A 103,152-nucleotide genomic window follows, 5' to 3' on the forward strand; every position below is an offset into this window, starting at 1 on the left:
TGCGCGGGGGTGCCGCGCGCAGTCACGCGCCGCCGGCCGCTTCCGGCGCGCCGCGAGGGCCGCCGGGACGGGTCCTCCTGGCGTTCCGTGGTGTGCCGCCGCTGCCGCCCCTGCCGCCACCGGACCGCTGCCGCGCCGACGCCGGTGTCCCTGCTGGCTTCCTCGGGCTCCCCGGGGCCTGACCCCCGGGGCCCTCGGCAGGCGCCGGTCGAGAGGCTGAGGAGCGAGCCAGTGCTCCGGCAGTCTCCACGACCCTGCGTCGCGATTCCGCTGCGGGGACCGCGAGGGGTGGTCGCGACTCCGCGCCGAGTGTCGCCGGGCCGGGCCGGGGCTCCCCCAGCCCCCGGGATGCGTGCGCGAGCCCTCGCCTCCTCTTCCTCGTCGCCGCTGTCAGGACCGGAGCCGCCTCTCGCCGGCAGCGGGGAGCGCGAGCGCGCCGGCCAGCCCCCTCGACGCGCCCCGGGGCCGGGGGCCTCCGGGAATGTGAGCCGCGCGACCCGCGCCCTCCTCCGGGTAAGTCCCTCCCGCCCGCCCGGGCCGGCCGCGCCGCCGCGGCTCCCGGCTCCGCGACCCGCTCCCCCAGCCGTGGAGCCGGGCCAGCCCGCCTCCGGGGCCTCGCCTCGCAGTCCGTACCGTCGGCGCGTCCCAGCCCGGGCTTCCCCAAGGCCAGTGGCCCGCGGAGGAGCTGTCAACCCCCTCCTCCCCCCCTCGGGGGGTTCCGGGCGGGATCCGACGGGACGGTGGGGGTGTGCCTCGTATTTCACGTGCTGCTCCTCTTTGTTTTGCAGATGAGAAAATTAAGAGGGGTAAGTGGATGGCTGAAGGTTTTAGGATTTCGTGGTGGAGCTGCTTGTGTATGCAGCGGTAGAGCCTAAATCATTACACCGAGCATCGCTCTGCCCTTCAGAGCCCTGCTTTTTAACCTTCACAGTAGTCTGCCTTTCTTCATATTGCTGCACTGAGGCCTAGGGTCTCAAAAGATACTTGTGAAGCCAAATCTCAGGCTACTCCCTGCCTGCCTCCACCCCAACGTAGTTGTAATGACTTTGGTTTTAAACCTTACATGTCATTCTAAACTGGTGGTCTTCTTGAAGTTACTGCTTTCTCTATAGGCTTTCAAGGGCTAGGAAGTCAATTATTGACTTAACTCCAGCTTCCCTAACCCTTTGGCCTTTTGTTTACCCAGCCAAGTTGTGGACTGTTCTCTTCCTGGGTTGGCACAATGGCAGTTAGAATGCAGATTTTTTTTGTGTGTGTGTGAGGTTTTAGGGGAGGGGGAAATAAGAGAATTCAGAGATGACACAGAGCTATAAAGGACCTTAGGAATAATACGTTCTCAACCTGGATAAAATCTTTAGAATTAGAGTTGAAATACTGTGTCAACATTTTCAAAGGGAGGGTTTTTAGCGTTCACCACATCATTAAAAGGATTGTTGCATCTCAGAACTTGGCCACTGAGTTTATCCTCAGATTAGAAACAGCTGAAATTTAGGATGTGGAATACACACAGAAATCACATGGTGAGAATTTAGACTTGAATCCAGGTCTTCAGAGTTCACTTAAAATTCTGTTTCTCATTATCTTTGGCTACCTTATCATTTGTAGAGTGAGTTGTAAATGAAATACAGCTGAGCTTTGTACTGTACCCATTAGTCCCGTGTTTATGATAAGAACTTTCTAGAATCCTCAATATCCTGACAGATTTTAAGAAGCAATCATATTTCTCTCATAAAATTCAGATGGATTCTGAGAACTTTTTTTCCTTCAAGGATTGAAGTTGGTAAGACTCTACCTTAGTACTTCACTAGTAGTGATTCAGGTTTTTACCTAGGCATGAAAGTTGCTAGTGGATTTTCTGTATTTTAGGCCAGCCCCAGAGAGCTAGTGTTGGTATGACTGGTTACAGTTTGGACTGTTGTCCAATGAAACAGTTTAGTCCTGAAGTCACACTAGCCCTATTTCAAGTGTCTAGCAACGACATGTGTATAGTGGCTACTACCTTGAGCAGCCTAGAATCTTTCTCTCCTAGTTTCTTTTTTTTTTTCTCTCCTAGTTTCTTTCTTATTCAGTAAATATTATTGAATAGTTTTAATGGAAAGGATTGCAAGTTGAGATAAGTAGCAATGTTGGCATTATGAGAAAGAGCCAGGGAGTTGCATTTTTAAAATTAAAATCAAGTCTACATTTAAGCCTGGTAGTCTTGGGCAGGTTGTTAAATATCTCCCCCCAGATAGTTGTATTTAATTTGTGTAGCACAAGTAGAGTTTGTCTATTAAATCCTTTTGAGTCTTGTCTCAATGAGATGTGTGTGTGTGTGTGTGTGTGTGTGTGTGTGTGTGTGTGTGTGTGTGTGTGTGGAGGGGGGAGTGGGGAGGAGGAGAAGACTAACAGTTAAAAGATCTACCCTCAAGTCACACAAGCTAGCAAGAGTGTAAAGAAATGTTTTTTTCCCTGATCCTGGGGCTTGAACTCAGGGCCTGGGCACTGCCCTTGAGTCTCTACCACTTGAGCTACAGCTCCACTTTTGGCTTTTTCTGATTATGTGGTACAGAGGAATTGAACCCAGGGCTTCATGCATGCTAGGCAAGTTACTCTACCGCTAAGCCACATTCCTAGCCCCAAGAAATCTCTTGTATTGGTTCTTACTGAATGTTTGAATGGATGACTATGGTGGTAAAACATAAGGGAGGGGCCAGAACTTTTAACTACTAGCTGGTATTCTTATTGCCTGTTTAATATGGGTCCTTGTTATGTGAGACTGATACTCTCTGAGGTGATGGATTATTGTATCCCATGAGTGAATGTAAATGAAAAGGCTGTCTGAGCCAGTGCCTAATCAGAAGAATCACCTGAGGCATTTATTAAGCATTCAGATTTTCATTTTCAGTGGGTGTTTTTAACATCATTTGAGGGCCTTATAAAATGATCAGTCCAAGCAGGCAGCTGAAAGCAGCCATCAAGAAACATCCAAGGTGATTAACACAGTGTCTGTCTTATCATGTATCAAATGACTTTGTGGGCCTTCTGTGGGCCAGATCTTTCCTGCCTCTCCTAGAGATTGATTCAGAGGACTGAGTAGAGCCTTGGAATCTGGATGTTTATCAAGTCCCTGTGTGCTTCTTAGGATCTTGAATTTAGGAAATAGCTAACTAAGCCTTAAAGTCCAACAGAGGTAAGGGATTATTTGATCTGGAAGCTGTTGGCCCTTGTAGGATGGATTCTTAAAATACTATGTTTGATTTTCCTCTAGCCATGGATGCATCATATGATGGTACTGAGGTAACTGTCCTGATGGAGGAAATTGAGGAAGCCTACTGTTATACTTCCCCTGGACCACCCAAGAAGAAGAAAAAATACAAAATACATGGAGAAAAGGCTAAGAAACCCAGGTTAGCCAATTTTTTTGGTGGTTGCTGGTATTTATGAACAAGCTACTTAAAGAGCTATGTTGGAGAAGACTTCTGAGATTCATTGAGAAAGAGTTCAATTTTCTTAAGTCTGAATGGGCATTGGGGTGGAGGAGAGGGAGATGGGCAATGGAAAGTGGTGGGATTTATGCCAGCATGTGTCATTCTTGTTACAGTTTCATTCTATTTCCTGGCTGTCATAGGAAATTACACCATTCAGAGTAGAATCTATACGCAAAAATACATTATTTTTGGTATTGTTTAAATATTTAAGGTGACATTAATAAAATTACAAAGTTGTAAATACTGCCATTGCTATCTATAGAAAATACCTAGATTGCAATTTTAATCTCCCTCTTAACTATGAACACTGCAGGCGTCTGGGTAACTTTGATCATTCTACTGCTTTTCTCTCAGCCTGGAGGAGGTGCTTTTTACTTATTAAATGACCGAAGACTATGTAAAGGAGCAAAAAAATGTAACTGGTAGCCAGCTTGGGTAATCATTTCCCTTAGTAACCTTGTCCTGGGAGAGGAATAATAGCATGCTGTATCTTTCTTTGGCTCTATTGGCTTTTAAGGCAATATATTCCTAGATATATATCCAATATATATCCTAGTGGTCTAGATGAATCTTTGCTTCTAAGTGTTTAAAAGGAGCACAGCTGTCTTTACCAAACACCATCTAGGCTATCACAAATAATCTTTGCTTGACCTCTAGTCCCTATTTAGGTAAATGCATTGAATCAAGAAGTTGGATTTTATATAAACTTGTTGATTGCCCAGCCCCTAACATTATAGTATGTGCTGGTTGAGTAAGGGAAGAAATTTATTGCTTCCTCAGATCTGCTTATCTTCTCTACTACTATGACATCTACTTGAAAGTGCAGCAAGAGCTTCCCCACCTCCCACAGTCTGAGATCAATAAAAAGATTAGTGAGAGTTGGAGGCTTCTCAGCGTGGCCGAGAGGAGTTACTACTTGGAGAAAGCCAAATTAGAAAAAGAAGGTTTGGATCCTGTAAGTAATTATACCCCCTGTTCTTTTCTTGGGAAGATTTTTATCATTTTACTTTACTTGAGCCTGCCATTATCTGCTTCCATTTTGATGATTTTATGAACTCTGTTGTTCTCTTTGATTGCAACAGTATATAGAGCTGGCATTTTGTAAGTTCTGTGCAGTGAATCTTACTTTACTTTTTGGACTAAATTTTAGTATAATGGAGCTCCTAATTCTCATGGCTAGTTAGTAGCATTTCCTTTTAATATAATAACTTCTGTAAACATTTCCCTTATACTGTGTTTTCATATTATAAAACTCAGTGTAACTTTGTATTACACTGACTGGTATCTTTATAATGTAATCAGGAATTAGGCTTACAGTTAAGATATAGCAGTTTTGTGTAATGTCAGAGTCTTTCTTAATGCTGTTGGTTGTAAATCATGCTAGAAGCAAAAAAAAAAAGGCAAGATTAAAGTTAGAGATGATGGCAGAGTCTGAGACTGAGCTCTTAAATGTGCATTTTAAGAATTAATAAGGAAATAGTTAGATTTATGTCTGCCATTTTATTAGTTCTAGTTCCCATGACAAAATACAGTGATGGTAAACTGGTGATTATTGTTCATTCGTCTTTTGTTTTGTTTTTGTGGCAATACTAGGGCTAGAACTCAGGGCCTCAAGTTCTTGCATGGCTTTTTCTTTCAAACTGAAATTCTTGTTACTGCAAGCTGAATTCTTTTAACTTGAACTCCTCTTTTCAATTTAAATAATTGTCTCAAAATTGTTTTTGATAATGTAGAGAAAAGTTGTTACTTTTGGAAAGTAACAACCACATTATAGCAGAATGTGCTTTATTTTCCCTCCTTGGAGTCCAATTTGTAACTGCCATTTAGATTACATTATCCTTACTAGCTTGACATTCCACTGCCTTAAAAGAGCTTTGTGTAACCTTCACTCTTGAAGATGCACCTCTCTATTCCCTCCTCTAGATGATTTATTTAAAATGAGTTTGAGAATCTCTGTAGAAGAAGTAAAGTCTTAAGAAAATATACCTATTCTCTTTGGTGTCTGCATTATAAAATCAACACTATTAGGAATTGGGAGTATAACTCAATGGCAGAGAACACTTGAGGTTTTCAACCCCTAGAGCCCTACCCTTTCCTATCAGCAGCCATTTTGTCAGAGATAAAATGCTGTCTAATCCTAGAATTATTTGGATTTTAAAACTTTGGAATTAATCATGTGCAATGATTCTTCCTTTCTCCTGTCCTTATTTATATTTACCCATCTCTACTACTACAGCCAAGATGATGACTGAAGTAGCTCTGATAACTCTTCTAAATGAGTGACCTTAATAGAAGTATCATTTAACTTTTTTTTCCAAATATTTCTTTATTGAGATTACATAAATTTCACAATACTGTGGCATACTTAGCTATAAGTCACAGACACCTTATCTTCATCATTATCTTAGTCTTGGTTTCCTCATATGTAAAAACACTTAAAACTATTCATAATTTTTAAAATAGATGATAGAAATCTCTCAGCTGAGTTCTTAACACATTGGCTTGGTCCATAAATGTTGTTGTTAAGTAGATTAAATTAATAATAAGAAAAGTTAGCATTTATTGAACACCTGGAAAGTTCCAACGTCTGAGTGAAGCTTAATGTGCTATATTTGTCCTTCCCCAGATTTCCTGGAGAGTGAAGGTGTATGTCTTGGGAAAGGTGTATGTCTTGGGAGCCTGTTGGCACCCCTGGGGCAAGCTATTCCTTGGTGGCTCTTCAGATCTCCTGCCAAATATGGGGCCTATGGTTCTGTGTTACTCCTTCCAGTCTGCAAAACTAGTGTTATCCTGACTATCCAAGTTTTTCTGTTCTTGGGTTAAGTCCAGACCTTCCTTTGTATGTGCCACCATTTAGTCTTGTTCCTCTAATCTATCTGCTTCAAAGGGTGGTCTAAGAATGCAGTTCTCCATTACTTCAATAAAGGACTCAAGTCAGTTTCTTTTATCTCTAAGTGTTGCCTTTGTGCCCTAAGTAGTCTCATTGACTTCTTACTTTTGATTTCACTAACTTTTTATAATTGACTTGAGTGCTCTTTTTAAAAGATCCTTAATCTTTTGGGGGATGACTTCCCATTTAAGTTGAAATTTTTCAAACAAAAATGCTTTTTCTTGGTGCTAATTAGTTGTACAGGGCTGAATTTCTAGTAGTTGGTCTTGGTCTTTGGAATACCTGATGTGAAATCTAGATCTTTACAATTTACTAATTTTGTGGTTAGGAAATTTAACTCATACCTGTTAGCTTTAATTTTCTTATGTGTTAAATGGGAATAGTGTTAAATGGGAATAATAGTAATAGTGTTGTTTTTAAAGACAAACTTAGATCATGAGTTTAAAAGCATTTTCTAAACGTGTAAGGTACTGTATCAGTGCTAATACCCATTTATCCTTAATATATTCAGGACCTTATCTGATAGCCCTTTGGTAAATACTCTGGATCAGAGTCTTCTCAGTTTTATGATCTGTTTGTCCCCTTCTTTTTTTTTTTTTTTTTGTCGGTCGTGAGGCTTGAACTCTGGGCTTGGGCACTATTGCTCAGCTCTTCAGCTCAAGGTGAGCGCTTTACCAGTTTTCTGGTGGTTTATTGGAGATAAGAGTCTCACAGACTTTCCTGCCTGGACTGGCTTTGAACCGTGATCCTCAGATCTCAGCCTCCTGAGTAGCTAGGATTACAGGCGTGTGCCACCGGTGCCCGGCTTGTCCCCTTCTTTTTTATTTTGTTCTAGTTTTGTTTTTGTTTTGTGCTAGTCCTGGGGTTTGAACTCAGAGCCTGAGCTCTGTCCCTAAGCTTTTTTCTTCAAGGCTAGCACTCTGCTATTTGAGTCACAGTTGCTTTTTGGTGTTTAATGGGAGATGAGTCTCATGGACTTTCCTGCATGGTCTGGCTTTGAACCATGATCCTCAGATCTCAGCCTCCTAAGCAGGAGTTATCAGCACCCAGCTTGTTTCAGTTTCTGAAACAGAGTCTTGTTATGTAGCCCAGGCTAACATTGCCCTTTACTTCCTATCCATGTATTGGGATCACAGACATGTACTACCATTCTTGACTCATCATTCTATGTCAGTCTTCAAGAAACAGATGAATTCAGAATCCTGACTTACTGCCTTCAACTCCCAACTTGCTTTTGGGATTTTTAATGAACATTATCTGCTGCTTAAATTGTACTTTGGAATCCTACAATACCAAAGGTTGAAGGGAACTCATGCATTTCTAGAGTCTTCTTCCTTTTATAAATGTGACAGTTGAGGTCACAAGAAGGGAATGCATTTGCTCAAGACTATACCAGGCCTGGTGTTCCAGGACATAGTTTTAATGCCAAGATAAGTGTTCTGTTCATAGTTCAATCCATGTTATCTGTTTCCTGTGTGATTGAACAAGTAAGGTACATTCATTTAAATGAAAATAATGTTGATGGAGGCCGACCCTGTCTGTTAGCTCAAGAAAGTGTAGCCTGAAATTGGATGCTGTTGTCTCACACCTGTAATCCTAACTACTCAGGAGGTTGAGATCTGAGAGGATTGGAATCTGAAGCCAGTCCGAGCAGTAAACAGTTAACCACTAAAAAGTCTGAAGTAGAGTTGTGGTTTGAGTAATAGCTTTCTAGCCTTGACTAAAAAAGCTAAGGGACAGCACTCAGGCTCTGAGTTGAAGCCTCAGTACCAATACAAAAAAAAAAAAAAAAAAGTGCAGTCTTTTTGGTTATTTTGCAGGGGAAAAAAATGAGCTGATTAGTGTGTATCTGTCTGACCATAGCCCATTTGCTTCTCTCTCTCTTCTGGCTTCGTCATCCTCAGAACTCTAAGCTCTCTGCACTGACTGCTGTGGTTCCAGACATTCCTGGTTTCCGCAAGATCCTACCCCGCTCGGATTATATCATCATCCCCAAGAGCAGCCTACAGGAGGACCGGAGCTGCCCTCAGATAGAGCTATGTATGGCTCAGAACCAGATACCCCCTAAAGGACTTCCTCTTCCGTCCAACACTGTCCCAGAGACAGTTTCCAGTCATGCAAGCATGGCAGAGCAGTGCTTGGCTGTGGAGGCATTGGCTGAAGAGGTGGGAGCCCTTGCTCAGCCAGGTGGTGTACAGGAGATTGCCACCTCAGAGATCCTCAGCCAGGATATGCTTCTGGAGGAGGCTTCCTTGGAGGTAGGGGAGAGCCATCAGCCTTACCAGACAAGCTTGGTAATTGAAGAGACCCTATTGAATGGCTCACCAGACTTTACCCCTGGAAGCCTGGCTATGCCCCACCCCCAAATTGGGGAGAGCGTGTCAGTGGTAACAGTTGTGAGGGTAAGTGGCTTTGGTACTAACGTCTTTTGCTTTACTTGGAGTTACTAACAAGGCAGCCAGCATCACCATGTAGTAATTTTGGAGCCGTGGTCATTTAAAGTGCTGGTATAGCACTTATACTGGCAGTAATTTATCGAGTGCTTCTGACTCTGGGACTTGCTAAAGTTCTCGTCAGTTTCTTTGCTCTGCTCAGCCTACATTTCTATCACCTAAGATGGTACATGAAATAAATAAGTGGAAACAGTATTTAGGTTATCTATAAGGCAAACCCAGGACTTGTCAGGCTATTAACACCATTGTGTTCAAGTCAGTTTCAACAAACAGTTCTTGAATTGTGTATGAAAAACATTCAAAGGAATTCCTGGGCATAGAAAGACAATCAAACTCAGGTTGATAACAGTAACTGAGAAAGACAAGGGAAATCTGTCACACACATACACACTCTCTCTCTCTCTCTCTCTCTCTCTCTCTCTCTCTCTCTCTCTCTCTCTCTCTCTCTCTCTCTCTCTCTCTCTCAAAGGAATTCCTGGGCATAGAAAGACAATCAAACTCAGGTTGATAACAGTAACTGAGAAAGAAAAGGGAAATCTGTCACACACACACTCACGCACGCGCGCCGCGCAACTTTTATCCTGATGGAATAGTTGCCTCGGAAATGAGTATCAAGGCCAGAGCTCTAACACTTTGAGCCACAGTGCCTCTTCCAGTTTTCTGATGGTTAATTGTAGATAAGAGTCTCACAGATTTTCCTGTCCAGGCTGGTTTTGAACCATGATCCTCCGATCTCAGCCTCTTGAGTAGCTAGGATTACAAGTGTGAGCTACTAGCCTAGATGAGAGTCTTTTGGCTCAGCCTTAAGTGACACAACATGCTCTGGGTGGGTAAAGAAAGAAGGTACCCCTACAAAGAAGTCCTTCACAGGTCTAGTCCTTTTTATTATTGTTTTGATGCTGTTTATGAAAAAGGAGTATAATTACAATGAGTTAGGTACTTTAAGAACATCTGCCAAGGTCAGAAGAATTCAATTCTTTTTATGTGATCTTGGACATCTTAAGTCTCCCAGAATTCTAGGGGTTTTTTAAGCTATAAATTGAGGATAGCACATTTTCTCTTGTAGTTTTATCTTTCTTTAGTCTGTTTTGAGATAACCAGACTTCTTTCTTTTGATAAGCAGTTTGGATAAGCATATTGTCTGTGATACTGGACTAGACTGACTGTTCCAAGTGTGTGGGTGGCCTTGGTGTTCTGCACTGTTTCAGTGACACTATCTTTTTCATTTCCCACAGGATTCCAGTGAAGGTAGCTCCTCTGCACCAGCTGCTCAGTTCATCATGGTGCCTCTACCTGCCTACTCAGTAGTGGAGAATCCCAGCTCTATCAAACTGGTTAGTACATGGGGAATAGAAGGCTGAAGCTAGCAAAGACCTTAGTTATTTCATGTATGTTTACAAATTGTGCTTGTATAGTGGAGCTTCCACTAAGCCACGAATCTCCCTCAAGTCATATAAAACTTCTCTTGAAGTTGGTTTCCCTGAAATAGGTTCCATGAATTTTATTAAATTCTTGGAAGCATATATGAGTTTGAAAAAGTAAAGAGTCTCTGATCCAATTAGATACTGTGATTGTACAGATTAGAAAATAGATCCAAAGAAGAGAAAGTACTTCAAGGTCTCTTAAGCTGTAAACCAGAACCAGGATTTTGGTTTCTTTAATCTCGGTATGGATGTTTTTTCTATCATAGGCTACAGCATCTGAGCTGAGATTTACCTCTAAATGTCTTTTTGGTTAGTTATAAATGGTATGTAAAGTACTTCTCAGTATTTGCTCCTGACTAGTATTTTGTAATACAGTTGAGTGTGTGTGTGTGTGTGTGTGTGTGTGTGTGTGTGTGTGTGTGTGTGTGTGTGTGTGTGTGTGTGTGTGTGTGTGTGTGTGTGTGTGTGTGTGTGTGTGTGTGTGTGTGTGTGTGTGTGTGTGTGTGTGTGGTGGGGCTTGAACTCTGGGCCTGTATTCTAACACTTGAGTCCTGACCCTAGCCCTGTTTGTTTTCATTGAAACATTTTTGCTACCATCGTCCTATTTTACTTTCTCTTGTACCAGGGATGACAGGAACCCACCACCAGGCCCAGCTTAATGGTTTAGTTGAGAGTCTTGTTAATGTTGCTTAATACATTGACTAGCCAGGTATGTTACCACAGATCAACATTCATAACCCTGTTTTTAAGTTTGTGTGTGTGTGTGTATACGTGTGCACACTGGTCTTGGGGATTGAACTTAGGGCCTGGGCACTAGTACAATATGCCATTGCTCCCCGTCTTCCTTTGTACATAGGTTACTCTTTGTAATAACTATCAGGACACCTTTTCTGGCAAGCAATGGACTAGGAGATATTCCTAGAGTTTGGGCCTCTTTCTTTTTTTTTTTTTTTTTTTTTAAATTTAATTTAATTTTATTTTTTTGTGAACGTACTGTACAGAGGGGTTACAATTACATGGGCAGGATATGGGGCTCTTTCAACAACCTCTGCCCTGTCTGGCCTGGAGTTACCCCTTCCCATAACCCATTATAACAAGGCTTCAGAGAATGCCACTCATATGCTGAGTCACAGAGTACATGGAAGAGAATGAGAGCCTACTTTGCTGAGTGGTGGATGCCAGGTCTTTAGATAGCAATTATCTCAAACTCATTATTTGCATCAATCTATAGAAAAAAGGGAAGGAGGGCTCATTGCTCAACCGCTGCAAATTCTTAATGGTGATGCATATTGGGGAGCAGTGACACCATTTGCTCTGTGGTGGACTTTACCATTGGACCTACCCAAGCCTCTCCTTGGGGAGGTTCTGCATAGTCTTCAAGTTGCACCTCTTCAAACTCTTGCTTCAACTTTGTAGGTCCCACAGGTCTGAGTGGCCTCAGCAACAGGGGTCTAGGAGGCTGCCAGCATCTTCTCCTGGCATACTGTGTCCTCACTTGCAGGACATAACAGCAGCTCCTTCAGCTCCTCCTCCTTCCTCCACTTCTGGGAAAGCCAGCCTACACACTTATCTTTCTCCTGATACAGATCATCTAGGACTTCTATGTGTTCTTTATAGAAAACTATGGACTCTTCAATGGTGATGATGTGTTCTGACAGCTGGCTGCCTCAATGTTGAGGTCATCCACTTGATTCTGGTAGTCTGCCTTGTCTGACAGGTTGCAGATGAAGCAGAGATTTTCAGCTTCTGGGGCACCTGTGTGTCCTGTCCGTCTCCCCAGAGGGGAAGAGGCCTGGCACTCCAGCTTTCTCTAGCACTAGGCTGCCAGGTGGCCAGGCAACCACAACAGGCTTGCTGCTTCTGCAGCTGCCAGCTGAGCTTCACCTTTCTTTGATTCAGTAATGGATAGTGCTTCTAGGTAAAAATCCCACATTGATTTGTAGGTTGTTTAGATCCTCTGGGACAGTCACATCACGGGTAATTGCCCTTTTACTCCTTCCTACTGTTTTTGTTTTTGTCAGTTGTGAGGCTTGAACTCTGGGCCTGGGTGCTGTCCCTGAGCTCTTTGGCTCAAGGTGAGGCTAATTGGAGATATGAGTCTCTCAGACTTTCCTGCCAGGGCTGGCTTTGAACCATGATCCTCAAATCTCATCCTCCTGAGTAGCTAGGATTATAGACATGAGCCACCAGCATCTGGTCCTTTTCTACTTCTTTGCTAAGGGCTTCACCTTTCCCAGGGAAGGTCAGGAAGCTCAACTGGGCCCACAGCTGTTTGTTCTCATGCCTTGTTGCTTCCAGACACTTCAGTCAGAGTGTCTTGTAACTTTTGAGGTACTGTCAGGCTCTCCAGTTTGGTGTGCACCTGCTCTTTCTTCAACTGTTCCAGCAGCTAGGTCTGCCTCAGCAGGTGCTGCTGCAGGGCCTCCTTCTCTGAGGTCAGCTGCTGACTAGAGGCCATGTGCTAGTGGTTCTCAGCTCCTGCAGATTCTGAGCTGCTTGGCTCTTTAACTCATTCATCTCTTTCTGTTCTTCTGACTTCTCCTCCAGCTGATCTAGCTTCTGCTGATGTTTCTTCACCTGCTGTTCTGAGGGTAGGATGCTGGTAAGCTCCTCCTCCTCACTGCTCAGCCTGTGGAAAGCAACCTGCCTCTAGACCAGCTGATCTTTCAGCTCTCGATTTTGCATCAGTGTGCATCTCATGGTCTCATGTTCTGTTGTCTCGAGGATCTTGTGCTGATCCTCAGCATGCTGATCCCATTGCTCAGTCTTCTTCTCCAGCATCCACAGCCACTGCTGCTGCCCCAGGTTCTGGAGACTGAGGCTCTGGTTCTCCTCCCCCTGGATGTGAATTTGTGTCTCCAGGTACTTGAGCTCCTTCTGCACCTGGAAGACCTGGGCCTGCAGCTGTTGCTCAGCCTGAGATGACCCTTCAGGGAGCTGCAGGGGCAGCATCTCTTGACAGCTGCTTTCTCAGTCCTACCAAGTTGGTCTCTATGTCCAACACCTGCCTCATCCCTTGCTCTCTCTCCTCTTTCAGTTGGCTCATCTGCTCTAGGAGGTGTCTCTCTCCAGCTTTAGTTCTGTCCCTAACTCTTTCATGTTGTCTGGTTGTCTTTTCAACTCTGCCTGCTCTCCTAGTGCTTGTTGAGACTTGTGAATTTTGATCTTCACGTCAGCCTTCTGTGTCAGGAGCACTTCCAGCCTCTCCTGCAGCTCAATGTTGTCTTCCTCCAGGTCTTTATAGCTTTTGGCCTTTGCCTGGAGCTGCATGCAGCTCCATGTCATTCAGGGCTTCAATGCACTCTAGGTTGTTTTTGTTGGTCTTATTCTGCATGGTGGAGACTGCAGACAATGTCATCTCTAGCTCTGTGTTGCACTGCTGTGAAGCTAGCTAGCAAGCAGCTAGCAAGACCTTTGTGTTCCAGTTCTCTTTCATTGGCCACCTGTTACATGTGGGCCAGGGGAGATTGTAAATCTAATTTTTCTGACACCAGCATCTGTATTGCTAGCTTGTGGAGTTCCAGCTCTGTTTTCAGTGCTTCCTGCACACAGATCATCATCTCATTCTCTTTCCTCTGTTGATCCTGCAGGTCTTTCTTTTCATGTTTCAGTTGTTGGATCTCTCTCACTGCAGAGCTGCTGGTTTTTTTGTATTCTGTTGGAATCCAGGGCAAGCGCCAGGTGTTGGCTGCACCTTTCCAGATCCTCTGTGTTATTGAGACCTGTGACCCTCTTGACCCTGGCAGCTCTGACTGTGTCCAAAGGTGGGGGAGGCTCAGGGTCTGTGTGGTCTTTGGCCGCACCCTCAATTGAATTACAGTCCCCAGTGGTGTTATCTTAGAGTCACCTCCTTTATAGCTTTCCTCTTTTTCTGGGATTGTGCAGGTCCATCAGGTCAATTCCTCTGCTGGAATTCTTGCTAGTTTCTTTCCTGCAGCTAATGTTGTTTTTTTGTCTTGTTTTGTTTTTGTCTTGTTTGCTCAGACATACCAGCACTAGGACAGGGAAGAAGTGTGTGCATGGTGGGGTGGTTGTGTGTGTGTGTGTGTGTGTGTGTGTGTGTGTGTGTGTGTGTGTGTGTGGTGTGTGTGTGTGGTGTGTGTGTGTGTGTGGTGGTGTGTGTGTGTGTGTGTGTGTGTGTGTGTGTGTGTGTGTGTGTGTGTGTGGCATGGGAGGCACATTCCTAGGTTCTCTAAAATTACCTCTATTCTTGAAATCACTACCAGTTAACTACTTGTACTGTATCTCCAAAACCACCTCAATTCTCTATCACCACTCAGCACCTCTATCTCACTCAACTGCTGCTAGTGGTGTAACAAGCAGACGGTTATACCAGTGCTACTAGACAGCATGCAATGTGTGTGTGGCCTTTGAGTTCCATTGGTCAGAGAGGAACATGAAAAAGGGGGCTTCCTTCTCCTACAGCCCCATCCCCCATATAACCCTGTTCAGTTTACTCTTGCTAGTTAGATATGTAGTTTTAGAAGTCATATTTTTGTTTTCCCTAATTCAACTGTTATCAACAATTTCCAGCAGGTATTCTACTGCCCTTCAGGAAGTAGCAACAAGAAACATATCTGTTCATGTCATTGTCTTCATGCAGAATTAGGGCTATTGTTCTGACCATATTAACTACTGAGGTTCATAATGGCCTTGATATAACCTGCTTTTCTGGTCATTGTGGCACTGGGGCCTCAGGGACATTACGAGTCCAGAGCTCCTCTCCATTGACCATTCTGTACAGTTAGGCCATGCACAACACAGCAGGTATCCCACACACTGGCTGGTGATTTCAGAGGATTGAAAAACATTCATGGGAGGAATGACATTGAGCATTCCTTGCTGCTGATGTCCAGGAGTATGCCCACACAGCACAGAAAGAATAACAGGCAAATAATTGGAAACAAACATCCAAATGATGTTCAGTGTGTTCCGAATCCATGTTCTGGGGCAGCCCTCAAGCAGTTCAGAGCCCTTGGACAGCTACTTCAGCACTGGAATGATTGGTTGTCCTTCAATGAATAGTTGAAATGACTGGTGAGTTCGTTTTGTTGCCCAGCTTTTTCTTTCAGTTAAAAACTCATGCTGGTTGTGGTAGCACACACTTGAAGTTCTCTCCGCTCAAATCACTTCTTTAGATTTAAGTGTTGTCTCCAGAATTCCACTGTGAAATGTGTGTTACTAGGACCTGGGGTGTCAGAACCTCCTCAGTCCCTCAACTAATATCTTTTTCCAAAATTTTAACAAGTAGGTTGTCTCTATTCAAGCTGTGTTTGATTTCAGTTTTTTTCTTAGCACTTTGGATATAAAAGCAGTTTTTCATTTTACGTTATGAATAGTGACATGTGGATACCTTACAGTCTTTTCAAATACTAAGTGCTAGTCTTTTCTGGTAAATGTTTTCTCCAACAAAATAACACAATTTCAAGAAATGGTAAATGCCATTATATTCTTCCAAATTCCAATAATGTTAGTACTTACAACCATACTCATTATTTCACCATTTATTAAGATTTCTTTTTAAATGTTTACAAAATTTCCTGGTGTTTAAAAACAACATGATAGCATTGAACTACAAAATTAACTTTGGGAATATAGGGAAGTGCTTTTCTAATTTTAAGATCTTACTTTTAAATTGGTTAAAAAATATGGCAAAGTATTTTGAGAGATGGGGGAAAAAAAGAACTTCCAGTTGTGATAACCTTCTAGTTGGAGGGTTTAAGGCATTTGTAGCACTGGGATGAACTAAGCAAACTCGACCATCTAACCTCCACAAACAAAAGAGTTTATGTGTGTGTACATGAGCGAGTATGGGTACCTGTACTGGGGCTTGAACTCAGATGCTGTCCCTTAGCTTTTTCACTTGAGGCTGGCACTCTGCCACTGGATCTAGAGCTTTGCTTCTGGTTTTTTGGTAGTTAATGGGAGATCGTCATGGACTTTCCTTCCTGAGCTGACTTGGCTCCATGATTCTCAGAGCTCAGCCTTCTGAGTAGCTAGGGTTACAGGCATTCACCAATGGTACCCAACAATAATATATATTTTCGACTTAATCACAATCTGTCTGAGCTCCAAAAACTGTTACAGATAAATAATATATTCTTTAGTGTTTTTTGTTCATTCCAAATGGAGCTAACCCAGGCTCCTGGGCTCAAGCAGCCCTCCTGCTCCAGTCCCCTGATTAGCTAGGATTACAGACATACCACTGTCCCTAGCTAATCAGTATATTCTTGGGGTAGGAAAGCTGTAGTATTTTAAAACAGAACAGCCAGTAGAGCTTGATTCATGAGAAACTGCTTATTTTGTGAGCCCTTGTACTCTTGGAAATGACTCATGTTATAGTCCAAAAATTGTGTGAAGGCTAATATAATGCTTGGGACTGAAACATCAGCCTTGAGCTCTATGTAACATTTTATTTTCTAAAGTCAGTTCTATAGCCTATTGCTTAGCAGTATTTTCCAGTTCATGGTAGTTCATTTAGAGCACTAAGTTAAATTATTATTCTGCTTTCAGGAAATATTTCAGAAAATAGTGCATTTGGCCATGGTCTCAGAAATGATTAAAGATACTTTTTATCCTACTAATAAGTGAGTTATAAACCTTAGAATCTTTAGAATTTACTATATGTGTGTATCCTCACTTCTGCTTCATTTGTTTTCAAGACACTCCTGTAAAGTAGGAAGAACAAGTGCTTTTACAGAAGAAACCTAGGGCTCAAGAATTCAGATGACTTATTCTCAGGTCCTTCACTGTGTTGGTGACAGGCAGAGTTAACATTCAGTACCTTTACTCTCTTCTTGGTATCACACCACTTTGCACTCACTCATCCTTGACTTGGTACCACTGTGATTACCTGCTTTTCATAGGCTTCCTGGCAGAGGGAGCTAGGGACAGATTCAGAGTTAAATGAACATTTGTAAAGGACAGAGCAAATCTGACAGGGAAATGTTTTCTTTCTTACATTAGTCTAGGATGTGGATTGAAGCTAAAAAATGGAGTTTCTATTTGTAGCTAAGATGTATTGATTCATTGTAATACATTTTGTTCAAAGGGAGATCCCTTCAAACATCCAGGGACCTGATTTCTGCTCTTGGATTTCCCTCTTTTTTAAGTTTAATTTTTTTTGTTTATGGGTCTATTTGTATATCTCTGGGTCCTTAGTCTTGTCCTCTCTGATTTTTAACTAAAAAAGAAAAAGATTAAGCAGATTGTGTGTGTGTCTGTGTCTGTCTGTCTTGCACTCAAGATCTAGGTACTAGGCACTATACCTGAGTTTTTTGTTCAAAGTTAGTGCTCTACCACTGAATCATGGCTCTACTTGGCTTTTTTTCGGAGGTTAATTGGAGGTAACCATCTCCTTGGGCTGGCTTTTTGAACCACAATTCCCAGGTCTCAGCCCCTCCATAAACTAGAGTTACAGACTTGAGCACTAGCATAGCTTTTTCTTCTTTAAGCATTCAGATCTAGAGAGACTTAACTAGGTAGCAGAAGAAATCTTGGACCAAGATTTCTAGGTATAGATCTGTCCTTGATTCACTATATGGTTTGAGGCAGAACATTTATTCTCAGTCCAAGTGTTAATAAGAATTACTTAGTAGCATTTTTGAAAGTATTAAACAAAATACAAGGATATATTATGTGATACCTTGGCTCAATATCAACCATAACTGCCTTTCTTTTTTCTAATACCTAACTAACTTTGGGCAGCTGTCTTTTCCTCTTTTGAATTTAGTTTCTTTATTTCTAAAAGTGCACTTGTACCTTAGCATCATGTACCTTTACTTGTACCTTTATAATTCTAACCTTTCCTGTTAAACCTAGAATGGCTATTCTGCATTCTGGTAGCCTGATAATGTGTCTGTCATTGTCAACAGGGTCTCATGTTGGGTTGTGGTCTTGATTCTGATACACTTTTTTTTTCAAACAGACTACTACATATACCCGCCGGGGCCATGGGACATGTACCAGCCCAGGTTGCTCTTTTACATATGTCACCAGGCACAAACCACCTAAGTGCCCTACCTGTGGCAACTTCCTAGGAGGGAAGTGGATTCCAAAGGTAAGATACATTGGCCGTTGCCTGACAGAGTATGCTTCCTGTTTCCCTTGGAAACGGATGACTTTTTAAAGAGGGCTTGAATTCAGGGTCTCATGCTTTCACTTGGCTTTCTTGCTCACCACTGGCATGCTACCATTTAAGCCATGCCTACAGTCCTGCATTTTCTGGTTTGTTGGAGGTGTCTCAGCTTCCTGAATAACTTGGATTACAGTCATAAACCACTGGAGCAGAAGAAAATATTTTTTGTCTATGTGTGTGCCAATCCTGGGGCTTGAACTTAGGGCCTTAGCTTTTTTACTCAAGGTTAGCATTCTTCCACTTGAGCCTCAGCTCCATTTCCATTTCTTTTTGGTAGTTAATTGGAGATAAGAGCCTCATGGACTTGTGTGCCCAAACTGGCTTCAAGCCCAATCCTCAAATCTCAGTCTTCTGAGAAGCTAGGATTACAGGTATGAGCTATTGTGACTCTACAAATAATGATTTTCATTTTAAATAGTTTGTTTAAAAGGAAGAAAAATAGAATAAAATGTTTCCCATAATCTTACACTATCCAAATAAAAGCCATGACCAATTAGATTTTATTGTATTTTTGTAATTTTATTTTTTTATTTTTTATTTTTATTTATTTTTTATTGTGAAAATACTGTACAGAGAGGTTACAATTACATGGGCAAGATAATGAGTACATTTCTTATCAAGCATTGTACCTCCTCCTTTGCTTCCCCTTCCCATCTCTTCCCATCCTCCTCCTGCCCCCTGTAACTGGTCGTGGGGCCTGAACTCTGGGCCTGGGCGCTGTCCCTCAGCTCTTCAGCTCAAGGCTAGCACTCTACCACTTGAGCCACAGCGCCACTTCCAGCTTTTTTCTTTTTGCTTATGTGGTGCTGAGGAATCGAACCCAGGGCCTCATGCATGCAAGGCAAGCACTCTACCACTGAGCCACCTTCCCAGCCCCCCCCTGTAATTTTTTTCTATAAATAAATTCTGTATCTTCCTCCCCCTCCACATCTCCCTATTTATTTATATTTTTTTCTGGTCCTGGGGCTTGAACTCAAGGCCTGGGTACTGTCTCTGAGCTTCTGCTCAAGGCCAGCTCTCTACCACTTGAACTGCAGTGCCATTTCTGGACTTTTCTGAAGAGTTTATTGGAGATGTGAATCTCATAGACTTTATTGCCCTGGCTGGCTTCAAACCATGATTCTAGATCTCAGCCTTCTGAATAGGTGGTATTATTGGTGTGAGTCATTGGTGCCTGGCCCCCTTATTTCTTAATTCATTCATTCATTCATTATTTATTTATTTTTGTGGTCCTGGGGCTTGAACTCTGGGCTTGGGTACTGTTCCTGCGCTCTTCAGCTCAAGGCAAGTGCTCTACCACTTGAGCCACAGTGCCACTTCCGGTTTTCAAGTGGTTTATTGGAGATAAGAGTCTCAGGGACTTTCCGGCCCGGACTGGCTTTGCACCATGATCCTCAGATCTCAGCCTCCTGAGTAGCTAGGATTACAGGCGTGAGCCCCGGGCGCCCGGCCTCCCTCCCTTTTTTAAAGGAAAAATATTCATTTATTTGTAGTACTAAGGATTGTAAACAGGGCCTTGCAGATGCCAGGCAAACATTCTCACTGAGCTCCATCTTCATTTGTGTCTTTGTTTTCTCATGTAACTTACTGTGCTATAAAATATTTTTCGCACATATTATCTTCAATTGCTTCATAATTATCCATGAATCACTATTTATCAGAAACATCCTGTTATTATACTCACTTCCTGATAGGACTGAGTATTTAACAATCTACTTCCTACACTGTTTAGGTATTACTCGATCCATAGCATGACTATAAATCTTTTCATTCCTTTGCTTAAAATTCTTTTGTTCTTTACAGCTACTAAAAGTAGATACCTTTAACTCAGTGTAATAATAGTCTTATTGTAACTTTATGATGTATATTCCTTCCTTGTTCCTTTCCTTGTTCCTTTTCTTTGTACTGTAACCCAACTGGTTGATTACGTGTGAAATGCATAAATAATGATGAGTCTTGGCTTCTTGTAAATGTGCATTCTTCCATGGAACATCCCATTTCATGAGGGAAGAATGAGTGCCTTTCATGCTTTACTTGCCTTTAATATTTTTATGAAGCAGTTATCACTATTGAACAGTCTTTGTTCATGTCATTGTGAGAATCTTAATGACACTTGCATCTGCTATAGCTTTTTTTTTGGGGGGGGGGGTCCGGTCATGGGGCTTGAACTCAGGGCCTGAGTGCTGTCCCTCAGCTCTTGAGCTCAAGGCTAGCGCTCTACCACTTGAGCCACAGTGCCACTTCCAGCTTTTTTTCTTTTTGCTTATGTGGTGCTGGGGAATCGAACCCAGGGCCTCAGGCATGCAAGGCAAGCGCTCTACCACTGAGCCACTTTCCCAGCCCTCTGCTATAGCTTTTATCCATAGAAGATGCACAGTAAACAAATGAGAGCATTAGCGTTCAATTTAGCATGTGTTGGCTAACTTGTACATTTGGTACTAACTAGATAAATGTATATATATATACATATATATATATATATATATATATACACACACACACACACATATATATAGTTGCTATATGTCTTTTATGACTTCAAATTTTAGGACAAAATGAATGAAATAGACAATTCTCAAATAGTTCAGAGAGACGAGACAAAAGACTGGAATAGAGAGTTCGTTTGTTTTTTACAAGCAACAGTCTTTCAGGATCAATGGCAAAAAAGGTAAAAAAGGAAAAAGAAGGTATTGTAGTAGAAAGACCTCTACTCAGGCAGGCAAGCCCACCTAGTCATCTGGAGTGTCAGAGACCACCACAACAGTTGTTAGCAAAGAAGCAGCTTTATTGAGAAAGTTCCTACACTGACCACCAGGGCCACGGCACAGGTTCTGGAGTTGATACTGCAACCCTGAACGGCCCACAAATGTAGAGTTTTTAAAGGCAAAAATCCATGCAGTCAAGCCTAGTCTCATGCAGGTGACTAATCGGTTCGCAACACACACAAAGGATTGCAGTCACGTTAGGCCACACACAGGTAGCCAGTGGAGTTAGTCTGTCTTATAGTAGTTGTTTAAACTATCCCATTATTTTGGTTTGAATTGGCGAGCAAATTTGGTCGGCAAAAGGTGGGGTTCGCATTTTGGCAGGCAGAAGGCAGGGAGAAGGCAGGGTTGCTCCAGTAAAGCAGGTGCTGTTGCCAGTTGAGCAAGATTACAATTTATCTGCTTTACTGTTCAGTCTTTAACTGAACAATCAAGGGTGGGTTAGGTTGTTAAGGAAGGGGGACCAGACAGATGCATTTTTTTCATTCTGGGAACTAGGCCTATCCAGTCTAAAATCCCTAAAACAAAGGCAAAGCTCAAAATGCAATCATGCCAGCTTGGGCTCCATCTCAGGGTCCATTTCAGTATTGTTTTTGTGAAAGTTGGCTCAGGCAAGGATTGTGATTGTATTGTGTGTAAGTATGCATTGTTCATTGAAATAATCATCAAGAGAAAAGGAGCTGAATGCCAGTGACTCACACCTATAACCTTAGGATTATACTCAGGAGGCTGAGGATCATAGTTCAAAGCCAGCCTGAACAGAGAAAATTTTGAGATTCCATCTCAAACAGCAAAATATAAAACTGGAGGTATAGTTCAAGTGGTAAAGTGCTAATCATAATTGGAAAAGGCCAAATGAGAGCCCAAGGCCCTGAATTCAAGTCATAGTATTAGCACAAAAAATACACATAAAAAGAGGAGAAAGGCTATGGAGGCTGAGTCTGTGATTGTTTTGGGGTCTGTGGTGAGGCAGCACATCATAATAGGATAGCTGTGTAAAACTGCTCATCTCATGACTAAAAAGTGAAAGGGAGAGGAAGGGACTGGGCTCTCACCTCCCTATGAGAGCATGCCAGTGATCTAAAACCTCCCATTAGATTCCATCTTCTACAGGCCCCACCACCTTGCAGAGGTATCATTTTAAGGAATAAGCCTTAAACCACATGGACTTTGGGAAGATGCCTAATATAGCCAAACAGCAATAATTAATATGATTCTGGAGTTTGCTTCTGCAGTATAAACTCTTTATTTTCCTAGATTTTAGCTTTGTAACCTTGAACAGATCATTTCATGTCTCTGTTCCTTGACTTAGGTTTTTTCTCATCTGTAAGTGGAAGTTAGTTCCTACTCATTAGGATTTGGAGAGTTCAAGAAACTACTCCACCCATGGAGAGTGAGTATAGTAGTTTCTCATGCTTGTCAAATTCTCAGTAAATGTTTCCTGGTTACTATTATAATTGACATTAATGCAGTAGCTCTGTTATTGCTATACATGGGTCAGGACAGATCTAGTGCTAATGTCTCAGGTTTTGTTTCAATTTTGTTTTTTTTTGGGGGGGGGAGGGTCTGGTCGTGGGGACTGAACTCTGGGCCTGGGTGCTGTCCCTCAGTTCTTCAGCTCAAGGCTAGCACTCTACCACTTGAGCCACAGTGCCACTTCCAGCTTTTTTCTTTTTTCTTATGTGGTGCTGAGGAATCGAACCCAGGGCCTCATGCATGCAAGGCAAGCGTTCTACCACTGAGCTATCTTCCCAGCCCTTGTCTCAATTTTTCCTCCAAGCATTAGAAGGAGTGGGTGTGTATTTAACAAGATAGTCAATGAAAATTTTCCCCACCTCAAAAATGACCATCTTAACTACATCACAAAAGCTTATCGAACACCCAACAAGCAAGATCCCAGGAGAAACACTTCTAGGCACATAATAGTAAAAATGATGGATCTGAATAATAAGGAAACAATCCTGCATGCAGCCAAAATGAAGAAGGAGCTATACTACAACGGGAAAAAAATTAGAATCACTGCAGATCTCTCCACACAAACAATGAATGCAAGAAAAGCCTGGGAAAGCACCATACGAGCCCTGAGAGCCAATAACTGCCAACCCAGACTGATATACCCGGCAAAGCTAGCATTCACATTCGATGGAGAACTGAAAACTTTTAATAGCAAAGAAAAACTAAATGAATACATAAACATTAAGCCAGCATTACAAAGAATTCTAAGAGGGGGGACACAACCTGAAGAAAGCAACCAGGAACTGGGACCTGCCCCAAACAGGCATTACTCAAAGTCTAACTGAGCAAGCACAGGAGGAAAGGAAAGAAGAAAAACTTAGGAAAACGGAATGGCAGGGACAACAATGCATCTCTCTATACTTTCTCTTAATATAAATGGGCTGAATTCGCCAATTAAAAGAAAACGAACTGAGGACTGGATCAGAAAACAAGACCCATCCATCTGTTGCCTTCAGGAGACCCACCTCTCAGCCAAACATACAAACAAACTCAGAGTGAAGGGGTGGAAAAGGATCTACCAATCAAATTCCCCCAATAAGAAAGCAGGTGTAGCTATCCTGATATCTGACAAAATAAACTTTTCATTAAAATCAGTACAGAAAGACAAGGACGGACACTACATATTAATAAAGGGAACAATCCAAGAGGAGGATATAACCATCATCAACTTATATGCCCCAAATATCGGTGCACCCAGATATGTTAAACAAATGCTCTCAAACTTACAGAATAAAATAGATCCCAATACGATAATACTAGGAGACTTTAACACACCACTCTCACCAAAGGACAGGTCTACCAACCAGAGGATTGGCAAAGAAGCTACCGAATTAAGTGAGGCCATACTTCAAGCGGAATTAACTGACATCTACCGAGTATTTCACCCTAAAACAACACAGTACACATTCTTCTCAGCAGCTCATGGAACTTTCTCCAAAATAGACCATATCATAGTTCATTCAAGGAACTTAAGCAAATACAAAGGGATCGACATAATCCCCTGTATCCTATCTGACCACAGTGGAATCAAGCTAGCTCTCAATAACAAAGCATACCGCAGAAATTTCTCTAATACATGGAAATTGAACAGCACACTCCTTAACAAGGCCTGGGTAACAGAAGAGATCAGAGAAGAAATAAAGCATTTCCTACAACTCAATGAAAATGAAAACACCACACAAAGAAACTTGTGGGACACAGCAAAAGCAGTCCTGAGGGGCAAATTTATTGCCCTCAGTGCCCACATCAAGAGAATGGAGACAGACCAAGTAAATAATCTCATGTTGCAACTAAAACAGCTAGAAAAACAAGAAAAAATGGGACCTAAAGCTACTAGACGAAGCCAGATAACCAAATTGAGAGCAGAGATTAACCAATTAGAAAATCAGAAAACCATAACCAAAATAAACCAAAAAAAAGCTGGTTCTTTGAAAAAATAAACAAAATTGATGGCAAGATTAATTAAAAAAAGAAGAGAGGAAACCCATATTAATAGGATTAGGGATGCCACGGGAAACATCACAACACGTACCCAAGATATCCAAACAATTCTAACAGACTACTTTCAAAAGCTATACTCTCTAAAGGAAGAAAATCTGGCAGAAATGGATGCATTTTTAGAGAAATACAAGTTACCCAAACTGAGCAAAGAAGAAGTTAACCAATTAAATAAGCCAATATCCTATAATGAGATACAGGAAGCTATCAAAAGTCTTCCAACAAAAAAAAGCCCAGGACCAGATGGATTCACAGCAGAATTCTATAAGACCTTTAAAGAAGAACTAATACCCATACTCCTCAAGCTCTTCAGAGAAACAGAGAAGGAGGGAGCTATCCCAAACTCATTCTACGAAGCCAATATCACACTCATCCCCAAACCAGGCAAAGACCCAACCAAAAAGGAGAATTACAGGCCAATCTCCTTGATGAACACAGATGCAAAGATCCTTAACAAGATTCTAGCTAACAGAATCCAGAAACACATAAAAAAAATAATACACTATGATCAGGTAGGCTTCATCCCAGAGACACAGGGATGGTTTAACATACGTAAGTCAATAAATGTAATCCAGCATATCAATAGAGCCAAGGTCAAGAATCACATGATTATCGCCACAGATGCAGAAAAGGCCTTTGATAAAATTCAACATTCATTCATGCTAAAAGCTCTGGAGAAGGAACATTTCTAAAAACAATAAAAGCCATTTATGACAGACCAATAGCCAATATTATACTTAATGGGGAAAAGCTACAACCAATCCTCCTAAAAACAGGAACAAGGCAAGGATGTCCACTGTCTCCACTCCTCTTCAACATAGTCCTAGAACCCTTAGCCAGGGCAATAAGGCAAGAAAAAGACATTAAAGGGATCCGCATAGGGAAAGAAGAAGTGAAACTATCCCTTTTTGCAGACGACATGATACTATACCTCCACGATCCCAAAAACTCCATCCCCAAACTTTTAGAAATCATAAGTCACTTCGGCAAAATAGCAGGATACAAAATAAACCCACAAAAATCAGTTGCCTTCCTATACACTGATAACGCACAGGAAGAGAGGGAAATAAAGGGAGCAACCCCATTCACAATAACCTCCCAAAAAATAAAATATTTAGGAATTAACCTAACCAAAGATGTAAAAGAACTATTTAATGAGAACTATAAAAGTTAAAGAAAGAAATTGCAGAAGACACTAGGAAATGGAAAGACCTCCCATGCTCCTGGATAGGCCGACTTAATATAGTAAAGATGGTGATACTTCCAAAACTAATATACAAATTCAATGCAATTCCTATTAAAATCCCAATGACGTACATCACTGAAATACAGAAAACAGTCCAAAAATTTATATGGAACAACAAAAGACCTAGAATAGCCAAAACAATTCTAGGGGATAAAGACAATATGGGAGGGCTATCCATGCCGAACTTCAAACTCTACTACAGAGCTATAATCACAAAGACAGCATGGTACTGGCACAAAAACAGACCCGAAGACCAATGGAACAGAATAGAAGATCCAGATATAAATCCACAGGCCTACAGCCAGCTGATATTCGATAAAGGAGCCAAAGACATACAATGGAAGAAACACAGCCTCTTCAACCGCTGGTGCTGGGAAAACTGGGCAGCCACATGCAGAAAACTAAAAGTGGACCCCAGCCTATCACCATGCACCAACATCAACTCAAAATGGATTAAAGACCTTAACATTAAACCTGAATCTCTGAAACTACTGCAGGACAGAGTAGGAGAGACACTTGAACTAATAGGCACAGGAAGGAACTTCCTGAACAGAGTCCCAGGGTCACAACAAGTTGGAGAGAGACTCGACAAATGGGACTACCTTAAAATAAAAAGCTTCTGCACAGCTAAATCTATCGCAACTAAGCTAGAAAGACAACCAACTAATTGGGAAAAAATATTTACCAGCAATATATCAGACAAGGGGTTAACATCCTGTATATACAGGGAACTCAAGAAACTAATCCCTCCCAAACCTAACAAACCAATTACTAAATGGGCAAGGGAACTAAAGAGGGACTTCTCAAATGAAGAAATAAAAATGGCAAACACATGAGGAAATGTTCATCATCCCTGGTGGTGAAGGAAATGCAAATAAAGACAACCCTGAGATACCACCTTACCCCAGTCAGAATGTCCCACATCCACAAATCAGCCAACGACAAATGCTGGAGGGGATGTGGAGAAAGAGGAACCCTATTACACTGCTGGTGGGAATGTACACTTATACAACCACTTTGGAAAGCAGTCTGGAGGGTCCTTAGAAAGCTAAAGATTGACCTCCCTTACGACCCAGTCATACCACTTCTAGGCATCTACCCTGAACAACAGGAACCAATATACAAGGACACGTGTACCTCCATGTTTATTGCAGCACTGTTCGCAATAGCTAGGATATGGAAACAACCTAGGTGCCCCACCACAGATGAATGGATCCAAAAATTGTGGTATCTATACACAATGGAATATTATGCAGCCATTAGAAATGACAAAATAATGGCATTTGCAGCGAAATGGATGGAGCTAGAAGGAATCATGTTGAGCGAGGTAAGCCAAGAACGAAGAGACAAACGGTACATGGTCTCCCTGATAAGTGGATGCTAAATCCAAAATGTTAGGTGATACGACAAAACTAACAGGACTTAAGAAACAAAGAACTCCCGCTCATCTGGTTGAACCACTACTAAATATCCTCATGCTGCTGATCACAAATATGGTATATAACATGTGAACAGTTATATATTACAGACTGTGGTAGACAATTTGCTCCAGGGAAGTTAGAATGAACTTGTGACTTTGAAATTATGTAATCATTTAATCACAATCAAAAAAAAAAAAAAAAAGAACCTCGGGGAAGGGAGGGAGGGAGGGGATGGTAGGGGGAAAACAATGGAGGGGGTAACAATGTTCAATAGGAAGTGTACTCATAACCTCACTCATGTAACTGTAACCCTCTGTATAGTAGCTTTACAATAAAAAAAAAAAAAAAAGAAGGAGTGGGTGTGAAAAGAAAGGTATTTCAGCCGGAAGGATCCATCACTTCCATCCCAGGGGACCACTCAGAGGCAGGCAGGCACAGGAGAAAGATTATTACAAGGTTTATTGGAGGAGCTATATTTCCCCTGGAGAGAGACCACATGGTGACTCCACTATCTAGGTAGCAGCAGCGTCTGAGGGTCAGAAGTGAGGTAGATGGGGTCTCAGGTGGGTTTGAGCAGAGAGGGGGAGGGACCAGCTGTATGGCAGGAACTCCAGGGCAGAGAGGAGCTCAGGTCTGAATGGAACTGAGGACCAAAGGTGGGCATAATGCTTACATCAGCTCTGTAGAATTTTAGAAGTAAAAATAGCTTTGGTTCTCAGCTAGTAGAATTCCTTTATGTTTCTAGGTTAGGAAAAATAAAGAGAAATACAAATAACAGGCTAAATTTATATTCCATTACTTTTCCCACTAAACCATACTTACCAAGCATTGTTACACTATTTAGCTACAGAATCTAAAAGAGCTTTTTTAGTTCCATTTTTTTGAGGCAAGAAATATAAAGAAAAAAAGCCAGAAGTGGCGCTGTGGCTCAAGTGGTAGAGCACTAGCCTTGAGCTGAAGAGCTGAAGGACAGCGTTCAGGCCCAGAATTCAGGCCCCACGTGACCTGACCCCCCCCCCCCCCCAAAAAAAAAAAAAAAAGAAATGTAAGTAATTTTTTTTAAGCTCTTATTTGTCTCTGCCAGTCAGGAAATGACTCACCTTTTCTTAAGTTTTCCTTGAGTTGAGACTGGCCGAAAGTAGACCAAGAGGTGTGTGGTATGGTTCCCATTGATTGGATGGGACAAAAGGTAGTGTATGAGACTGTTTAGTGCAAGGCTTCATGCTTATGGGCTCTACTATCAATTGAAGTCTGAGCAGCTGTTTGCATTTACTTTTCATTTTGAAAGAAAGCAAAACATCTATAAAGGGTAGGATTAAGGCAATGTGAGGTTACTAGGTTGAGTTTTCACTTTGTTTATATTATTTTTCCTGAAAACGATTAAGTCTGAAGTAGCCAGTGTAGGAGCTACTCTACAGATGAATTGAGTCTGTTTTTTCCTGCTGACTTGCCCTGTCTTACACAAAATAAATAAGATTTCTACAGTTGACTTGGAATTTTTCTCCATGTTTATTTATCCTCTTGGGCTGTTACTGTTAGATCTGAGAATGCTATACTGAAGAGTTCTTCCAGGTCATCTGTTATTGGTTCTTAACCAGGAGAAATACACCATTATCCAGATAGCTTTGAAAACTTGAATGGGATTTGGTAGCTAGTATGTAGAAAATTTTAATGACATTTGCCAAAAATGTCAGATTTCCTGAAGCATGTTGGAAGGTCCTTAATCCTTTTGATAAACATTGAGAGATCAGCCCTCTGTTACTTTACAGTGGGAATGAGGCTTGCCCTTTAGGAATAGAGTTGCGTATAGATAGAACTGAAAGTTTTAGTTTTTAGTAGTACTGGAATTTGAGCTCTCAGCTTTGCTCTACTACTTGAGCCACTCTGCTAGCCATCCGGTTTTTCACTTTATTGTCTCATAGTTTATAGTACTTTTCATGATATACATGGAAGGGGGAAACAAAACCTCTCTAAAACCTATTGGAAAGACAGCCACTGCTTTTTTTTAAAGTTTAGATTTTTATTTGTGTAAAAGTACATGTATTCTCTCTCTATATTATGTATTTGCATAGATGTCACATACATACCCTATTATATTCAATCAGCAAACATTGCTAAGGTTCCAAGGACTTTAAAAGTAGATCTATCTGAAACAGCAGGTGCAATTTTGAATTATAATATTTGAACAATATGTGACACTTATCATTTGAATAATTCATAAGTGAAAAATTGGCATGCTTGACCTTCTCATTATAGGTGCTTTATAATTGTGTATTATCATTCTGCGTTACATTTCTGAACTTCCTTGTATGTTTTTCCACTACAGGACACCTCCATTTGTCTGTTAATATTATTTCTTTTTTCCCAACTGTCAGGTTTAATAACCTTTTCTTCTTTTTCACAGTTTGTACTTTTTTTTCACTTCAGTGTACTACCATCGTAGTATATTGAAATACAAATGAGAAAATTTAGTGTTACTGGTATAGGGTACGATTTAAAAAAAATGTGTATGAGGGGCTGGGAAGGTGGCTCAGTGGTAGAGCGCTTGCCTTGCATGCCTGAGGCTTGCCTTGCATGCCTGAGGCCCTGGGTTCAATTCCTCAGCACCACATAAGAAAAAAGAAAAAAGCCGGAAGTGGCGCTGGCCACGAGTTCAGGTCCCACGACTGGACCTCCCCCCCCCCCAAAAAAAAAAAAGTGTATGAATGTACCAACATATAATGTTAAATAATGAAAGAACTGATTTGAGGAACTAATACAAAAATTTTACTTGAAAAAAATCTAAATAATTATGAAAACTACACCATAAATCAGCATGAAAATAATGAGTATGCTAAAATGGAAGTAATTTATAAAGTAACATCAATAATACGGTATGCTAAGCAAAAATTATGCCATTATTCCCTTTGTAAAGGATTTACTCTTTGTAATAAACATCAGGTGGATCCCTCTTCTGGCAACCAGTGGACTATGAGATGTCCTTAGATTATGGGCTACTTCCAACAGCCTCTACCCTGTCTGGGCTGGAGTTACTCCTTTCCACCACCATTATAAAATGATCTGAGAAAATGCCAGCCAGCTGCCATGTGCAAAGTAATGCAAGAGAACAAGAGCCCATTTCTCAGGGTGATGGCTGCCAGGGCTTTATATATTAATTATCCCAAACTCATCATTTGCACCCATCTTATAGAAGAAAGGGAGGCAGGGTTCTTTGCCGAATCCTGCAAGCTCTTGGTGGAGCTGGATGTCAAGAGGCAGTGGCACCTTCAGCTCGGTAGTGGGGTTCTTGAGGTTCTCAGGCACCTCAGCCTCTCCATGGACAGGTTTCCCATTGTATTCAAGTTGCACATGTCTTCAAAACCTTGCTGCTCCATAACCTCTATCTTGGGGATAGAAAGGTCTGAGGTAGCCTCAACAGCAGGGGTCTGGGTGGTTGCCAGCATCTTGTCCTAGCGCTCTGTGTCTTCACCTGCAAGATGTTACAGTAGTTCCTTCAGCTCCTCATCTTTCCCCCTCTTCTCTGTGGACAGCCAGCCTACACACTCAACTTTTCTCCTGATACAGATCATCTAGGACTTCTATGTGTTCTTTATAGAAAACTATGGACTCTTCAATGGTGATGATGTGTTCTGACAGCTGGCTGCCTCAATGTTGAGGTCATCCACTTGATTCTGGTAGTCTGCCTTGTCTGACAGGTTGCAGATGAAGCAGAGCTTTTCAGCTTCTGGGGCACCTGTGTGTCCTGGTCTGTCTCCCCAGAGGGGAAGAGGCCTGGCACTCCAGCTTTCTCTAGCACTGGGCTGCCAGGTTGGCAAGGCAACCACAACAGGCTTGCTGCTTCTACAGCTGCCAGCTGAGCTTCACCTTTCTTTGATTCTCCCACATTGATTTGTAGGTTGTTTAGATCCTCTGGGACAGTCACACCACGGGTAATTGCCCTTTTACTCCTTCCTACTGTTTTTGTTTTTGTCAGTTGTGAGGCTTGAACTCTGGGCCTGGGTGCTGTCCCTGAGCTCTTTGGCTCAAGATGAGGCTAATTGGAGATATGAGTCTCTCAGACTTTCCTGCCAGGGCTGGCTTTGAACCATGATCCTCAAATCTCATCCTCCTGAGTAGCTAGGATTATAGACATGAGCCACCAGCATCTGGTCCTTTTCTACTTCTTTGCTAAGGGCTTCACCTTTCCCAGGGAAGGTCAGGAAGCTCAACTGGGCCCACAGCTGTTTGTTCTCATGCCTTGTTGCTTCCAGACACTTCAGTCAGAGTGTCTTGTAACTTTTGAGGTACTGTCAGGCTCTCCAGTTTGGTGTGCACCTGCTCTTTCTTCAACTGTTCCAGCAGCTAGGTCTGCCTCAGCAGGTGCTGCTGCAGGGCCTCCTTCTCTGAGGTCAGCTGCTGACTAGAGGCCATGTGCTAGTGGTTCTCAGCTCCTGCAGATTCTGAGCTGCTTGGCTCTTTAACTCATTCATCTCTTTCTGTTCTTCTGACTTCTCCTCCAGCTGATCTAGCTTCTGCTGATGTTTCTTCACCTGCTGTTCTGAGGGTAGGATGCTGGCAAGCTCCTCCTCCTCACTGCTCAGCCTGTGGAAAGCAACCTGCCTCTAGACCAGCTGATCTTTCAGCTCTCGATTTTGCATCAGTGTGCATCTCATGGTCTCATGTTCTGTTGTCTCGAGGATCTTGTGCTGATCCTCAGCATGCTGATCCCATTGCTCAGTCTTCTTCTCCAGCATCCACAGCCACTGCTGCTGCCCCAGGTTCTGGAGACTGAGGCTCTGGTTCTCCTCCCCCTGGATGTGAATTTGTGTCTCCAGGTACTTGAGCTCCTTCTGCACCTGGAAGACCTGGGCCTGCAGCTGTTGCTCAGCCTGAGATGACCCTTCAGGGAGCTGCAGGGGCAGCATCTCTTGACAGCTGCTTTCTCAGTCCTACCAAGTTGGTCTCTATGTCCAACACCTGCCTCATCCCTTGCTCTCTCTCCTCTTTCAGTTGGCTCATCTGCTCTAGGAGGTGTCTCTCTCCAGCTTTAGTTCTGTCCCTAACTCTTTCATGTTGTCTGGTTGTCTTTTCAACTCTGCCTGCTCTCCTAGTGCTTGTTGAGGCTTGTGAATTTTGATCTTCACGTCAGCCTTCTGTGTCAGGAGCACTTCCAGCCTCTCCTGCAGCTCAATGTTGTCTTCCTCCAGGTCTTTATAGCTTTTGGCCTTTGCCTGGAGCTGCATGCAGCTCCATGTCATTCAGGGCTTCAATGCACTCTAGGTTGTTTTTGTTGGTCTTATTCTGCATGGTGGAGACTGCAGACAATGTCATCTCTAGCTCTGTGTTGCACTGCTGTGAAACTAGCTAGCAAGCAGCTAGCAAGACTTTTTTGTGTTCCAGTTCTCTTTCATTGGCCACCTGTTACATGTGGGCCAGGGGAGATTGTAAATCTAATTTTTCTGACACCAGCATCTGTATTGCTAGCTTGTGGAGTTCCAGCTCTGTTTTCAGTGCTTCCTGCACACAGATCATCATCTCATTCTCTTTCCTCTGTTGATCCTGCAGGTCTTTCTTTTCATGTTTCAGTTGTTGGATCTCTCTCACTGCAGAGCTGCTGGTTTTTTTGTATTCTGTTGGAATCCAGGGCAAGCGCCAGGTGTTGGCTGCACCTTTCCAGATCCTCTGTGTTATTGAGACCTGTGACCCTCTTGACCCTGGCAGCTCTGACTGTGTCCAAAGGTGGGGGAGGCTCAGGGTCTGTGTGGTCTTTGGCCGCACCCTCAATTGAATTACAGTCCCCAGTGGTGTTATCTTAGAGTCACCTCCTTTATAGCTTTCCTCTTTTTCTGGGATTGTGCAGGTCCATCAGGTCAGTTCCTCTGCTGGAATTCTTGCTAGTTTCTTTCCTGCAGCTAATGTTGTTTTTTTGTCTTGTTTTGTTTTTGTCTTGTTTGCTCAGACATACCAGCACTAGGACAGGGAAGAAGTGTGTGCATGGTGGGGTGGTTGTGTGTGTGTGTGTGTGTGTGTGTGTGTGTGTGTGTGTGTGTGTGTGTGTGTGTGTGTGTGGTGTGTGTGTGTGGTGGTGTGTGTGTGTGGTGTGTGTGTGTGTGGTGTGTGGTGTGTGTGTGTGTGTGTGTGTGTGTGTGTGTGTGTGTGTGTGGCATGGGAGGCACATTCCTAGGTTCTCTAAAATTACCTCTATTCTTGAAATCACTACCAGTTAACTACTTGTACTGTATCTCCAAAACCACCTCAATTTTCTTATCACCTCTCAGTACCTCTATCCTCTCAACTGCTGCTAGTGGTGTAACAAGCAGCTACTAGGCAGCATTGAATGTGTGTGTGGCCTTTGAGTTTCATTGGTCAGAGAGGAATATGAAAAAGGGGGCTTGGTCAGAATCCTGTGATTCAGGCAGAATGGGTGGAGTCATGATGAGAGCTTCTCATACAGCTCCATCCCCCATGCAACCCTATTTGGTTGGGCACCGGTTCTTACTGTGTAGGTAAATAGTTTTACAAGCCACCTTTTTGGCCTCTGTGATATAACTGTCTTCACTTGGAGAATGTATGTGAGTTCCAACAGGCTGTCACCGTAGACCTTCCTGAGTTGTACATCAACATAACCAGTCAACCCTTATCCCAGGATTCAGAAAGTAGATGAGCTATCATAATTTCCTCTTCATTTCCAGTTGCTCTTCAGGAAGTGACACTGAAAAATACAGCTGTCTACCACATCTAGTTTCTTCAGATCTTCACTGCATGCAGAATTATCTGTTTAGTTCTGACCATATTTGTGGACACTTGTATTCTGCAGGGAACCATACAGAACTTATTTTTTTCTACTGATTAGGTTCATAATGGTCTTGATACAACTTGCTGTCCTTGTTGCCCTGGGACATCATGGGTCCAGGGCTCCTCTCCATGAATAATGGCTTTGCTGTATGCAACACATCTAGGCCATACATAGCAAATACTTTCTATACTAAAGGGAATTTGAATCAGCAGAAATCTGTCTTCTTTATACATTTCACTGAAATCTAACCATAGCACATACACGTTCCACACACTTTGCCTGGTGATCCTAGAGGATTCAGAAACGCAACCATGGATGGAATGCTGCTCTAGAATAAAGTCATTGGAGTTTTCAGTAAGAGTAGAGATGCATGGATCTGAAACAAATGATTTTGCAGGAAACCAGGGTTACTTTATGTAATAAATCCCCTTCAGGACAAACTGTCACTGCTGTCAGTGGAGACAGATGATATATCTGGGCTGGCAATGCATACTGAAGATAGGCTGTCACAAGTATAGATGCTTATCAGAAATGTAATGAACCAAATCTCTGAATCTGCAGAATTATTTTTCAGCATTCATCTGTCTTTTAAGATGGCTGGCATTGCACCTTGAGACATAGCTGTAGGTTCATTGAGGATGGTTTTTTTTTTTCCACTTCATATTTTTTGGCATTCTTGTTCATAGACCTTGGCCAGCGTTTTTAAAGGTCAAATCCTTGCCACATTTCTAATCTCACTGACATCACCTTTTCAGGACACTCCTCTGTACTTTCTTGTCTATCACATATTTCAGGCTTGATTCTTCACAGCTGCAATTTTTAGTGAGTTTTAATGTATGAGTTAATTTGACCCAGAGTATAAAGTATGTGGCATTTTGTAAGTCATTCTAAAGACTCATTTGAAAAAATAATGAAGGTAAAGATAAGATTTTAATTTGCGTATGGATTGGATGTTTATGGTTTTAGGGAATTGGAACTTTTGTCAAGGATTAATTTCATAATTCATAATTAATTTCATAATTTAGAATTATTAAGAAGTTAGAAAAAAAGATTTTTTTTCCCCAAGGAAGTGGAAATACTGTGGGAAACTTTTATCATATTGGGATTAACTGAATCTCATAAAACCTGCTCCAGAGGTAAATACTTTTAGACCCAATGTAGCAGTGTGTCTACTTCTTTCTCTATATGGAGAAATGGGCCTAGAGCAATCAGAATTCATACTAAAAATGCCAACATTAGCTAGGCACTGGTGGCTCATGCCTATAATCTAGGCTGCCCAGGAGGCTGAAATCTGAGGATTGTGGCTCAAAGCCAGGACCAAGAAGGAAAGTCCATGCGTGTCATTATCTACCAAAAAAGCTGAACATAAAGCTATGACTCAAGTGATAGAGCACTAGTCTTAAGAAAAAAAAAAAAGCCTCCAGACTTCAAGACCTCCCCCAAATACTGGAAACAACAACAAAAAGCCAACAGTTATTTGATGAAAAGTACATGCTAGTAAATAATTTAGTAGAAGGAGAGTAGCTTTATCCAGAGGCATTTGATTCTGTAGAGAAAGGGTCTTGGACTTAATCCAGTTTTATACTTGGAGCCTTAAGGTAGCCTCTTCTTTTGATGACTCTTAACTTCTCTTTCTCATATATTATTACTAAGAGGATCAAATTAGCATATTTGTGTCAACTGTAAAATATCTTATGTTTACAAGGTATTCTGATTTTTCTAGGAAAAGCCAGCCAAAGTCAAAGTGGAATCGGCTTCGGATGTCTCTTCCAATAGCTCTGTTACCTCTGAGCAAAATTTCTGTAATGAAAATGACTCCAAAGTGACTCTGGAGAACTCAGAAGCTGTAAGCCAGCTCCTAAATGTTGTTCCTCCAAGAGAAGTGGGTGAAGAGAATGAGTGGGAGGAAGTGATTGTCTCCGATGCTCATGTTTTGGTCAAGGGAGGTCCTGGAAATCGAGGTACAGCAGTCACTAAGGCACCAGTTGTCAAGAATTTTGTGAAGACTGAGGTTACTCTGGAAACACCTGAGAATGACAGTCCCCGACCATACATACCACCAGCAGCTGAGGGTTCCAGCACCTCCAGTCCAGTACCTGCTTTTAAAAAGCCTACAGGGTAAGCCAGTACAGTTACATATTCTCATGGCAATGTTATGCAAATGCCCATATTTGCCTTGCACATTATCTTTACAGCATTGCTGATCTCAGGTCGTGGTCCCTATTTTGGAGGTACAGAAACCAATGCCTAGAGACATATATCAATTTGCCTTAACAATCTCCCATCCATGTATTGCTGTCAGATTCCTAGTACATCTTTTATTGTCAGTCTCCCTAAAGCACTTAACTAGAATCTGGCTGGTACAAGTATACAGTGTTAGCAGCTATGAGTCCAATCCTAGATAGAGAATTTCAAAGAAGAACTCTTATAAAGACATTCTTCCCAGTGCTGATGGCTCACACCTGTAATCCTAGCTACTCAAGATGCTGAGATCTGAGGAGGATCAGAGTTCAAAGCCAGCCCAGGGAGTAAAATTGGTAACATTGTTATCTCCAATTAATCAAAAAGCAAGAAGTGGAGCTGTGGCTCAAGTGGTAGAGTACTAGCTTTGAGTGAGAAATCTTAGGGACAGCACTCAGACCCTGAGTTTAAACTCTAGGACTGGCATCAAAAAAAAAAAAAAGCTCTAAAAAGAACCTTTTTCTAGTGGTCAGAGAACTCAGGTCTAGTTTTAACTGGCTTCCATTTAACTTTGGGCATAGTCATTTCATGCATCTTCCATGTTCCTGAAAATCTTTGAGAAGGATATTGAAAAATCATAACCTAGCCCAGCACCAGTGGCTTATAATCCTGGCTACCCAGGTGGTTGCAGAAATGTCTGTAAGACTCATTTCCACTTAACCAGCAAAATTGCTGCAGGTGTGGATCAAGTCATAGAGTGCTTAAGTTTGGGGCTTTTCCCCCTTATTCCTTTTTTATTAATGGCTTAACTGGAGTCTGTGTGTACCTCTTTCTGAAGATTATTGTGTTCTTGTAAGTGAAGGCTCCTTGTTTAACATCAGTAGTTCTCAACTAGGAATAACTGTGCCCTCAGAGGACATTGGCAATTCTTAGGAGGCTTTTTTTTTTTTTTTGGTTGGTTGTGGGGCCTGAACTCTGGGCCTGGGCGCTATCCCTCAGCTCTTCAGCTCAAGGCTAGCCCTCTACCACTTCCAGTTTTTTTGCTTATGTGGTGCTAAGGAATCAAACACAGGGCCTCAGGCATGCAAGGCAAGCACTCTACCACTGAGCCACCTTCCCAGCCCTTAGGAGGCTTTTTTTTGAGTGTTAGAACTGCAGAGGGGTTTGCTGCTAGCATTTAGAGTGATGAAAGCAACCTAAGCGTCCTCTAATACACAAGAAAGGCTCCCCAGACAAAGAATTGTCTGATAGTACCAAGTTTGGTTATATTATGAATTTTACATTTTACAGTCCTGTTGTTGAATAAAAAATAATATTCACATGGTTCGACCTCAAACAAGTACAAGGAACTCAGCTAGCTGGGCACCAGTGGCTCACACCTGTAAATCCTAGTCACTTAGGAGGCTTAAGATCTGAAGTTCACGGTTCAGAGCCAGCCATGGACAGGAAAGTATGTGAGACTCTTATTTCCAATTAAGTGCCAGAAAAGGAAGGAAGGAAAGAAGGAACAAAGAAAAAACAGCTGGAAGCCATGGATCAGTTGGTAAGAACACAAGCTCAGAGATATGGCCAAGGCCCTGAGTTCAAGCCCCTAGGACCAGCAAAAAACAAACAAGCAAACAAAAATGTTTTATTGAGCTACTCAGGAGGCACATAGGAGAAGAGGCTCTGTTAGGGATGTGGGAATCAGTAGAAGAGGTTTGGGCTAATAAATAGAATACATAAAGATGAATATGGTTGAAATAGTTCACATGTATGAAAATAGAACAGTGAGGCCAGTTAAAGTTATATTGGGAAGGGAGATAAGGAATGATAGAGGATTGAGATTGATTGGTATACATTGGAATACATTTGTGGAAATGTCACAGTGGAACACTCCCCCCCCCCCCCTTTTTTTTTTACAACTAATGTATGTTAATAATTTTCTTTTAATTTCCCTTCCACCCGTCCATTTCCCAGAATCAGTTTGTATTTCTAAGTTTCTTATTTTTAGAGATAATTTTAAGCGTATATAAACATGTGTTTATATACTGTCTAAATCTTGCCCCCCTTTTTTTAAGCAATATACTTTGGAAGTGATGTAGTATCCTTGGATGGAGTTGTGAACTTCAGACCTTTTGTTCATGACATGTGAATCACTTTAACATATGTTTTATAGAGCCCTTCCATGGTACTTGTGCTCAACATTAGCACTGCAGAGGGGAAGAAAACATAAACATTGTTCTCCAGGGTCTCTAGACTGCCTTGTGTGGGAATTTTGATAGACTTTCAGCAAAATTAGATGCTATAGTTATAATACTTGTTGGTACTACACACTGTGGTCCCTATTTATACCTTTGTATGTTTGTAATGACCTCAAAATATAGGTAGTTACTTCCCCACTTATATATTAAAATCTTGAGATGAACAGAGGAGGAGTGAAATTACTTGCTCAGAGTCATAAAGATACATAATGGTTCTATTTGGACTGTCCAAAGCCAATAATGGAAATTGCACTTTGGTTTTCATCTACTTGGTCCAAAAATTTCAGACGCTTTCTGTCTTTTTTTCAGAGTTGACCTACTCAGCACTGGGCCCAGAGCTACAGAGCTTAAAGGCAGAGCACGGGGCAAGCCCTCATTACTGGCTGCAGCAAGACCCATGAGAGCAATTCTGCCAGCCCCAGCCAGTGTGGGGCGAGGTAGCAGCATGGGACTGCCCAGGGCCAGGCAGACTTTTCCCCTGAGTGGTAAGAGCTGATTCAGACCTGGGAAGAGAGGCTATCCCGTGGGAATGGGAACAGGAATCGGGATGGAGAGGAGAGATACGGAAACTGAGTACACTTTGGTTATCAGTTTGGCTACTGATTCTTACAGATAAGACTTCCTCCATGAGGACTTGTGGCCTGAAGCCAAGCACACTGAAGCAGCTAGGCCAGCCCATCCAACAGCCATCTAGTACTGGCGAAGTGAAGGTAAGCCCCACTCCTGAGAGGGAGCTTCTTGAAGTTCTGCCTATGGCAGAAGACAGACCTCAGTTCTTAGACTAGTAGACCTCTAGAGGAAGTTAACGTGAATGATTTTAAGTTGCTGATTTTCATAAAGTGAATATATTTTATTTTTACATTTATTTATTCATACATTCATTTATTTATTTTTATTGGTCCTGGGGCTAGAACTCTGGGCTTGGGCATTATCCCTCAGCTCTTAAGCTGAAGGCAAGCACTCTACCACTTGAGCCACAGCATCACTTCTGGTTTTCTGATTAGTTTATTGGTGATAAGAGTCTCACAGAGTTTCCTGCCCTGGCTGGCTTTGAACCCCGATCCTCAGGTCTCAGCCTCCTGAGTAGTTAGGATTACAAGCATGAGCCACCGACATCCGGCTTTAAATTTATTTTAAAAAGGTTTTAAGCCTATTATTTTAAAAAATTATAATTCAGAAAACAATAAAAAACAATACAAAAGTATCCAAACTCTTCTGAAACATTTGTTTCATATTAGCCCATTTTGCTTTATCATTTGTGTTCACTCATATGTCCCTTGCATATGTGTACACATGTGTACGTGTGTGTGTAAAACATCTAAGTAAAAGGTAAGCCACATAGGCTTTGCTCCTCAGTGCTTCTGTGTATATTTCTTAGAAATAAGGATAGTCTTCTATATGTGAAGTTGGAATAAGGACACTCATTGATAGCTATTAAACAGTAGGGTAGAGGGGATGGGAAAAAAATAAATGAGGTGGATCTGACCAAACTATAGTGTATGTACGTGTGAATAAATGAAAGTCCTCTGTATAATCAATATCTGCTAGACAAATGAAACACGGGAAAGTGAAACAGGATATGTTGGGGGAACGTATAACCTATGAGAGTGGGGAGGACCATCCAAGAGGATGAATGAGGGTGATTATGGTCACACTTATAAGCATCTCTGAAAATAGAACAGCGAAATCTCTTGAAAATATCTTTTAAGAAGTGGGGAAGGGATAATGATAAAAAGAGATGGAAGGAATGAACTTGATCTCTTCTTTGTACATCATGGAAATGTTCCAGTGAAACCCCTCCTATGTACATTTTTTTTAAAAAGAACAGATTTTTTTTTTTTTTTTTGGTGGCGGGGTCTGAACTCTAGGCCTGGGCGCTGTCCCTCAGCTCTTCAGCTCAAGGCTAGCGCTCTACCACTTGAGCCATAGCGCCACTCCCAGCTTTTTCTGCTTATGTGGTGCTGAGGAATCGAACCCAGGGCCTCATGCATGCAAGGCAAGGACTCTACCACTGAGCCACCTCCCCAGCCCAGAACAGGGATATTCTTTCGCTGATGTGTTCATTCACAATTCATATTCAGATTTTTTTTTAGTTTTTTGTACTCTCAAAGTTAAACTTCTGAATAGTGTTTAAAGCTAGAACCGTCACCTATATGATTGGTTGTTATGTTGTTGTTTCTAGGTCTAAACATTGTTGCAACCTCCATTCCTCAAATGTTGGTGCCTGTCCAATAGACAGTGAACAATACTATTGCTACTTGCAACTGTAGGACTCAGGCCAATCTTAGAGATTGTCAAATATGAGTAAAAAAATGTGCCTTGGGATAGTGAAATAAAGGTATAGGTAGCACTGAAAGGTACAAAAAAACTTTGATGAATTGTTTGTGCTTTTCTTTATAAACCAAAAACACATGGCTTTTATCCATGTACTAGTTTGTTGCTTGTATTCTTTTATTCAGTTTATTAATACTAGATATTAAGAATTCGATTTTTCAAAGCATGCTTTAAGTTTTATTGTTGAGAAAGTGTCATATTTTTTAATCTCACGTTGGCTTGAAACTCAGAATAGTTTTTTTCTTTTTTGCTAGTCCTCTGGGTGTAGGCACTGTTCCTGAGCTGCTTTTGCTAGCACTCTACCTTTGAGTCACAGCACCACTTCAGACTTTTTCTGTGTATGTGGTACTGAGGAATCGAACCCAGGGCTTCATGAATGCTAGGCAAGCACTCTACCACTAAGCCATATTCCCAGCCTTCAGAATTCTTCTAACAAACTCTCCTTGGTGCTGGTATTAAAGGTGTGTGCTACCATGCCCAGCTTTTTTAAAATTTCTATATGGCCAGAATAATTATCAAAATTCCTTAAGCCAGATATTATAGCCTAGTAGTACATATTAAAAATGTGATGAGCCAGGTTTTGAAGGTTCAGACCTATCATTCTAGCTATTTGTGAGGCTTAGAACCAGAGGTTCAAAGCCTGGCCAGTCAGTAAAGGCCATAAGACTCCCATCTCCAGATAACCAGCAGAATTCCAGATTAGGGGCCCAAGTGATAGAGTGCCAGCCTAGCAGATGTGTAGTCCTAAGTTTAAACCATGTACTAGGAAAGAAAAGAATGGGGGTCAGAATGAAGTTTTGTTCTTACATGGAGTTATCTTTTAAGTTTCCTGTTTGCAAATGTTCAACCCTTAAACTAATTTTATAGTTGCCTCTCAGTGGATTTTGGCCTGTTTAGAAACCGTAGTGAACAGGGCTGGGAAGGTGTCTCAGTGGTAGAGCGCTTGCCTTGCATGCCTGAGGCCCTGGGTTTGATTCCTCAGCACCACATAAGCAAAAAGAAAAAAGCCGGAAGTGGTGCTGTGGCTCAAGTGGTCGAGTGCTAGCCTTGAGCTGAATTGCTAAGGGACAGTGCCCAGGCCCAGAGTTCAGGCCCCATGACCGGATCCAAAAAATAAAACAAAACAGTAGTGAACAGTTTCTAAATTAGAGAGAACTGGTCTGCCATCTCCCTGGCTAGGTGCTCTTCATCAGGTAACTTGTGTTTTAGCAGTTCTAAATTTTTTTGTGACAGGAATATCACCTGGCTTTACTTTTAAACAGCTGCTTTGTTTGCTACTCACAGGTGGCAGCAGCTCTGAGTGTACTGAATTTGAGACTCTTGACAGTCTCTTCATGTGTATATACTCTGTTACTTGGATAACCCAAAGTCTTATAAGTAGTTTCCTTTTATCAGCAGCATTTGGGGATTGAGTCATACACTCTTTTGCTAATCTTAAGTCAGTTAACAGGTACATGAAATCTGAGAATCAACTTGTATTTACTGTTACAGAATAATTTTAATTTAGAATGTTTTCTTTCCTTTCTAGTTTTATAAGCAAAATTAAACATAAATTTTATCAACAGTGGTAAAAGGGGAAAGAACTATAATCTTCAACTCATCTATGACATTTTAGTAGTCTTTCAAACTTCCTATTGTGCTAGCACTATCCAGCTGTACATATTTGTACATAGCTATTATCTGTCTTTATCACCTACAGTGATTGTAAATTTGATTCATGATGTTTCTGATTGTGGTATATGGAAACTACACTGAAGTTTGGCAACCTCTGGACTTGAATCTCAGTCTTTGGTGTGGTGGTAACTGCCAGCTTGCAGTCTGTTAGGGGTGTAGCTTGACCAGTTCCCTCAATAAACTATTTCCTCCAGTGCTTTTCAAGTCATGGGACCTTTGGAATTTGTCTGAAGTTCAAAAGTAGCACTAAATAACTTGTTCTGATCCACAGCTACCAAGTGGCTCAAACAACAGGACGCCTCAGGTGAAAGTTGTAGAGGTCAAGCCTGATATATTCCCTCCATATAAGTACAGCTGCACGGTCACACTGGTAAGTGTGTAGCTGTGGTGGTGAGCTGACAAAGAAAATTTGCACCTGTGGTGGGGGAGAGGGCAGTGGTAGTGAGTCACACTGGTAAGTTTGTAGCTGTGGTGGTAAGCTGACAAAGAAAATTTGAACCTGTGGTGGGGGAGAGGGCAGTGGTAGTGAGGCAAGGGTCAGATAGAAGTGTTGAAGATACATCATCCATAAATGATAGCTGCTAAGCGAATCTGTTATGTGAAAAGCAGATTTTGAGGAGGAGTTTCCAGATGGCTGTAAAGCAGAGACTAACTAAAATGGATATTCTTATTGCAGTAGTCAGAGATAAGAATCTTGTCTGACACTGGCATTTGGAACTTTTAAAAATTATTAAGTACAGGGTACAGATAAGTTTAAGTGATAACTGCACTTATTTTCCTCCCTAAAACATAAGCATATTCGAAAGAATTCTCTTGAAGTGGTTAAAAAGTATTCTTTTTTTTGGGGAGGGTCCAGTCGTGGGGCCTCCTGAACTCTGGGCCTGGGCGCTGTCCCTCAGCTCTTCAGCTCAAGGCTAGCGCTCTACCACTTGAGCCACAGCGCCACTTCCGGCTTTTGGTTAAAAAGTATTCTAAGGAAGTAACTCATTTTATTTAGCTCGGCATTTCCCACAAGAATTTTTCCTCTCCCTTTCCTTTCTTTTTGTTTTTTGTTTTTCTCCTGATTCTGGAGCTTGAACTCCAGATTTGAGCACTGTCCCTGAGCTTTTCTGCTCTACCATTCAAGCCACAGCTTTTGGCTTTTGGATTGTTTGTTGAGGATAAGACCCTCATGGACTTTCCTGCCCAGCTTCCCCTTTCATTTTTAACATGACCCATACCAGCATTACATAAATTAACTGTGACTCCTGGGTCATCCTTTTGCAAGGTAAGCAGCATGGAGCAGCAGAATAAATATTAGTCCAAAAATAGTTTCAGCTCTGTTGCTAGCATGCCTTATGACCCTGGATAAGACCTATCTTTCTCTGATCTGGTTTCACCATCTACAAAATTCTGTATTGGTTTAGGTACTTTTGAGGTTTCTGTCACTTAACATTCTTTAGTTCTGTTGAACCTTAGGTAATGGCCAGATGGCAGATTCTCTGGCTGATTCAAGTTGGATGGACAGATTTGGAAAGAATAGCTAGATTTTTAAACCTTACTTGATAATGGCAGACAGGTTTAGAAAGAATCTTTCATTCAAAAAATGTTTATTAGCTAAGTGTGATGATACATAGCTGTACTCAGCTATACAAAAGACTGTTAGTCATCTTGAACCCAGGAGTTCAAGGCCAGCATGAGGCTTGGACTTTTTTTCTTCAGAAAAAAGGAGGGTGGTTCTTCAGCACCTGTTTGTGTGCCTTGTTATGGGAGTCTAGAAATTCAGGAATTAGTAGTCAGGAATTGTTGAGCAATGATGTTACTTTTTTAGGATTTGGGCCTGGCTACATCAAGAGGCCGAGGAAAGTGCAAGAATCCCTCTTGTAGCTATGTCTACACCAACCGGCACAAACCTCGGATTTGTCCCAGCTGTGGTTTTAACCTTGCCAAAGACAGGACTGAGAAAAGCACCAAGGCTCTTGTGAGTTCCTTCCCCTAAAATATCCCCCAACCTTGTTTGTGAACCTGTTTTAGAAAAAATTTTTAAAAAGGATGTTTTAAATATATGACTGGTAGTTAGAACATCAAGACTAGAACTGAATTCTAGATTCTAAACCTCTCTAGATCTTGTCCTTACTGCCAGGGTGAGAGATTGATGGGTGTCTTAGCCCATTTTCTGTTGCTATAACAGGATATCTGAGGCTGGGTACTTTATACAGTATGGAGGTTTATTATGTAGTTCACAGTTCTGCAGATTTAAATATCATGTGCTGCTTTCTGCTCTGTATACGGTGACTCCTTCTTACTGTGTTATAACTTGGAGTAAGATATCACATGACAAGACAGAGCATGGAGCCAGAGAGCTTCTAAAACAAAGGAACTCCTGTTACAATTCTTTAATAATCAATTCATGAAGACAGAACTTTTGAGACCCATCAACTCCCCAAAGTCTACCCTCTCTAATTCCTTTAACATGTGACTTTGGGGATTTACTTTCAACACATGAAATTTGTGGGGCACTTTCAAAGCCTAGTAGACATGTACTTTTATCCGTGAGAACCAAAAGTACATTTATTGAAGAGATTGGCAGCCCAAGCCATAAAAAGAATGGATAAAAGAATTATATCCTCTTATCTCAGAGGCCTGACACAAGACCTATAAGTTGGTTTATTCCTTCCATAAAAAGAATGCCACCTCCAAGATTTTATAGATCAGATCTTTCCTTCTCACCAGCTTCCTTGCCAAGCTCTTTGCTAATGACAAAACTTCTAGCACTCTTTTTTTCTTCTTTCTTTTTTTGTTTGGTCATGGGGCTTGAACTCTGGGCCTGGGCACTGCCCCTCAGCTCTTCAGCTCAAGGTGAGTGCTCTACCACTTGAGCCACAGTGCTACTTCTGGTTTTCTGGTGGTTTATTGGAGAAAAGAGTCTCATAGACTTTCTTGCTTGGGCTGGCTTTGAACTATGATCCTCATATTTCAGCCTCCTTCATAACTGGGATTATAGGAGTGAGCTACCTGCGCCCAGCTAAACTTCTAGCACTCTTGGCAAATCTACTCTCTGAAGATGGACTGAGCTACTTGGATAGTAATACATACTTTACTTGACCCCTTGAGACTCTTTTTTTTTTTTTTTTTTTTACCAAGAAAAGCAGACATTTTCAGATTCCTTAGTTTCATTTCCCATATGTGATTGAGGAAGGGTTTGTTTGTGGCCTTGGAGATCAAAACCAATATTTGATACATGCTAGCCTAACACTATCACTGAGCTACATACCTAGTCCCATTTATAAGTTTGTCAGAGTAAAGTGACAGCATTTGAAGCGAATGGAATGACTACAGTGAGGGTAAAAAGACAGCTGCCACTAATTTGCCTCTGGGGAGGTGTCTCATAAAGCAGGACTGGCCACTCTGGACCTTTAAAGAGAATAGAAGGGAGTGGCATAGAAAGTGAAGAGTGTTCTCTTTGGCTAGGAAGATATGTAAAGGAATTGGGCTGAGTAGGTAAGGAATAGATGTCCTGAAAAGCATGTTTAGAACCACATTGTAGGAAGTCTGGATTGGGTATTTGTTCTTTAGGATCCCACTAAATGTCCAGGACCTAGGAAATACCTAAAGGAAGGTTATTTCAGGAAGGAGACTTACAAGTATTAAGGAGTAGATAAAACTAGAGATCTGGAGATATGCTTCAAACCTCAGATTTTCATACGGAGAGGGGGCTTTCTGGTGATGACTTCCTGGTCCCCAATTTGTTGATGTGCTTAAGTGGGCATTTTCTAGTCATCACTCTTGTGAGAAAGGGAAATGGAACTAAAATGTAGGGGTAAACTTGGCTAAGAGAGTTAGAATTGTCCCTCCTATTCATAAAACAAAGCAGACAAGCTGAATTAGATCTGGGCATTTTACTCTGGGAACCAGAAGCCCTAGAATTGAGCTTCAGGGAGTCTGCAAACCCCTGACCTTCATTATATTCTCTTGCTCACTGCTGCCTTATGCCCAAAGTGAGCTTTCTTACTGGATGCTCCATGCATTCATTGTGCTTTTCTTCCCAAAGCAGTGATCATGTTATACTGACTGCGTCTCTTAACTCCCTAGGAAACCATAATCTCTTCTAGGCAGGAATATCTCTTTCCCTCATACCTTCTAACTCTGGAGTTCACTTATACTGAGTGGATCTGTAATGAAAGGATGGAATTGAGTTCTGTGTAGGTAGGTGTTCTGAGCATTCCATTCCCTTTCTGGTTCACCCTGACTTGGTGTGGTTTGCAGTATAGAATGGATACTGCTTTCGAGATGTAGGATGAATGAAGTGATTTTACTTTTTAGGTCAAGAAAGAATTGTTTAAGGACCTCTTGCCAGTTGATTTTAAGTCCTACTATATATCTCTCTTTCATTAACCAGTAGCTAGCTACCCATTGTCAGTATCACACCTTCTCATTTGCCTTTATCATCAGACCTTCCACCACCCCCCCCCCCCCCCACCTCATAAAGTTTGGAGAAATAATTGTTGTTCTACAAACAATAAAACTGGTCAGAAAACGAGGACCTTTGTGTGTAATACCTTTTGAGTCCCCCCAGTAGCAATACATTCCTTGTGCAATTTTTCTTTAGTTGTTACAATTAAGTTGACAAATGTCTCTCTACCCTTCATCCCTGATAAAGGAGCCAAATTATAGTATTGCCACGTGATCTTCCAGCTTAGGGCTCAGAGAGGTCATACCTAGGAGCACATAACCTCCAAGAAGTATATTCTGTGTTTAGTTGCCTCTTGTGAAGCCAATAATTCTTTAATTCTTTCAGCTAGCATATATTGAATGTCTGCTATGGGCCAGGCCTTCAGAGATGAATAGGACATGACCTCTTCCCATAGGGAGCTTACAGTCTAGTGGAAGAGACAAGTAACCAGTTACTACACACAGATAAGAATTATAATAAAGAAATCATTATAGAGAGGCAGTTAGCCTCTACCAAGCAATGTGTGACATATTGGTGAATATGAGTCAACGTCTTTGTGAGTCCCAGCCTTATGCTAGTTCAGGAAATAAAAAAGTAATCAAGAACCCTACTTAACAAGTAGGACAATGATTTAGCAACCATGAGATGACATATTCTGCAGTAAAGGACATGCACGTGTTTAGGGAACACAGGAGAGGCAGTGATTCATGCTGCGTTGGCACAAAGGATCACAGAGGAGCCTCTGAAGATGTCTACCTGAGAATAACTAGTTCTGAGTAACTCAGAACTTATTCCTGGAAATCTCTTGAGTAGTCACTAACCTAGAAGCTAGAAAATATGAAAAACAAATACTTTAAGCAATAACGGCAATTTTTTACATGCAACATTACCATTCATAGCCTTCACTGAATCACAGATACTGTGCTAATTAATCTTATTTAATAGCTCTAGAAGGTTACTAGTATTTTTTTCTCATATTTCAGAGATGAGGAAATTACGGAAGGCTCAGAAAGATCAAATAGATTGCTTAGCCTGTAGCCTAGTAGCATCTCCAGAAATACAAAGCAAGCCTGTTACCCTTCTAATGCATAGAAGGGAAGGACTGAATTGCTTAATAAAAGGTATGTCTTTTTACCATTAGAAAGCTTCAGAGAGAAACATCAGCCTTTAGTCACACAGCTATTAGCTGAACTGATAGTAATTTCTTCTCCCAACCCTCAGTCAGGGACCTATATCTACTGCATGCAGATGATTTTAGCCTGATGCTGGTTCATTCGGCTGCCCTCCGCCTCCCCCCCCCCCCCCCCCCCTCCGTTTCCCCTCCCTTTCCCCAGTGCTTGGTGATTGATCTACTTTCTTCCCAGGAGGCAAGCTCACCACTCTCAGATGTGCCAAGTGCCACAGAGCCCCTGAGCATGGCCCAGAGGGAGATCCAGCGACAGTCCACACTGCAGCTACTACGCAAGGTCCTGCAGATTCCTGAGAATGAATCAGAGCTGACTGAGGTCTTTGCCTTGATTCATGAACTCAACAGCTCTCGACTTATCCTGTCCAACGTGAGTGAGGAGACAGTCACCATCGAGCAAACCTCTTGGTCAAATTATTATGAGTTTCCATCTACGCAGTGCCTTCTCTGTAACAGCCCATTATTGAAAGGGGGAAAAAAGTAAGCACCTCTTTATTTTATCCTACCTGCCTTATCCCAATTGGCTCTATTAAGCTTTCTTCAGACAGCTTTAAAGCTATAACCTATAGGAAGGCATTATTTTCTGCTTTTCTTAAGCTGCCTTTGTCTTTCTATTTGGGTAAAATAATCAGTGATTGTGTGTGTGTGTGTGTGTGTGTGTGTGTGTGTGTGTGTGTGTGTGTGTGTGTGTGTGTGTGTGTGTGTGTGTGTGTGTGTGTGTGTGTGTGTGTGTGTGTGTGTGTGTGTGTGTGTGTGTGTGTGTGTGTGTGTGTGTGTGTGTGTGTCCCTGAACTTTTTTGCTCAAGGCTAAGCACTCTGCACTTGAGCTCTACATCTGGTTTTTTGGTGGTTAATTGGAGATAAGAGTTGCATGGACTTTCCTGCCCAGACTGGGTTTTGAACCATGATCATCCAGCTTGTTATGATTATTTCTATTGAAAGTACCTGAAAGTTAACACCAGCTTAGAATCTAGATTACATCTGAACTTCCTAACATCTTGTTTGGGTTTGGGACCTCAGTGGAACTGGTGAAATTCAACTTTGAGAGTTGGATTAATTATAGAGGAGACTTCATAGAAGATTCCACCAACCTAGAAACATCCACCTTCAAAAACTTAGAATGCAAGCTCCAGTACTTTTTGCCTGTTGTAAAGTCTTGAGAATCATGATCCTGATCACCATACTTAAGACCACTGATCACTGAGCTTAAGCCCTATATAAAGAGACTGACTGGTTTTTATTGTGATGTTTTCTGTTCTAGCTCCCTGGCAGGGCCTCAAGAGTGCTGGCTACTGACAGCTAGCCGACTGCAGGTGGTGACTGCCCAGGTGAAGATGTGTCTGAATCCCCATTGTTTGGCTTTGCACAATTTCATGGACATCTATACAGGTGGGTTCCAGTCTTTTCTGCCCTAGAGTACATAAATGCAGGTTGAGAACCACTTTCATAGACCTAAGCCATGGTTCTTTGTATACTGGATTGCTTTTGGTGGGGCTTGTGAGGAAGAAGGGCCTTCTCCTGAGCATCTCAGTCCCAGGAGATAACACTTGCCCCCAAATGGTAGGATACTTTTCCAGAGTCTTGTTTGCTTGATGTTTTTTAAATTTTTTTTTTTTGCCAGACTTGGGGCTGAACTCGGGATCTGGGCACTGTCCCTGAGCTGCTTTTGCTCAAGGCTGGCACTCTCCACTTGAGCCACAGTGCCACAGACTTTTTCTGTTTATGTGGTACTGAGGAATTGAACCCAGGGTTTCATGCATGCTAGGCAAGCACTCTACCACTAAGCCACATTCCCAGTCCCTCTCCAGAGTCTTTAAAAAAAGAATTTTAAGATAACACCAGGTGTAATGGTGTTCATTTACAATTCCAGCTGCTTGGGAAGCAAAATTAGTAGTATCTTAGTCCAAAACCAGCATTGGCAAAAAAAAAAAAAAAAAAAAAAAAAGCACAAGATCCTTCTGAGAAACAAACTAAAAGTAAGAAGTCTTAGATTATGGTCCAAGTGATAGAGTTCTTGCCTAGCAAGTACTGAGGTCCTGACTTCAATCCTAGTACTGGAAGAAAAAAATAATCATTGTGGAAACGTTTGAAAATGCAAACAAGAAAGAAACTGAAAATTTGTTTTCATGACCACAAACTTAACATTTTGCTCTCTAATCTTGCAGATGTGTTTATTCAGAGCATAGGGAATTATGGAAAGATTTATAGGTTTCTAGTTTTTCTTTGAACAAAGGTATGTTGTGCTGTGGTGGTTTTGGAATGTGCTTTTTAAATTTATCACAGGCATCTTCCTATGCTAACAAGTAGAGAAATGCATAATCGTTTATAAAGAGATTGCTATACTCTGTTTTACAGTCCTATTTATAATTAAACCCTTACGTCCTAAATTAGTTTGGACTTTTTTTTTTTTTTTCTGGCTGGGATGGACTTTTACATAGGCCTCCTGTATAGCTGGAATAACAGGTGTACCTTTTTTTTTTTGTCGAGTTAGAGGCTTGCTAACCTTTTTTGTCTAGGCCACCCTTGAACTGTAATCCTCTCAATCACTACCCCTCAACAAGGCCACAGATGTTAACTGCCTGGCGTTTGTTTTGTTTTTCGTTTTTTGTTTTTTGGGGGAGGGGGCATGGGGGACAATTTTTCTCCTACTTTCTTAGTTGTCTTTTAAATTTATGTATGAAAGTTTTGATTTTGGAAACACATAAGTAAAACATGTGTCTCTTTAGTTCTTTTTAAAGATGCATATGTAATTTTGTATGCATTTACCATATGCATTTATGCATTTACCATAATTTAACTATTACTTTGTTAGTTGATATTATCTACAGTGAATTCTTTGTTGGCTCTTTTTAACTTGCAACAACCTGTTGTTTAAATTTTGTGTACCAGACGTTTGATGTTCATTTCAGCCTTTGCCATCATGTTTAACAAGACTTTCCCTACCCCTCTATACCTTTCTTTACTGGAACACATTTCAGAATTTGCTGTCATGCACATTTGTGTGTTATATTTCATGTAAAAAAAATCACCCTCTTACTTGTCTTAAGTTGATTGCATTTAAATGTTTCTATTTTATTCTTAAGAGTTAGTGCAAGGTGCTTTTATGGTTTTTGTTACGTTTCCACACTTTTCTGGGCTAAAGGATCTCCTGACCCTTCCCTATGTTACCACTGTGTGAAGAGTGGAAAAGGAACAGTGCCTTTAGTCCTGAGGGCTCAGTCTGGGGAATAGGGATCTTTTTTTTTTTTTTTACTGGGAAGAAAAACAATGATGTACTATGTTATTTCAGTGATTTTCTGTTTAATGAATGTATCATATGTTAACTATTATGTTGGTATGCATTTACTTTGCCTTGTGTTTGTTGTTGTTGTTCTCATTGTGAATGATGGTACAGTAAAATTCTGTTTTCTGTTTTTAACCGTCAGGTCTGTTTAATGTGGGGAACAAGTTGCTAGTAAGCCTGGACTTACTTTTTGCAATCAGAAACCAGATCAAGCTGGGAGAGGACCCCAGAGTGTGTGCAGACATTGTGTTAAAGTCTGTACAGGAGCAGACAGGTAAAGGTCATCTTCCTCTCATTCCCAAGTTTACTCCCTAGTGTCCAAGGAAATTTCAGTGATTGGTTTTAGCTCAAAGAGTTATGTCTGTCATTGGGTCTGACATTGGGTCTGTCCAAGGAAATTTCAGTGATTGGTTTTAGCTCAAAGAGTTATGTCGGTCATTGGGCCTGAACTCTGGGCCTGGGTGCTGTCCCTCAGCTCTTCAGTTCAAGGCTAGCGCTCTACCACTTGAGCCACAGCGCCACTTCCAGCATTTTTTCTTTTTGCTTATGTGGTGCTGAGGAATCGAACCCAGGGCCTCAGGCATGCAAGGCAAGCGCTCTACCACTGAGCCACCTTCCCAGCCCCATGTCTGAGATTTTTTAAGGGCAAGTATTTTTCCTAATGCATTCTTCTGTTGGAATTTTATAAAAGTCAAACTAGCTTTAGAAAGCATGAGTCTATCCATGTATCCAGGGACCTTCAGCAAAGTATCATGACTGACTTGTAGAAGTACATCCTTTGGTCATTGGTAGAATTGGCATTGAGCATATTAGGCTCATTCTGAATACACAGCTCCTAGATGTCTGCTACCAGTTCAAAGGTATCAGTCTCAAATGCTTAGGCCAAAGGGTGGAGTTGTACTCTTTACTATCTGGGAATTCTTTGCCCCTTTGTATCAAATTTAAAAGATATACTTCCTTTGTGCTCTGCCTACAGGCTCATTTCTGCAGGTTCCAGTTGACTGCTTTGCCTGCTGTGTGAACAGATGGAATAGCCACATAGTCTGTGTTTGGCTCTGTCATTTGGTGACAGTGTGATTTTGAGGAAGTTATTTTGTGCCTCTATTTCCTCAGTTATAGAATGAGGACACTAATAGCTCCTGGTTCATAAAGAATTAGCTTCCTATGAGAAATAAGTCAGATAGCATCTTCAGAGCTCCTTAGTACATAGAGGTACTGAGTTCAATACAGCTATTTTATTATTATTAGTACTCTTAGAGTTCCCTTTAGGGTTGCTCCCAAACACCTGAAGGGCAAATGTCTAACCTCCTAGTAGTTGGTGGTCTTAGAGGTTTTTAGGGGAAAATTAATCCTGTAGGATGAATGTTCTGGCTGGCCACTAGTTCTCATGAGTGCCTTCAGGGACCTTTTCTGTGACCTCCTCAGTGCTCTTGCTGTCCTTCCAGAGAAGACTTTGCCCTCAGAGGAGCTGGGCCAGCTGCAGGAACTTTTGTGCAATGGCTATTGGGCTTTTGAATGCCTCACTGTTCGAGACTACAATGATATGATTTGTGGCATCTGTGGTGTGGCCCCCAAAATAGAAATGGCTCAGCGGAATGAAGAGAATGTACTGGCACTCAAGAGTGTGGAGGTGAGTGCCTCTTGGCCATGGACAGCTAAGAGCTGCTCCCTACCTTCCTTCATACTGTTGTCAGAGATAGATGGCTCCAGTCCTGTGTAGGTTAGACCAGTGGCTTTTTCCTTCTGCAGCTCAAGATTTTTTCTTTTTTCTTTTTCTTTTTCTTTTTATTTGGGGTCCGGTTGTGGGGCCTGAACTCTGGGCCTGGGCACTGTCCCTCAGCTCTTCAGCTCAAGGCTAGCGCTCTACCACTTGAGTCACAGCACCACTTCCGGCTTTTTTCATTTTTCTTATGTGGTGCTGAGGAATTGAACCCAGGGCCTCAGGCATGCAAGGCAAGCGCTCTACCACTGAGCCATCTTCCCAGCCCTGCAGCTCAAGATTTTATATGGGGAAAGCAGAAGAAAAGAGGATTTGTGTATTTATTTACTCATTCATCAGATATATTGAGATGTACTTTTAAAATACTTATGCATAGGAATTTAACCCAGGGCCTTGGATGTACTAATGATGTGCTCTACAACAGAAATTCAACTCTTACCCTTAGCACTTTTTAGACTCTTGGGAAATAGTAGTAAAATTAAAAAACATTTTTTTAAATGAAAGAACCATAGTTTCTGTACTCATAGAAGTCAGATTCTGGTTTGGGTGAGACAGATAGGAAACAAATATGTCAGGTAGGGAATGAATGCTGTACAGCAGCATGAGGAGAGAGCAGTATGAGTGAAAGGGCATTCCTGTTAGCGAGGTTAGTTGTGGAAGGTCTCTGAGATGGCAGCATTTGAATAGAGATATGAAACCCATGGAACTTTGGTAAGGAACTGTACAGGCAGAAGGAGTAGCGAGAGTGGGCTCTAGGGCATTCTGGCTGGGCAAGATTAGGGACATCAAAGAAATTAATATGGCCAGAGAGAGTGCTACAGGGAGTTAGGATTTATAAGGTTTAGAAGCACAGGAGGCTGGGCCCTATTATAGAATCACATGGGTCATTTTAAAGACTTAAACAGTGAATAGAGAGTCACTAAAAGTGCCAGGTTATCTCAACACTAGAAAATATATCAGTGCTTGAATTAAGTTGTATAGATGTGTGAAAATGTTACAGTGAAATCCTACCTTGTGTAGCTCATACATAGTAATAAAAAGATATATCAATGCAGATCACCAACATACATATTGAAGGAGAAATAAAATGTTTATTATATTAAGTGTAAAAAATGGCCTGCTAAAGCTGGGCACTGGTGGCACACGCCTATAATCCTAGATCCTTATGAGGCATCTTGAAATCTGAGGATGGCAGTTCAAAGCCAGCCTGGGCAGCAAAGACCGTGCAACTCTTATCTTCAATTAACCACCAGAAAACTGGAGGTGGTGCTATGGCTCAAGTGGTAGAGTGCTCGCCTTAGCTGAAGAGCTGAGAGACAGCACCCAGGCCCAGAGTTCAAGCCCCATAACTGACCAAAAAAAGGCTGCTGAGCGCTGGTGGCTTATGCCTGTAATCCTTAGCTACTCAGGAGGCTGAGATCTGAGGCTCGCGGTTCAAAGCCAGCCTGAGTAGAAATGTCCATGAGACTCTTATCTCCAATTAACCACCAGAAAACAGAAGTGGTGTTGTGGCTCAAGTGGTAGATAGAATGTTAGCCTTGAGCAAAAGAGCTCAGGAATAGTGCCCAGACCCTATGACTGGCACAAAAGGAAAGAAAAATTGGTATGAGTGGTAGATGCTTGTAATAGATAAATGCTGTTTGGAGTAGAGGGCCTTCTAAAGGGAAGAACAAATCTGCAGGGCTTTGGAAGGTGGACAGAATTCACCAAATAGAATTCTGGTGATTCTTGCCAACCAGTCACAGGAATTGGAGCTTGAACTGTGAAACCAGACCTACATTCACATGCTTGTTCTGTATTTGGCTCTAGTAGTTTCACTTTGGGCTTTACCCAGACTACTTTATTAGTAGTTAAGTCAAAAGCTAACTGCTGGTACATAACAGGTACTCAAATGGTAGCTCTCCTTTCCTTGCAAATAGAAGTGATAGGAATAAAGAGAGAGAAGAAAGGGGGCTGATTGCTGTGATGGGGAACAAAGAAACAGTTGAGTACTGAGTTATTCAAATTCAGGGGTGCCCTGCAGTACACAGCTGTCAGAAGCCTGCCCTTTGCCAACCCTCCGCTTCCTGTGTGTAAAGAAGGGGAGAAGACTATTTGTTGCTAATGTTCTGTGGCTGCTACAGTTCATCTTTTCTTATCTTGATATTTTAGTTCACCTGGCCTGAATTCTTGGGCTCCAGTGAAGTAAATGTGGAAGACTTTTGGGCCACAATGGAAACAGAGGTGATTGAGCAGGTGGCGTTCCCTGCCAGCATCCCTATCACCAAGTTTGATGCCTCTGTTATTGCCCCCTTCTTTCCACCACTCATGAGAGGAGCTGTGGTTGTCAACACTGAGAAAGACAAAAACCTGGATGTGCAGCCAGCACCTGGTAAGGCCACCTGGTGGCTGATGCGTATCAGAGAAAGTCTCAGCCAAGAATCTGGGATCTTAAGCCGGGCGCTGGTGGCTCACGCCTGTAATCCTAGCTACTCAGGAGGCTGAGATCTGAGAATCGTGGTTCAAAGCCAACCCGGGCAGGAGAGACCGTGAGACTCCTATCTCCAATAAACCACCAGAAAACTGGAAGTGGCGCTGTAGCTCAAGTGGTAGAGCGCTCGCCTTGAGCTGAAGAGCTGAGGGACAGCGCCCAGGCCCAGAGTTCAAGCCCCATGACCAACAACAAAAAAAAAAGAATCTGGGATCTTGTCCATGACGAGACAAGATGGGGAGAAAGCGAGACAGAGAGATTATGTTGGCCTACTTAAAAGATTCTTACCTTACAAGACAGTGACATCTGTGACAAAATCCCTGAGAGAAGAAAGTCACAATGCACAGTTTTGAGAGGCTACCGGCCATAGTATATGGAATAGGCACACACCTCACTGCTTCTTAGAAATGCCTTGAAAAATCAAAATGTTGGTGATAAGACTCCAACCCCAGAAACTTTCATTGAGAAAATATAGGGGGAGGCCAAGGAATCTGCCTTCAAAACTGATCTTTCAGGTATTTTTCAGCTGGTGTGTTGATACACTGAGTAAGCAGCACTGGATTAGCTATGAAGAGCATAGGTTTCTAACAAGTAGGGTTTGATTCTTAGCCATGCCACTTGGCAGTGGTGTCACCTCCTACAAATTCCCTTTATCGCCTCAAGCCTCTTGGTGCATCTACAAAAAGTATGCAGTAAAGTTGTCCAGTCCTAGGTTATTGACCTGATAAGGGCTGGTAGCTTTCCACTTTTACTTTTAAGTGCAGCTCACAGTAAGAAATGTTTTGCATCGTGACCCAGAATGATATCCTTACAGATGTACATATATGTACATCTGTAACTGAAAGCTTTATTTTTACAAAGTGCAGTATGCTATATTTTCTGCTTTATTTAAAAAATCTAGACATGACCTGTTATGTTGATTTCCTAAGTACTTCATATTCTGTGATCACTGGTTCTCAAACATTGTTTCATAACATTAGATACTAAGGTATCCTATACACTGAACAATCACTGTTAACACTGAACTCCATCTTCAGCCCAGGAATTGTTCTTTTTTTTTTAGGTCCCCTATACAGTAACTTCTCTGGTTAGTCAGGTTCAGGAGCATAGTTTAAAGAGGGCATTTTAAAATGATACCTACTGCCTCTCTTGTTGCAGGTATATTGAGCATCTGAGCTCTTAGTTCTCAAAAACAGAAGACTAAACATTAACCCATTTTAGTGGGGGGAGAGTTGGTGTGTGTGTGTGTGTGTGTAACATTAACCCATTTTAGTGGGGGGAGAGTTGGTGTGTGTGTGTGTGTGTGTGTGTGTAACATTAACCCATTTTAGTGGGGGGAGAGTTGGTGTGTGTGTGTGTGTGTGCGCGCGCGCGCACGCGCGCGGGCTGATCTGGGGCTTAAACTCAGGGCCTGGGCACTGTCCCTGAACTTTTGTGCTCAAGGCTAGCATTCTACCACTTCAGCCACAGTTCCACTTCCACATTTTTGATAGTTAATTGGAGATGAGAATCTCATAGACTTTGCTTTCCAGGCTGGTTTTAAACTACAATCCTCAGATCTCAGCCTCCTGAGTAGCGAGGAGGTATGAGCTATTGGCACCCAGCTACTTTTAGAGTTTTTGTGTGTTGTTTTTTTTTTTTTAAATGTCTGTATGGTGGGTATCTACTTGAGTATCCCAGGGCATGTTCCAATTCCCAGAACTCAGCTATCTTTAGATGTCATAGGCCTACTATGCACTTTTCTCAGTGTAGAGCTACATTCCATTGCTTAGTGTCCTGTAGACCCAGCCCTTTTATTCTTATTTTCAGGTGTGGAAAACTACCTCTGGTGGCTGATGACAGCCCCTCCCACCAGCATTGTTATCTCTTGTAGGCAATGGCAGTGCCTTGGTGAGGCTGCTCCAGGAAGGCACCTGTAAGCTTGAAGAGCTTGGCTCCTACAGTGAGCATGAACTGCAGCACCTGCTGAAGCAATGTGGCATTCCCTATAGAGCAGAGGACTCCAGGGTGAGTATATAAGGTGCCAGTGGATAGGCTTTGTGGGCTGGCTACTTGGTCTTTCCAAGCAGGGTATGAACACACTTGTAATGGGGCACCTGCATTGGAGAGAGTGAGGATGGCATCCGGGAGGACTGGGAAAATAGCAACAATCAGATTGTGACATGCATGTGAGGCCCTGGCCTCTAGTCAGTCTGTCCTGTTGGAAGTTGTGGGCCTAGAGTCCTTTCTGCCCTTACTGTACCTGACCTTGGAAGAGCTATCTTTATGTTTTGAGTTTTCCTAGGTTTTTTTTTTTTTTAATTAAAATAAATACTAATTTCATGAAGCTTTAAAAAGAATGTACAGTGTCTGTTTTTCAGGTTTTTTTGAAGTAGCTGTTGTTATACATCTAGACAAGTTGAGGGACTTCACATACTAGTTTCGTTCACTTTTCTGTGCCATTGAAAATATACTTCCTTCAAATTCAGATTCATATATTAACTTCTTTAAGATTTCTCTGACTTCTAAAGAGTTGAAGGCTCCAGGCTGTCTGGCAGCTTGGTCTGTCTCTTGGGCTTTGCCTGTGATCCTATGCTTGTGAAGCCTGCCAACCCTAGATAAACCTATAGTAGTTTGGGCTGGTGGGCCTCTAAGGCCCAGTCTGGCCTAGTTGATCCTTTGTCTGAGTCTGGAGTGAGTGTGTGCTGAGCTACACTAGACCTGGCCCTTGGCATCCACTCCTGTGCTCACAATCTTGTCCTTCCTTTCTAGGATCAGCTCTGCCTCTCCTTTTTGGCCCTCTATGAATCTGTACAAAATGGAGCCAGAGCTAGACAACCCCCACCTCATCTCACCGGGGGTAAAATCTACAAGATGTGCCCTCATCAGGTAAGGAGGTACTTGGGGTAATTTGCTCATATTAAACTGCCTACAGAGGATCTGAATGAGCCAGCTATGCTTTGGGTGTTGGGACTTTGTTTGCTATGCAGCCTAGGAAGGAACTGTCCAGGTGAGCCAGGTGCCATCCTTGGGCCTGGAGAAGGAGTCAGAGTCATGGAGCAATGTGCATTTATGGGTTCTGGGTCACTGGTAAGGGTATAGGGGTGAGCAACAAGTGTTTCATTCCTTTCTGCTTTAGTGGGGGCCATTATAGACTTGTGATACTAGACTCTAAAGGAACCAAGGGTTTGAGAATAGAAAGTAATAAAGAAGACCTACTGTCCACAAAACATCCAAAGAAGATTGAGGCTTAAAGATAGGAAGGAGTAAAGAGACAGGAAGGAGTGGTCCCCAACAGAGGGACAACAAGATTCCCTACAGGGGTTTGATTCGGAGGGTAGTGAGGGACTTTTTGAGTGGGGCTTGGGGTACTATTGTCATGGTCCTATTTTAATCTGGACAAATCACATCAGGTGTCTGTAGAAGGATATGGACAGGGGAGATCTTAGGGTAGTTCTGAGACAGGTTGGTACCTCATAACAGAGTAGGTCTGCGAAGTCTGGATGGATGGAAAATCCAGTACTGTTAACAAGTACTGAGTAAGTGGGGTATCTCAGCCAAGGCTTAGCTCACTGGGGTATGTGAGGACGACCTGACCGAAAAGGGAATGAGGTCATGTCATGAGACAGGAGCTATGTCTGAGAGGCTCACGGCCCCCTGGGCAGAGCAGAGCTTCTCAGGAATGTCTTTGGGCTATGTCATACTGGATGGTCCTCCCATCTACCCCCAGGTGGTCTGCGGCTCCAAATATCTTGTTCGAGGTGAAAGTGCTCGTGATCATGTGGATCTTCTTGCCTCTTCTCGCCACTGGCCGCCTGTCTATGTGGTAGATACCGCCACTCCAGTGGCCCTGTGTGCTGACCTCTGTTACCCAGAGCTGACCAGCCAAATGTGGGGAAGGAACCAGGGCTGTTTCTCTAGCCCTACAGAGCCACCAGTGGTAAGTGACTACCTAAATTAATGGAATGAATCTCTCAGTCTGACCATGTACCATCTTCCGAGACATGACTTGAAACCATCTCTAGCATCCTTTTTCTCCACCCGAATTTTGTCCTGATGCAGTGGAATCAACATTTACTCTAAAACTTTATATGGACTAGTCACTGTTTGAGGCCAAATCAAGTCATTAAGTATGCCTGAGGTGCCTTGTAGTAAAAAGTTGCCTTCCACATAAGCTAGAAGAATGCCACTTGACCAGCCTTGGAACACACACTTTTTTTTTTTAAAGGAGAAAGGTGATGTATGAACCCAGGACCTTGCATTAGTTAGGCTGGTGCTCTACCATTTGAGCCACACCTCCAGACTTATTTTTTCCTGGGTTTTGTGTTGATCCTGGTGCTTGAACTCAAAGCCTGAGCGCTGTCCCTGAGTTTCATTACTCAAGGATAGCACTCTGCCACTTGAGCCATAGTTTCACTTCCAGCTTTTTGATGGTTAATTGGAGGGTCTCATGGACTTTGCTGCCCAGGCTGGCTATGTACTGTGATCCTCAGATCAGCTAGGATTATAGACATGTACCACCAGTGCCCAGCTTTCACTGAAGTAACCAGTCTTGCTTCCCTTGGTGGAGATGGGTGTCTCAAGAACATCTCTGCTCAAGCTAGTGTGAAAGCATGAACCTTCCGATCTCAGCCTCCCATGTATGATGAGGTAACAGGCACATGCCACCCTACCCAGCTATGGCTTGAAAAGGGTCTTGAGAACTTCTTTGCTTGGGCTGTCCTTGGACTGTAATTGCTCTTTTTTTTTTTTTTTTTTTGGTCCAAGATAGGAACTCAAACTGCTGGCTATCTGACACACAATCCTTTTATGATTCTCACCATAGCTGGGATGACAGGTATAGTCCATCAGCTTCTTCATTGAGAATGACTCTTGTGAACTCTTTTGACTAGACTGGCCTGGAACTACAATCCTCCTGATCTCAGCTCCCACATAGCTAGGATGGCAGGCATGTGCCCACTGTGCCCAGGTCTAGATTATCAGGGAAAGTCTTAACAAACCTTTATCCAGACTAGCCTTGAACTGTGGTCTTCCAGATCTCAGCCTCCCTAGAATACAGAAGTGAGTCACCAAGCCCTGCTTTAACCTTCAGAGAGAGAGAGAGAATATATGTGTACCTTCAGTATATATGTGTGTGTTGGCACTGGGCCTTGAACTTGGGACCTGACTTGATAAAGGCTAGCTCTCTACCATTTGAACCACAGCTCCACTTTGGGCTCACAGACTTTTTTGCCTGATCTGGCCTCAAACCACGATCCTCTGATCTCAGCCTATTGAGTAGTTAGAATGACAGGTGTGAGCAGCTGGTGTCTGACAGCCACTAATCTTTAATCCTTTTTGTTAAAAGGTGAGAGTAAGGCCTAGAAAGGGTTGCACAGCAGAACAGTGATAGAACCCTTATTTTTATGTCTTGGTACATTGGACCAGGCAATAGTTCTTACCAGAGGCATGCATACTACAAGGCCGTTGCTGGCAGGCATTGGAATTGATATAGTAGGTAGAAGAGAAGATTAACACTCTTGTTAGGGTACATGGTGGGAGGTAGGAGGTGGGAGGTGAAAGCCTCTGGCTTGACTTTGGAGGGAACATCATTATCATCATTCCTGGCTCTCTATACCTCCCTCACAGCCAGTTCCTCCCACTCGTCTCCTGCCTATATTGCTTAGGTACAACTTCGGCTTTAAGCATAACTGATTTTCTGTCCCTCTTCTTTTTGAGGAAATGGAAATGGGGATGGGGGGATGCAAGGGGGAGGGGTGTATCGGGGGCTGGAGTCATAGGGACGCTGGGATATGAGCAGGACTGGCTGACGCCATGGCGTTTTCTCTCACCCACCACACAGGTCCTACCTGTGTTGTTCCCTCTTGTAAAAAAGACTTTGCATCTCTCTTCTAGAGTGTGTCCTGCCCTGAGCTCTTGGACCAGCATTATTCTGTGGATGTGGTAGAGGCTGAGCACTCAATCCAGCACCCAGTCACCAAGACTCCCACACGACGTATTGTTCATGCAGGCACACAGCCCAGTCCCAGTGACCCCAGTGCTGGACATCACTCCTTGTCTCTGTGTCCTGAGCTGGCACCCTATACAAGCATCCTGGCCTCTACTGTGGACAGCAAGCCAAACAGTGTCCGCCAGCGGCCCATTGCCTTTGACAATGCCACCCACTATTACCTCTACAATCGCCTCATAGACTTCCTCACCAGCCGTGAGATTGTCAACCGACAGATCCATGACATAGTCCAGAGCTGCCAGCCAGGCGAGGTGGTCATTCGTGATACCCTTTACCGCCTTGGGGTTGCTCAGATCAAGACAGAGACAGAGGAGGAGGGTGGAGAAGAGGAGGTGGCCACCGCAACTAAGTAAGCCAGGCTGTCACTTAGACTGCACCATCTCAAGCCATAATATGGCCCTTGCCCAAGGCATCCCTATCCAGGAACCTGCAGAAGCAGTCACTGGTGGGAAAGGGCCTCTGACTGCTGGGACTGACCAAAGAGCTTCCATTTCCTGAGCGTAGCAGGGCTCAGGGTCTTTGCTTCTCAACTCTCCAGGGCTCAGGGCAGATGCCAGGAACCCCCTGTCTAGCCCCAAGAGAGCATATAAGGGATACAATGTGTTTAGGGGAGGGAGGGAGACAGATAGCTGGTTCCTTGGGTGTACTGTGGGTCAGAGAGGAAGGCCTGGGGCAGGCTAGGCAGGAGATGGCACCAAGTGGGCAGGTCAGGGAGGACTCTGAGCTTGCCCTTCCCATCAGGTAGGTACTCCCTGCTCCCAGTCTCCAGCCACATTAGCTCCTTAGCCTATTGCCTTTGACTAGGGCCTCTATGGCCTCATTCACTCCAGAGGTCCCTTTGGGTTCTTGACTGCTCCCCAAAGAGGAGTACGTTTTTGTCTACATCTCTTTGCACCCACTTCTGGGAGAAGCTGAGGAGAGGTGGAACAGTCAGCCACAGCTGTCTTCTTGGACTAACTATCCTCTGCCCTGAGCTTTAGGGAAGATTACCCCCTTCCTCCTTTCCCTGGCCACTGCTGCTGCGCCCTGCATTCTCTGGACCCTGGGACCCTCACCACATTGGGGATGTGGCCCATGGTTGTGACATAACCTGGCAACAGTAGAAAAACTCCCTTCTGTGAAGGGGAAGCAGACAGGGCTGAAAGGAAACAGCAGGACTGGCTCAAGTGCCCATGGTTTGCTAGGGCCCAGGAACTGGCCGAATGTTATTTAATTTATTGAGCGGAGTGGAGTAGGTGGCTTTTTTCCCCCTTTCCTCCTGCCCCCATGAGAATAAAGTTTATTAAATTATCTGGTTTTGATGACACAAGAGCCAGTTCTATGTGCATTGTATGGGGTGCAGTGTGGTTGAGCTCTGGAGGACTGAGCTGCTCTGTCAAAGGGAACAGCAAATGATAAGGAAATCTCAATCACTGGTGTCATGGTATATAAAGAACCAGAGGCTTGCTATATTAATGCTGTTAGTTTAATGTTTACAAAAAAAAAAAAAAAAATCCCGGAGCATGACTGTTAGTTGTATGAGTCAACTTAAGGGAACACATGCTTCTTGAGTGGCATGGCTGGTCACATACCACGGCCCTCTGCCTTCTAACCCAGATTGACAGGGATCTTGGCAGAATGCATTCCACACACACTTCTAGCTGCCACTAGGTTCATTATAGCACTACCAGGTCCAGGGTGGGTTAGGGTTGAGGAAGGAAGGCCATAGGCAGAGACCAGAGAACTAGTTAGAGTCTTAGAATGGAGATATCTTGCTCCAAGGGGCCTGTGGGCTGCAGGTATCTGGGCTGTGCTCTACTTGGTCAGGGTAGGCAATTGCACCACTTCCAGACTGCTCAGCCCCAGGCAGCCTGGTCATCTCAATATTAGGGCAGTTCTTGGGGACTTGTAGGTAGTCAGTTCATTTCCAGGGAGGCATGAGGGAACTAGGGGTGGGGTTCTTAGAAGTGGGAACAAGGCCGCCAGTGACCTGGGGTCTACTAGTTGACACAGCAAATACGAGGCCAAAGTCAAGAGAACAGGTATGAGGGGCTCAGCCCCTTATTGGCAGTGATGGCCTAGGCTCTGGGAATTGGGCGTCTCATCTTCTGGACTCCTCAAATTCCAAAGTTTCAGAGTGGACCAAGCTGAGTGAAATGAGCCAGGGCAGAGTTCCGTGTGTTTGCCCATGTTGCCCTACCCATGGGGGAGTTGAAGCTTGGAGGAGAAGAGCAGTGCGCTTGCCCTCACTGCCTCAGCAGAACTGGTAGTTGTTGGGCTGCAGCAGTGGCTGGGCAGCATCTGGCTCACAGCAGGCCAGGTGCTCACTAGCACTCTCCTCAGGCTCCATGCTGCTGCTGTTGCTGCTGCTGCTGCTGCTGCTGCTGCCGCTGCCACAACCATCTCCATTACTGCTGCTACTATTTGGCAGGTTGGCGTAATCCTGAGATGAGAAGGGACCAAGAACAGTGAGTCTCAGTCAAGGTGTAGTGGAGTCTGCTAGCCAGCCTGCCCAGCCACTCACCTGCTCTCTCCTGTGTGCTTGGTCCTGTTTCTGAAGGAGGGTGCAGATCTGCTGGAAGGTGGGTCTCTGGGTGGGTTCCAGATCCCAGCAGGCCTGCATGATGCTGTATCTGAAGACAGACAAGTAGCATATGTGAAACTTCTTAGGTCTGGGGACTGTACATCCCAGGAGATGCCTACTAAACAGAGGTCCCCAAAGCTAGTCAAAGAGGAGCTTAGAGGCTGGGTAGAGCACTTACCTAGCATATACAAAGTCTTGGTTTCTATACCTAGTGCTCCAAAAAAGGTTAGTGTAAACCTAAATCCTTAGCATGCTTCCTCCTGATCCTTACAGTAACCCTCACAAAAGGATATTTCATCGCTCTTGACAGATGGAGCCATTTAGTATCCTCAGGGTAAAAGAAAAGGCTGGAAGTGGTGGTGTGGCTCAAGTGAGAGTGCTATCCTTGAGCAGCTCAGGGACAGCGCCCAGGCCCTGAGTTCAAGCCCCAGGACTGGCAAAAAGAAAAAGAAGAAGGGCTGGGAAGGTGGCTCAGTGGTAGAGTGCTCGCCATGCATGCTCAAAGCCCAGGGTTCGATTCCTCAGCACCACATAAGCAAAAAGAAAAAAGCTGGAAGTGGCGCTGTGGCTCAAGTGGTAGAGCGCTAGCCTTGAGCTGAAGAGCTGAGGGACAGCACCCAGGCCCAGAGTTCAGGCCCCATGACCGGACCCGAAAAAGAAGAAAAGATCCATCATCTAGACTAAGACGAGACCCAGTTCAGACCCTTTTCTGAGAATGGTCCCCTATACTACCTGGGATTGAGTGGAGACAGAAGCTTATTTTACAGTCTACTGTGGGGGAGATGAAGCCTGCCTTGGAGCATTCTGGACAAACACAAGGGTTGCACACCCCTCCATCCTCTTCCAAACCATGCCTGGGTGTCCTCTCCCCTCTCTGGGGACCCTTAACATACATGTTCTTTGGGGCAAACGCAGGCTGGGCCATTTGATATCCATCCTTGACCAGTTTGTAGAACTTGCTGTTCACTAGGATGCCAGGGTATGGGTTGAGTCCTGCAAAGGCAAGGATCGTGTAAGAAATCACATTTATCTTCCCATCCCCACCCACACTCATCTCAGGTGTGGTGTGAATGACCTACCAAAACATGGCCATAGAACACAGCTGTTCCCACCCAGTGCTTCCTAGGTATCATCTCTTGGAACTGGCACAGGCTTTGGGAGGTGGCAGCCTTCCACACCACACAGGAATTCAGTACAGGCTTTGGACTGTGGCAGAGCCAAGTCTGTTGTGTGTCCAGAGTGGGCACAATGCCAGATGAAGAGGCTGGTAGAGCAGTGTGTTTAAGGACAATCCAGGACCTTGAGTCTCATACTCAGTTGCATCTTCAAGGGCATGGAAGTTTTAAGGGACAAAGGTGTAATAGTAGTGGCAACTGCATAAGCAGAGATGGATGGGAGAAGAGCCCAGAGGGGATGTTTGTTAGCACTGGAAAGCCTGTCAGACCTATTCAGGAGCAGCAATGCTGGCTTAACCCTCACACTTGGCCTTCATTCCTGCACATCTTTGCTCTAATACTGCCACTGGGCATCCTTAACTTTCCCTACATGAGGCACAAGGTATCAGTGTAACGGAAGAAGAGCTTCAGACTAGGCCTAACTGGCCCAGCCACTCACCCAGTGAGAAGATCTCCCAGAGGAGGATGCCATAGGACCAGACGTCACTCTGCACAGTGTAGATGCAGTCAAAGATGCTCTCTGGGGCCATCCACTTCACAGGCAAGCGGGCCTGCCACAACAATCTCCATCACTTATGGCTCGGGCCTCTGCCCCAACCCAGCCCACTACCACCATGCAGCACTCACGTTGCCCTTGACAATGTAGTTGGAGTCATTCATGATGTCCCTAGCCAGCCCAAAGTCTCCGATCTTGGCCACGTGCCCATTGGTGAGCAGCACATTGCGCGCTGCCACGTCACGATGGATGCACTGAGGGAGAATGCAGTCTTTTAGTCCTCTAGCCTGAACTACCCAAGCTTACCTGAGAAAATTTACAATGGTCCATTAATGTTGAGAAGCCATCACCTGCCTCCACTGCCCTTCTAGCCCTTCATTTGTTGCTGAGCAGGAAGAGCTGCCTTTGAGCTGGGCAGTCTGCCAGCCCTCTGTGCTTTGAGCAGTCTCACCCCATCCCATTGCTAATAGCAGCTGCCACCTGTAGGGCCCTGCTGTAGGGAGCCCTTCCCTGAGCAGGCAAGTTGTACACGTTAGAAACCACTTTTACCTTCACACAATTCTGGGATTGTGCATATTGGTACCGGAAGAGACACCAAGGTTCAGGGAGTTTATTTGCTTAAGGTTACACACCAAGCAGCACAGCCAGCCATCATTGCCTCCTGAGTCTATTGTAAGGCTGTGGTCCCACCTCCCAATCCCTGAGCATGCATTTGTTCCTGGACTGACTACATTTTATACCTTCAGCTCATAAAGAAGGTCTGCTTCCACTTATGGTACCATGTGCTTCATTAGGGGAGACAGTGTTGCTCACATTGTTGAGTAAAAATGAGTGGATAAAGCCTATTCAAGGAACTGGTACCCTGCTGGGCCACACCAGGAAAACAGGTATGCCCAGACTAGGGGCACACCTATTTCTTGCCTTCTCTCACCTAGATGCTGTGTATTGATGCCTGGCTCTCCTCTGTACTTTTGCTCCTCTCTTCCCCTTCCATGTCTTCCCTTTCTCCCCTTATCCTCACTCATCCAGTCCCTCTACCCCAAGGGGCTTGAACCCTGGATGGTTTTGACTCACATTCTTGGAAGCCAGGAAGGCCATTCCCTGAGCCACTTGGGTGGAGAAGTGGAGCAGATCCCAGAGCTCCAGCGGCCGACTTTCCTCCTTGTCCAGATCTGGGGTGGGAAGAGATATCAGAGTAGTCCCACCACACTCCTACCTTCCCTGACCTCAGTTCCAACTCCCAGCAGCCCCTTTCTGCCCTGGTCCTGCTCCCTCCTCACCTTGCTCAGGGAAGGAGTCATTTGAAGAAGTGGAGACTGGTCTCATTTCCACATAAGTATCCATGCCCTGGCTGGAGAAGCCACTGTCCCTACATAGAAGAGAGGGTTGGGAGGTGGTCAGTCCTGATTACTGTGCTGGCCAGTTCAGAGATTGGCCTCCAGCCACCCCATGAACTTTCTTAACCATTCAGTAGAAAAGGAGAGGGACCTAAACATCAACATGAGTGTCCCTTTCCGTAGGGAAGCCCGCTGCCATAGCCTGAGTGGCCACTGCCACGTGGCCATTGCCAATGCTGGAGCTACAGCTGTTCCATCTTCGTCTATTCTTTGCTGTTCCTAAGGTCAGTGGGCCCCTAGAATTTTGCTCCTCTTGGTCCTTGCTCAGTTCGCAAGGACCAAAAGAAGTTGTCACTCTTCCCAGCCACAGCCCTGCTAGAATGGGACCATATTTTAGGCCCATTTTTCATGTTTTCTAGATGGCAGCTCTTACCCTTTGCTTCACATTCGAATCCAAGGAACTTTAACCCTCTCTGTGCCCAGACCACCCTCAGTGCTTCTCAGAAACGGGGAGCTTTAAAGCTCTGATTCTAAAGGAGAGCTTTTTTGTATTATAATAGTGATGTACAGAACTGTTACAGTTACCTAAGTCAAGCAAACAGTGCATTTCCTTTTGGACAATGTCACTTCTTCCCTCACTCTCAGAGGAGAGCTTCTTAAACTAACTCATCACCTGGAAATTTCCATAAAATACAGATTCTGACTCAGCAAGTTTGAGCAAGTGGAGCCTGAACTGTGTTTTTTCTGGCAGCACCCAGGAATGCTAGGTACTTCCCTAGGTACCTAGGTGGAAGGTAACTGGAGGAGTACTGTGTGATCCTGAACAGCTTCTGCTGCTTCTAACCAGCCAGCCAGCTCTAATTTCTGTATGGCTCGCTTTCTGCCCCTCTGCACTGGAGATGTGACCTTGACAATGCCCCTAGCCTAGAATTCTCAGAAAGAGAAGCTGAAGTTTCGTTCATGATCTAGCTATGGCACAACCCCCTTTCTTGTTCTAGGAACTATATTTCTCCATTAGCACAGCCTAGGACTCATTCTGAGTGCTTTACCAGTCTGCAGATTTGAAGATGGAAGCCAGTACTTTTTTTTTTTATTTTATTTTCCTTTTCAGCTACACTAGGGCCTCACACTTGATAGGCAGGCACTCAACAATTTGAGCTATGGGATGGGAAGGTGGCTCAGTGGTAGAGTGCTTGCCTAGCATGCATGAAACCCTGGGTTTGATTCCTCAGTACCACATAAACAGAAAAGACCAGAAGTGGCACTGTGGCTCAAGTGGTAGAGTGCTAGCCTTGAGCAAAAGAAGCTCAGGGACAGTGCTTAGACCCTGAGTTCAAGCCCCAGGACTGGCAAAAACAAAAAATAATGTAAACCATGCTCCAAACCCCTTTTTCTTGCTTTTCTATGTTCAGGCTGTCCTGAGCTTTGATCCTCCTCCTCGTGCCTCCCATGTTGTTGAGGAAGATAGGTACACCTGACATGAACTTCTTTTTTTCTTGAGTTGGTTTCAAGCTATGATCCTCCGATCTCTGTCTCTCAAGTAACTAGGATTACAGGTTTGAACTATTATTTCTGGCCAGGTATTTTTTATATGATCTGCCTAAGATTCCAGCTGGCAAAGGATGATCCAGTGTGTGCTGCTCTCTCAGAGAGGTTTCTGAGAATCAGAAGAGGAAGCAGACCTCGCCAGGTCCCCATTTTTGAGCACAGGATGAAAAATGGCCTCCTTCTTTTGTTCCTCTAGACTTGGCAGCTGCCTAAGATAAGAGCATTATATACCCTCTCCCATTCAGGTCCTGTCCCTACTGCACCAGGCTCCAGTATGGAGTCCTCCAAACAGCAATGTGGCAAGTGAGTACTAGACCTGAAGCCAAGAGAGCCAAATTCTGGCTCAGGCTGCACTCTGTAACATGAAACTTGCCAGTTCCTCTCTCTTGTTCCCCATCTACCTCTGGATGGCTTCCAGAAACCATGTCACAGACATGACAGAGCCTACCAGAAATATCCTGAAGAGTTCCACCCTGATGGCTTGTCTGTGGAACTGGAGACTCCAGCAGACTGGAGCTGTTTTGCCTCTTGTACAGCTAGGTCTCGGCTAGGGTGCTAAGGTTGGCTACTCCTGAGTGAAATGGGGGGTTGGGTGCTCTGAAGCACCCATGTGGCCCCCTCAGGTGCTGCAAACAGAGTCTGGGCTGGCTTTTTGTGATTGCCAGTTCTGGGGCTTGAATTCAGGGCCTGGGCCCTGTCTCTTGAGTTTTTTTACTCATGGCTAACACCCTACTACTTGAGCCACAGCTCCACATTCAACTTTTTAGTAGTTAATTGGAGATAAGAGTCTCATGGGCTTTTCTGCCTGGCTGGCTTTGAACCCTGATCCTCAGATCTCAGCCTCCTGAATAGCTAGGACTACCGGTGTCAGTTAACAGTGCCTGGCTTGAGTTGATCCTTTATAAACATTAAAGAAATGACTTTGTGAACACACATCTCTACCAGGCTTTGAACTGCCCACCTTGGCCTTCCACAATCCTAGAACGTGGTAAGTGCTCACATGCTTGTCCAATGATGAGAATATGTAAGGTTGCTGTAAAGCCTGGAATGGCTACTCCTTATGGCACAGATAGGAGCTGGCTGGGCAGACAGACCTGGGCCACACCTCCCCATCCTGGTCTCCTTCCTGTCCCTTGCCCCAGTACTACCTGCGGATGTATTTCTTCTCCAGGTGCACGTTCTTATAGCTGGTGTCCCCCTCAGGGTCCTGACTTGGGTTCAGGCTGGGTCCCAACATGGCTTCAGCCTTCCTTCTCAGAAAGTTGAGCAGGTCGCCATAGCAACAGTACTCAGTGATGACCAGGACAGGGCCTAAAGTGCCAGAAGTGTGGTGTGAGGAGAGTGTGGCCCTTGACCCTGTTCCCCATGGGAACAGCAGCACAGGGCTGGAGGCCATGAGGCCCCAGCCTGGAACTCAGCACACACGAGTTCTAATCCTGACTCTGAGCAAATTTCTTCATGCCTCAGTGACCCATCTCTCTAAGTAAATCATCATCATCATCATCATCTAAAAAGAAAAATCTTTGACCTCATAATCCCTTCCCTCCCCTTCTCTCCCCTCCCCTCCCCTCTTCTCTCCACCTCTTTTTTGTGTGTGTGTCAGTACTGGGGCATGAATGTAGAGCCTCATGTTCTTGCTTAACTTTTTCAATCCAAGCAGGCTCTCTACCACTTGAGCCACAGCTCCACTTCTGACTTTTTGATAATTAGAGATAAGACTTTTCCTGCCTGAGCTGGCTCTGAACCTCAATCTTCAGATCTCAGCCTCCTGAGTATCTAGTATCACAGGCATGAAACTCTAGCCTCAGAGTTCTTTTTTCCCTATGTTTGACATAGGGAAAGCTGATGTAATGAAGAGCAGGAGGTAGCTTGGAGTCCAGGACAGCTTGGTGGTCCCTGTGGAGAGTCCAAGTATCTTTGTATGGGGTGTCCTAAAAGGGAGGTCTCCAGTCCACAAAGTCATACCCTCTACAAGCATACTCAGAATTTTGTTCCTTTATCTCCTTGTTCAGTGTGCTCAGTGATGTCTAAGAAGCATGGCCTGGAGCTCCAAAGAGCTGTCTGCAGGACAAATGAGCAGCTCCTGCCAAGCCCAGGAGTCTGGCCTAGGAAAGTAGGGGGTGCTAAGGAAGGATTCTCCTGGAACCCACAGATGAGAAGGACAATATAGGTCTCAGTCCCCTAGAGCCCTCAGTTACCCAGAGACCTTGTACCCACTGAGTGCTCACCTCCATGGGTGCAGGCTCCCAGGAGGTTGACTATGTTTTCATGCTGGCCCAGGTGACTCATGATCTTCAGCTCGGACATAAGGGCCTCCTTCTCATCCGCATGAGCCGTGGCTGGTTGAGGAGCCAGATTGCAGAGCAGTGGGAGATGACATCCAGGAGGATCCAAATACAAATGGGAGAAAGAGGGAGACAAGGGGTGCACCTGTTACTGAGCTGGTCTCAGGATGGCAGAGAGTCAAGCTACAACCACACTACGGCCCTCCATGGCTTCTGTGCATGCATGCCTGCCTGGGGCTCAAGCAGAAGTCTCTCCTCAGCCAGAAGTTGAGAGCGACCTCCTCATCCTAAGCCACAAGGCACCCCTAAACGTGCGCCCTGTCCCCCGGGTTCAACGGGCTGACCATGTGCATGGTACCCCTTGAGATGCCAGGGCCAGCCCACCCCCATCATGCACACTGTCCAGCCCTGCTCCCACTTCCCCATGCCCCCCCCCCCCCCCACACTCACATTTCAGCATCTTCACAGCCACCTTCAGGACAGCGTCTTCCTTGCCTAGACCGAAGGCTGTGGCCTCCACAACTTTCCCAAAGGCGCCAGCTCCCAAGGTCTTACCTGTCACACACATAGATCCCTCAGGTCCCTGGGCACCAGAGCCTTCTCTCTCGAAGTCTACAGGCTCGCCACAGTCCCCAGGAGACCCACTATTATGCATGTGGGAGCTGACACCCTATCTCACCAAACTGCAGGTTGTTGCGAGGGAACTCCCACTTTTCATTGTAGGGCAGCTGGGTAGGGTCAATGAAGGTGTAGTTATTGCCCTCGTAGCTCTCAATGATCTTCCAGCGTATCTGGTACTTGGGTTTCTGCAAAAGGAGGGAGGAAGCAGATGGAAGCTGGTCTGGTGGGGGCTTCTGAGTCTGACCTTGGGAAGCTGAGGTTGTATGGGTGCAGGGCTCTGAGTGCGGCTCTCTTTGTGCAGAGGGGGTCATGACCTCACAAGGGCACAGTCCTTGCCCCGTTACCCCACTCTGCCTTACTGTGTAATATTCCCTTGCCAGGCTTTAGTTTCTCTATCTGTTCATTGAAGACCTTGGACCAGATAACTTCTGAGGGTCTTGCTGATAAGTTGGTAACTCCCCAGGCAGGAAGGACAGTAGAACTTCAGATCTACCTACTCATCCTTCACCCATTCATCCATTCTTTTATCCAAATAGTTTTTTTTGGGGGGGGGGAGGGTGTTGCATGTTGCAGATTGAACCTTGGTCTTCACCTATCCTAAACACACTCTTCCAGCCAAGCTACCCTCCCGGCCATGTTTTTATTTTTAGTTGCAGTAAAATATATATAACATAAAATGTATCTTCACCATCTTTAAGCAGACATTTGGTAGTATTAAGTTGCATTTCCATTGCTCTGCAACCAATTTCCAAACATCCTTTCCTCTCGCAAAACTGAAGCTCTGTACCTACAACGCCCTCCCCCTCCCCCCATTCCCTCCTGCCAGTCATCCACAGCTATCATTCTACTTTCTGTGCCTATGAATGTTTCTCTTCTGGTTACTTTTTACAAATAGCACCATGTCATATCTGTCTTCTGTGACTGGCTTACTTCCCTTAGCATAATGTCTTCAGAGTTCCTCCATGTTATAGCGTATATTGGAATACCCTTCCTTTTGAGGGCTGAACAATGGTTTCATCCAGATATTTTCCTAAGCATCTGTTCCCAACAGAGTAACACAAATTCTTAGCCTATGTAGTTTGTAGGGAAGTGGCTGAGAAAGGACTTCAGTTCTTAACAAGGTAAGACATTTTCAAGTAAGTCCATGAAGACAATTAGCAGGGCTGCACATGCTGTAGCCTTGAGGTGGAGATGATCCTGGTAAGTTCAGGGGACCAGTAGGACATGAGGGTAGCTTAGAGAAGATGAGGGAAGGTTCCAGAGGCTGGAAGATTATGATGGTGGTGATCAGGTGAGTTCCCGTCTAACTCCAAGGGGAGGCACAGGGATGTGTGCAGGAGCGGAGTCATCTGACTTGATATTGCCAAGACTTGAGGTCAGTAGACAAGGGGCTTCCAGCTGATGCCAGTTCCTCCTTGGATTCTCTATGCTGCTTGCAGGTGGCAGAGCCAGGAGGTGGGGCTTAGGCAGGAGGAACAGCTGCCTCTCCTTTTCCTGCTCCAGGGGTAACTGCACAGGGGCATCATGCCGATGGCTACCCATAAGAAGTACAGAGGGAAAACCAAGTGTTCAGAAAAGTACAAGTCGGGCTGGTGTGCTGGAGGACAGTGAGGCCTTGGCTGTCAGCAGACCCACTTTCTGTCCAGCCAGGCCTTAGGGACAGGGACTGGCTGGGCTGGGCTTAGCTGCTGGCACTGCAGCTGGGGAAGCTAACAGTGTGTGAACAGGTGGGAAGCAGGTCGCCCAGGGATTCAAGTCTTTTCCAGGTTAAGAGAAAAAGATTCTAGATAACCATGGGAAGGTGCTTCCAGTTGGTAATTTGAGAGAAAAGACTGCAGTTAGACACTAAGAAGGACTTCTGGGCCCTGATTCAGAAGGGCTAGCCACAGATAAACTTAAGAACACCCATGATGGCTTGCGAGGAGAATCTGAAATGCGACAGAGAGGAACTTCTTGAGTCTCCAAGGATGGTTGGGGATGTTCTAACCCCAACGCCAGACAGGGCTTAAGGAAGGGATTTTCTGACCGCTCCTGCTACTTCCAGCTCCAGGAGCCTCTGTGGCTTTGAACCACTTCTGCTTCCCCCCCCCCCCCCCCGCCCTCCACAGCTGGGCTGAGTCAGCTCCCTCCACACCTCTCTCTCCCACTGGGCAGGGGTCGAGTGGTGTGGGACAGGTTGGGGGAGGAAGAAGAATTTGGCTAGATTCTCACATCTGCATCTTGACTCTCCTGCCTGTGTCAGGAATCCCATCTTCCTCCTCTCTCTGCACAAACACCTCCCCCCCCCCACCCCCATCCCTGTGTCACCCATGGGCTGGGTTGCCTGGGGCTCTGGGCTTGATTTTCTGATTCCAGGAATAGCAATAGCCAGCAGCAGTGCCTCATGAGCACTGCCTGTAAGCCAGGCCAGACAATCCGCATGCGTCATTCTATTTAGTGGGTACACAGGGGCCTAAGCCCCACGCCCACCCCTAACTTCCTTCTGGGGATGGAAGTGGCCAAAGTCCCAGCTACTCTCCCTGTCAGGCAGCTGGTTCCATAGGCTGGGTGTTCTGCCTCCAGACCATCCTTCTGGAAGCTCTGCTATCCCCTGTCCTCCTCAGAGCTCAGGGCTGGCAAGAATCCTAGATTCTCCAGTGGCTTTCCGGTCGGGCCTCCTCTTTACCATCCTTCCCTCTTTGAGTCTTCCTCCCTGTGGCCAGCTGACTCCTGCCCTTTTCTCCTTCTCCTATAGCCTCTCTGAAGCACAGGAGGTGATGACTCAGCTCTGAGAGAGAAACAAGCCTTCCACCACAGGACCAGGGTAGTGGTGACAGATCAGGCCCAATCCCCACAGGCCCCAAGGCAGGGAGATAATTGATTTGATAGGAGCACATCAGCCTGGACAAGCTGAGGAGCCTGTCGAGGAGGAGGGCAGCCTTGGGGGCAAGTGTGTGCCTGGCCGTGGTGGGGAACTCAGGGGCCAGTTGAGCCTCCTGGCTGGGAAATCAGAGGGTGGCTGGAAGTACATATTCTGAACATGACCTTGTAGGGTCAGGTACTGGTGACTCACATCTGGAATCCCAGCTACTCAGGAGACAGCTCTGAGGATCACGATTCAAAACCAGCCCTGGCAGACAAACCTGAGAGACTCGAATCTCCAATGAATCACCAAAAAGCCAGAAGTGGAACAGTGGCTCACGCAGTAGAGTGCTAGCCTTGAGCAAAAGAAGCTGCTCAGGGACTGTGCGTAGAGCCTGAGTTCAAGCCTCAGGAGGAGCACACAAAAAATGATGGGACTGTGGAGAGAGACCACAGCCAAGGAAGGTGGTCAGCCCAGGCTGGAAGGACTACAGGGCTCTGGGACCTCTACAGGGTTTACTGGGCAGCCCAGGGCTGCTCTGAGGGGCACTGGGACGTAGTTTTCTGAGTTTTGGAGAAGCACCCAGCTTCTGGGGAAGGAACAGGTGGTCGCCAGAGTGAGGAAGTCCTGGACCTGGAGGTAGCGAGCAGCACCCAACAACCACTTTGGGTGGTTGTCAAGGAGATTATGCCAACCTCAGACCCATCCAACCCTACCAGGCGTGAGCTAATCGGGTCCCCAGCTCACTGCCCCCTGTGTCCATGGCATGGGCCCTACCACTGAGCTCTGCCAGTCCTTTCTGCAGGCCAAGACTCCCATGTAACAGCCTGCTGTGATGAACCCACTTTACAATGGAGAAACAGAGGCTTGGAGAGACCAGTTGGGCACTGGTAGCTCATGCCTGTAATCCTAGCTACGCTGAGGCTGAGATCTGAGAAATCAAGGTTTAAAGCCAGCTTGGGCCAAAAAAAGTCTAGGAGTGGGCTGGGAAGGTGGCTCAGTGGTAGAGCGCTTGCCTTGCATGCCTGAGGCCCTGGGTTCGATTCCTCAGCACCACATAAGCAAAAAGAAAAAAAGCTGGAAGTGGCGTTGTGGGTCAAGTGGTACAGCACTAGCCTTGAGCTGAAGAACTGAGGGTCAGCACCCAGGCCCAGAGTTCAGGCCCCACGACCGGACCCAAAAAAAAAAAAAAAAAAGTCTAGGAGACTCTTATCTTCATTAACCAGCAAAAAAACAGAAGTGGAGGTATAGCTCAAGTGGTAGAGTGGAAGCCTTGAGTAAAAAAGTGAAATGATAGTATAAGACCCTGAATTCACATGCATGCAAGCGTGCACCCCCCACACACAAAGTCACCTTGGGCCCACCATACAGAAAGGGAAACTGAGGAGGGTGGATCATGCCTGGTGATAGCCACCTCGTCTGGCTGTCCAGCTCCCTCTGTCTGTCCAGCTCCCTCTGTCCCAGCTCACCTGCTTGTACTTGTACAAGAGCAGCAGCAGCAGGAAGGTCATGACAACCAGGCAGGAGACCACCACCGGCATGAAGAGGGACCCCTCGGGGGGCTTCGCAACAGATTCTGGAGGGACAGACCAGAAGATGGAGAAGGCAGAGGGACCACCAAGTCCCCTCCCCTCACCGACACCAGGCCAGCTAGCTGTCCGGAACACAGTAGGTGCTCAATAAACACTTGTGTGAATTAAGCTTCACACAGACCTCAGGGAGATGACCTTGCCAGCTGGCTGTCCACACCAAGCTCCATCCAGAGCCCCAGCCTGCTGGGTCTAGGAGAGACCACAGGAATAATGAGTGCCAGCGGCTGCCAGTGAAAAAATATGGCCTAGTGCTCAGCCAAGGTGTGCCCACTCCCCTAGTGATGGGGCCACCACCTCTGCCTGTGGCACTCAGATGGACTTCTGGAAGTTACATCTCATGTAACTTCCTGGAGTGTCCCCATATGGCCTTTGGTAATAAACAGGTCTTGAAAGGTCTCTGAGCCAGGGTATGGGTTTGGGGGTCTCTGCTTTTGCTTGTACTGGTAGCCTGAGTTCTCTTGATGTATTTTGAAAGATACAATTTCATTCTGTTGCTAAACCAGATTGGACTCCCAGGTCAAATCTCATTCTGGGGAACACTGAATGCATGATTTCTTTCAGAAGTTCAGGTTAAGCATGTCCCAAATAGGAAGAGAGATAGGACTGACCACCTTGGGAGGTGAGAGGTCATTAAGACAGTGTCTGCCCTAGCTGGGTGCCGGTGGCTCACACTTGTAATCCTAGCTTCTCGGGAGGCTGAGATCTAAGAATCTTGGTTCAAAGCCGGTGTGGCAGGGAAGTCCATGAGACTCTTATCTCCAATTAACCACCAGAAAACTGGAAGTGGCTCTGTGGCTCACGTGGTAGAGCACTCACCTTGAGATGAAGAGCTCAGAGACAGCGCCCAGGCCCAGAGTTCAAACCCCATGACGATTAAAAAAACAATGACAATGCCTGCCCAGCTCAAGGCACGGCACAGTATAAGTGATGAGCACCCTACTGGCTTTTTTTTTTTTTTTTTGTCGATTGTGGGACTTGAACTCTGGACCTGGGCACTGTCCCTCAGCTCTTCAGCTCAAGGCTAGCGCACTACCACTTGAGTCACAGTGCCACTTCCGGCTTTTTCCGTTTATGTGGTGCTGAGGAATCGAACCTAGAGCTTCATGCATTCGAGGCAAGCACTCTACCACTGAGCCACCTTCCCAGCCCCACCCTACTGGCTTTTACACAGCAAGCAGCTGCAAGAGAGTTAAGTACCACAGGTATCAGAGTGCAAAGGGCCTGGTTGTAGTTGCTCCAAGGCCAATGGCTGGGACACATGAGTGACATGATCTCTGAGCCATGACTCTCCCTGTCCCCTCTGTGACCAGAGAGCCTCCCTAAGGACATAGAATGAGTGCTGAAACCAGGTTATTAAAGGTCTGTGAATGCTGTGGCCTGGAAGAAACAGAGACCAAGTGTGCCTGAGACCTGATGCACAGCAAAGGCAGTACGTGTTAATTAGGGGGTGAGTTAAGGGGCCAGCTTGTTCCAGACTGTGCTCTCTGGACTTCCCTGAGTTTCCCTCCCAATCACTCTCCTCTGATTGAGTCAGACTCCCCCATGTTGCTGCCTCAGGATTCCTGGGACAAGAGGACCCTGGGATGGACCAGAGAGGTAGAACTCAGGATCACTTGCGTCTGCTGCAAACAGGAGCTCTGGCCTTGGCTCCCTTGTGGTTGGGGAGGGAGTTGGATCCCAAGACCCTCCCCCTATGTCTGCCTTGGCTGGAAAGGAGAAGGATGGAGACCTACCTGCAGTGACAGCCCTGAAGGTCTCAGAGCTGTTGCCCACGCTGCTGTGGGCCCTGCACTCGTAGGTCGTATTGTGCTGGAAGGCCCCAACAATCAGCTGGCTCTGCACGATCACTTTGCGGAAGGGCTCCTGGTACAGCACCTTGAGTTCTGAGTCCTCCCAGGTCTGCAGCATCTGCGCTCGCTCACATCTAGGGCCAACAGGAGGTCGCTCAGGGCTACCTCTCCTATTCCTGGTGGTCCCATCCCTACCCTGGCCCACCTCCTGAGCCCCCCATGCGAGTAGAGTGAGCAGTCCATTTACCTATCTGTGTGGCCCCGGCACATCAGCCATGTCACATTGGGCTGAGGGTACCCAGAGACATTACAGAAGAGGATATTGGAGCCATTGATGCGGGCCCACATCACACTGACCTCGGGAGGATCTGAGGATGACAGGAGGAGGGGAAGAGCAAGGGAGGAAGAGGTCAGTCCCAGAGGCCAGGGTCCCTCTCCTGACTGGGCCTGCTTTCCCCCTCCCTCCCAATTCATCTGGAGCCTTGAGATGGAGGGGTGCCCACACCCCGGTCCCGGCCCATCACTCACATTGCAGGGTGAGGTTGAAGGTCAACGCACTCCAGCCTCTTGCGTTCCGGGCCCTGAAGGAGTAGCGGCCTGCCTCCCAGGGCTTCAGGCGGGGCAGGGAGAGGAGGGTAGAGTACCTGCTGGTGAGGGGCGGGGGGAGGGAGTCACACACACACACACACACACACACACACACACACACACGTGTAAAAAGGGGCTGGAGGAGTGGTTCAAGTGGTAGAGCATTCATTTGGCAAATAGAAGGCCCTTAGTTCAACCCATAGTACTGCCAAAAACTGCTAGTAAAGGACCAGTTCTTGCTCAGAAGATACCCGCAGTCATGTTAGACTTTGGGATAAAAAGGCAGCATGCAGCTGGGGAGTGAGGCTCAGTGACATAGCAGCCTCCATCCCAAGCACCACTGAAAAAAACAAACAAAAATGCAGCTGGGCACTGGTGGCTCACCCTGTAATCCTAGCTACTCAGGAGGCTGATATCTGAGGATGAGAATTCAAAGCCAGCCAAGGCAGGAAAGTCCATGAGGCTCCTATTTCCATTAAACTAACAAAAAAGCCAGAAGTAGAGCTATGGCTGAAGTAGTAGAGCACTAGCCTTAAGCAAAAAAGTTCAGGGACAGTGTTCAGGCCCTGAGTTCAAGCCCCAGGGCCGATACACTCACAAAAAAAGAACTGACATTTGTAGAAGGTTCTATACGCCAAAGGCTTTTTATTGGTGGTGGTGGTGATGGTCGTGGGGCTTGAACTCAGGGCCTGAGTGCTGTCGCTGAGCTCTTTTTGCTCAAGACTAGTGCTCTACCACTTGGGCAACAGCTCCACTTTCAGCTTTTTGGGAGTTAATTGGTGATGAGTCTCTACAGACTTTTCTGCCTGGGCTAGTTTCAAATTGCAATTCTCAGGTCTCAGCCTCCTGAGTAGCTAGGATTGCAGGCGTGAGCCACCAGCATGCGGTGCTGGTAACACCATGAATTTTCATGTTGTCCTTGAGCAGGAGGCTGGTTAATCTCTACCCTATCCCAATTCTCATATATGTGCTACTTGAGTGAGCATAGACAGTTCTCCAGATGACTTAATATCCCCTCCTTCAACTGAAAAGAACTTCACTTTTTTTGGATGACTCAAACATGCGTCATGAGCCTAAAATTACACGAGCAAAATTTTGGTGGCTGATTGGTGCCCCACCCACCCACATGGCCCAGAGCATCGCTTCTCAAAGGAGCTTCCTGTGCCCTTCCACATGCCTATGGGGTACAGACCACTGAACTATCCATGGACCACTCCTCCCCAGGGGCCCATGGGCTTTGAGTCCAGAGCTTCAGCTCTAGCTAGGTAAGGAGATGCTAGAAAACCAGGTCAGGGAGGACCAAGGAGAACTGCAGGCAGGAAGAGAGGGACAAAGGGCTATCTCGGTGAAATCTCAGGAGACAAAGAGTTGGGGGGTTCTGGAATTAAAGTCGATGTCTAGAAAATGTTGATGTTGGAGGATGGCTAGGATACTATAGAGCCTAGGGAAGCAGACATCCTATCATGCTCCAGTTAAGCTGGAATTCATATCTGAGGGATTGGTTGAGAAAAGACTATAGGCTTCATTCAACTAGACTCTGGAAAGAGTTGCTCAAGAGGGGACAGTGGTACATACACTACATTGTAGCTGTCCCCATTCTGTCCCTGTTCTGGCTTCACTATCTTATCCTGGCCAAACAGGACAAGACACTAGTTTTATTCATTTTTTTAGCAGTACTGTGGTTTGAATGCAAGGCCTCATGTTCACTTGACTTGTTTGGCCAGCTCCTGGACTTTTTTTGGTCCAGGCTAGTTTTGAACTGTGACCTTCCATATCTCAATAGCTAGAATTAAAGGCATGAGGTACATATATGTGTGTGTGTGTGTGTGTGTGTGTGTGTGTGTGTGTGTGTGTGTGTATGTGTGTGTGTTAAAATGCTGGTACTAGGGCTTGAACTCAGGGTCAAGGTACTCTTCCTTAGCTTTGTCTTTCAAGGCCGGTGCTCTACCACTTGAGTTGCACCTCCACTCTGGTTTTTTGGTGGTTACTTGGAGATAAGAATCTCACAGAGGGCTGGGAAGGTGGCTCAGTGGTAGAGTGCTTGCCTTGCATGCATGAGGCCCTGGGTTCAATTCCTCAGCACCACATTAGCAAAAAAAGCAGGAAGTGGTGCTGTGGCTGAAGTGGTAGAACACTAGTCTTGAGCTAAAGAGCTGAGGGACAATGCCCAGCCCCAGAGTTCAGGCCCCATGACCAACAAAAAAAAAAAAAAAGAAAGAAAAAAAGAAAAAGAAGAAAAAAAGTGTACCTCAAAAACAATGGTAGAATTACTGAGAAAAGCATTGGATATCCAAGGATATGGGCATAAGATAAGAAATTGATTTGGTGGCTCACGTCTATAATTCTAGCTATTCAGGAGGCTGAGATCTGAGGATCAAGGTTCAAAGCTAACTCAGGCAGGAAAGTCTATGAGACTCTTATCTCCAATTAACCATGAAAAAGCCAGCAGTGGATCTGTAGCTCAGGTGGTAGAGTGCCAGCCTTGAGTCTAAACGCTAAGGAACAATACCCAGGCCCTGAGTTCAAGCCCTCTCACACACACACACACACACACACACACACACACACACACACACACACACACACACACACACACAAAACTTGATCCAAATCATAAACAGAAAACATGCTCAGGTCCACATAGCGAGATCTTTCTAGGAAATAAGGCCCAGAAAGGTGACTGGATTCTTGAAAGTTCACACGGAAGGGCAGGACAATACCCAAAGATCCTGAATCCTGACTTAGGCACTTTCCATGTGGCTGTGGAGCAGTGCAGACATAAAGTGTAGCAGATACCTGTATGCGTCCTTCTTGATGCTAAAATCAAGACTGGGCTGGTGGTCAAAGAAGGGCCCCAGATAGGTCCAGCTGTATGTTTGTAGGCCAGGGTAGGCATCTACCTTGACTTTGAGGTTGAGGCTTTCTCCCACAGTCACCTCCTGGAGGAGATTCTGCTCAGAGGTCAAGTTCAAGTAGGCACTTTCTGGAATGTAATATTGGTGGGAAGACACCTGAGTTCGTTTGTTCATTTAGTGATCTCCCATTGATCCAGCCTTTGAGTACTACTATGTGCCCAAAGACTTCTGCTACCTCTGCTCCCACCAGCCAAACATCTCAAGTTGCTAACACCATCCACTTCCCACTCACTCCATCTCCTCTCTCGAGCTCCACCACCTCTGCCTGACTGTTGCAAGTACTAGGGCTTGAACTCAGAGAGTGAGTGCTGTCTTTTAGGTTTGAGATAAGAGTCTTTCAGATTTGTCTGCCCAGGCTGGCTTTGAACCAAGATCTTCAGATCTCAGCCTTCTGAGTAGCTAGGATTATAGATGTGAGTCACCAGTGCCAGGCTGCACTTAATTTATCTCCCTTCTTCCCCCTTTACCTCCCTGCAAACACACTTAATGAGGCACCAGAAAGCCCTGATAAATCTTGTCACATTCAAGTCTCATCATGTCGCTCCTGTTCAACCCTCCTCATCTTTTTCAAGAGGAAAAGCCTCAAATCCTTACATGGGGTCCTATAGGTCTGCTGGCTTCCTGGTTTATACGTCTTCCTGACATCATCATGTACTTCTCTTCCTCTCACTTCATTCTAGCCCCACTGGCCACGTCATCCCATGAAAGTGATACCCACAGTCCTGCCTTAAGACCTCTGGGACTGCTTAGAGGTGTCTTTTTTTTTTTTTTTTTTAACTGGTACTGGGGCTTGAACTCTAGGCTTGGGCACTATCCCTTAGTTCCTTTCTGCTCAAGGCTAGCCCTCTACCACTTAAGCCACCGTGCTACTTCCAGGTTTTTCTGTGATTAACTGGAGATAAGAGTCTCATGGACTTTCCTGCCCTGGCTGGCTTCGAACTGAGATCCTCAGATCTCAGGCACCTGAGTAGCTAGAATTACAGGCGTGAGCCACTGGCACTCAGCCTCCTGGAGCTGTCTTATCTGACATGTGTGCATGAAGCTGGGTGCCAGTGGCTCTCATCTGTAATCCTAGCTACTCAGGAGGCTGAGATCTGAGGATCAAAGTTCAAAGCTAGCCGTGGTAGAAAAATTTGTGAGATTCTTATATCCAATTAGCCACCCAAAAGCCAGAAGTGGCACTGTGGCTCAAGTGGTAGAGTGCTAGCCTTAAGCAAAAAAGCCAAGGGACCACACCCAGGCCCTGAGTTTAAGCCTTAGTACTAGAATTAAAAAAAAAAAAAAAAGCAACATCCTCCCATCCTTCGATCAAACCCTGCTGCCTCTCTTTCCTCAGTTCCCCTCTGGCCCCTCCCACCACCTGATGCTCACCTACCACCTGGAGAATCATAGAGTTGGAACGGACACCCATGCTATTGGTGGCCAGGCAGGTATAATTGCCAGAGTCTTGGAAGTCTACAGCACTCAGGTTCAGGGCCAGCACTTTATGATATTTGTTATCCTGGAAGTCAACTTCTTGAGAGATGTTGAGCTGCAGAGGATGGAGATGACATACCAAGATTGTTTAGTGATTAGGATGATCTGAGGCTGGGGATATAATATAGCTTGATGGTGGAGCATTGGCCTAGCATGCGCAGGTTCCAAGGTTCAATCTCCAGCAATGCAAAAGTAAATACATAGCTATTTACATATGTAAATAAAAATAAAGTCAGTATGGCAATGCATGTCTGTAATCTCAACACTCGAGAGGATGAGGTACAAGAATCACCAATGCAAGGATAGCCTGGACTGTATAATGAGCCCCTGCCTTGAAAGAACAAAAAGAAGGAAAAAAAGAGAGCGATCTGAGATCAAATCATCAGCCTTTAATATTGTTATCTGGTGGTCCTTGGCAAGCGCACTGGATGCTACGCCTCCATTTCCCGTGTGTAACACTGGATCAGTACAGGCACCCTGTCCCTAGATTGTAGTAAGATTAAGTGAGATAGACGTACAAAGGCCTTGGGGCTGTGCTGGCACTCTGTGTGCACCGAGTTGGGGGTAGAAGGAGAGGGAACCATTCTCTGAATCCGCTTCCTGCTGTTGCCTCCTGGGACCATCCCTTCTCTGCCTCTCCTAGTCTTTCTGAAACGGCCCTTATATCTCTGGATTTGAAGTTACCCCAGGCTTCACTTGGTAAGTCACAGAGAATTCACATCTGGCTTTTTTGTACAGGCTGGATGGAGCAAAGGCCACAAGGGTCCAGGGGATCGGGTCCTGCCTTCCTCTGCTTGCCACAAGCCTGAGTCCTGGTTCTGACTCAGCTACTACCTGGCAGGGACACCCTGGACAAGGCTTCTCCCTTCTCTGGGCCTGAGATTAGAGAGTCAGTTTGACATGCAGCCTTGGGACTCTGCCCTTGGGGCTTTGTGTACCAGGAAGATAGGCCAACTTCCCTCTTCTGTCCCCCTGCATACCAACCTTGGTGTCTCCGTGTTTGAGTAAGACGTAGAAGTGGACGCCAGGCTCAGTGGCTTTGCATGTAATCTGGGCATTCTCCCCTCGAATCCGTACCAGCTCTGTAGGCTCCAGTGTCAAGGTGGGAGGCCCTTTGAGGACTGAAGTAGGAGAAGAGGTTCTTGCTGTGACTCTGCTTCGTGCCATGAGCCAGGGTCCCACATACCATCCTCTCATCCCAAATCCTGGGAGGCAGCCCTAGTGCCTCACTTTCCCCCACAGCAAGTCCTGAGACAGTCCATGTTCTTCATCACCAGCCCTTAGTCTCTACTCTAGACATTGTGCTGCAGCCATCCTGAACCAAGGCTTCCTGTCTTTCCTCTGATGCCTCCACCACAACCTCAACCTCTTGCAAGAGCCAGTGACTTTGGAAAAAATAAGGTAGAGCCTGGTGCTGGTGCCTCATGCCTGTAATCCTAGCTCCTCAGGAGGCTGAGATTTGAGAATCACTGATGGAGACCAGTCAGGGCAGAAAAGTCTGTGAGCCTTTATCTCGACTTAAACTCCAAAAACTGAAAGTGGAGTTGCAGCTCAGGTGATAGAGCAGCAGCCTTTGTGCGAAAAAGCTAAGGGACAGCACCCAGGCCTTAAAGTCTTAGTACTGGCATAATACAAAAATAAATAAAAGTAAACTGGATCATATCTGGATCAACTTTCTCTCTAGTCTGACTCCAGAGGCTGTTAGGTAGTCCTGCCACACAGCAGATTTGGAATTAACCTCTGTGTCTGTTGCTATGGTTGAAAGAGACTCAAGTCCAGTTTCTCTGGAAGTGGAGTCAGCCAAGCTCCCATGATCCCTTTCTTTGGTCCATCGTGCAGCCTATTGGTTACTTCCATGTGTCTTGCCATGCGTCTTGTCTTGTGAGTGACCAAACTGGATGAAGGGACACATCTGTGGCTGTCCAGCGGCCTCAGCCCAGCCACAGCCTGCATAGCTGCTGGCTCCAATCTAACCTTCTTACCTGGTCGGGGCCTTTGTGCCCTACTCACCTCTGTTCACTTTGAGCTTGATGCCAAGACTCGGGACCATCCTGCCATTCACCAAAACTCTGCACTGGTAGTAGTGGCTGTCAAGGTACTTGGCTTTGTGGATGGTAAAGCCACGCAAAGGTGAGAAGGAGCAGATGATGTGGCGCCCCACAGGTCGGCCACGCTCACGCATCAGCGAGACGTGTGCGCTCAGAGCTGGGTCCGTGAGCAGGCAGGGCAGCACAGCATCCTCACCCTCGAACACTGTCACCTCTTCTGCCAGCAGCTTCCAGGGTCGGACAGGGTCTGGGTAAAGGGGGACATGAGGTCAAAAGTACTGCAGCAACTGTTAGTGGTGACAGGGTCAGATGACTGATCATTGCCCTGGCTATCCCAGGACCATTCAGGCAGCCTCAGCGTGGGTTTTGTTTTGTTTCTTTGTGTTAGTACTGGGGTTTGAACTCAGTTGCCTGGACACTGTCCCTTAGCTTTTTCATTCAAGGAAGGCGCTCTACCATTTGAGCCACACTTCCACTCCTGGCTTTTTGTTGCTTAGTTGGAAGACTTTCCTGCCCCAGTGGGCTTTTCTTCAGATCTCAGCCTCCTGGGTAGCTCAGGATGAGAGGCATGAGCCCCGGGCACTCAGCTTCAGGATGGGCTTCTGGAGCCAGGTGTATCCTGGGCTATTCAAAGCTGTGTGACCTCAGGTTAGCGACTCTATCCTGACAATGAGTGTGATCATAGAACCCATCTTACAGAGTTATTGTGGCAGACCGCATGAAATTAGAGTCACAGCCTCAGGGCTTTGTTCACGGTCAGCACCCAACAAATACACAGCTGGCTGACGATGGATATTAATATTAGCCAGCCCTCCTGCCTGTCAGAGGCATCTGCTGGGCCAGGCCTCTTGGGAAGAGGCTGGATCCTCACCTTTGACGTAGAGGTGAATGGAGGCAGTGCCCCCCGAGAGCCCCCCGGTCTCTGAGCAGCGGTAAGTCCCCGTGTGTTGAAAGGTGGCATTCTTTGTGATCAAGATGCTGCTGGGATTGTCAGGATCCAGGTTCCAGAGGGGGGACGTGGGGCCATCCCACTGCACGCTGCCGTTGCCCACACACCGCAGAGTCACCACTGTCCCTGGCTCCACAACAAGCTCCGGTCCACTGGGTTCAATGACCGGGGTGCCTTGGCCTGGAGGGGGTGGAAGGTAGAAGTGAAGCATGAGGTTAGACCCCAGGCCTTCCCCTGACTCTGGGATGGGAGGTCACATGGCAGAGATGGTACCAGGAATCATTGTGAACAAGCCAGGACACACCGATCATTCACCCAGCTGTGTTAGGGCTGGACTCACATCCCTGATCCCAGGAGAACAAGGTTAGAAACCCACTGGGCCTGGCACCTGTAATGCTGTTCACACAGGGTCCCCAGCGCCCTGACTCCATCTTCACTGCCCTATAATGTCCTTCTTCTCTCTGGAGTGAGCTTCTTCAACCCCCTTATAAATGTCCCCAGCAACAAGCCTAGGGCCTGGTTCAAGGAAGATCTCAAAAAAGCAAATAGGATGTTCCTGGTCAAGTCCTTTGACTTAATTCACACATGGAAATAAAAAGGGACATAGGATCTTAGCTCAACAAAGAGAAAGACAGAGAGGTTCCTGGAGTCAGGCCTGGTGCCCACTTCTGCCATTGGCATTCTGGTCTGTTTGGCACTGTGGGATGGCTCAGGGGATCTGTGCCTTAGTTTCTCTGCCTATAAAATGGGGACAATGTTCATATCCATTCATTAGCATATTATAAGGCTTAAATGTCTAAAAAGCCTTTGAAGACCACCTGTCTCTGAATAAAGGCTTAGTAAGGCTGGATACTCGTGGCTCACGCCTGTAATCCTAGCTACTCAGGAGGCTGAGATCTGAGGGTCACACTTCAAAGACAGCCTGTGCAGAAAAGTGTGTGAGACTCTTGTCTCTAAGCATGAAAGAAAATCCAGAAGTGGCACTGTGGCTCAAGTGGTAGAGCGCTAGCCTTGAGCGAAAAGCTTAGGAACAGTGCCCAGGCCCTGAGTTCAAGTCCCAGGACTGGCACAGACACACACAGAGACACACATACAGACACAGACACAGACACACAGACACACACACACACACACACACACACACACACACACACACCTGAATGGGGCCTGTGGGGTGAGCTTTCAAGTTGCTCACTGTACCCCAGCCCTGCTGTGTGTACTGGACAAGCAATCTCTTTTAAGGAAAATTTGCTTGAAGGAGAAAAAGAGAACTTGAAACCCTTGTCAGGCCTTCGGGGAAGAGGGCTGTTTGCCTCTGCAGTGTCAGCTTTTTGCCAGGGCCTGAAATAGGGCGAAGAAGGGGAAGTGAGGGCTGATTCATGGCCTCCTGGGGACTGCCAGGCGCCCTGGCCTGCATGCGTGGCGGAAACACACTGCTGGCACCCTGGTCAGCCCAGGTTTCCGCTCAGCCTGCGGCCCTTCTACCAGGGACAGTCTCACTTCTGCTTCCTGCCTCCTGACCACTGCCTGGCTCCAGACAACCAGGGACCCTAAGAGAGCAGGCCATTGGCCAGGCCTGCTCTAACATCGCCTTGTAGCCATGTGCCAGCCCCACAATAAATTCAGGGTATTCCATGATTGTCTTCAAACGCTTTAAGTGGGTGTCCCTCCCCTCCAGCCCAAACTTGCCAAGATTTCCTCTCTGGATGATTTCAGAATGTCTTGACTTAGTCTGACATTGAACCTATCAGAACATGCTTCTAGAGCATCCAGAAGCTCAGCCAGAGAGATCATGTGCAAACTGTGACCACTGCCAAGACTGCCATGGTGTGACCATCAGGAAGAGGGATGAGTGTCTTGCTCACAGCCTTCAGGCAAACCTCAGTAGAACTGGCACTGGCCTGTTAGTGCTATTTGCTCCCAGCCTGGGTAGGGCTGGGGTGCAGAAGAAAGCTTGGAGCATGGATCACACTACCTGGATTGGGAGCTGTGGAATCATTACCAGCTGGAGGGCTGATCATCCCTGAGGACAGTTACCCTGCATGCCCACCCCAGAGGGCTGTGGAGGAGGAGACACTGGGTAGATACTTGTTCCCCCTCATCACTTCTGCCCCGGCTGCTTCTGCCCTTGCTAGACAACTACTTCCATAGATATGTTTCTGGAGTCCCCTCTGAGACTTATAGTCTGGTATCTAAAGATTTTAACCTTTGAAGGTCATGAGCTTTGAACACAACACTCTCTCCCCAAGCTTAGAATCTTTGCTTCTGCTCTTGTTTCTTTTGCTTTTCTCTTCTCCCTTCTTTTTTTTTTTTCTTTTTGCACTGGAGCTTGAACTCAGGGCCTCACTCTCTCCTTTAAGCTTTTTTCACTCAAGGCTCTTCCATTTTAGCCACAGTTCTACTTCTGGCTTTTTGCTGGCTAATTGGAGATGAGCAGCTCCTGGACATGTTTGCCTGGGTGGGCTTTTAGCCATGATCCTCCTATCTCAGCCTCCTGAGTAGGATTATAGGCATGAGCCCAGCTTCTTTTCTTCCCCTTTCCCCGGCCTGCTCCTATAGCACATCCTGGAAATGTGGTCAGGGAGAGGCATCTGGCTCCATTACTCCTATCCTGTTGTCCCGGATAGTCACGCACAACTGCGCTGATATCCTCTACTTCCCCTGCCAACTTCCCTTGCTGGCTTGGCTGAGTAGATGGATGGAAAGCCTTCTCAGCCCCCACGCTCCCTGTGGTGAGGGCTTTGGCTGTTCTGTGGGCAACATCTCAGCTCCCAAATCTTCCCCATGCTCCTGCTTGCCTGACAGACACCTCCATCATCTCCAGGAGGTATATGACCATCACTCCCCTCTACACACAGCATATCTGGCCCTCCTCAGCCCCAGGAGTGCCCTCGAGGGAGAGAAGCCAGCTGCTCTCTGTCTCTAGGTATTCTGACACCCCCTCCCCCCGCCCCCTGCAGTCTCCCTCTCCGGCTAGCTTTTGGGTTCAAAACTTAAATTCCCATCCTCATGGCCCCCATTTCTCTTTCCCCTGGAGATGGATACTAGACAGCACCTCTCCACACACACACACACACACACACACACACACACCACACGCGCACACACACACACACACACACACACACACACACACACACGCAGAGCTTGGATTCCTAGATTGAAGACAAGACAAGGTAGTGAAATCAAATCCACAGACCTTTCTGGGGTGAGAGGGAGTTGTCTCTATCTTAATGGAGGTGGTGAGTACATATGCATGTATGTTTATCAAACCTCAAAATATACACTTGAAAATCTGTGCTTCTAATGGGGGTAAATCAGATCTCAATGAACAAAGGACAGATGCTGGCAGCCCATGCCTGTAATCCCAGCTATGCAGGAGGCTGAGATCTAAGGATTGAGGTTTGAAGCCAGCATGGGGAAGAAAAGTCTGTGAGACTCTTATCTCCCAAAAAATCCACAGAAAAGTTTGGAAGTGACGCTGTAGCTCAAGGGGTAGAGCGTTAACCTTGAGCAAAAAAGCTTAGGGATAGCACCTAGACCCTGAATTGAAGACCCAGGACTGGCAAAAAGAAAAAGGACACTCAAGTCAATGAGATTCGCTTGACTAGACTAAGACCTTCAGTGGACCACTCTGGTCAGACACCAGAGGAACCAGCTCCCCAGTAACCCTCTGTGGGGAGGCCTGCCTCCTCCCTGCCAAGCCATCATCCTCTAGGCCCCTCCAAATACACAGATGATATGGCATAAAACATGCTAGTTGGACCAACAGGCCAAACACACCAGCAGCTGCAGCTGTCTGCTCTGGGGCAGATAAGGCCAGAAACTTGTGCAGTTCTCTCTCTAAAACTCCGACACCTGCATCTGAGAGGATTGGGGACCCCAGCCTCTATGGCCATTTCCAATACCTCCTCCTGTGTTACATCACTCATAAAACACCCCCAGCCCTGAGCCAAAGATGGCAACCTCTTGTCTTCCCCTCTGACCCATTCCTTACCCAGGCTCTCAGAGAGGACCACTGCCCCTTTGGGCTTTTCTGAGCCAGACTCTGCCTAGAATCACGACTGCCTTCCTATTCTGTAAGGTGAGTCCCAGGTCCCTTCTGAGACCTGCAGTGTCAGAATCTGCCCTGTAACAAGATCTTCAGGTAATTCCTGTACACGCAGCAAGGTTCCAAAAGCCTCATTCTAGTCTACTCCATGACCACTGCTGCCACTTGCCAGGGAGGTGACGGGACACAGAGCCCTGTGAGGATTAGGGATGTGCTCAGGACACTCAGGGAGTCCATGGGAGAAAACCCCGAAGCCCAGTGCTAGAGAGATAGATGAGGACTGACTAGGGACTCCCAGGAAGAGACGGGGACTCTCAGACTCCCCTCTCCCACCCAAACCCTCAGTTTTGCTCTTACCAAGCCAAGCAGTAGCCACCAGCAGGATCAGCAGAGCCCCTAGCCCCATAGCTTCCCTGGGGAAGCAGCGGGCTGGGAGGGCTGGAGGGCGGGCAAGGCAGGGGCTCCCAGCTTCTAGCTCTGCGGAGAGAAGAGACAGCTGGACACAGTCCCTGGGCACCGGCTGTTTGTCTTGTTTTCCTCTTCCTCCTCCTCCTCCTCCTTGGGCTTATCCTCTTCTTCCCCTTTTAGCTAGGCAAGGCAACCACAGAGTTTGGAAATCTTGGGTCTCTAGAAGAAAACAAAGCCATGACCCTCAGGGGGGGAGGAGATATCTGAGGCAGGGTCACACTGGTCCTGGGGGCAGCTGGCCGAGTGTGGAAACCTTCTGAAGGAATTTCAGGGGACCCCAGAAAAATTCATCCCCAAGGACAGGCCACCAGTCAGTAAGTAGTGTAAATGGAGGTCTCTCTAGTGACAAGATAGCTTTGACTGAGCCAAGAGAGAACTTAAGCTTGGTCTGAGAGAGTCTGATAGTCATAGGAAGAAGCTTTTGTTCATTACATTTACCAATCGATCAAGTTGTTTACATGCACTGCCTTCTCTGTTTCCTAGAAAAGTTCACGTTTGGTATTGTAACTAAGACTAAAAGCACAGACTCTTTGCATGGGCCTGTTAGGCAACAAGAAGCAGGACAAGATTGCCATGCTGCCTTCATTTTACATCTGTCTTCTTTGCTTTCAAACTCCAGGTCTGATTGCTGCTCAGCTCTTGGTATGCTAACCATTTGACTGTTAAAAACTGGTAGTGCAAGGTTGAGGTAGCCCTGTTCTTCTAGCCTCTCTCATCATCTTTTAAGGCTGAAGGCATCAACATGAGAAAGGCATTTTGCTTTTACAACATCTGTTCCACATCCCGGAGCAGTTCTTGAAAGTCTCAGTCATTGTCCTAAACCCACAGTCACCCCAATTCAAGAACAGCAAGACTTGCAGGTAGATCCCCTGCCCCCCCTGCTATATTGTAACTGACCTTTGAAAAGGGATCAATCACTCCATGATGGGAACCAAGACCCCCCCTCTACAATCAGGAACAATCTCACACGGGGATCAAATTGTCCCCTTGAGCAAGGAATGGTGATGACACTTCTCTGGAGCCAGTCTGGAAGAACCAGACTGAGATAATAATCAGCCATTCCCAGTTTGACCAAGGTAGCTTAATTATGCCTACCTCTCACCCTTACCCCAAATCCTTCTCTATGTAAACCTAAACCAACCAGGGTACCAGTGGCTCATACCACTAATCCTAATTACTCAGAAGACTGAGATCTGAGAATCAGGGTTCAAAGTTACCTTTGGGGGGGGGGGGGAGGAAAGTCCACAAGCCTCTTATCTCCAATTAACTAAGGAAATCTGTGGCTGGTTTTATTTTTTTATTTTTTTCAAATTCTTTATTGTGATTAAGTGATTACATAAATTTCCCAAATTTCACAGTGTTGTGGGATAGTGATGGTTAGTTGAAGTCACAAACACATTCTAACTTTCCTGGGGCAAATTGTCTATCGTGGTCTATAACATTTGTGAGTTCTGTGAGCTTTGCGATACAGTTATTTCTTCCACATTGGGTGATATGTACATTTCTTTTGTTTTGCACAGCATCAGCTGTTCCCTCTTTCCCACTTGTTCCCTCCCTCCCATCGCTGCCATTGAGTGGCTTAGTTCGTTTTGATCAATGTCCAGTGCAGTTGATGGGTCCCACTGTTGTATGTTTTTTCCCTGACTTCCTCTAGCTCCTGGTTTCCCTCCAGTGAGCACATATGTACCATATATGTGATCAGCAGCATGGAGTTATTTAGAAGTGATTTGACCAGATGAGTGGAAGTCCTTTGTTTCTTAAGTCTTGTTAACTTTGTTGTATCACCTTTCCTTTTGGAAACATCCACTTATCAGGGAGACCATATGTGTGGCTCAGGTTTTAGAGTACCAGTGTTGAGCAGTAAAAGCTAACAAACAGTGCCCAGACTCTGAGTTCAAGCCCTAGTACTGGCAATAACCAACCAACTAGACAAAAAAACCTAAAGCTCCTAATTCCAGAACACAGAACTTAGTACGCATGACCCCCCTTGGCTTCCTAATATGAACATATTCAGGAAATTTCTTTACTGCCTTCCACCACTTTCCCCACTTGTTATCTAGATGTAGGGGTTGAGCTGATTTATTGAAGCACCTCCAAATCAGTCCCTCACCCCTGTATGGCCCAGGACTTCAGGAACAATCTTGTGAAACAAATATATTTGTCTTCATCCTTATTTGTTGGCATTCCTTCAGTTCTAAAACCCTTAAAAATTTTAAATGATAAATGTCTCTTTGTAAGCTAATGAGCTAACTGGTGAATGATATTTTCAGAATTTGGAGTAGGTACCAGCAAGACCAAAGCAGAATTATAAACTTGGGATTTTCAGCTTCACTCAAACAGATAAAAGCTTCTGGAAGTTGTCATGGTCTGTTATCCTATAACTTACCCTCTCCATCACTTGACCCACTAGTCACTGGGATCTCCTGCAGAACAAGCCATTCCATGTGTTTCCTTGAGTGCTGTGAGCCCTGTGGCAAACTAATCCAATCTGAGGGATTGGGGGAACCCTAATCAAGAAGTACAGGTAAGTGGGAAGTCAGTGGCTCATGCCAGTAATTTTAGCTACTCAGAAGGCTGAGATATGAGGATGGTGGTTCAAAGCCAGCCTGGGCAAGGAAGATCATGAGACTCTTTCATGTATCATGTACCAGGATACAAAAAACCTGAGCAAAATGATAACATCAACTTGACCTAACTGATATATATGTACTTACATACTAGCAGTAAAAAGCATCTCTGGGCTCAACAGAACAGTCTAGGTAAGTCTAGATAGCAGTCTAGTCAGAATAGATGACTCTATTCTGGGGCATAGCATAAACACGCAAATAGTTAAGTTATACAAAATACTTCTTATATCAAGCAGAGTCAAAATGAAGCCATAACAGAAAAGTATCTGAGAAATCTCAAATACTTGGGAAATCACAAAACATACTTATAAACAGCCCATAAATCAAAGAAAACCACAAGAGAAATTAGAAAATATTTTAATTGACTAGGGGAAAAAAATCAATGATCTTAAGAATTAATGACATTAAGAAGCTGGAAAAAGAAAAAATTAAACCCAAAGAAGCCATAAGGAAGGAAATAAAGATACAAGTAGAAATCAATGGAACCCAGAATGGAAGAACAATTTAAAAAATCAATAAAAGTAAAATCTGTTGCACTAGGGGTAAAAAAAAAATCAAGAAATAAAACAAGAAAGACAAATTGCCAAGATTGGGCAGTCCTATCAAAGCTAATGAGAAACTATTAGGAATTCCTCTATGACCATAAATTCAATAAGTTTAATAAAGTGAACAAATTCTCTGAAATACATAATCTGCCTAAACTTAAGAGGAAATTTCTATCATGAACAGTCATATCCATTTTAAAAATTAAACTTTTCTTTTTCTTTTATGCCAGCACTAGAGCTTGAATTCAGCGCCTGGGTACTGTCCCTTAGTTTTTTTTGTGTGTGTGTTGTTTTTTTTTTCTCAAAGCTAGCACTCCACCACTGGAGCCACAGCTCTAGTTTAGGCTTTTCAGTGGCTAATTTAGAATAAGAGTCTCCTGAACTTTTCTGCCTGGGTTGGCTTCTAATCAAGATCATCATATCTGAGTAGCTAGGATTACAGGCATTAGCCAACCATGCCTGGATTAAAAATTAAACTTGAGTTGAAAAACTTTCTAACAAAACAACTCCAATAAGCCAAAAAACAAATGAAAATCCCTCAAGGCACAGATGGTTTCACTGGCAAATTCTACCAACCAAGAAGAAATATCAATCCTATACATAAAGGAGAAACCACTTCCTAATTCCTTATATAATACCACACTGCCCTGGTATCATAAAGGCATTATAAGTTAATAAAACTACAGACAAATATTCCTAATCAATATGATTGTAAAAATTCTGAACAAAATGTTAACACACCAAATCTAAGAATACATGAAAAGAATAAGGAAACATTTCTAATTAATATTGTATCACAGGAATTAAAAAAAAAAGATATAACAAACAAGCAATGGGAGTTAGTGTATGAGCAGGTTTGGAATAAAAAACAAAGAAAAAATGAACATCACAATACATGCAGAAAAATACTCAATGTATGTTCAACCTCTCCACAAACTAGAAGTGTGAGAAAATGTACTCAACATGGTAAAACACCTTTAGATAACATTATACTTAATGGTGAGGATGTCTGCTCTTCAGAAGAGGAGATCTTAGGCATATTAGTAAGGCAAAGAAGGCATAAAAGACATGGCATCTAGGTATGGTGATGCATGCTGGTAATCCTAGCACCCATGAAATGAAGGTAAGGTCAAAAGCTAGCCTAGACTATGGAGGAAGGACCTGGGGTTTATAGACAGGCACTACTACACCTAATTTACCCTTGGTACTTGGAATCAAGCCCAGATCTTTTTTTTTTTTTTTTTTGGTTAGTCATGGGGCCTGAACTCTGGGCCTGGGCACTGTCCCTTAGCTCTTCAGCTCAAGGCTAGCGCTCTACCACTTGAGCCACAGCACCACTTCCAGCTTTTTCTGTGTATGTGGTACTGAGGAGTCAAACCCAGGGCTTCATGCATGCTAGGCAAGCACGCTACCACTGAGCCACCTTCCCAGCCTTCAAACCCAGATCTTGAGCATGCTGAGCAAGCATTGTATCCTGGGGCTACCCTCCCACTCCCAGCTCTTGTGGGGGTTTGTGGCTGTTGTTTTTGTTGCTTTGTTATGTTTGAGACAGTCTTACTTAGCCCAGGCCTTAAATTCTCAAGTCCTCCTGCCTCAGCCTCCCAACTACTAGGATTACCCAGTCTTGGTTTGGAGAATGCTGTGTTGTATCCCACTGTAGGATGACATAATTTATTTCACCATTCTTTTAACCAATGGGCACTTTCATTCTTTCTAATTTTTCTCTACTGCAACTGTGCTGTAGTGAATGCCCTGGCACGTGAATTCTTGGACATGCGTGCTTATCATTTGCCCAGGAGCACTTTCTGGGAAAGGAGGGAGGTACTTTAAAGTGTGAACGTTTTAAATCCTGCTGTGCGGACACGCACTTCCACAATGGTGTGTGGGAAAATAGTGCTACTACGCTATTGCTGATGCTCAGCATTATTTTCAAAAATTTCCCAGGGCTTGAGAGGTAGCTCAGTGGTATTATGTAGTTCACACTTGCCTAGCATATGTGAGGCCCTGGGTCAGATCCCTACCATCTCACACACACACACACACACACACACACACACACAAACACGCAAGCGCACACACACACATGCATGCATGCATGCATGCACGCCAAAAGAAAAGGCTTGGATATCATGGGTCTAATCTTAGTTACTCAGGAGCCTGAGATCTGGAAGATTGTGATTCAAAGGTAGCCTCCACAGAAAAGTCAAGAGAGTCCACATTTAGTTAACCAGCAAAATGACAGGCTAGGGGTGTGACTCAAGTGGTAAAACACCAAGTGAGCAAGCAAGCTTACCAGGTGAGGCCCTAAGGCGCTGATGGAAACAAATGTTCCTTCACTGGCATTTCAAGTATGCACTTCCTGGATTAGTAAAGAAGTAAGGTTTGTTTTTTAATGTTTATTGCCGGTTGTGTTTATTTTATAGATATCCTTCCTTTTTCTTTTTTGCCTCTTATTGATTTGTCAGGACCATTTCTCCTCTATTAACCTCATTATTCCATCTGTCTGCCTTTCCAGGCTTCTCTTTGAATGCTCTTCTGCTGTCTTCATGACACAGAAGTGTCTACTTTGTGTGTAGTCAAATCTGTTATCTTCATTTTCCATATCCAGGCCTGGATCACAACCTCACAGTGAAACCCATAGCATCTCCACTACTTAGATAAGGAAAAGGAAGGTCATGGAGGGTCAGTGACTTATCTGAGGCCATACAACTACCTGTGGCATTACTTAGAGGCAGAATTGGATTGTCAGGATCTCAAGTAGAGGGTGTTCACTGCCTGCCACCAGGTGATCTGGCCAATATTAATCCCTTGACCCCTCAAACAGGCCCATGGTAGCCTTCTGTTACCACAAAGCTGAGGGCCAAGCTTTCCTACTGGGCACTGAATGCACCATCCTAGGACACGCCTTGTCCTTGCTGCCATATTGTGGGCCCTGCAGTTCTGTTTCCCAGCCTGTAACCAGCCTCCAGCAATGTGAAGTCAGCCCCAGGGCCCCTGAAGCACCATATCTCCATGCTATGCCCTAAGGTCCCCTCTATCCTCCCGAGATGGATCTCCAAGCACCTGGGGTCAACCTCACCCTCATCAGACCTCCAACACGCAGTCACCACACTTGAAGGTGATCCCTTGAGTATGGGAGACCATGGGGCACCATCAGATGCATGGGGAAGAGAGGATAGAGAGCAATGTCATTAGAGCTGGCCTTGGAGGAGGAGAGGGAATCCTCCAGGTGGAAGGGAGAGGGAATCGTGGAGAACAGAGAGAGGGTGAAAAAAATCAGGGCTCCCTGTGACGCACTAGTGTGTGGAGGAAGGAGTAGTGGGAGCAGTAGAAAAGAACTAAGGCCCACTGCAGAGGCGCCTGACCACCTTACCTGGTTCAGGCTGGATCCTGTAGTCCCCCGAGTGCTTATGGCCTGGAGCTCTCTGGAAGGCTGTGCCTCCAAGGAGAATCCCAAGACTCCAGCTTCAGCTCTTATTGAAAGACAGATCCCGGGACCCAATCAGGCCTGCTGAAGTAGGAGTGGGAGGTGGGACTCTGCATAGTAACGTGTTCTTCAGGAGATCCTTATCCTGACTCCTGGTTTCTATCACTACCCTGGTAAGCCCTGGGTAGCTTCAAGGGATCCTGAGAGACCCAAGCTTCGATGCAGTGTTGGTACAATTCTTACAAGGTCCTTGGCCCACAGTGCTAGGGCCCACTCTGTGACGGAGCGTGGAAGGAGGGAAGGCGAGTTGTCTCAGCCTAGCTCAGGGGACGCCGTTCATGTCACAACTTCTGTCCACCCACCTCCTCCAGCCTCTGTCTTCATGTAGCCCTCCCTGTTCTCTCCTGTCTGGCTGAGGGCCTCCCTATGCATTCCAAGCCTGCTGACCTTTTCCTCATTCCAGTACATTCCCAGCGAGGCAAGTCCAAAGGCTGACCCTGGGTCAGGCAGTGGCCAGATGCTCACTGGAAGTTCCTCACGGATCCTCCACTCTAGGTATGGCTATTGTCTGTTTTGTTGAAGAAGAAACAAGCTCAGAGAAATTGTCACTTTCCCAAGACCTAAGGTGGCCATGTGTTTTGTTTCCTATGCTTGTTAATATTCCTAGGTCTTGGATCCATTGACTTTAGACATAAGAATAAATGATTTGATGAATGAATGCTATATGGCAAAGCCCTATGAACAGGGAGGCATTCTACCCTCCTGAGTTCATAGTTGTAGGCCCTCCCCTCCCTCCTTCCCTCCCTTCCTCCCTTCCTCCTTCTCTCCTTTCCTTCTGTCCTTCCTTTTTCCCTCCTTTCCTCTCCCCTCTCCCCTCCCCTTCCTTCTCTTCTTTCCTCCCCTTTTCCCTTCCCTCTTTTCCATTTTCTTCCTTCCTTTTATTTTTTGATCAGTACAGGGGCTTGAACTTGCCCTTACCTTCTTTTTTTTTTCATTCAAGTTTGCACTCTATCACTTGAGAGTTCCACTTCTGGCTTTTGGGTGGTTCATTGGAACTCTCCTGCCTAGGCTAGCTTAGAATCAAGTTCCTCAGATCTTCTGAAGAACTAGCATTTTCTGGGTGCTGGTTATGTGTTGGGAACCATGCTGAGCTCTTTTTATGACCATCTCACCCACACCCACAAGCCTGGTTCTATTAATTACCCTCATTTTGTGAAAACCAAGGCTTAGAGTGGTTAGGGCACTGGACGAATGTCTCAGATGATTGGAATCAGGCAGCCTGGCTCCAGAGCCTGCTTCAATGACCACCACAGGGCACGCTGACCTGGAGTCTTCCCAGCAGGGGTGTGGACATGGGGAGGGGGGAGTGCCCTTGTCCCAGTAGGTGGCCCTGGATAAAGAAGCCAGTGAGTCTACCAAGAGGCTGACCAGCAGGGACCTGAGCCTGACATCACTCTTTCTGTGTCAGCAGAACTTGGAACTGAGCTTGCGTGTCAGCTCAAGGATTACAAAATACATCTCGGTGGGAATATGGGAGCCATGTCCCAGTCCGCATCTGTTGACAGCCAGCTCTCAGCAACCTGTGACTCCTGGGTCCCAGATCACACTCTGTGGGCAGTTTAGTCCATACCCAACTGCCCACACGGCTATATGCTAAAATCCTACGGCCAGGAAGGGGTTCATCACTGCAGAGTGAAGGGACCCAGGCCAGGAGCCAGCTGTTCAACCAGCATCATGGTAGCTTGGCAGCTGGTTCTGTCAACTCCAGGCCGGACCAGTTCAACCACACCACCTCTAGGACTGAGGATTCATCAGGTCTGGAATGTGTGTGGAGGAACCAGGGAGCTTTTGCTCCCCACCCCCAGCAAGTCCACACTGTGAAGTGGCAGGGCTTCCGGCTGCCTTTGGGATCTGTGCCCTGCTGATCTCAGCCCCCTTCACCCGCCCCACTGCACTGAACACTACTTTCAGATCCTATGTGCACCATGTTCTTTCTTCCTGTCCTGTGTTTCTGTCTCCTTCTGGACTGTGCTGACTCTCCTCTCTTTCCCGGCTGTGTTCCTGTCCTTGTGATCCCTTGAGCTTCAGAGCACTTTTTACTCTTGGCACAAGCATTGGTTGTGAAAGTGGTTATTGACATCACGTGGGTGTGATTCCCTCGTCCTGAGACTAACAGGAGCCCCCTGGTAGGACCTACAACCTTCCTGCTCTTACACCTTTGTGTGTGTGTGTGTGTATGTGTGTGTGCACACGCACGCTTGCATGCACTGGAAGGCTTGAACTCAGGGCCTGGGAGCTCTCTCTCAGCTTTTGTGCTCAAGGCTAGTACTCTGCTGCAGCTCCCCTTCCAGCTTTTTTGGTAGTTGATTGGAGATAAAAGTCTCGTGAACTTTCCTTCCTGGGCTGGCCTTGAATCATTATCTTCAACCTTTTGAGTAGTTAGGATGACAGGTGCAAATCACCAGCACCTAGCTCTTTATAACTTTTACACTTGGCCATGCACTCCAAATAGTTGCTCAGTCATTGCCAGATGCACGAATGAAAGCATACAGGGTGAAGGAGCGGAGAAAAGGTCAAAGTTCTCTGTGCTCCAAAGCCAATTTATTTAATATGTTGGGATTCATGCTGGGTGCAGGAAGGCCAAGGCTCAGAGCTCTTTCCTGCATGCAGGGTCCACATCATTTGGTGGGAGGTAGGGCTAGTGGTGGTCCCACAATGCATGCAACTGGTGCCTCTGCTCAATGTTGGACATGGATGTGACTTATCTAGCTGGGGACCTCGGAGACTGGAAAGGGTGGTATTGCTGATCACATTGCTAGAGGGGCATGAAGAGGGGGCATTCTGAGTCTCTTTGTCCTCTGAGTGCTCATCTCTGAGCTCCTGTGTGTGTGTGTGTGTGTGTGTGTGTGTGTGTGTGTGTGTGTGTGTGTGTGTGTGTGTGTGTGTGTATGTGTGTGTGTGCCAGTACTGGTACTTTTTTTTTTTTGCCAGTCCTGGGGCGTGAACTCAGGGCCTGGGCACTGTCCTTGAGCTAGCCTGCCTGCCTGCCTTCCTTGTTTCCTTCCTTCCTTGTTTCCTTCATTCCTTCCTTCCTTCCTTTCTTCCTTCCTTCCTTCCTTCCTTCTTTTTGCCAGTCCTGGGGCTTGAACTCAGGGCCTCACTGTCCCTGAGCTTCTTTTGCTCAAAGCTAGCACTCTACCACTTGAGCCACTTCTTGCTTTTTCTGTGTATGTGGTACTGAGGAATTGAATCCAGGGCTTCATGCACGCTAGGCAAGCACTCTGCCACTAAGCCACATTCCCAGCCCCCAGTACTGATACTCGAACTCGAACTCTTGCTTGGGTGTTTCACTCAAGGCTGGTGTTTTGCCACTTAAGCCACAGCCCCACTTATAGCGTTTTGCCCGCTAATTGGAGATAAACATCTCACCAACTTTTCTATCCAGACTGGCTTTGAACCATGATTTTCAGATCTCAGCCTCCTGAATAGGTAAGATTGCAGGCACAAACCACTAGCGCCCAGTGTCTCTGAGCTCTTAATATCAATATCTCATTGATCCTTAAGTTCCCTTTGGAGACAGTTATAATGAGGAAAAAAGATCGGCTCAGAGGAGCTAAGTGGCCTGCTCAGTGTCACAAAGCTGGCAAATGGCTGCACTGAATTTGGAGTGTAGAAACCCAGCTCCAGAGCCCTCACAATCAGCAGTGTGATCTTCATCAAGGCAAGGGTTCTCAGGAAGTGGACAGTGTGAGAACGGCATGTGTGAAGCCAGCTAAACCTGGAGTCGCATTCCCTACTACCAGCTGTGTGACTACAGCAGACCCCTGGCCTCTCTGGGCCTCATTTCCTCATCTGTAAATGGTAGAGGAATATTGACACAAATCGAGGGAGAAAACAATGCAGACAATGTGCACGTAACAAATATCTAGGGAGAAAGCGCTTTGTGCCTGGGGACACAGGGTGGGTGGGACAGGCTCTTCCCTTTAGAGCCCAAGGGCTGTTAGTGGAGAAGCAGCATTGGAAGAGTCGCAGGAAACCCTGGTGGAAGGAGGCTCTATCCAAGCGGAGGAAAAGATGGACGAGTGTAACTGGAGCCGCAGGGAATGTGACAGAAAGAGAAACAGCATGGTTAAGACCTGGCAGCAAGAGAGCAGAGGTGGCTGGGCACTGGTGGCTACTTAGGAAGCTGAGATCTGTGGATCCTGGTTCAAAGCCAGTTCTGGCACAAAAGTCCTTGAGATTCTTTTCTCGAATTAATGAGCAAAATCTAGACTGGAGGTGTGGCTCATGTGGTAGAGTATCCGCCTGGAGTGCAAAGGGCTGAGTAAGAGTGTGAAGCCCTGAGTTCCAGCCCCAGTACCAACACACATGTGTGTACACACACAATAATAATAATAACAAGAACAACAACAATAATGGCATAGGTGTTAGAGCCTAAGCCAATACAAGGGCTCTATAGTAATCACACAAAGGACTGGGAAGGGAAATCACTCCCAGCTGAGCAATCAGGAAGACTTCTTGGAGGAGGCAGCTTGCACTCAGGGGAAAGCTTGAACAAAACTGGCTTTCCCACTGAGGATGTGAACAGCACCAACAGGGGTGCAGAGGTCTTAAAGCTTGTGGCCTATGAGGGCAGATTTTGGGCAGACAGCACCAGAGGTTGGGATCAGATCAGGGAGGACTGTGAAGAGCCTGTGAATGCTTGGTTGGACCCTCGGGAGCCACCGATGGTGCCGGAGCAAGGGAGCACATCAGCACTACACGGCTGGCACTTCAGTAAGGAAGAAGAAAAACTTGCAGCCGTGGAAGCTTCCATCTTGTCCCTTCAGAGGGGAAACAAGGACTCGGAGCACTCCGATTTTCCAAATGTTAGGCTCCTTCCTCACGTTTGCGACTTTTCTAGTGCCTTGTGGTGATTATCACAGATCCTAAAGTCAGAACGAGACTGTGGAGCTGTGCAGTCAGTGGTGCTGGCCAGAGGTGGTCTGCTGCATGCCTGAAGGGGAGGGGGCGCCCTGGGGCAGGTGCAGGGAGTTTCTGCAGAGCACAGACACACCATGGGATGCAGTAAGGCGGGGGCCAGGGGCCAGATCTGATTCAATGTCTCTGAATTCTTACCCAAGGCCAGGGCCCCTCACTAAGCCCAGAGGCAGAATTTGTGTGTGTGTGTGCACACACATGCACGCACACGCACGTGCCAGTATTAGAGCGTGAGTTCAAGACTTCACACTCTCACTTGGCTTTTTTGCTCAAGGCTGGTACTCTTGAGCTGTGACACCATAGCTCTATGGCTGGCTTTTTGGTGGTTAATTATAGAGAAGTGTCTCGTGGATTTTTCTGCCCAGGCTGTAGCTTTGAATTGGGATCCTCAGATCGCAGCCTCTTGAGTAGCTAAGATTACAGGTGTTGAGCCACCCGGTGCTCAGCTCCATCGGCAGATTTTATTCTGAGCGCTAGGATTCCTTTGTAGCCAAATCAGTCCTCAAATTTCACCTCAAGGAGGAGTCCTCAAAAAGGCCACGTCCCAAGCAGGCAACCAGTACCCCAAACCTCAGGCTCAGCCCACTGTCCCTACTGACTGCAGAATCTGGACTGAGGCAGTCTCCATGGGAGGCGGTGGCCAGGATGTCAGATTACAAGACCCTGGGTGCCTGCCACTCTATGATTCTCATGGCACTGTCCTCACCAGACCCATCTGCCCTGGGCTTCCCACCCGGCTCACTGTGTGCTGCAAGGAGTATGAATAAGAACAGGTATTTGTGCTGGTGGTAGTGAGGCTCCTGCCAGCGGGAGTCTTGGTTGAGCCCAGCTCTAGGGAGCCTGCATGTCATCCATGACCTCTTTTCTTTCACTAGTTTGTGGGCTTTCCATCAAACCCGAGAGCGCCCTGGCTTCTTTCAGAAGGCCAGAGTACCTCACTAGGATCATTCCCATCATTTTCATGGTTCACGTTCTTAGCCTTCCAGGAGAACTGTGACTTTGTGTATTTTAAAGGAAACTTTTAGACTCTACTAACTCCCTTCCCATCCCTCCCTCCCTCCCTCCCTCCCTCCCTCCCTCCCTCCCTTCCTCTCTCCCTCCCTCCCTACCTCTCTCCCTCCATCCCTTCTTTCCTTCCTTTTTTCAAGTAACCTCACTGTTGTAGCCCAGCCTGGCCTCAAACTCAAGATCCTCCTGCCTTTGCCTTCAGTTTGTCAGGATTA

General features: G+C 45.2%; 2 protein-coding genes across 4 annotated transcripts; one reads left to right on the top strand and one right to left on the bottom strand.

Annotated features, from left to right (window-relative positions):
• The first annotated feature begins 221 nt into the window (after positions 1-221).
• Positions 222-62,902, top strand: Hmgxb3 (HMG-box containing 3). 3 transcript variants are annotated; one of them, XM_042692209.1, is made up of 21 exons: positions 432-513; positions 3,251-3,389; positions 4,251-4,425; positions 8,265-8,762; positions 10,049-10,147; positions 18,165-18,296; positions 35,818-35,940; positions 36,037-36,212; positions 38,828-39,003; positions 39,131-39,228; positions 42,798-42,896; positions 44,337-44,486; positions 48,323-48,624; positions 49,406-49,533; positions 51,570-51,701; positions 52,873-53,057; positions 55,299-55,518; positions 57,491-57,624; positions 58,369-58,485; positions 59,327-59,536; positions 61,492-62,902. In XM_042692209.1, the coding sequence occupies exons 2-21, from the start codon at positions 3,253-3,255 to the stop codon at positions 61,957-61,959; spliced, it is 3,759 nt and encodes a 1,252-aa protein (XP_042548143.1). In that variant the 5' UTR covers positions 432-513; positions 3,251-3,252; the 3' UTR covers positions 61,960-62,902. The 3 variants fall into 3 exon arrangements, with proteins under 3 accessions (XP_042548145.1, XP_042548143.1, XP_042548144.1); XM_042692211.1 differs by having other exon boundaries at positions 222-513; positions 35,818-36,212; XM_042692210.1 differs by lacking the exon at positions 44,337-44,486 and having other exon boundaries at positions 35,818-36,212.
• Positions 62,903-63,053: 151 nt separating this feature from the next.
• Positions 63,054-90,467, bottom strand: Csf1r (colony stimulating factor 1 receptor). Its single transcript, XM_042692212.1, has 21 exons — positions 90,240-90,467; positions 85,754-86,011; positions 84,845-85,129; positions 83,819-83,955; positions 82,730-82,889; positions 81,240-81,426; positions 78,384-78,502; positions 78,103-78,223; positions 77,799-77,989; positions 75,943-76,049; positions 71,690-71,816; positions 71,461-71,565; positions 70,954-71,064; positions 69,874-70,036; positions 67,121-67,209; positions 66,915-67,012; positions 65,972-66,094; positions 65,784-65,895; positions 65,063-65,162; positions 64,110-64,218; positions 63,054-64,028 (listed from the first exon to the last, which is right to left on the bottom strand). Exons 1-21 carry the CDS (start codon positions 90,286-90,288, stop codon positions 63,840-63,842), a joined length of 2,940 nt encoding a protein of 979 aa, XP_042548146.1. The 5' UTR covers positions 90,289-90,467; the 3' UTR covers positions 63,054-63,839.
• Positions 90,468-103,152: the final 12,685 nt, after the last annotated feature.

This window comes from Dipodomys spectabilis, unplaced genomic scaffold, assembly GCF_019054845.1.
Source record: "Dipodomys spectabilis isolate Male_0828 unplaced genomic scaffold, ASM1905484v1 ptg000147l, whole genome shotgun sequence".
NCBI lineage: Eukaryota > Metazoa > Chordata > Mammalia > Rodentia > Heteromyidae > Dipodomys > Dipodomys spectabilis.

Coding starts and splice junctions, on each gene's coding strand:
- Hmgxb3 (XM_042692211.1), top strand. CDS start 3,253: ATGGATGCATCATATGATGGTACTGAGGTAACTGTCCTGATGGAGGAA. Junction 18,297..35,817: donor GAGGGAAGTGGATTCCAAAG/GTAAGATACATT, acceptor TGATTTTTCTAG/GAAAAGCCAGCCAAAGTCAA. Junction 59,537..61,491: donor GCCCTACAGAGCCACCAGTG/GTAAGTGACTAC, acceptor TCTCTCTTCTAG/AGTGTGTCCTGCCCTGAGCT.
- Csf1r (XM_042692212.1), bottom strand. CDS start 90,288: ATGGGGCTAGGGGCTCTGCTGATCCTGCTGGTGGCTACTGCTTGGCTT. Junction 86,012..90,239: donor GGTGGCTACTGCTTGGCTTG/GTAAGAGCAAAA, acceptor CACCCCCTCCAG/GCCAAGGCACCCCGGTCATT. Junction 82,890..83,818: donor TCAAACACGGAGACACCAAG/GTTGGTATGCAG, acceptor CATCCTCTGCAG/CTCAACATCTCTCAAGAAGT.